The sequence below is a fragment of the Cololabis saira genome, chromosome 18, assembly GCF_033807715.1.
Source record: "Cololabis saira isolate AMF1-May2022 chromosome 18, fColSai1.1, whole genome shotgun sequence".
Lineage (NCBI taxonomy): Eukaryota > Metazoa > Chordata > Actinopteri > Beloniformes > Belonidae > Cololabis > Cololabis saira.
The window spans coordinates 20,554,630-20,663,498 of record NC_084604.1 but is presented as its reverse complement, the minus strand read 5'-3'; the positions used below and the strand labels follow the sequence as shown (position 1 = coordinate 20,663,498).

General features: G+C 39.6%; 5 protein-coding genes across 6 annotated transcripts; 4 read left to right on the top strand and 1 right to left on the bottom strand.

The window, feature by feature from the left end:
• The first annotated feature begins 1,936 nt into the window (after positions 1-1,936).
• opn8c (opsin 8, group member c) lies at positions 1,937-10,712 on the top strand. The gene is made up of 4 exons (XM_061746981.1): positions 1,937-2,039; positions 6,644-6,937; positions 7,736-8,067; positions 10,032-10,712. Exons 1-4 carry the CDS (start codon positions 1,937-1,939, stop codon positions 10,350-10,352), a joined length of 1,050 nt encoding a protein of 349 aa, XP_061602965.1. The 3' UTR covers positions 10,353-10,712.
• Positions 10,713-18,188: 7,476 nt separating this feature from the next.
• On the top strand, positions 18,189-40,773 carry tagapb (T cell activation RhoGTPase activating protein b). The gene is made up of 14 exons (XM_061707150.1): positions 18,189-18,367; positions 23,058-23,140; positions 30,919-31,089; positions 33,983-34,153; positions 35,475-35,516; positions 35,911-35,995; positions 36,108-36,161; positions 36,562-36,631; positions 36,907-37,061; positions 37,567-37,728; positions 37,889-37,998; positions 38,543-38,729; positions 38,945-39,026; positions 39,151-40,773. The coding sequence occupies exons 1-14, from the start codon at positions 18,293-18,295 to the stop codon at positions 40,275-40,277; spliced, it is 2,574 nt and encodes an 857-aa protein (XP_061563134.1). The 5' UTR covers positions 18,189-18,292; the 3' UTR covers positions 40,278-40,773.
• A 9,313-nt stretch (positions 40,774-50,086) lies between these two features.
• rsph3 (radial spoke head 3) lies at positions 50,087-53,602 on the top strand. The gene is given in 7 exon segments (XM_061746980.1): positions 50,087-50,175; positions 50,177-50,291; positions 51,847-51,943; positions 51,946-52,046; positions 52,677-52,839; positions 52,960-53,046; positions 53,511-53,602. Coding segments are annotated over 7 exon segments (744 nt in total).
• A 3,765-nt stretch (positions 53,603-57,367) lies between these two features.
• ezrb (ezrin b) lies at positions 57,368-91,866 on the top strand. 2 transcript variants are annotated; one of them, XM_061746531.1, is made up of 14 exons: positions 57,368-57,486; positions 59,875-59,987; positions 66,054-66,137; positions 72,599-72,694; positions 75,330-75,604; positions 76,568-76,651; positions 76,767-76,913; positions 81,682-81,778; positions 82,272-82,435; positions 84,940-85,070; positions 88,112-88,272; positions 89,044-89,136; positions 89,403-89,642; positions 90,370-91,866. In XM_061746531.1, the coding sequence occupies exons 2-14, from the start codon at positions 59,976-59,978 to the stop codon at positions 90,532-90,534; spliced, it is 1,749 nt and encodes a 582-aa protein (XP_061602515.1). In that variant the 5' UTR covers positions 57,368-57,486; positions 59,875-59,975; the 3' UTR covers positions 90,535-91,866. The 2 variants fall into 2 exon arrangements, with proteins under 2 accessions (XP_061602515.1, XP_061602514.1); XM_061746530.1 differs by lacking the exon at positions 57,368-57,486 and having other exon boundaries at positions 59,808-59,987.
• A 1,931-nt stretch (positions 91,867-93,797) lies between these two features.
• On the bottom strand, positions 93,798-104,743 carry sytl3 (synaptotagmin-like 3). Its single transcript, XM_061746729.1, has 13 exons — positions 104,602-104,743; positions 103,461-103,670; positions 99,331-99,398; positions 99,078-99,129; positions 98,917-98,983; positions 98,755-98,827; positions 98,236-98,363; positions 97,781-97,903; positions 97,390-97,559; positions 97,210-97,306; positions 96,959-97,129; positions 95,881-95,962; positions 93,798-94,664 (listed from the first exon to the last, which is right to left on the bottom strand). Exons 1-12 carry the CDS (start codon positions 104,697-104,699, stop codon positions 95,882-95,884), a joined length of 1,338 nt encoding a protein of 445 aa, XP_061602713.1. The 5' UTR covers positions 104,700-104,743; the 3' UTR covers positions 93,798-94,664; position 95,881.
• Positions 104,744-108,869: the final 4,126 nt, after the last annotated feature.

Sequence of the window (108,869 nt, the reverse complement as noted above, 5' to 3'; positions counted from 1 at the left end):
AAATTAAAAATTACAGTCATGTGTAGCTGACACTGGGCTACTACAAACTGCTGATTGCTATACTTAGCGTGGTAGCATGAGCAGTACAGATGAGGAAGTGGTAGTAGATAGCCATTGGCTGAGCCGACTGTCAGTCATATTAGAAATATATTATATTTCAAAATATAAACTCTACCGACGTGGTACAAAAAATTCACCCCCTTCAGAATGTGAAATCAAATATGTTCATTCTGCTCTAAAGCTGGAAATGTTAAAATGGGAGTCAAAGGAGATTGAGCCACTTTTGCAGACAGCCTCTACTGGTCAGTGGAGGAACTGCAACGGACCTTAGTTCTGCATGAGCCTCCACCCAGAACTTAGATGGTGGGCGGTCGGTTAAAGGACAGATCCCTCCACAATAATGTTTATGCTGCCTTAAATAACATATGACATGAGGTATAAGACAATAGTAATTATCTACATGTCAAATTTCCACAGAATGGGACATAAGTTAATTGACAAAAGCTAGGGATCACTTTAACTAGCTGTCTCAACACATACTTAGAGGTAGTTCAAAACACCTCTCCAACTCCTTTTGTAACATACTGAATCACAAGGACAGAAACAAGAATCAGTTCTGACATTACTCTGTCACGTTCATTGCTTTGTGAGTTGCCTTTTTAGAGCCTTGATTAAGCCATTCAATCATCCCTCTCTTGGTATTTCTGGGCACAGGTCGGTGGCCCCTAGAGCTGCTTCTCTCACTACATTTTTCCAGAGGACACAAACTGCTGCCTTATATTCTCAAGTTTTGAAGTTGCTGTGTTTACACTACATGACTTATGACTGAGGCGTCACACTACTGTACATGATTTGACGACAGTTTAGTCGTCCAAGAATTTCACCAGGTCTCCATGTTTTGCTAAAAAGACCAAAAATTACGTTGAAGTTCATGAGGTGTTAATGCACTGTCGGAGCATTCATGAAGAAAAACTTGCTGATGCTTCTTGGGTGTGTGTTTCTGACAGACATTTCAGTTTCCCAAACTGTTTCTGCATTTTGGCTTAGTTCAAAAAAATCAATAATCACATTTTTTTTAAAGATGTTTTTGTTAATCTGAAGTTGTATCTACCTCATTTAAAACATAAAACCTGTTAAGGACTGGATATTGATGATTATGCTGAATATCATGTTTTGATATGTAAGTCATAGATTTAAAGACATACATGATATATAAGAAATACTGCTAAAGAAATGCAATTTATGAAGAAATTTGATAATATTTTTCTATTGGACCCTGAACTGGATATTAATTTTTGTGTGAACATTTAATCAAAGTTGAAACTTTTGAATAAACATGCTTTCACTGTTTTGAAAATGCTCCCCAAGGCAGTCCACTATTTACTCATTACACATGTGATGCATGAATATGCCACCAACATAGTTGGAGATCTAATTATGTTGATTATAAACCAACATCAAACCTTTAGAGGTTTGTCCACAATAACAGCAAAGTGGTGGGCTTCAGCCTTCAGAGGTTTTATCCTTTGTATCACTTATAAACCAATCTTGACTTTTAGCACTGTTTGTATTTTATTTTCAGCTCCAGAGACATTCATTTGTCGAGTAAAGACTGACATGTCAGCATGCTCCTGCAGCCAAAAAGCTTGCATAGATAATAGCAATGTTAAAAAACAACAAGAAAACAGAGCTATCAATACGAATAAATGACATTCTTCAGACATTCTTCTCTCAGCAAATTTGTAAAAGTCCGACTTCTCTCGCCTCTGGGAGTCCACTCGTAATGAAGCAGCGAAACCTTTCCTCACACCAGTGGAGCTGATCACATCATCCACTTTTTCATACTCCATGTTCCCATGGTGACGCTCCCACCTACTGCATAAAAGAAAGTCAGCCTCCCAGTTGACATCTCGCTTTGACAGACTGCGCAGCACAGATGCCTCTGAACTCCTCCGATGACAACCGGACCGACTCGGTGTTCTCCTCCAAACTGACCCCAGCTGCCGACATCTGTGTGGGACTGGCCATCCTCTGCGTCGGTATGCACGGTTTTCTGCTCTCTGCATTTTTGTCTCACCTCAAAACATTTCACAGATTTTTTCCTGACAAGGCAGCAGCCACTTACAGTATGATCCTGCTAAAATGTTACTGGAAGTCTCCCAGCAGAGAGGAGCTCCAAGGGTCAGTTACTCACACTTTTTGACTTGTAGATACTGAGTGAGATGTTGTGTTAACTTTCTTATTTAATGCGATCATCTCTTAGAGGTCATTTAAAGAGACGGTTTGGTAACTAGTTTACAAAGATTATTTACAGTCTGATTACATGACGATGGTTAAAACATCTTAAAGGAGTACGACACAGATTCAGTCTCATAAAAGTCTCTAACTCTTTCTGACATCCTTGCTTATGAAGTATTTTTGGTCATCATACTAAGATGTGATGACAGTTAACTCGTGCATGTGTGTAAGTAAAAAGCTTCTGCTGTCAAAATGAAATTAAGATATTATATACAGTTTTAGAAAACCTGCTTTACCAAACAACCTACCTTTTATTGTTTAACAACCAGGTTTATCAGTGATATTAACTGAATGTTCTGTTCCTCAAACTCGGATTACATGCTTGTTTTTAGCCTAACTTGTATGATTTTGGGTTGCTTTGCTGCATCCGGAACTGAGTCATCGATTCTGCTTAAAATTAGTTTGAGATTATAATTCTGAGATCATCTCCTTCAACAGGGTTCATGTTTGCAGAGTTCAACCTCTAGGTAACTTCCGTTGCTTTAAAAGACTGATGAAATAATCTATTAATGGTATCTCCTTTGGTACGGTTTTCTTGTTAGTTGGTTTGGGTTTATTTACTTTAAGAGCTGACACCAGGAATGGCATGCTTGGAGGAGTTATGGGATGAAAGGACAGTTTTGAAGTGCACAGAAATATTGCTTGTTGCAAAGTTGAAAGTATTTGCAAGACAAGGTTATAACCAGTGTTGTGCTAGTTACTGGAAAATAGTAACTAGTTACCGTTACTAGTTACTTCATTAAAAAAGTAACTCAGTTAGTAACTCAGTTACTTATACCAAAAAGTAATGCGTTACTATGAAAAGTAACTATTGAGTTACTTTAAATAAAAACATTATTTAAATGCTCCCATTAATGCCCCTCTAGCCTTCATTTCAGCAGGTTCTGTATGGATTTGCATTGTGCCTTGTGTTCTGCATTCTGATTGGCTAAACAGTCTCCCCTGCTTCTTCACTTCCTGTGTCAATAACGTTGGTTGCTTAGCAACAAGCTGAGAACGGCCAATGAGCTACAGTCTCAAATATAACCAATGGTGGCATGTCGGTTTATAAGAATCTTTTTGCCAAGAAGAAAAAACAGCGACAAAACAACCTATAACTATTTTCTTCTCTCGAAAAAACACACCTGCACCGTGGGCTTTAGGAGAAAAAGACGCTACAGAGTCGGGATGCAGCCGCTCAGTCAGAAGAGCAGTGGAATACGTGCGAGGCGGTGCTGATCTCCGCAATTTGAAGCCTTTTATAATAATTGTAAAAAGAATTTCACTTACCACAGGTTCTTTTTGGAACGTAACCGCTGCGAAAAACGAGGGATTACTGTAATGACAATATCTCCACGTTGCGAAACTCGCCGTCTCTCGGCTCTCCATGACCGTGGTGAAATCAGTTTTATGTTCGATATTCGACAGACATTCGCTCTGGGGGCATTTCTGTCGAATATCCAACGAATATCCAACGTAAAACTAACTTCACCGCGGTCTCGCCATGACCGTCATGTTTTTGAAAGCACACACACATCCCCACTACGTTTCCTCTGGTCTCCGCGTGCGGGAAAAAAAAGCTTCACTGTAGCCAGAAATAACGGAGTAACGCACCTTTGGTAACGGTAACAGCGTTACTGAATTTAAAAAGTAATGCGTTAGAGTATTAGTTACCGCAAAACTAACGGCGTTACTGTAACGCGTTACTAAATAACGCGTTACTCCCAACACTGGTTATAACTGCTTGCAAGTCGGGGCGGCTCCGTCTCTCCGGGCAGGCTGGCCTCTCGTCGGGTGGGGGTCGTTGGCCTGGGGCCTCCTGGCCCCATGTTCGGCCCGCGCTGGGTGGTCGGGGTTCGCCTGGGTCCCAGTCCACCGCCATGGGTTCCCTAGCTGCCTCTTCCCGTGGTCGTGGGGGCTCCGCCCGGGGCTTCCCTCAGCCGCCGCTGGGGGGGGGGCGGGCCTCGCTGGCGGTGGGTTTCCTCCCGCTCTCTTCTCCCCTCTGTGGGGTTGCTGGTGGCCTGGGTTCCGGGTTCTTCCTTGTTTGCTTCTGTTCTCTCGGGTGGCGGGGTTGCGCCCTCTATCCTCCACTATAGTTACAGTTCAGGTGGAGCATTGATAGGACTACACACACACACACACACACACACACACACACACACACACACACACACACACACACACACACACACACACACACACACACACACACACACACACACACACACACACACACACACACACACACACACACACATACACATCTGTTCACTCCACAGTTTTGGGGGACAGATAGTCGCAGTAGCCAGCTGTGATTGGGTCCCGGGTACCTGGGATAGACACGTTTTTGAGCCGTTTCCGCTCTACTTCCTGAAGTCCTCCCGTCGATGCAATCCACTTCCGTTCTGGCGGACTAGTTCTGTATTACTAGCTAACACTGGCGTTGTGCCAAGTGCCGACATAGCACTGACAAAGAGGATATAGCAACTAAATGGATATTCCAAAGAAGAAAAGTGGTTCAGGAACGACGTGTGCGGTGGTTGGTTGTAAGAACTGGAGAAAGCACCTGAACGAGTGGTTAGATAGAGAGTTCTACGACCACAAACCAGCTACGAAGAGGCAATGTCCATGCACTCCGTTGTTTTCGCAAGCCTGATACCGACTCGGAATCAAGGACCTGGCTGAAGGCATTGAATCTAAAAAAAAACCACCCCGCAACATTTTTGTCTGTTCGCATCACTTTGTTGACAAAACACCAACAAAGGATAATCCTTTCCCTGAGTTGTGGTTGGGTCACGATCGCTCTCCCCAGCCAAAGAGGCGTAAACTCACCCGGCGGAGAGAAAGAAACGTAGACTTGAATCTGAGGGTAAGTTCAGCAACTTTAGCTATAAAGCTGACAATACTGTTAATTATGAAGAAGTTGTCATACACTAACATTGCTACTGGTATTTTGCTAAGGCAGTTGATGGTTTTGGAGATGGGACAAACAATGCCCACCATAGCTACATTAAGTGTGTGTGTGTGTGTGTGTGTGTGTGTGTGTGTGTGTGTATGTGTGTGTGTGTGTGTGTGTGTGTGCGTGCGTGCGTGCGTGCGTGCGTGCGTGCGTGTGTGTGTCTGCGTGTGTTAGTCTACATCATAAATACAATGCAATGTAGCAGGCTGTTGTGATGATTGTGTGCCCACCACCGACTTTGTTGATGTGCAGATATTGATCTGCCTCAGAGGCTTTCAGATTGTCCATTGCTTTTCCATCTATTGCCATGGATTGCAGGAAGTAGGAGCAAATCTTGCTGTACGTTATGCTGGGCCATGTCGTCACGTTATCCTCCCAGTTCTGCACTGAATTTGGGTGGGGGAGAGTAACGCCATCTCCAGTCAAAGTAGTAGAACCGTGTTCCCATTGCAATGACATAGTTGTCGACATTAAAAGCTCACGAGCAGCGAGTCTTTGCTTTAGGCTAGCATCCACGCCGCTGTGTTTACACCGGTAGACGCTGCGCAAACCACTTCCGGCGGAAATGAAATGCATTTGTGTAGGGTAATGGCGGAGCCCGGGTCTTGGTGCGTAAAACTTGTCTATAGTTGCTGCTTGTGTCTCTGCCTGTTCTCGTGTCTGTTTGTTTTTTCTCTTGCAGATTTCCCGTGCTCGTTGTGCATTTCGTACATGTATGTATGTATGTATATATAGTATATATATGTATGTATGTATGTATATATAGTATATATATGTATGTATGTATGTATATATAGATATATTAATAAAATAAATATATGCGATATATTAAAAAATATATTATATATATTTTATATCAAAAATGCATATATACATATATATATGCATTTTATATATATATATATATATATATATATATATATATATATATATATATATATATATATATATATATGTATATATATATATATATATATATATATATATATATATATATATATATATATATATATGCCTTAGGTTCTTACCAACATGGTATTAACCATTAATATATATGCAGACAAAAAAAAAACTGCTTGCAAGTGCAGGAAGTTTGGCAGTGTGATCGTGAACTTCAGCAAAACATCTGTAGGAAGTTATTTCAAGCAAAACTGGAAGATGTACACATCAATGGTGTAAATGAAGAATGCTACATCTATCAGTTCTTGTTTTTAAGTCAGAGATGAAGTTATGTGTGTCCTCTAAGCCTGAAATATGTCATTGTTGACCAAACCCACTTTATAAGGTAATAAGTCAAATTTGGGTTCACAGTTGTGTTTCCTGTAAAGGAAAAAATAATAAAAGAATGCAGCGTCAATGCGAAGAGCAAACATTTGTGTTTTTCTGGTCTTCTAACGTGGTGGATAGTTCTGCTCTCTGTTCTGGGGAACGGGCTGGTGCTGGTCATCTGCTACCGCAGGAGGGAGAAGATGGCGGGCTCCGAGCTGCTGTGCATCAACCTGGCCGTGGTGGACTTCCTGTGCTGCGTCTGCTTTTATCCGCTGCCCATCCTGTCCTCCTTCCACCACGTGTGGCTGGGAGAAAACATCACGTGCGTTTACTACGGCCTGGGCTGCTTCGTCTGTGGCCTGTGCGGCATGTTCACCATCACAGCCATCAGCATCAGCCGCTACCTGAAGACCTGCTACAGCTTTGTCAACAGTGAGGCTTGCTATTGTTTGGTTTACTGCAGGACATTTCAAACTTTTGAAGTTCACAAGTTAAAAGCATACATCTTATTTGTCTGTCTTTCCATAGACACATTTATTTATTTATTTATCTATTTCAGATTCCCATTAGTTGCTGCCTCAGCAGCAACTATTCTTCCTGGGGTCCAACAGTACAAATATACATCTATATTCTATATTCTATAAAACTTTTACAGTACAATATATAAAATGTTAGTTAAACAGAATAAAACAAAGTAGATAACAAATACAAAGAACAACAACTAAAAAGAAAAACAAGACAAAAAAACAGAAACAAATAAAAACTAAAGATAATAATAAGCAGAAAACAATGAACAAAAGAAAATGAATTTTCCTAAATGAAAAAAAAATGAAAATGAAAAAAAAAACAAAAAAAAAACAAATAACCAAAAACAGATAGATTAAAGATAAATCCAAGTACAACTAAAGATAAATAAGTGCATACTAAATGAGGCAAATACAAAAACAAAAACAAAAAAACGTATTTCAATAGAAGAAAATTTAAAAATAAATAACTGGAAACGTCACAAAACTTCAGCAAAATAAAATACTAGAAATTTAAATTAAATGCAGAACAAGAAAATATGTTTATTTATATAACACCTAACTCAATTAAATCAATAAGCTAAAACCATTAGACACAATCTAAAACAACCAGTTTCTTTGGAACTTCCTTTCTTAGTCTCCTCTTGAAGCCAACTCTGCTCAACTATGCTAAACTAAGCTGACCACATGTTCTCCCGTCTCACAGCTGTTTGGCTGAAAGGATCCAACATCTGGCTGATCTGCTGCATCATCTGGTTGGTCTCTGCGGTGTGGTCCAGCTTCCCTCTGTTCGGCTGGGGCGAGTACGTCCCTGAACCTTACGGGCTCTCCTGCACCATCGCCTGGAGGAACTATCACTCCTCCATGAAGGACGCCTTCTACGTGATCTGCTCCTTCGCCTGCTTCACTCTGGTCCCCGTCCTGCTGATTGTGGCGTCTCAGTGTCTGATCCTCTACAAAGTGTCCCGCTTCTCCTACTCGCTGTCCGCCAAGGGCATCCGCAACAACCTGCGTCTCACTGAAAAACGAATATCCGTGGTGAGCTACAGGCCGAACTGTTCGTGTCTGTGCTCCCCGACGACTTGACTTTATTTATATGTTTTAATCTCGAAACGTGCAGTTGGACGCTAAGCTAATTTATTTTTGGAAATCATCACCTTGGACTCAACTATGGCACAGCAGAGGGTTCAGGCTGGTAACTGTGAGGGACCAAGTGGAAAATGAGAAGCCTGTGAATACAACAACAACAGGGAGAAGCCACCTGTAGGCTATAAACTAAAGCTAAACTGCTTTATCTTAAAGCATCCAAGAAGCTGAAGCAGGGTTAACTTGCGATATTGGGGCCTTTAAAACAATTTAAAATGTGTTGAATGTAGAAAGGATGTTCTAGTGCGGTGTGACTGCAGGGTGTGGTAATGTTGGTAACGTAGATGGTGACATAGTTGTTGTGTAATAGCTATAGCAACCGCCATAGCACTGATTCAGCAAATTTGTGAAAATAGATGTTAGGAAACTGGTATGACAAAAAGAAAAGAAAAAGAAAACAGATCAACCGCTGTCTGCTTAAGCCAAAGATGACATTTCTTAGATGAAATCACCTCAGCTTTTCACAAAACTCCTGCAAGGAGTGAGCAGTTTGGATGTGACGGCCAGAGCAACGAGCTTGGTTCAGAGGTGTCCTGTTTAATAGGAACGAGTCTCGTTTAAATGGCATTTAAAGGTCTGTCTGAACGGTCACATCTCGGGCGCTTGTGCCTTTATGCCCTCAACCCCTCAGGTTGGTTATTTCCTCACTGAGACTACCTAGAGCAGGGGTCAGCAACCCAAAATGTTGAAAGAGCCATATTGGACCAAAAACACAAAAACAAATATGTCTGGAGCCGCAAAAAATGAAAAGTTTTGTATAAGCCTTAGAATGAAGGCAACATATGCTGCATGTATCTATATTAGTTATAACTGGGGCAAGATTTTTCGAGAAAAAAGTCGCAATGTCGAGGAAAAAAGTCAAAATGTTGAAAAAAAAAAGTTGAAATTTCGAGAAAAAAGTCGAAATGTCAAGATTAATGTTGAAGTACAATGTTGAGAAAAAAGTTGAAATGTCGAGAAAAAAGTCAAAATGTCGAGATTAAAAAGGAAAGGAAAAAGGAAGAAAAAAAAGAGAAAAATAGGAAAAAGGGAAAAAGAAGAAAAAAAGAAAAAAGAAGAAAAAATGGGAAAAAAAGAGGAAAAAAAGGAAAGAAAAAATAGAAAAAAAAGAAGAAAAAAAAAGGAAAAAAAAGGTCAAACATTTTTGAAAAAGCTGAAGGAGCCACTAGGGCGGTGCTAAAGAGCCGCATGCGGCTCTAGAGCCGCGGGTTGCTGACCCCTGACCTAGAGCAACCTAGAAACTAATGGAGGAGCTCCTTTCTTTATAAGTCAGTACTTTTGACAAATTTATAACCAAGCACCGGAAAAACATCCACATTTCACACATAAAGGCCCCAGAACCAGGATGTAAACCTTCTAGCTGTGAGGCAGCAGTGTTAACCACCAAGACACCAAGCTGCACCTGTGCCAACTATCCGTTTGTACCTTCGTCACAACGATAGATGCAGATGTCTTTGTGCAACCATGTGCGTGCATTGCATCACTTTTCTCAAAAGTCTGCTTCAATTTCTAAAGCTGTGTTGGTACAGGGCATGAATTCTTGTGTGGAGGTGAAACAACAGAGAAAGATCTATTTAAGTAGGATGTCATTTCAAGGAGTCGTCATAATTCAGTTCATTCAATTATTATTATCACATGACTGTAATGGCTCATGTGATAACTCATATTATAATCAACCATTCTTAGTGACCAAACAAATGAAAACACAACGTATTTTTGGCAGCTCAATCACACGACTATTGATTTTTTTCTCTGTGGAAGGAGCATGATCTCTTTAGAAACCTCCAGCATGCGTCATAAGAGATGATTCATTTATTTTCTATTTTTACTGCAAATTCTGTGACTTCCTCCTCCAGATGTTCTTCTGCATCAGTTTGGGGTTCGTGATTGCCTGGGCCCCTTATGCCGTCGTGTCCTTCCTGTTCATCTTCCACAAGGAACCCTGGTACATGGCTCCGGAGGGCTTCGTTTTACCGGCTCTCTTCGCCAAGAGCTCCCACATCTACAACCCGTTCATCTACTTCTACTTTAACAAAACCTTCCGGCGGGAGCTGCGCTGCCTTCTTCTTTCGTCTTACCGCAGACTGGGGGGGAATCGAGTCGGGGTGCACGTTTCTGTGGACCAACAAGCCCCTCACCCCATCCACATTCAGCTCCAGGAACGAGGCTGTGTCTAAAGCAGGACGGTAAGAGCAAACCTGAGAGCTAAATGATTCACGCCAGCCGTGTCCCCAGCAGGCAGGTGTTCGACTGCTGGGGGTCCACATGGAAGAACACCCCCACCATCAGGAACGATAAACCTGCCAAAGACTACCAACCTGGCTCTATATGAGCTCTGGCCACATGGCTCAAACCCAGCTCTGAACTCCAGCAGCCATCAGCTAAAAGATCTACCTCAAAGGAGTTAGAGGTTTCTGTCATGTTAAACTCTGTCTCACCAGAGACAGAGCAGAAAGATACAGGTGTGTACCACAGCTCAAGTGTTGGATAGTGTGAAAACTGAGGAAGTTCAGTGTTCAGTGCTCACAAACTCAGCTCGAGCTTTTTTGTATCACCTTGATGCAGAGTGAGAAACCTCTCTGGAGCGTGAGACGCCGCAGCATCACTCTGGGCCCGATTTACTAAAGGTTTGCGTGTGTTAAAACGTGTGCAAACTTGACAGCACCCGCAAACCAAAGTGCCAGCTGATCTACTAACAGCGTGCAAAGACGACTGCGTCTCTGAAATGCGCAAAATTGCACACGCAATTCAGTTAGTACTTTTGCCCTGATGAATAATCAATATGAGGCGTACCTGCCAGAACGCGCTAAATACTGGGAGGGGAAGATGCAAATTGCTCCATTTACCACGCGCAATGAGATTTACCAAGCCTGAAAGTAATTGCGCGTATTGGGATTGCGTCTGTATTTAATACGTTCGAAAGGAAGGTGCTAATCTGCTGCTGCCGTTATTGTGGCAAGGAGGCGACATCCAAAATCAAAGAATATGCAGAGAGAGAGAGAGTCTTTATTCTGCTGCATGCTATTTTAAAAATGGTTGCACAAGTTTTATTAAAGGCCACTTTTTCTTTAGTTCTTCGCCTTATATATTTGCCACCTTCTCTTATTGTGTCCCCCTCCACTCGCCCACAAGCAGGCCAAGCCTTTGTGCCAAAACTTTGTATTTTATTGATTACTTATCTTATTGAACGTGAAATCATCCTTCGTAAATGACATTTAATTAAAACCCGTGCTTATTAATCACAAAACACAGGTTAAACATCATGACCAAATCCGCTCCGTCCCGCTGTGTCAGGATCAGCGCAGAGACTGCAGCTTCGCCTGAATTATGGTTCTGCGTTAAATCGACGGCGTAGCCGACGCGTAGGGTCGCGGTGCGGTGTGCGTCGCCGCGTACCCTACGCCGTCGGTTCTGCGTTGGTGTGACGCGGAACCATAAATCATCCTTTAGTGTGCGCTCTCCTCTGTGCGCTGTTCTGAACACTTCTCTTCTCTTCTTTCGGATGATGGTCCCGCCTGTCACACATTTACTGTCAGTGTTTGCTATATAATATATAATATTTGCAATATACTGTGGACATCTGAATAAAAACTTAACTCATAAATAGATGAATCAAAGCGCTCTCCAGCTCTGTGTCTGATGTCTTTTTCTCCTCAGATCATGCCGAGCACCGCGGGGTCACGCAAACCCGACCAATTCAATATTAAAATCAAATTCGGTTCTGTGGCCCGTTTTTCTATTTCGTATTTTTGATCTGTGCCTAAAATTGAAATATGAAAAACCAGACGTTTTTCTGTTTTTTGTGTTACCAACTGCATTTATTCTATCGCAGGTTTTCTCCGATATTGCGTTTCTTTTGGTAATGTTTAAATTTCTTTGCTGTAGTTCATGAATGTGTTTATTGCCTCTTCCACTAATATCTCTAACTCCAACTCGTTCAATTTCATTTTGCGCTTGTGACTTGTGACTGTGCTTTCCATCCAGACTCTCCATGGCGCAAACGTAAGACACGCAACACCTCATTTAAATACTGCAGTTTGCACCTGTTATCAATTGCGCAGGCAATCTTAGTTGATCACCCGCAAACCACGCAACAACAGCACGCGCAAACTTTTTCAGTGCACACGCAATTTAGTACTCTTTATTTAGGATCTTAGTAAATCGGGCCCTCTGTGTTTGTAACGTCTGTGAATCTTCCTCAATTTTACAGTTATGGTTTTTGTCGTTATTAAACACGAAGAACCAGAAATCTATTTATTTTTTAAAGTGAACAATGGCATCAGCTTTCTCCCAAGCATATAATGTTTGTGCAGTTTCCCCCTTTTGTTTGGTCCTACCTTTCCAAGTTTAAATCTTCCTTTTCAAGCCTTTATTCAAACCTTTCCTGTATATTCTTTGGAGCATGTTAACATCTGAAAATGAATTGATGTAATCATTTTCTTTTCCTCAGTGTTGCAGGTTCAAAAATGTGTTTTATACATTAAAACTGTTTCTATACTCAACAGAAACAGAAAATGTTGTCATGCACACAGAAAAAACTTTCAAGGCTGTTAACATGGTATTCCACCCAACATTGTGTAGTTAAATAAATAAATTACATTGTCACTTCGGCAAGAGTGAGCAACTGTGTAAAAGGCAACAAAACTGATATGATGTCGTGATTAATCTACTGATGAAAGAAACAGAGAAGAACGAAAGGATCAGCAAGGTGGAAGGGAGATAACCAGTACTGGAGTTGAGGGGGGATGAGGGGGGATGGCATCCCCCCCTGAAATAAAAACGGTCAAAATCATCCCCCTGTAAAACTGCCATCCCCCCTTTCCATCCCTTATGTCATTTCATCAATGAATGTGGTTTTACTGCTATTTCAACATTTAGAGTCATCACCAAAAAAATAACTTATTTGACAATTTTCACCTGTTTCAAGTAAATTTTCACTTGAAATAAGTAGAAAAATCTGCCAGTGGGACAAGATTTATCTTCTTATTACAAGCAAAAAAAATCTTGTTCCACTGGCAGATTTTTCTACTTATTTTAAGTGAAAATCTAATTGGAACAGGTGAAAATTGTCGTTTTTTCCAGTGATGAGTCTTGTTTTTAGTGTAATGAGATTTTTTTTTACTAAAATGAGACATTTTAAATAGAAATAAGACAAATATTCTTGTTAAAATTTTGAGTTTTTGCAGTGATCCATTTTACTTATCCTTTAAAGGACAGAGTCATATTGATAAGTTCAGAAAACTGTTTTTATTTTTGTGTTTTGATGTATTTGATGTAAGCCCAGTGGATATTTAAAGTTTACAGAAGGCTGCATTTAACTGCTGCTATATTATATTATTTGTAATCAGCATAAATTATCTGTCCCCATATGATAAAATCCACCATCCCCCCTGATTTTCTTTTACAACGCGAGTACTGGAGATAAGCGTTGAAAAGTATGAAGGAAGGGGAGGCAGGTGCTTCTGGTGAGATACCGGAGGAAGTCTGGAAGCGTCTTGGAGAGAAGAGAGTGGAGAACGGTGGTGACGCTCAGAGCTGCAACAACTATAGAGGTGCAAAGCTGATAGACTACATGCTGAAGCTCTGGGAAAGAATAGTTGAAGTTAGGTTGGGAAAAGTGCTGTATTTGTAAGCAGAGTAATTTAGAGTACTACACATGCAGCGTTTGCTTTGAGAAGGTCGGAAGATGGTGTCTTGGTAGATTTAGAGAAAGAAATTGGTGGTGGACAGGTTGATAGATGAGGTTAGGAACCGGTAGCTGCTGGATTAAAGGGAAAGGTTTACACGAATGTAGTGAGACCAGCCCTTGTATGTGGTTTGAAGACAGAAGTCCTGATCAAGAGATAAGAAACAGAGGTGGAGGCCAAGAAATTGAAGCTGTTATGGATTTCATTAGGAGTTATGGGGATTAATGGGATTAAAAATGAGTACGTTAGAAGAACAGCCAGCGTCAAAATGTCTTGGAGATGAGGCTAAATTGAAACGGTTTGGACACAAAAAGAGGAGAGATGGTGAATACATTGGTAGAAGGATCCTGGAGATGGAGCTGCCAGGGTGAACAAAGATGGAAAGAGTGTGTATGAGTGTGAGTGAGGGTGTGTGTATGCGTGGGGGGTGGGGGGTGGGGTCGTATGGGATGTTTTAAATTGTACTTTTGATTGTTATTTTATTTTGTATGTAAAGCACCATGATTTGCATTTACACTGCATGAGTTGGTGCTATATAAATAAATAAAGTTTGAAAGACCAAAGAAATTGACTTTTCACATCTCCAAATAGTCAGGTTGGAACGTATTAGTTAAAAGAAAATGCACAAATGTGAGGATTTCTTTGTAATTTTCAGATGAGTTCCAACTCTGAACATGCCGTCTATTTGAAAGCACATGTGAGGAAAGTTGGGGCGATCAATTGATGAAATTGTGAAATGAGGAAAAAATTGGCCACAAAGTAATTAAATAACAGGTTTCTATCAGGCTCACGATACTAAATGTAGATTTTGTCTGGGAGGAATCACCTCTCCTCCCAGACGCGGATGGCTGGGTGCCGGTGCAGTGGGCCATGTTGTAATAAATGTCAGGTTGTTGACGCTTCGCTTTTCACCAACTGTAAACATTTCTGGCAGAAACCTGAAGGACACAGCTCATATCTCAAATGATTAGATATTTATTTCTATTTCAAGAGTGGCTCAATTGTCTACAGTTATTGATAAAATACATTAGAACTGAAAACAATAAGGTGAAATAAAAATTATTTTAAAACAGTAATTTCTTATTGATAATATTTAATGGGTCAAAACCCAAAACATGCTCATATTTCTATTCAGTTCACAGTCTAGTCCTGTAGCCATTTAGATAAAATCAAATTCTCACAGAGCATGGCAGGTTTCTTATCTCATTACTTCTCCAAATAATTAGGCAGTTTCTTCCAGGCTGATCAATAATAAATTACATCATAATATGTCATCAATACACTTACTAATTAAAAGTCTCTTTGCACTCTATAATAAATGATCCATTTACGCTGGGAGGACAGATGGGAACTTTATACACTCAAGACGTCTGCTTTGGGCTAATGGTTCTGCACTTCTGATGATATATTGGCTAATGCAGTTCAGACGTGTCCTAACGTTCGTGACCTGGACCACACTGGGGTTTGGTATGTGTAGTATTATTTTGCTCTTATTATTAGGTGATATTTGACCTAGTGACAAGCTGTGTGACCCACTGGCAACAATTGTTGTCAGTCATAAAAATGCTATTTTCTTCAAAATAACATGATTCAGAGGGACTCAAATGATAAAATGATGTGCGTTACAACTCTGAAAAAAATCTGGGTTAAAACAAAAAAACACTTGGTGGATTTTATCATTTACAATGGATGTGTACACACGACCAACATACCATCATCTTAAAAAAAATAAAACTACAAAAGTGATCATTCCTTTAAAATCAAATCAGGTGAAAATATTGCACTTGGTTTTTTGCACACAAATGACTTCACTAATTCCAAATAGGCTAGAAATGAGTTACTCTGGTGCAGAAAAGCGAAGCGTGAGTTGACGTCTGTCAGACATGATCAGCTTCCAAAACCTGCTCATCAGACTTTCCCCGGAGACTTCGTCTAATTCACATCACACGACTCTCAATACGCTCGATGCATCCATGAGTGAACACACACACACACACACACACACACACACACACACACACACACACACACACACACACACACACACACACACACACACACACACACACACACACACACACACACACACACACTGATGCTGGCAAAACAAACCATCCAAATCAAACAGAAGAACGTAACAAATAAACTTCTTAGTTGCATGGTAAATACCGTGTACTCGTGTTTCCATGGAGGGCTTATAAGATGAGCACGGAGATGTTTCGCCAGGCTTTGTGAATGTGTTGCTGATGACGCAATCTCTTAACAATAGACTGCATTGATGAGCCACAAAGCAGCACAGTGTTTCCATCCTCATTGCAATCAGCTGCAAAGCTTAATTGCGTTTCACTTCCTGAGCTCATCTTGTGGCGATTTCAGTGTGTGAATAAACGCTCAGCAAAGTCACACTTCAAACTGCATCTGAGCAGGTGAAGGGCTCTGTGACGGCACTTGGAAATAAACCACACGCATTCACGCCTCAAGGAAATCACACTGCAGATTTATTGACAAACATAAGCCACCACTCTGTGTCAGAGTAGTCCTCTTGACAATGTTTCAAAACTACAATCTCTGCAGAAGTAACATTACTTGAGCATTTCTGTGGAATAAGTGCAGGCCATAACTGCAAACAGTCAGCCAAGATCAAAACAGTCATGAAAACAGAGGCCTTGTCTGAATGGGCTCCACGCTGGGCTTTTGACAACTGCATGGAAACTGTTCACTTTTCCAAACAAGAGAGTCCTCCAGGAGCGGCGCCAACTCAAAATGACGACAACAGAAGGGCAAAGGTGGTGTTTGTTTGTTTGAATGTCTTTCAGCCGGAGTTGTGCATCTTATTCAAATATTTGAAGATCAGCTGAAGTAAAGACCCTCGGTTTCCCGAGACGGGAAACAGACCATTGACTACTGAGGAGATTGACATTACAGTCAATACAGCAGATTTACTTATAATATATTTAGGTATTTATAGTAGGCCTACAAACCATCAAAAATGTCAACTGTGCTGACCCCTAGTCTGCTGCTGAGTTGTTGAATGCAACTTGGCCTCCAAAAAACATAAAATACAGACATCAAATGTCCCATTAAATAAAAATAAAAGGAACTTATATTTAATAATTACACATTGTAAAATCACTTCTTACTCTTTTTTTTCATTTGAACTTTTTATGTTGGGACGACTTTCCTGCAGGGAAAAGCCCTACGTTTGTGAAAAGGACTGTTTGTCCTGCAAGGAAAAATCTGATTTGTTAATCAAAAGTAGAGTCAAATGAGCCATCAACAGGTTATAGACTGTTAAAGGAGCTTGAGGCCGGATTGAGGCAGGATTTATGAAAACAATTCGTATACGTTTTAAGTTTTCTAGTAATAATGTCAGATGAAGCGTTCCAAACCCAGAAGAATGAGCCCTCTAGCGTATCTCTCCGTTGCCTTGAACAGGCTGTGTGCTGCAAAATGTGCTGCAATTCTGGGCCCGAATTTCCAGCGCTGTCCTGCTGTCCCGCTGTACATGACGCTGCATGCAGGTTCTCCCCGTTCTCCCGTGCCGGCTTCACTGTTGGCTGCAGTACCCCCAACGGCCGTCGTGGTGAAGGGTGGCGCTAGAGAGTCTCATTTCTTAAAAGGAGCCTCAAGCTCCTTTAATCCATTGTCTGCTCCATAAAGGCACTTCATGCTAAATGCTTTGAATATTAATGAACAACATACTTTTTCCTGTGAGGACATACTTTGATATTTTAAAGATATGCTAAAAGAACATTTGCTTGTGCAAATAGAGTGGTTTACAGACATAGAAACAGTCAAGTGATAGACAGTCATGCACAAACGTCTGCAAAGGAAAAGCAGAATGATCTTTTAAAGCTAAATCTTCCTCAGGTTTTCACAGATTTCAGTTCCAGGAGTACATCTGTGTATGAAGACCTGTTCAGTATGTTAAACAGACCTTTGGGAGGCTGTTTTTTGGAAGTATGGGGTGTCATGGCATCGAGCCCTCATTAGCTTTGAAATGGGGACGATGTAGCAGGCTCTAATGGGATGCAGAGTGATCTCATTACGGGAGAAAGTTGTCCCGCTGGAGCATAACAGCCCAGACTGGGATGAAGACATGCAGAAAGAGACGGATGAAGAGCGTCTGGTGGTGGTGGTGGTGGTGGTGGTGGAGTGTTGGTTGGTAGTTCAGTCCAGAGTGGTGCTGCAGGTCCAGGTCAGGCACAAAAAGCCCTCCCATTCTTTTGGTTGCCAGCCAGGCCTCCATTGTTCAAACCCTCATTAGTACCACTTAGTAGAGGCTGTTTTGCAGAACAGGAGCTTCATTTTGCAGTTCATTCACATCAGACTCCTCAAACTGGGACGCAGACTGGTCCTCTGCTGCTTTGCATACTGAGACCGCAAAAGCTCCACCACGGGAGTGCACGGGCTCGCTTAGAGACGGCAGCATGGACCCTGCAGGTTATGGAGCTGCAGCCATGAGGAGAGGAAGCTATGACGATGCAGCATCCTCACTACGCCCTGTGAGTATTGATCCACTATACACTGGCAAAGGTGAAAAAGATTCTGTTGGAGATGACCGCTGAGTGTGAATCTGGCTGCTGTTCAAAGCTCATGAGTCTCACATGAGGTTTGTTGCAGAACTGAGTGTCTTTGAGAGATTTGGAAGATTTCAGAACATATTATGTAAGCAAAGGGGTCATTTTACAGGAAAAATAATTGAAATAGCTGTCATCAGTTTCTCACCTGGGATTAGTTCTGGCTACCAATGTGCAGCTTTATAGTGCAGAAGCAGATCAAGCAGAACAATTATAGACAACGTAGTGATGGGTTGTGACAGAAAAAGCCATTTAGAGAAAGCAGCTCTGAGATCTCTATGGTATTAAAAAAAAAGTTTTTTTTACAATTGGCAAACAACAAAACAAACTGCTGAAAACCCTATTAAATTGTTAATGAAATAGCTGTCAAAGGGCCTCATGCTTTTGCAAATTCATATGTTTCCTAAAACAACACAAAAAAATGAGGTCGATGCCTTCCTGAAAAGCCCTCTTTGGAGAAACGTTCTCGCAGGATATTTAGAAAGCTGTGAAGTAACTTATACAAATTGTAGAGAAATTCAATAATGTCAAGACTGTACATTCACAGGAGGGTCACGTAGGTCGCGTCAGCCCCGCACGTCCTTGTTCTGGTCCATTGTGCGTCAGCGGTTACGTACCAGCCTGGCTCAGGCTACAAAAGAAAACCCTTTGGAGTTTGCGTAGGAGTTCATTTTCATCCGTTTTTTTGTGCCCCAATTAAAGCACCAGAACAGCCTCATCCTGATGAAGTGTTTACTTCCGCACAAATAAATGTTGGTGTGACAGGCCTCAGAAAAGGAAAACTGGATTAAAGGTTTCAGTTTAAAGGTACTCTGTTAAGTAACTGACATGGCTGTGGACACTGTTTGTACATGATGAGACGTGAGGCTATCAAAGTTCAGCGCTGCAGTGTGGACATTAAAAAATGTATAGTCCTAGTAAAAGCTAATGAGTTTGCGCCTTCTCTCCATGTCTCAGAGCCCTCTGGTCAGAGGACATGCGTGGTTTAGGTAACGGGATTTACAAAGATAGTGAATATGCGTATTATCAGTCACTCTGTGTCGGGCCACGTGATGTCCAGAAATAAGATTATGACTACTTTCAAGGAAGTAACTGTGACGAGGTGGAGGAATTGAACCCAAAAGCAGCCAGACAGGGAAACGATTAACAGGGTTTATTGTAACAAATGCAGGGACGAAGGAAATCCGGAGTCCAGAGATAAACCAAATGTTATATTTGTCACAAAAGTCAGTTTCCAGGAAACTTCGAGAGCCACAGAGCCTGCAGGGCTGGATGTCACAAACACAACATTGGAGTAGTTAGACGATATGTGGAGCAAACAAAAACACAAAGTATGAGAAAAACACAAAGAAAAGAAACACTTCCTGTCGTGTTTAATTCCTGATCTTGAGGTTCTGTTTGTGTTCTTTGTACTTTTTATCATGTTTCATGGTACTTCCTGTTTACTTTGGCAAACACAGATTTCAGAACTGCGCCGTGACTGTGTACTGTACCCACAGGTGGAAAAAGTACAAAAATATTGTACTTAAGTAAAAGTACAAATTTTCTGCTTGAAAAATATTTAAGTAAAAGTAAAAAGTACCCATTAAGAAAATTACTTAAGTAAAAGTATAAAAGTACCTCAAATTAAATATAATAAAGTACCAAAAGTACATGGTGTAAAATGTACTTAAGTACAAAAGTAAAAAGTAAAAAGTACAAAGTACAAAGTACAAAATTCAAAGTACAAAATTATTTTCAAAAGGATTGCAAAGAAATGAAGAATCCAAGCATTTGCTTACAACTCTAAATAATGGTGATATTATTCTGACCCCTTTAGCGTTTGTTTCCATTACCCCATTTTAATTTCGTCGGCTTGAGCGTCGGCTGCCGCTCAAGGCTGATTTATGGTTCCAACACAGAGCCTACGGCGTAGGGTATGCGGCGACACGCACCGTACGGTGCGCTTCGCCGCATACCCTACATTTTCATTTAATGTAAGACTTTAATTTGTAGCGAGTAATGACGTGTCCAATTTTAAATATAGCGGATTAAAAGTACGATTTTTTCCTTGAAAATGTAACGAAGTAAAAGTAAAAGTACAGAAAAATGAAAGTATCAATAAAAGTACAAATTCTCAAAAATCTTACTTAAGTACAATAACGAAGTAGCCTACTTGTACTTCGTTACTTTACACCACTGACTGTACCAGTCGACCTGTGTATCCCATAATGCAACAGGCCACTACAACAGAAGCCAGCCACATTGGTTGTGAGACCAGTTTTCAGTCGTGCCTAAAGCATGGTCACGTTTCCGGTGGCATCTTGTGTTTTAGGTGTGACAGCCGGGCCAGTTTACAACACATGTGCACGTAAAAAGTGGGATTAAGAAATTGCTGAGAGTAACATCAAGAAGTAACATGTTTGTTATCAACAAGAAGTTATTGGATTTCCGATGAATGACATTTTTGACATTATAAAGAAGAAAACTGGCATCAATGGCACTGTGCAAGCTCTGTAAAACATGCTTCAGAGGTGCAAGACGGCCCCCCACGTATCCCCACACTGTCTGCCCCCATTTCCTGTCTACCAACTGTCAATAAAGACCAGAAAACACAAAAAGAAAAAGAAAAAAGCCCAAAAGTATTATAATACACTTATTTTTCTTTGCTAATTACAGACAATTTATAATCACCAGTTAAACTAAAATACATGTTTTTGAAAGGCAGCCAGGGTTCCTTGAGAACGCCACCCTGAACAGTTCGAGGATTTGAACCAGGAACCTTCTGCCTATGAAGCATCTTTATCTATTGGGACTCTATCAGGGCAGTATTAGGGCCAATCCCAATGTTCACCCTACTCACTACCACTAGCCCTCAAAATGAATCCACAAGGGGTAGAGCTTTGTAATCTTCCCTATGGATTGGGAGACCACTTGCTACGTCACTGCATGGTTTACGTTCAGGTACGTAAGCGACTGCGTAGTTATGTTTGCACATACGTCACACCATATCAGGAAGCCGAGAGCTAAAAGCTGTTTTAATTTCCGCTGTAGCGCTGTTAATATGCCACTCTATTAAGTTTTAATATTTTTTCAGGCGTAAAAGTAACCGTTAAGATCCCCAACCTGGGCTCAGTTTATCCAAATAACGGCTGTTAAGAAATTTGCTCCGATGTTTTCGGGGATGAGAAGAGCCGCCGGCTCGGGAGCTGATTTATGGTTCTGCGTTAAATCAACGCAGAGCCTACAGCGTAGGGTATGTGGCGACGTGCACTGTACGACGCGCGTCGCCGCGTACCCTACGCCGTAGGCTCTGCGTTGGTGTAACGCAGAACCATAAATCAGCCTTTATTCTGCCGAGATCTGAAGATACAACGCAACAACGAGCAAGCGAGTGATTATGTTACATTCATTGAGTGAATATTATGAAAGAAAAATATATATTTCTCGCTAGAAATGTAATCAAAATGCATTTTTATGCAGAAACTAACTCAAAATATTGAATTTATTCACTAAAAATGAGAAATGACCGCCATGTTTTTTTGTTTGATTCAGTCTGCAAATGATGACGTAAAGCATTCTTGGACATTTTTCTGGCCTTTGGTCGGCGAGTCAGCATCTGAAATCCCTCGCTTTTAAGGGCTAGATTCATACCCTAGCCCTTGTTATGATCACTAGCCCTACACGCAAAGAGGAATTGGGACACCACTACCCTCACGGGAACGTGCAAAATTTAGGGGTAGTGCTGAAAAGTAGGACTAGGGGATGTATTGGGACTGGTCTTTTAAAAATGATGGAAAAAAAAAAACAACAACTGTTTTGATCTTTGATTGATAAAATGAACTGTGGCTGTCTGACCTCCTTTACTTCTTCATGTGTCGTTACGGCTGCGGTGATCCAAGTCATGTGATGTGACTTCTTTGTTTAAATGTTCAGAGACTGGACAGAAAACTGCACTGCTGAATTAATGGAGAAAAGGCTGATTTTATTCATGTTATTTTAACCCAGTTAAAATAGTTACCCTTCCTCACCTCTGTAAATCTAATGTGGAAGTGGTTGTCTATTAAAGAAATGCTTTTTGCACAGTAGTGTTTGCGGTTTGCTTTGGATTCTGATTTCCAGTAAAGTTTTGGATGTTGATGTTTCAACCTACATGACATGGGAAGTCTTTCACTATTGTATTAATCCAACAAAACTGAGTTTAAATGTAAATCACTTGTGAAAATATCTATCCCCCTTTCCTGGTCCACCGGTCTGTCTTCACATGGTCTTTCATACAGCCCTTAAACCCCATCAGTTTGCTGGTTAACTGGATATAGATGGAAATATCCGGGTTTGAGATAAAGCAGAAGAATATAGTGAAATGTATCACTCTAAACAAAATACAAACGATATTTAGCTAACAGTACTACACGAGTAAGTGAATGTCACAAATCCTCACACGGCCGGTTATTTGTATTAAATATTAGGACAGTGTGATATATCATGTACTGCTGTTCATTTCAGGTTGTGTTGACTTTATTTTAAGACTCAGTAAGGATAAAATAATGTCTTATTATGTCCTGGTATCTAAAACCTGAAATAGGGTACTTTAGAGCTGCAGTTTCAAAATGACATGTTTTCTGTCTCCACACAGCACTTCAGGAACTTGGCTCAGAGACGGCGCTCTGCTCCATCACTGGTCTTTGGGAAGACTTTGGGAATGTCCTGGTCTCTCAGGTGAGCATCATTATTTAAAAAGGCAGACCGTGATCATTTGCTGATGGTTGTAAACTGTAGATGTACACTTCATATTTCTCATGATGATCGTAGTAAACCGACTAACAGAGATCCAGGAGAAATCTGCAGCTATGAATTCAGTCTCAACAGCAGTTGTGATGGAGCAGGTGTTTATCAGTTGACATTTGAACTCCTGTCGCGTAACAGCAGAGGTGGGTAGTAACAAGTTACATTTACTTGAGTAAGTTTTGGGAAATTTTGTACATTTAGGAATAGTTTTGAATCACTATACTTTTTACTTTTACTTGAGTAGATTTGTGAAGAAGAAACTGTTACTCTTACTCCGCTACATTAGACTACGTTGAGCTGTTACTTTTCTTTTATCCCTTTTATCCGCATACGCGTCAATCTCATGACATCACTGGGTGATTATTTGGAAAAAATGTTTGTTTTTGCATGTCTTGTCACATATACACAGACTCAAACACACACACACACACACACACACACACACACACACACACACACACACACACACACACACACACACACACACACACACACACACACACACACACACACACACACACACACACACACACACACACACACAGAGTTTCTATGAGTTCATGGGCTTGTTCTAGTTCTGCCTGGTTAAAAAAGAAAAGTACAAAGGCTTGAAATTTTGTGCTACTTGTGCTTAATTTATTTTTTTATTCTGTTATTATTTTATTATTTATTAAAGTACTTGAATTTACTTTAAGTTATTTTAATTTAAGCTATTTTTTATTTTTTATTAATTTTAATTTATTTTATTATTTTATTGATTTAATTTGCCTGAAGATGATTATTTTGTACTTTTGTCTGTTTGAATGGTTGTGTTAAAAAAATAAATCAGACGTTACTCAACAGTTACTCAGTACTTGAGTAGTTTTTTCACCAAGTACTTTTTTGCTTTTACTCAAGTAATTATTTGGATGACTACTTTTTACTTCTACTTGAGTCATATTATTCTGAAGTAACAATACTTTTACTTAAGTAAAATGTTTGGCTACTCTACCCACCTCTGCGTAACAGTAACATCATCATTGACTGGACTCCCGGTCAATTATAGTGTAGCTGAGACTTAATCTGATTGTAAATTACATAACAACAAGAAAGAATGACAAAATATCAATACAATTGAAATCAAAAAGTCAGATCAGTGAATCAGATCAAATAACAAACCACCTTGTGCCTTTTGGACACGATTAATAAGGTTTGAAGATTACGAAATGACAGCTGTTGCAAACCACATTTGCTCAAACCTAACCTGTTTCCGTGATTCTCAGACAGCTTTACACCTGCAGATCTCAGCGTATTCAGTGACAGCTGCTAGAAAACCCAACAACAACAACAATGACAGTAAAAGAAGGTGCATACAAGTCTCAACAGCTGAAGAACAGTTATTTTCACTGTTTGAACAGGTCTTTCCTGTAGGATCACTGTTTAAGAAAGAACATGCAGTAAAATGCTCTTTACAATAATAAATGAATAAAACAACATTTAAGTAAATGGTTGTTTCCATACACTTTCACTTTCTCCTCGCTGTAGCCTCCCACCTACAGAAGGCAGCACTCACCCGTCTGACTGTCACATGACAGCGTCTTACACGAGGCACACAGAAAAGGTTCCTCTGAATGCGAGCCCGCCACGTGTAACTGTCACTGCGGCGTGCTGTGGCCTCTTATCACCCCTGCAGGACAGGGAAACCACTCCTGACAACAAACACAGGTGTCTCTGAGGGGATTCACACAGCGGGGGTTTGAAAACCATAAATATTCCGCCTCATCCAAGCTTGTGGCGTGGGCTGGTCAGGCTGCATTTCTGTCAAACCGTTTTCATGCCTTTTTAACTAATTTCCTCTGAAATGTGCCTAAAAAAACCTGCATTTGGTTTACATTATTAGTTTTTGTTTGTTTTTTTATAGGAAAGGCTAAATAAATACTGAATGGGCAGATGAAAATAAAGTTTTTCAAGTCTAAACTGAGAAGGTTTGATATTGCATTTTTATAATAATTTTCAATAATGTACACCAGATGTACCTCACAAAGTGGCTGCTGAGTGTGCAGCAATTACCTAATATTATTTCTAATTAGTGTATGTAGCCACTGTTATTACTGTTGATGGACTGCAGGTCGGAGGGTTCGAATAAAAAATGATAAAAATGTCACGGGTATACGAAGTACTGTATACCCCTGTATTCCCCTGAGGGGAAATGGCCTGTTTAGGCAGCGGAAACACATACAAACCACAATAACAGGTCAAAACTTCATATCAGAGTGACCTTTCTGATGTTTATCTCTCACAAGTATGACACATATTATTAACCAATGCGTGAGTTCATCTCACGTTCCCTCGACTGAGAGCAAAGAGAGCTGACAATCCATGGATTTTTATTCATTTATAAAAACACATAATGTATTAATTAAGGATTTCACATCAGTGTTAATTGTTTATTACTTTCCCTCCTTAACCTCAAACGTCTTAACATATTCCAAACCCCCACAGACTGTTTAGACTTGTGCCACGACACGTGGGCTCCACATCGTCTTAATCTGACGTGTAACCCCGCAGATTTGTCATCAGCCAGGGCAGGAAGACCACCAGCGCTGTGGGCGAGTCTGTCAAAGCACAAACAAATGTCAGAAAAATACCAATGTCACCCACCCACCCAATCAGCGCTCAATACACTCATGTCATCACGGAGGGGTGGGCTGGTGGGTGTTAGTTTCATCATGGCTCAAATGCCACTGACGTTCACATATCAAGGTGAGAAGACAGTTCTAGCAAAGTGTTGTTTGATACTACACCTTTCTTTTTATTTCTTTTTCTTCTTTTTTCTTAAAAGATGATAGCTGTCAGAGCTTTTTAGGCTGAACATAATGTTTTTATTCCCTCAGTTTGTGGAACAAGATAACTATTTATGCTCTTCTGTTAAGTTACTTTGACCATATGGTTCTGTTCTGTTATTTTTAAAATAAATAAGACTTTGGAAGATCGTTGCTGAAATACCTGCTTTTCCTGGTTTTGTCCAGGCCTGTGTCAACAATGAATATGTGTGACCTTAAACTTATTGTAGTTTTGTTTTCTGTTTCCACTCAACACATGTTTGTGTTGCAAACCAAGTGAAGAAGTTCCCTTAAACGCCAAAAGAAGATGCAGAAGGCTACCATCAGCACAGTCATAATTCAAACATAAGGGTTAGGTTTTAACATAATTGAACAGTTTTCTTTGAAATACTCTTCTTCAGTTTTACTGTAATAATATAGTAATATTGATGGAGGCCAAGATGCTCTCCATCTTTGTCATATGCTGGTAATTTATGTATCCTAAATAGACTGCGGGGGGGTCACAGGGAAAGCACCTCTACTGAAATAATTTGAATTTGTGCCCTGAACCAAGAGGCAGTGGGAAGAGCATTCGCCAGAGTTTGTTTCACAATCCCTCAGAGCAGACACTTCTGCATTTGTTTGAGACTCAACATAAAAAAATAAAATAAAAAAAGGAGGTTATCAAAAGGTTTTCACGATAAAAATGTGTTCATCTAATAGGCAATAAATAGTGGGATTTAAGATGATTGTTCATCTATTTTGAGAATTATCTTTAATTATTATATAATTATGTAGAAAAAGCACCTTTGAATGAGGAAGTAAAAGCTGTCACTGAAGTTAAAAGGAGCATAAATTCAATTACACTTTGTCTGCTTTTGGAAATGGTCACTGCACTCAACTTAGTTTCATACCTGTCAATAGCTCTTTTATATCATGAAATAAGACAGGATTACTCGTATTCATACACACCTGACATTTTTCTTCAAAATATAAAGTTCCTCCTTGCTCTCTACGGGGAAGGGCCACATGGTCGGAGTCTGTTAATAATAGAGGGTTTATGCAGCGCGCAGTCAAAAAAGACGAAAAAAGGGGAAAAGTCACTGCTTCAATTTAACTAAGCAAACAAGACAAAAGTCTAGTACTGCAATATGGTAAAGTTACCTCTGATTCAGTAATGTCCATTTTTTTGTTTTATTTTTGTTTGCATCAATGAAACAATAAAAGAAAGACATCTCTGAAACTACCAAAACTGGGTTAATAACTTCCTACGGTGTTATCAAAACTGCTAAGAATGATAGTAAAGCATTATCTCTGAGCAGCACATGTGGTTGTTGATTAAAAAAAGCTGAATAAATCTAATCAAAGATTACCAACAGCAGATTTCAGGGTAATTTTCACATCAGGGTGAAGAGAACTCAAAGTTTTGGGATTTCCCAGCTGTGTTGCTTCAAGAAAACCACAAACTAATAATAAAAATAAACAATGGTGTATAAGAAAATGCTTCACTATGCTGGGGATTAAAAAAATAGGTCCCTGGAGTAATGTAAAACGTTCACGTGATATGAAGATTGTCCAGGTTTACCCTGTTCCAGGGGACATCAGGACAACAATGGTGAGCTGAAGTGGTTTACGATGAAGAACTGTGGAGGGAGTAGCATAATCTGGGGCTGCTTCAGTTAGTAGCTACGGTCTCGATCCTGGAGCGTTATCAAGTCATTCAATATGTTGATGAACCAGGTTATTTCATTTCACAAGTATATTTAGATGGCAAATTTAGGGATTCATTGTGCTCAGTTTATAAAAGAGGCAGAATGAGAGTTCATTGTCATATAGATTGGACGGACACCACAGAGCCCAAATCTTAGCTGACTGAGAATCTTTGGGATGTGTTGGAGAAACAAATACACAGTGGTCTAACTCTCATCTTCAGCATGTGGTAACTGATGACCTCTTCAGGGTCAACCTAGACTGTCTCTCAAAACAAGATGACATTATTATAGAAAATGAGTAGAAAGGTGTTTGAAATAAGGGGGGGTCACATCTAGTTATGGATATATCTTTAGTTTCTCTGACTACTGATGCAGATATTAACCACCTGCTGTCATAAGTAGCTTAATGGAAAATGAATATGCAATCCACATATGGAACCTGTTGCATATACAGTACATGCAAAATGTCTGGAAAATTGCCAGAAATGTTCCCATTCATGGCAAAAGATTAATATTCAACTTTAAGAGACACGCTGGTTTGGTTAAGTATACAGCAAAGTAATGTTAAGTTAGTAACTGGCTTTGTCTGTCACTGGCATTCATTGTGGTAATTATAACAACTTGAATACTTCTCTCAGCATATATGAAGATGATTGTGTGTGTTTAAAATCATTTCATATGTCTGACACATAGCCAACAGCGACTGTAAAAGAAACAAAACTTTGTATCTGCCATTGTTGATCAAAATAGAAGTGACATATCAACTTGTTGCAAGAGAACTCTGGCTAGAGTGGTTTCCATGACAATTTAAAAAACTTAAAGATAAGAAATGATATGCTTGTTAATACAAATATGAATTCATAGTGTATTATATCATAGTTTGATACCCACAGCATATTTAGCAAATATTCTCATAAACATGACAGCTAATGTACATCGAGCCAGGCTAGATGTTTCCCATGTTTTTTTTCGTCTTAAAGACAACCGCAGCTAAACTAACAGTCAGTATACTTCACACGTATACGATATTTACATGAAAATGATGGAGCACAGGTTCCACAAATTGTTAAAAAAGGGAAATCTTTATATAAATTCCAAATGTATATTGTGTCACACTTCATCATCAGTGTTAGCAACCGACTTGCTCTCTATGGATCTATATGATCTATATGCCCTGCGGTGCTGAGGCAAGGAGGTGGATCGGCTTGATGCTGATGCTAATGATGCTAAAATTGTTGTTACTGCAGAGGTGGACAGAGTACTCGACCTGAGTACTTGAGTAAGAGTACAAATACTACTGGTCAAAATTTACTCCGTTACAAGTAAAAGTAGCTCAGTCAACATATTACTCGAGTAAGAGTAGAAAAGTACTTGCTTTTAAAGGTACTTAAGTATCCAAAAGTAAATGCTTTTAAATTTACTTTAAGTAAAAGTAAGAGTAAGAGTAAGAGTAAATTTCTTATTTTCCACATCAGTAAATTACTATATTTTTTCTAAATTAATTTAAGGATCTTTTAACTCTTGTTTCTGAGAATTGGATGTTGAGTTGTTGAAAGCAGAGAGGTAGTTCTGCTTCGGCAGACACAATAAACATTTGAAAATAAATGTCTACGGTTTGTCTGTGCCCTCGTTTTTTACTCGGTAGAACTCAAACATTGAGTTAAGATACGCCAAGGATTTTGTGAAAGTCCCTGCTCCGAGTCCGGCTCATTATCAGACTCAGACGACTCAGTGGATTGTCTTTCTTCTCCTGACGCAGGCGTAGCCATTGTTGCGGCTCTGTCTTGACTTGTTGCGGCTCTGTCTTGACAAACGCAGGCTACTTTGGCGGTATCGTTTTGAGGAGGCTTGACGTATTTCCGCTTTACGTACATCCCAGTGGAGAGCGTGCACTGTGATAGGTCTCCTCCTTTGACAAAAACAGCTTGTGTCCAATAGGATTTTAGGGAAGAAGAAAAAAGAGCAGACCTGAAAGTAACGAGTACTTTTCAACCTTCCTAGAAATTTACTCGAGTAAAAGTAAAAATATTTGTCATGGAAATGTATTCAAGTAAGAGTAATAAGTACCAAAGAAATCTAATACTCAAGTAAAGTACAAATCCTCTGGATATGTACTTAAGTACAGTACTCAAGTAAATTTACTCCGTTACTGTCCACCACTGTATTACTGCCATGCGTGAAATGGTATTCTTCTACGGCCTATACTTGTAGTTTGTAGTTAATCAACTGAAAGAGGTTTGTTTTTCAGAAGCATGCTAGTTATTCACTTATAACTCATTTAACTGATCAAGTTGAAATCATTCGATGCAGATGAGGCAAATTACGTCTCATTTCCACTTACGCTCCACCAATCTGTATGAAATACGATTCATGCCCCCATGGTGTTCAAACCAACAAAATACTATTCTGTATGGAGGTTGGCTCCATGCCAATGCTAATGATGCTAATCTTTTTTTATGAAAAGTACTAAGAGACTAGATTTGTGGCCTTTGCAATTTCATTAAATCATCAAAAAACTGAAATAAGTTATTTCTTCAAAAGCCTGCTTGTTGTTTGCACTGTGGATGCACAGCGGATATTTTTCTCTCTGAAATCTACCACTCAGGCTGAAACTTTCCTACTCAAATGAGGCAAATCACACTCCAAAAAACGCCAGACGGAGGAGTTTCACACCCATGTCAACTTTTACTGAATTTCCCATTAGAATAAATGGACAGACAGACAGACAGACAGACAGACAGACAGACAGACAGACAGACAGACAGACAGACAGACAGACAGACAGACAGACAGACAGACAGACAGACAGACAGACAGACAGACAGACAGACAGACAGACAGACAGACAGACAGACAGACAGACAGACAGATCGATAGATAGATAGATCTATTTTTCAATATGACACATTGAAAGCTTCTCAAGTGGAATCAGAAACAAAAGAAAAAGATCCTATTATGTTTCAAAATCCATACATTTATTTGTATGTGTTGTTCATTTTTTGAGATAATTTCTGTTGTTTTAAACTATATGTACTGCCTGTGAGATCCAGAAACTGTATAAGAGGACAAAGGGATCATTGGTATTAGAGTTAATGTGAAAGGATTTATGCAAAACCGTATTCAGTCCATATCCATGCTGGCCTGTCTGTGGGCTTTCCCTGACACCCACCTTTCTTTTATGTGTCCTTTGACTCAGGGAGGAGACACCATACCGGGTGTCTGTGGAGCAGAGTCCATTTGTCCTGGGCCTTACCAGTGAGAACGGAGAGCTGCTGCTGGACGAGTGTGTCCAGATTACGGAGGGCACGAAGACCAGGGAGAGGCATCTGTTCCTCTTCAACGATGCCATCGTCTTGGCCAAACTAAAGTAAGAGATCAATATACTCCTGTACTTGTATGTAGATGGTTATGTACTCCTAAGAAAACATGGTTATTATGGTAATCACTCTACTTCTCTGAAACACCAGGTTCAACAGAGAAAGAAATACATTGTCGAAATACAGCTGTAATACTGGTGTTTTGTTGTTGTTTTTAAAATAACTTTCTGTTGAAACTCTTACATACTTTTACACAGCTCAAACCAGAGAGTGAAAGAGGAAGTTAAAGCAACTGTGTGTTTTTAGCAGCACAGTTGGTCTTCCGGGGAATCTCCAATAAGTACTGGTCTGCTTCAATCCCTCTGACAGAGAGAGCTGGGTGCTTCCCTTTGAACCAAGTCACATGAGGGGGATCGTTTTGAAATTTATTTCAAAACACATAAGACTGTAATATGGTTTCTCTTTTAAAGAAAATGTAAATATGCCCATTATTGTCATAAATTACCATACTTTATGTCTTAAAAGTACCGTATTTTCTGGACTATAAGCTGCGCCTGCATATAAGCCGCATCTTCTCTATTTTTAAAAAAATAATTAAAAAAAGATATACAAGCCGCAGATATTTATGTTGTTAGATTAGATATTTACTACATGTACAGAAGGATTTTGAACTGTAAATTATTTACATATTTGTACCTAAATAGATTCTTTCCTAACGGTGTCTTTTAACCCGGCAGCAACTTTGCTGATTAAAACGGGACAGAACCAAGAGAAAATAACCGGTATTTATTTATCTATTTGAAATCTGCTTCTATCTGCTAAAGAAGAAGTAGCGTATTCTTCTTTGCATTTATTTTGTCTTAGTTTTGATTCTAATTCCGGTTAGAGCGCCCCGAGTGGTGGAAGAAAAATCCCCAGAATAGCCGCACCTTTGTATAAGCCGCATGGTTCAAAACCTATGAAAAAAGTAGCGGCTTATAGTCCAGAAAATACTGTAGTTGAAATTTGAACACCATACACTGAAACTCTTAAACTGGCATTACATATCTCATGTGTCATCTTGCTTTTCCAACATAATTAAACTCTCCAAATGAATATTAGAGCAAGAGTGTAGATATCCACCTAAAAACACGCTCACATTTCAGTCTTCGGGACAAAGCTGTTTGTCACATTCGATGGAAGTTTTATACCTCTTGAGTAGGAGTGTGAGCGCAGTCATCTCTGTACCACAACCTGCCCACTTTTCCTGTACGTGCACAGCTGGGACAACAGTGTGATACAGTAAACATAGATCTGAAAGGTTGCAATCTCTGTGTGTTCACTGCTCATTGTAGGTGCCATTACTCATCTTTTGCTTTTTTAGTTTGTGTTCGCCTGCCGCACATCGAGTCACATGAAGGAACTTTATAAAGTGTGTGACAAATCTCATGTGGTTTATTTTCTTTGTAAACATACACACTTTTGCTTCCATTTAGCGATTAAATAGTTGTAACATGACTATTATAGTTATAACATGTAGATTTGATACCTTTTCAGTTATTTTTTTAATACATTTGGCGGCAGGGCCGCCGCAAGGGGTGTGCGAACCGTGCGCCCCAAGGGGCCTCGCGCTATGGGCCGTTTTTTTTTTTTGTTTGTTTTTTTTTTTCGTTTTTTCCCTTATAAATATCAACAGTCACGTTCCATTACAGACCTAAATGTGTACTAGTCTGTGCATATCAATAAATATATGTGCAATGATGCGCGTGTCTGTTGTTCAATACAACTGCGTCAGACCAAGCGCAGACACAAGCTGCTCTGATCCAGACAGGTGGAGCGTGGAACAAACCGTCACACAATGTCGAGAGAACGAGACCGATTCAGGAAATTTCCATCAGGGGATGAAAAAAGAAAAAAGAACAAAGAAAATGGAAGAGTTTAATGCTTCTCTGAAAGGCTTGTTTGATAAATTTGTTACAAAAATCACCGATCCGACCGGGTCTCAAGCAGCCGCGGGTCCCCGCGTCGAGGCAAGCCAAATGATGATGAGGCAGGGGAAGGTGTCCAGTATTTTACTAATTGGAGAGTTAAAATTGTGCATATAGACACCCGATCCGACCCGAAAACCCCCCAAAATCCCCCCCCCCAGCCAATTCGCACAGGGCCTCGCAAATCTCCCAGGCGGCTCTGTTTGGCGGTATACTGTTGGGGTCAATCACTGGTACACACACTTGTCCCAAATTAAGGTCAAGGTAAATCGTGACCTCTTTTTTTCTTTCTGTACTGGGACACGACCTGATCCTCCAGATTCTCCTTGGATCTATCGGCCCACCAGGACCCGCTCAGCACGCCTCTGCTACAAACACACAGAGATCAGCAGGGTCACACTCAAATGCTTTTTAAAGCTTAAGTGTGGCTGTATGTCAGTGCACTTGGAAAATAACGATTCCTCCCTCTAATCGTTCACTGTTCATCTTTGCGGAAGCTGTCCGTCCGTACAGGTGGTTCTCTCACCTTTGTACATTCACATTCCTACCTAAAAATCATTCAAACTTGAGACTGTCTGAGCAAGTTTGGCATTCACATTAATGTACTAAATATCTGCCGCTTTCATTTTCTGCCTCATTGTCCTGAGGAATTGTCGTTGCTCGACATGTTTGTGTGCACAGTAATAAAACCAACCTGCCGTTCAAGCGTTTCCAGGTTTTTCCTGAAGGTGAATATTTCAAAGTACATGATAATGTATCACATTTTGCTCAAAACAAGAATAAGAAAAGAAAAACAGATGAAATGCAATTCAGTTTTGTGTCAGCCCTATAAGTATCTGACAAAATTGATAGTGATGAGTGGAAATTATCGGAACTGAAACCTGCACTGTAATCATGAAAAATGCACTAAGACGTTGGAATCAGAAGGAACTATTTGGAAGAACGTTGCTTTTGATTTTTTGTTTCTCTCAACCAGGTCGACCGCCAGCTACCGTCTGAAGCACAGAGTGAACCTCGAGGACATCTGGCTCTACAGCTTCGAGGACGAGCCCGAGGACGACGACGGAGATGCAGCCATTGGGGATTTTGACCTCAGACTGACTCTCGTCCTGGCCTGGGATCTCACTTTTTGCTTAGTGTGTTTTCGGTAAGAGAAAGCGCAGTGGATGATTCCCACCCAAACAGCACACAGACTCATTATCTTTGTAGACCCTACTCTTAAGTCTTGACTCAAAACACTTAAGTTAATGTCGTTAATATATGTTTGAATGGAGCAGAGCTTATTTCACATGGAAGCAACAATGCAAAAAAGCCAGAAAGGGTGTTGTTCATAGATGAGAGACTGGGCTATATTTTCCTAACATAACACATACTTCTGTAACCTGGATTTTTGATAAGACATTTCAAGAGATGCTGACAGTATTTGATTCCACTAAAGGGTTCATAGTGAACAGAAAGATCACGTGGAAAGACTGCTGAACTTCAGCTTTTTTTGACAAGTCATTTGCTAGGAGGAATTCAAGGCTTTTCACTAAATATTTGCACTTATAGTAAAAGGTCCTATGATCTGTTGCTTTCAGAAAAATGGGGAAGTATAGAGAAAGTCATCTCTGCAATATCACAAGACTAAATGTGTAAAAATTAGGAAGTTTGGAGCTGGCCGCCAAACCGATCTCCATGTGAGGGGATTACCATCATCTGACTTTATCAAGAAATACTGGCCTTTACTGTAAGAATGATGAAGTGCAGGACCATCCTTAGCAACGTTTCTCGCTGACATTATTTTACAAAAAAGAATTTGTGTTTTTTCCTGCTGTTAATCTCTTATCAAAGGCATTTAAGTGGCACCAAATGCCTTGCTTCTTTGTCTGTTTCATGAACTCCCACACTTCTTGCAAAATCACCACAATCAAACTTTGAAACTGTTTTTCATCCATTATTGTCTACCAAGAAGCTGAAAAATATCCAAGCGGTTTCTGGGTTGTTTTGTTTGAGAATGAGAGGCCCTTTTTCTTTGATTGGAAGCTTGGACTCCAGTGATTCATTGTGTGAAAGTTTCAGTCGTCACTCACTCACAACGAGATTGTGTCGTGGAGCCTGTACGGGAAGCCATGTGCTCGCTTATGGCCGCTGCCGAAAACTCCTCAGCAGCTGGCTTAAAAATGAAGTTGTTAAAAGGTGAGGCCTTATAGGTGTAGACGCAATCGGTTGTATCTGCGTTATCATCCTGTTTCCACTGGTGGACACGAAGCCGCAGCAGAGCTGCAGTCAAGGAGGAAGTGGAAGGTGTCTGGTCGGGGCACGCCGTGACGCTGCTTCCTCCTCCCATGACTCTGTTCGCTCTTTCCACCAGCATTAGTAAAACTGGCTGTGGTGTAGCTTTTTGTCTCACTCCTTCCACAATCACCTGATAGCTCGTGTCTCTCTGTGGATTAGTAACTTGTACCATGCTGTTATCTCACACACAGCTCGCCTGAGGTGAAAGAACGCTGGTTTGATACTCTTCACAGGTAAGAACAAAACAGTTGTTTACATCAGTGTTTATATCACAACTATTTCAGTTATCACCGCTGATAGATGCGATAAATGAACCGCAGTTTAAAGCCCTTCTGGATTCCTGCTGCCTGGTGATGTGGCTGTGCTGCATAAATTCAGATCAACACCACTTTTAAAAATTGAGCCTCAAAATCAATTAAGGCACGTTGGGTTTTGATTATGATCATTTTAGATAAATTGAGATCAATAAAAGCAATATAGCATCTACAAACATGTGGTACTCTGCTAATGTGCTCTCTATCACGCTTGAAAAGGAAGAACGTGCATCATGATATCAGACTTGAATCATTTAATAGTGTTTGAAGACAAATGTTTCCCTTCAAAGCAAATGTACTGTGTTCTTCGCAGAAAAGTTACAGCTGCAAAAGCGAGGACAGGGTGTGCTTCTTCACCTCCAGACGTCCTGATGAAGGTGCTGAGCGGCAGTATCGCAGTAAGTCTCTCAATGTCCGCTCGACCGCAGACTACTGAAACGCAAAAATGACCAAAGAGCCACAGCTCTGCAATGTTTCTCACTGTCATTCTCCTTTTTCATCATCTTATAGACTAAAACTCTAACTGGAGGTGGGATGGAGCAACTGATTGAACGTCCAATTGAGGTAAACAAAAATCCTCGCCTTCACTGGACTTGTGAATGTATATATATTGAAATAAGGGTTTGGAAAAGACATGTTTCATTTCTCTACTTTCTGTTCAAGCTAATTACTTTAGACAGATGTGCTTCAGCAGTGCGTACAGCTGCACAACTTGCTGCTTCATTTGGAGATTTTGAGATAATAGATATATCTGATTGATTACTTCTTCTGTATTTCCTCCTCTAATCCCATGTGTAAGAAATTGATTAAATGTGACTCTGGCTTGTTGAAAAAAAAAAAGAAAACAAAGAAATAATGAAAAAGAAAAAGACTCGGCCCCTTCCTTTTCTGCCCTTGGTTGCGTATTCATGTTCCTTTTTTGCATGGTTATCACAACATCACTTTTTCTTTATTTTGTTGCCAGGGCGATGCAAATCTCTCTACCCAGTTAAAGCAGTTGAATAATCACGAGGAGCGGCTGACGCAGCCCACTGGTGAGTTTTGAAAGTCTCTGGATTTGAAGACGCCTCTCTCTTTGACACATTAGCTGAAGGGAGGGCCCCGTTAAGTGTGCTGTGAGACCAAACAGAATAACCACAAAGAGAGAAAAAGGAAATCTGACAACATCTAAGAGCGAATGAGTGAAGGAAATAAAAAAAACGTTTTTTTTTTCTTGCTCCGGCTTTGACACATCCTACCACCGGCTTGCAGCAATTTGAACTCATTAAGTATAACATGTTGATGGGTGCCACTCTTCTGCTGTCATCAGAGAACAAGTGGACCCTGGTGAGGAACAGGATGAAGCTGAAGAAGGGATCCATCAACAAAGTGCACCGGGCAGATGCAGACGCCAAGACTCAGCTGTTTGGACAGCCCCTCTGCAAGATATGCCCAGACGACTACACCCTTCCCAAACCCATCACGGTAAGCTGAATCTCATCATCGTCAATACACCAATGCATTTGTTAAGTTACCATTCATTTCAAGAAACAGAACTACTCACGTTTTTAACACGGATAATTAACTTCCTGACAGCATGATAGCGGTTAGCACTTTCCCCTCACAGAAAGAAGTTAATCTTGGGTTCGTTATGTACATAGTTTTACAAGATGCCTGTGTGGGTGCGCTGGCTTCCTCCTACAGGCCAAACACCTGCGTGCGAGGCTGATTCTAAATTGATAGTAGCAGTAAGCGTGTGTGGGCAGACTCAGGTAGACCCTGTCCCGCTCCAGAACCTCTGTGATCCTGTATGAGTAATGACCAAACAACATCTAAATTGACCTTTAATCCCTTCTTTATTTAATGAGGAGAGGAAGACATACTGTACACGTTCACGAGTGCAACCCGAAATGCCCTCAAACCCACATGCACAATCTGTTTTTGTTTTGGAATACGATAACCTTATCCCTCCACCCCCTTCTCCCCCCAGGAGCTCCTGGTGCTGCTGAGGAAGCGGGCTCCCTCCACGGAGGGGGTGTTTCGGAAGCCCTGCAACAGCAGGAACATGAAGGACATCAGAGAGCAGCTCAACAGCGGCTTGGAGGTCAACCTGGAGGCTCAGCCAGTCGTCCTGCTCGTCGGACTCCTCAAAGTAAGTTTCCACGCCTTTTTCTAAAACCCCAATGCTTTCAGTTCAGCAATCATCCTGCTATCTATTGCATAAACAGTCTTTAAGTTGTTACTTTTGAGTCTGACTGAGCATTTCTATTATCAAACATTGTGCCTCATCAATGCCTCCCTCTTGGTTATAGAGCTTTCTGAAGGAACTTCCTGGCAGCCTGCTGAGGTCTGAACTTTACGACAAGTGGATGGCTGCTCTTGACAATGAGGAGGCCCTGCAGAGAATTCCAGAGGTCAAAAAGTAAGCAATCAATACCTGCTAATGAGTCCAGTCAGTGCTGTGTACTCTACCTGTAATATTCAGCACTTACACGCTGAAGAGTAGGACATATTTTGTAAGGAATGGTTATGTCATCGGGTGGCATGGTGGCACAGTGGCACATTCGTTTGCACTGTAGCATGACACCAAGATGGTTCCAGGTTCTTATCTAACTGGGCACCTTCTTTGTGGGTTTTGCATGCTCTTCCTGTGCCTGCATGTGTTTTCTACTCTGACTCCCTCCCACAGTCCTCAAACATGACTGTCGGTGTGAGTCTGAGCATGCATGACCGTTTGAATGAATGGATAGTTATGTGTTTTAAAGTAAGCACATTTTTTTAATGGGGTTTTGAATAGCAATCTCAATGGTGTGCTCTATATGTACACTGAACATAAGCCACTTCTCCTTTTTTGTCTGTCAACAGTTTAAAAAAGGGAAGGAACTTTAAATAATAAAAAGAGCGCCAAGTTAACCTTCTTCCTGTTTTATTTTTCTTCCTTCTTCTTCTTGCTGTCCTCAAACCAGGGTGGTTGATGATCTCCCGGTGTCCAACAAACTCCTCCTGCAGTACCTCGTCTGCATCCTGCATCACATCCTCGAGAGCGCAGACATCAACAAGATGGATGCTCATAATCTGGCCGTGTGCATTGGCCCCACGCTGCTGCAGCTGGATGACACACCGCTCGACGGGCAGAGGGAAAAGATGCAGAAGGTGAAAAGTCTCGATATGAATGTGTTTTCTCACTTTTTGCGCTTTAGAGCTTTGTGGCTCAGAGTGCAAAAAACCTCAGAAAGTTTCGTAAATACAGTACAAACAAAAACAAACTTTCAGGTTGAAGTGAGACATTGCATTGTGTTTAGATTTCATGATACATTTTTTTTCACTTTTTGATGTTGTTAAGTAATACATTTTCTGATTTGTTGCAGGTCACCGAACTAACTCAGTTCCTTATTGAGAACTATGAGATCCTTGGGGAGAACATCCCCAGTTTGCTGGCTACTGATGAAGGTATATTTACAGGTTACTTGAGTTTTTCTCAGTGTCCTTCTTTTATATTTTATTCTTTAAAATCATACATATGTAAATGATAATGAAGAGATGCTCATCATGTCTTTCTTTCCCCATCTGACAGACTCCCTGTCCTCGCTGCTTCACGACTCTGCATATGACAGCACTGACCCAGATGGAGACGGGGAGGCGGGAGAGAAGATGGGATCCACGCGTGGAGACCGTGGCTCATCTTCCTCATATTCCTCCCTCAGTCCCAGCATATCCGATGTTGCCTTCCCCACCGAGTCATCCTTCAACCGTCGCTGCTCCGAGCCCATCATCCTCCTCTCTGCTAATCTCCAGAGCTTGTGCAACCACGCAAGGAGCCACGAAGACTGCTCCATGGAAAAGAAAGACTTTGATCAGCAGCCTCTGAGAAAGCCGATCTCTGATGATTCCTTCTTGCGAGCTAAATCGGTTCTGTCTTTTCAAAAGCTGAGCAGTAGCTCCAACATGGATCTACAGCCCTACATGGGGAAGGACTGTTCGTGCTCTTCCCTGGAGAGCGCGGCCTCTAACCAGTCAGAGGGCTCAGTTTTCACCGGCTCCCCGACTGGGTCCCCGGTTTCCACCAGGAAAGAAAATACCACCAGTCAGCCTACAAGTGCAAGAAATGCTAAAGAGGACATTGCTAGACCAATTTCAAGTGAGAAAAAGCGGTCACAGTCCATGAGAGTGGCCACTAAAGTCCTCATGAGGACGAGGAGCTTAGGTGCCTTTAGCCGGAGCAGCATGAAGAAAGACTCTCAGAAGGAGAACTCCTTCCCTTGTGAGACTCTCCAAGAAGACGGCAGTGAGGCAGATTCATCAACTGAGCTCCAGCAAAAACCACGGCCTCTGTCGGCAATTGAAGTGTTTAAGCACGTGGACAGCAGGCTGCCCTGCAGGCCTCCACCGTACGAGCAGGCGGTGCTGAACACGACGCTCCCTCCAGTGTACCGCGCAATGACTGTACAAGATGCTGTGGAGCTGGAGAGGAGGTCCCGCCCTTCCTCCGTAAATTATGACTATCCAGCTTCCCGAGACTTCACGTACAACCAGGACTGTCTTCCTCAAACAACCCCGGACAGCGTCGTTGAGCGGCGGCAGCCTTTCCGCCCGAGAGCCATGTCTGAGTCTGTATCCGCTGGCCAGCACGAGATCGTGTCGCGGAGATGCAGCCAACCTGTGTTCGAGGAGTTTTCCTACGCCAAGGAGTCTTATGTCTGATTGACTTTGTAACAGTTTTGTAAAATGGAGTTTAATTACACAAACATTTCTCCAAAGCAGAAAATACTTCACAGTTCAGTGTTACTGGGCCAGAGCTTCCAGCATGGATATGTAGATTTGGCTGATTTTTCTCACTTACAGTAGTTTTTTATTTCTTTTCGTGCCAGAGTGCTTGGCCCTAATCTTTAGCTTTGCATTGATCGTAGGTTGTGTAGGTTGTGTACAGTAGGTTGTATTATCACTATTTCACTTTGAATGAATGTCAGTCATGTGCTGCCGGTGGGCGTGCACATTCTCAGTAGTGCTATTTAAAGTACGGATATTACATTATATGTAGTGTAACTAAGATAGATATTTAGTCTATCACAATGAAGCTATAAACACAGTTCACTGTGGATTAAATATGCTATGAATTTTTCATGTAAGTTTCTAAGTTTTGTTGCCATCGTTATATGTGCAGCTCAGCATATTGGGCACATTTCTGTTGTTTTTTTTTTTTTTTTTTTTTTGCTTTGTGTGAACGCATTTCACTTTTGGTCCTCTTCTTTCTCTTCCACTACACTAAAGCACTTTTATGACTGCTTTCTTTGTTGAATGTCTTTGTGACCTATTTCACAGTCTTGAAAGTCATTGATAAATAGTTTTAGATAACCATGTTAGGAAAAAACGAATCAATAAAAATGGAAAGTAACAAGAATGAAAGTGACCTCTGTCTTTGTATCTATAAGCTGATTGCAGGCTCCTTTTATCAGTCATACCTGACCAGATTATTAGTAAAATTAATGATAAATTGGAGCAATTTACTAGCATCTCTCTCTCTCTCTCTCTCTCTCTCTCCCTCTCCCTCTCTCTCCCTCCCTTCTTTGTCAAGCATGTTATATAACAGATACTAACAGCTTTCATTAAGGGAACAGCATGTTCTGGCACACTGCGCTAAAACAGAAGGAAACCAGACAGGGTCACATGGACGGATTTGGTTTTTCTCAGAACTGCTGTTCCTCTTGTCTGTGACAGGGTGATGAGCTGATGCCACCACACCTTCCTTCCTTTCTTCAATGTTTTAACATAGCTTCCTTCCTCGACAAATAGATTTTATTCATTATAAACTGATTGGGACCCGGACTTTGTACATTTCATATTGAAAGTTAAGATAAAGAGAATAAAACCTGACAATATTTGACTGTATCTGAAACAGGGAGATCTTAAGACATATCGCCTGATTAGCCCTTTGCTGAAACATTGACTAAAGTCAGACATTTCAGCTTGTTCTTACGAAGTGTTATCTTAAAGCGAATGTGTTTATATCATGCTTCACCCTACTTTTCATGTCTCAAGTGTGAAAATAAACCTGCAACCTTGTGGTTTTAATTAGCACCATATAATACTACAAGAAATAGCATCCTTTTGAAGCACTATAGGCCTATGTGTAAAGCACATTTGAGTTCAGTATAAGGTCAATTTAGATCTTTTTCACCATCAAGGCACAACTCTTAAGCACTCCAAAGTACATGTAGGTAAAGACACCGGAGTAAACAGATCATTATCTGGGTCTACAAATAAGGTATCTTTTGAAAGATCTCTAAACATGGTGGTTATTCTGCAGGTTGTTCGCTGCAGTCGTTACAAAATACAATGTGAATGGCTAACATGGTGATACTTCTGAATAAAGTGTACTTTAGTTTGCTGTATCCCAACTTTCAAAAGTCATTATCAATTGATTGTTATAAGTAGGAGTCCAAAAAGGGGAAAGATTATCTTAAAAGTGTCACACAAGAGGTAAAACTGTGAGGCTTTTCAAAACTGTATGTCTTTACTACAGGTGCATACAATTGTAAAGTCTATTTTTCACTTCCCTCCATTTAGGAAGGTTAGCATCTCAACACTTCTCTCTGTCGGCTGTGACTCTTTTGAAATTGGTCATGCAGATTTACAGAGCCCTTTAATAAAAAGTCTGTTAAAATCTTTGGTTTGAATAGCATGAGGGTACCGTGGGAATACCCTCTTTTCAACCGCAGCCTGGTATAGGTACTGGTCTTCAGGGTTGAAAGGGTGGAGTCTGCATCTCAGCTCCACTCCCCACCCCTCTCTGTAGGGTGTGTCTCTTTTGATATTGGTCATAACTTTCTGTTTCCCACTTAAGAAATGCAACTGGAGCAAATTGTGAAATTGCCCTGGCATGTTATTTCCTTTGTTGGGTGGCTCTTTCTTGATTATTCTGTGATCTGAACAGAAGCGTACTTGTGTTCTTGGTGGCGTCAGATCTGAGCTAACAGGCTTACACATATTGCACTGTACACATAACGTCAGTTATGCAGTTTAATTGATTATAAAAACAACTTCAACACTGAAACAACTGAGAATGGCTCATATATTTCTATAAGTCGTTATAACCATTCCTTTAAATATTTTTTTTAAATTTGTTTTTATTATTTGTGTCATGGCTACATTTTGTTGATGTTTGGTTTGCTTTTGGAGGGCGTGAGCAGCGTGGTCAGGGCGTGGTCAGGCTGGCATGCTCAACGAGGCACAACTCATCCCAGAATATATAAAACCTGGCCAGGACTGTGCCAGATTATTCCGTCACACCTGGTATGACGGTGGCTGTTTCCGAAATCGCATACTGTACTACTAGTACGTACTGATTTTGCCTTGATGTAGTATAAACTTTATTGAGAAAACACAAGTGCAATACAAAACAGAGGCCACCGGACAGCATAATTTTGTAATGGTGATATTATTTAAATTGTAATATTATTTTTATTTTTATTATGTTTTATACCAAGTACGTAGAGGTGCATTAAATAAAACCCAAACATATGTAGCTTAATAAAATAAAATGAAATTCAATAGACCGATAGGCCTATGTTCATTTTAATACATCTATTAAAATTGTGACGGATCTGATGTGCAGACAGAGGAGCAGCAGCTGCATCTGGGGCTCCAGTAAAAACATGAAGCTTTACTTTATATTCAGACAAACTAATGTGGCAGCTACAACTGTTAGATTATATCTATTAAACCAACATTTATTTTCCTAAATGATTTATTTCAGCCAGCGGTAATTCTCCACAGAGCTGCAGGTCAGTTCATTGGATCACTTTCTCCCCGGGACCCGGCGATCATGTCTGTACTCCGACCGTGAGCTGCTGCTGTTCTCGAGCCGGCGGCTCTTCTCATCCCCGAAAACATCGGAGCAAATTTCTTAACAGGCGTTATTTGGACAAACTGAGCCCAGGTTGGGGATCTTAACGGTTACTTTTACCCCTGAAAAAATATTAAAACTTAATAAAGTGGCATATTAACAGCGCTACAGCGGAAATTAGAACAGCTTTTAGCTCTCGGCTCCTGCTGTCGTTTTGGTGCGAAATGCATTCTGGGATACTTGGCTGCATATTGCTGTGTGAACGGTCTGCTGGAGCGGCGTACTGAATCGTTCATTTAGTAGGCAGTATACAGTACATACTGATGTAAACTGCTGATCTACTGGGATTTTCACGCACAACCATCTCTAAGGTTGACAGAGAATGGTCTGAAAAAGAAAAATATCCAGTGAGCGGCAGTTCTGTGGGCGCAAATACCTTGTTGATGCCAGAAGTCAGAGGAGAATGGTGCAGCTTGTTCGATCTAATAGAAAGGCAACAGTAACTCAAATAACCACTCGTTACAACCGAGGTATGCAGAAGAGCGTCTCTGAACACACAACACGTCCAACCTTGAGGCGGATGGTCTACAGCAGCAGAAGACCACACCGGGTGCCACTCTTGTCAGCTAAGAACAGGAAACTGAGGCTACAATTCACACAGGCTCACCAACATTGGAAAATATTTTTAGGCCATGTCACGATACACGATATATATCTCGATATTTTGCCTCAGCCTTGAATTAACACTTTGATGCAGACAATCACACCAGTATCATGATTCTATATGATGTCTACATTAAAACATTCTCGTTCATACTGCATTAATATATGCTAATTTTAAACTTTCATGCAAAAAGGGAGAATATGTCAAATTTACCAAAACTGTATTTATTAAACAGTTACTAAGCAGTGATTGGCACAAACATAAAAAGTGTCATTTCAAAACAGAAAGTGCATGTTGCATCTCTCTGACTCCCCGTCTGAAGAACATCTGCTAAGAACATGTTCTGGTCCTGGTTTTACCAGGATGAGCTGCTCTCGAGCAGGAGGGGCCCCTTACAGCACCTTTATATTAAGACTATTGTAGGTGTAGGGACTGCAATGTTTCATCCTCTCCTCCTTTACTTTGCATCACTTTCACTTACTTTTAGAAATATGACGTCATATAGTCTTGTTTGACTTTGTTTCGATGATAGTGATTGATTTCATGTGGCCACATTTAAGCAACACTAGGTGACGTTTCTCAGCTCTGGAAGAGAAAGGCTCGGCTGCGCGCGGACGCATGTCGCACTGAGTGGATAGTTGGAGCTGCATCAGCGCGTGCAAGGAGAAAACATCCCCTCCCGTCTTTACTAAACCGTCCCAGTTTGCTTTGAAAAGAGTCGCGTAGCAACCGCGCGGATGAACTCACGGCACAAACAGGCCGAGTTTGGGAAAGTTAGGTGGAACTCACGTCCTCCTCCATTCGTTAGCATTAGCACCTACAGCCGCTACCTTTTTGCTGGGCGTATGGCGATGCACGCACGTGACTGACATATGCAACTGGGTGCGCTTGTTTTATCTCTCTGAGAAAGAGAGACGAGACGTGAGAGTGAGAAAAGCCTGTAATTTAATGCCCGCGGCTAAAAGCAAATGCGTGACAATGTACAGTATACTCGAATACTCACGATATAGTCATTTTGTACATCGCACAGAGAAGAAGCTGGGATACATCGATTATACTCGATATATCGCCCAGCCCTAAACAGAAGATTGGAAAAACGTTGCCTGGTCTGATGAGTCTCAGAATTTGGCGTCAACAACAACAACATGGATCCATCCTGCCTTGTATCAACGGTTCAGGCTAGTGGTGGTGGTGTAAGGGTGTGGGGGATATTTTGCTGGCACACTTTGGGTCGATTAGTACCAACTGAGAATCGTGTCAACGCCACAGCCTACCTGAGTATTGTTGCTGACCATGTCCATCCCTTAATGACCACAGTGTACCATCTACTTCTACTTCCAGGAGGGCAACGTGCCATGTCATAAAATGTGAATCATCTCAGACTGGTTTCTTGAACATGACAATGAGTTCACTACTCAAATGACCTCCACAGTCACCAGATCTCAATCCAATGGACCACCTTTGGGATGTGGGGGAACGGGAGATTTGCATCATGGATGTGCAGCCGACAAATCTGCTGCAACTCCGTGATGCATCATGTCAATATGGACCAAACTCTCTGAGGAATGTTTCCAGTACCTTGTTGAATCTATACCACAAAGGATTAAGGCAGTTCTGAAGACAAAAATGGGGTCCAACCCAGGAGTAGCAAGGTGTACCTAATAAAGTGACTGGTGAGTGTATAGTCCAAGTGCCAACCATCCAGGCTCTGGGTTGAGGCTCATGGCTACCTAAGATTTGTTGCAGTTCCACGCCTGGCTACCAGAGGCTGACTGCAAAAGCGACTCAATCTCCGTTGACTCCGATGTCAAATCGTCCAACTCTAGAGCAGATATAAACACATTTACAGCTTGGTTAAAAAAAAGGAAAAAAAAACAACAAATAAGTCTTGGTCACAATAGTTTGATTTCACACCCATGACAACTCTGAGTGGGGTGAATTTTTTACCACTACCACTTCGTTATCTAATAACAGTTCAGTATCCTCTAGCTGCTGTTTTATTTAACAGTCTGAAAGATCCTGTGTTCGTTTGTCTGGTGCACCATAAGAAAACCAGTGAAAGAGAATCAAAGTTAATACAAGCTTTTATTATATCATGCACAATTTTTCCGGACGGAGATACACTTACACTCCCAAACCACATAGGCAGGAGAGGAATGCACACGGTGGTCATCGATTCAGTCGTATTTATACTAAAAAGGGAGGTGTTCTTCGTAGTGAACTCCATCTGTGGAGCCAGCTGTGGGGAAAGTCACCCAAACATGTCACACCTTCAGCCTTATATCTCTGTTGATTGCTTCCTACTTGAGGTGTCAACCCAGATAACAGATAAGACCCCTCAATGTTAAAACATCTGTTTCTCCCCATTGTCTTCACCCAACGAAGAGTAAATATCTGAACTATCTAAACCCTGCAAATAAAAAAAACAGTCGAGCCATATGGCACTAAACCCTGCAGATAAAGAAAACAGCCGAGCCATAACACAAGGGCTGACTCTGCGACTATAGAAAACAGCTGAACTCCTGAATAGGAGATAACTTTGCATATAGAGAAAACCACGAAAAAACCTTCAAACTCAAACAATTTCATGAAATCCTAACAAGTCCATTTACTCTTTAGAAAGCAAAGAAAAAGAGAAAAATAACACAATTAAGAGGTCAGCATGAGTGACTTTTTTCCTTGAAAAAACTAAGTAGACTAAAAGCTTGAACTGACATTTCAGTTTCTTTCATTGCATTGAAAATTTGAACCTTCCACAGAACAATTGGAAGCTAACGTTTGAATTTAATGTCAGTAGTAGTAATGTTTGAAAACAAATTTCAAAACCTTTTTAAGTTGATCATATGTACATCAAGAAGCTTCTAATCATCAGACCTCTCATTAGCAGACCTTGAACCAACATTCACAAAGCATGATGTACAGCTTTCAGTCTTGTGCATTGTTACAGCTCAGTTCAGTGTGACTGGAACACACTGTAACATACCAGCGTGTTCAGTGCGACGAGCTCTTTAATAATCTCTGGGGCTCAGCGTGAATTTGTTGTACATCACATACTGTTACAACCTTCAGATGTCAAGTGCTTATTCAGCAGCAACAGGGACAGAATGTTTACTCAGATAATTGGGAGGGAAACACAAAGATGTGCTTTCAATGTTGTCTTTGAAGAGGAATGGTCTTTTTAGTTTTACAGCAGGTTTTAAGAAGTTAAGAGTGTTAAGAGTGTTAAGAAATTGGGTTTCTGAAACTTAGCTAGCTCTAAATGATCACAACATTATTATCACATTTGTGAAGAAAGCTTCCCATTGGTTTTCACTGTATGACTTTTTCAAAGAAACTTTATGCACAAAGCTAATATAACATTTCCGCTTTGACATTATTTATGTTTTCAATCACCTCCATACAGAAGTGTAGAACTCTTTCATTTCGGATGGTTGTCTGGTTGATTTTTATTTTGCCCATGCCATTCCTTGACATGTGTCTCAAGCCACTTTTACTCACCTTTGAGATGCTGCTGAATAGTGTTTGTAGTGTATAACTCACAACTCTACCTGCTGCGCCACTCCAGTTTACGACAAGATCTGATTGCACTTTCAAAGTGCTCAGGAAATGAGCTTCAATGCTTCCCTTATAAACCATTTTAACTCTGAATTTTCTCTATCTTTGTGATCTGAAAAATGACAGTGGATTGTCAGAATATTAAAATAATCATGTAAAATGTTTCCAATATTTTCCTCAGTTTCTATGGAACAAAAGAATCAATTGGAATTTGTGTTCATAATACACGACTTCAGTATGAAATTATTATTTTTGTCCATCAGGTTTTAAGTATCATGTTTCAGTTCCACGTTGTGGTCTAAACATGCCACTTCAGGCTCCAAAGACTACAGAGAACAGGGTGAATATTTAAGGCTCACTGCTCAAACTGTATTCACTACCAGCAGTGTGCTCCTTACACTTTTGGCATATCAAGTTTCACTAATGATCACTTCTTCCTCATGCATCATTATTTGCAGGGTTCCTATCCATCACCTTCAGGATTCCTAAGTGGTAAAGACAGAGCTCAGTATTGAAAAAAGATGCACAAATACTGAATGATAAATTACTTATGAAATTGCCCTGGGACTTTTATTGTGTTTAATTAGTGATTTTAAACATTATAAACGTTACGATTGTGCAAAAGGCAACAGGAAAAGATGACATCAGTGCATTGCTGCCCTGCAAAGGGGTGAAAGATTGCAATGATTTCTTACTGGTTGCGTAATAATATGGCGGTAAAGAGAAGAGACTAAGCAGTGGTAACCCAAGCTGTTTCCTCTTTCGATAATTTATAATGACTTTGGACAGCTAAAGCATTAAACACTGCACAAAGGGGAACAAATCCAAACTCCTAACAATGCAGAAACCCCTCATTTGAATGAATGTTCGATCATTTTATGAAAAAGATTGAAAACAGTTGATGGTACATCAAAGTTGTCTCCCATAGATGATGCAACTATATTTGGCTCTCTGTGATGTAACAAACTGTCAAGAAAATAAATAAAAAACAACATAGTAATGTTATATAATTATGTTTTGCTTAGATATTTCTAAAAGGGGGGTGGGGTGGAGGATCCATTCATACTGTTCACGATTATAATGGGGGGTTGGACTTTATCCAAGCTGTTAAAGGGTGAGAGGTGAGGTCCACTCTAGAGCGGTTAAAAAAAACAAGGAGAGAGAAACTGAACATGCATAACTAAATAAATGACATGGAACAAGTTGCCCTAGGTGTTGACAGACATGTCTTACCTTTGACATTGCAAAGGCAGTTTCGTTTTGATTTTGGTGCTCTACTTTTCTCTGATACTTTCAAAGTTTTTTGTGCAGAGGAAAATGCTCTCTGTGGTTTGGCACTGTGCCAAGTGGCGTTTCAGCTTTCGGCTAAATGCCTCATGCCACCCACCACTTTGCATTCGCTTTGAGCAAAACAGTTGTGTTTACAAGTATGCAATGTTCCTGTGCTTTTACACACTTTCAGAATGCAAAAACGTGGGACAGCACGTCAGACTTACACATACTATATATTCAGCCATGTTACAATGTAACATTTATAATGTCAGAATCAATGTTGAAATGAAATACAAGTTTGTTTGTATTTTATTTATTTGATTTAAATAAACAATTATATTCTTACTCACTAGTTTTTTTTAAACACCTTTTATCTATAAGATAAAATTCAGGAAGGTTTTTCTTTTCTTTTTGTGCAGGAAGTGGTGTCTGCATCAAAAGGTTATTCACTGAACTTCAGAAGTGTAAAGGTGTGTGGGTTTTTTCCACTTTCTGGTCAATTCTCATTTAAATTTGTCTATACTTTTATTAAACCTGTCAATAATTCTTAACTTTATTATCTATTTTATATATTTAGACTACACATCATTTTCTTATCTGTATTTAAAGGTGAATCTGTTTTAAATATTTTAATGCAGGCTGGATGAAAAGCCTTTCGACTGTCATGTGACATTAAGCCTTGTTGTAGTTGGTGACGGAAATTACGTCATAATGTATGATCTACTTCCTAGAAACGGTTGCCATAGCAGCCGCTGGCGTCTCTCAGCGCTTCTTTGTCCGGTTTGTCAATGTTAATGAGTATGTTTTCGCAATTTTATCATATTTTTTGTATCGTATTTGCAATGGAAATAAAAGCAAATAATGGTGTTATTATCATAAAATGTAATTAAAGAACATTCACGCTATTGTACTAGACTGGTGTAAATTATTGTTAACATATATTTTATTAATCTTACATCTTATATCTGTTCTCTAAAATAATACTATACATTCCTTTGCCTTTACTTCAGCTGTTTCACTGTAGTGGTATCACTGTTTTCATTTGCATAAATATTAGTTTAAACTATTTTAATATTCTTATTATTATTCTTATTATTATTATTCTTATTATTCTTATTATCTCAAATGCTGTATTTTGTGTAGTAAGAATATGCAGCAAGACAACATGCTTTTCCCATGCAATGCAGGACTCAACACATTGGTGGAAACATCATGTACGACCGTCACGTGGTCAGAGGAAGTACCCACCCCCAAGGCATCATTCCAGCTGTATGTATGAGGCCTCCATTTTTCTGTGCTTTCTGAGGCTTTCCTGGACAAACCACTCTTCATACCTGCCAAATCTGGTATAGATGTCACAACACAGATTGAAGAGGGCGAGGTGAATAGTTTTAACATAGATCCACTAAAAACAGCCATCTTATAGACATTATTTAGAGGGGAAATGCTTCTGATCTTACATATAAAGTCCTTTCTATAGTTTCATGATGTCGCCTGTTGTTCTGGAGGAATTACCTCAGTCATAGTTGTCACATCAATCAGAATATTTTATTAATCCCTGGTGGAAATTGATATTTGTGCTGTAGCTCCAACTCATAAAAAATCTGTGTAAAAATAAGGGAAAAATATAGAAAAAAAGCCTATGAAAGGTTTGTACATGTATCTACTGTACATACATATTTTACACACATGGTAGACTAGATATATTAATTGTAATGTTATGGTACCGTACAGACGGGTTTGGGCGAAGTGCATTGATGCAGTATTGCACACTGAATTATGAGTAAAATAAATAAGTAAAAGTGATGGTGGGGGTGTGTTGGTAGCGAGTTTGGTAAAGTCCGAGTGTCAGGCATTCTGAGGAAAGAGTTGTAAAGTCTGATGGCTACAGGCAGGAATTACTTCCTGTGGCGCTCTGTTGTGCATTTTGGGCTCTGCGTTGGTGTAACGCGGAACCATAAATCAGCCTTTAGTGTGCGCTGTTCTGAGCTTTTCTCTGTTGTGCTCATTTTGCTGGGACGTCCGTCCCTCCGCCGAGACACAACTTTTGCGGTATGCGTTCTTTGTTGTGTCTAAAAATGATGCGCAGTGCCCACTCAATCAGAAACTATACAGATATTTTGTGATTTTTTTTTATATATATAAAACAATTCAATTGTAAAAAAATAAAGGATCCCCATAACCTTTGATCGGGTGGGCAGGACGCACGTCTGGGTGGGCACAGCCCACCCCTGCCCCAAAACGGCCTCGAGTTCCTGTACAGAGAGGTCCGACGGGAGGATTATGATTGTATAGTGTGAGCAGACGGGTCGCATCTGAGCATCGGGTCGTACAGTGTGAGACCATAAATCGTGGGCTGTGAACTTTTGAACTCTGCGATCTAGTCATGCAGTGTGAGATGGGGCAGTCTCAAACGATTTAAAATATCGCACAGTGTATGCCAAGATAAGATGTTATGTACCTTGGCCAACATCCTCCTCTTTGACGGCACCCTTACGGATCAGTTTATGGAGTCTGTTGGTATCCGTTACCCTCAGTCTGCTATCCCTGCACACAACAGAAAACATGATAGCACTGGCAACCACAGATTCATAGAGCATCCTCAGCATCGTCCGGCTGAGGTTGAAGGACCTCAGACTCCTCGGAAAGTAAAGGCAGCTCTGGCCCTTCTTGTAGATGGCTTCAGTGTTAGTCCAGCCCAGTTTATTGTCAATATGCACAGCTTACATATTTAGTCCACAGTATGTGTAGGATAAAAGAAGTCCAGCATTATATACCTGGTTTGTGGAGTTAAAAAGAATGATGCTGGTTATTTCAAATCAACTCAACTTTGTGCTTAATTATCATATTTGTGTCAGTGATAAAGGACAGAGTACGTGTAAGGTATATATTAATATAAAAAGAAGAGCACCACTGACTCCAAGTATTCTCTTCAGTTGTTTGACTTTGACAGAGAGATCCAGTCAGTGCTGGAAGTCCTTGTAGGCAAGACGATTGAACAGTCCCTGTTGGAGGTGATGGAGGAGGAGGAACTGGCTTGAGAGCCCAGCAAAGGGTATTTGAAGAACTCAGAATTTGCGAGCTGCAGGAGGTGCAACGGCTGCAGGAGCAGGAGAGGCGCAAAAATGAAGAAAAAGTATGCAAATTCTACACACTAGCCACTACAGTAGCCTACATAAAAGAAAGCTTACTCCCTCTGTCTGCCTTGACATGCAGAACATATCAAGTGTTCAACCTTGAGAAGATGACAACTATGATATAATACTACGGGCAACAAGTTAGATATCTTATCTTAGGAGTCCTAGAGAAGACACATTTTTTGGTTTTAGTCTGTTGTTATGTGTATTTTAACATTTGATAGCCTGTTTTCTCACATTGCCAAGGAAACACTGTCAGTAAATCAAATCCGATCAGGGGCTTACGGCCTTGATGAAGCTTCGGAATGTTTATTTTTACTTAGTCAATCCTATATATTCCTGTTGCACGTTAAGTTGTGTTTTCACTAAATTAAATGGGACCTCACCTTTATGATATGGATGATCTTTTTATGAATAGTAGTATCCACCAACTAGAATCGCCTGTTTATGTTCATGTTGTTAACTGATCATTTCTGTGTTATTGCAGTCTATTATCTACACATCAAAAATATATTTCTACATTGTGGACTTTTTTCAAAGAGAACTGAAATCTTAAACAGTGCAGATGAAGCCAGTATAATAAAAACAGTAGAATACTTGTGTAGAAATATGTCCCATTTTCACCTCAGAAATGTAGAATTGCCCAGCAGAAAGAGGTGCTGAAGAAAGAGAAGGAGGCTGTAGACAAGATATCTGCCCGGGTGTGCACTCAGCAGTATCTGTTCAACTTACAGCTGATGATCCTAAACCCACTGAGAGACCAAGGTTACCTTTTCGACCCTTTTCAGAATGGTGAGCCTCTTCAGCCTTTCACCTTTTTGCCACTTGAGGGCGTCACTGCACCAATTTCCACTCGCACCACTTGTGTGTGAACATTTATGTGATTCTGACATTTCTGGCTCTGGTTTTCAGATATTGAAACTAATTTCTTCCCATGGCTCATGGCTGATGTTGACAACTGTTTGGAGAGAAGATACTGTGCAAGAGAGCTGCTTGACAATAAGAGAAACTTAAATTATTGAAATGTATTTATTTATTTTTTGTTCCTCTCAGTTTGATATTCTAACCCAGTGATGCACAAAAACTTCCACACCAAAAAAGAAATCAGCAAAAGTTTTCTTTTTGACTTTATTGTTCACTGACAGTACTATTTTTTAGAAACTGTAGTCCAGGGTGTGGGTCATCACAAGTTTTTTTTTTAAACTAAACCTTGGGTTATAGTATACGTACACATGTTTTGGCTCAGCTGTCAAACACTAAAAAATTAAACTTTAATACAGCTAAGCAGTTTTAACCATGGATGTATTATATAACAGACAAACGTACAGGAAGCATTTCCCCCCCATTGAATGCATCGTTACTCTTGAAAGACATTGTTAGAGCGCCATCTAGCGGCCTGTTGTAGAATTATTCTATACTGTTAAACATTATAGGAGCCAGTAATGTGCAACAAAATTTAACACTGTCTGTTTCAGCTATCATCCTTGAAGTCACCCAGAAGAGACTGGAGCAGTTCCAAGAACTGGAGACTCAGCTTCAAGAATCAGACTCATAAAGAGATCCACAGAGCATACAAATAAACTCCTTAACGGTAAACTGTTTAATTGACAGAACTAATATGACAAGTTTTAGTGTATATATCTTTGTTTGTTTACATGTCTTCAGCATAATTTATACATTAGGATTTAAAAGATGTTTAATGCTTTTGATAAAACAGAAATTTAGATTGTAAAGTTTTTGGCTCTTGTTATATATCGCGTACTTCGACACATTCAGGAGACACAGTCACTTCTTTATAAATTAAAGTTAACCATAACTGTATCTACAGTTCTTTTCGTAAGATTTCCATGTTTTTTTAAGATGGTATTTTTAAAGCAAAGGCTTAGGCTAAAAGCAATTGGCTCCAGAATTTTGACCTAATTAATTTTATTATTACAAAAATCTTTAGAAAAATAAATAATTGTATATAGAAAAAACACATCTGTCTCAATTATCCAATCCTTTAGTCAGAAGGACTTTCTATTTCTGTTAATTAAAAAAAAACAAAAAACAACTGCTATTATTATAAGAACATTTCTTCACTAAATAACTGGAGCATGTGCGATACATCATTTAGCATCATCAGTGAGAAAGGTTCCTTTGCTTACTTGATAAAGCAGTTTCACTCCCCCACAGAAGCCAAATATGAAATGACTCAGGCAGCAGTGCAAACACAGCATTAAACACTATCAAGTTTTCTCATTTCTCACAGTATCAATTTTCTCATTTTTTCATTTTTGTGATAGCCAGTGAAAACAGTCTTTTTTTCTCTCAGACATTCAGTATATTTGTCCATCTGAACTACATAGTCATTTCTTTAAATGTGATATTGTTAAGTATCCAGTCAATTGGTTTGATGCTTTTAAAAAACAGCTGAAGACATTTTTATTTAAACAAGCTTTTAGTTGAATGGGCAACTTGTCTTTCATTTTAATTGTTTTTTGTGTATACATTTCTATTATTGTCATTTTTTTTTCATTCATCTTGGCATTTGTGGTTTAACTAATTTAATTTTAGTTTACTCCGCATGTTATTGTCAAACACTTTTTGATTTTATCTGCGAAAAGTGCTATAGAAATAAAGATTGATTGATTGATTGATTGATCAGGGGGAAGTGTTTGACAAAAAGCACACTTAGAGATGACCAAAAATCTAAAAAAGATCTAAAAAAAAGACTTGAGATAGTTGTGGAGCAGGCAAGAAACAGGTTTTAAGGAACTCCACGTATTCAAATGCAAAGTCAAAGCGTTCCTTTGACTTTGCATTTGGCATCACCCTGTAAACAGTTAACTCAAGTCTACTAACAGGGAAATTAAAAAATGTTTTGCATTGCTCTGATAATTTGCTTAAATCTCTCACTATATCACTTAATTCACATCTTGACAATTAAAGTTACTTCAGATACACGTTTGGTCTTTCATTCCTTTAAAGAAAACGTGTCTATTCTGGCATGTGTTTGGTTTTGTGGTTTATTGGTGCAGGTTCAAGTCCGAGACACATTCAGGTTGAATCATGAAGAATGTACTGTACTGACATTGGTGCCAGTGACATGAAGTACTAGAAGTGCCTATTTGTTAAAGATTAAGAACATGAGGTGGTGACGGACAAGTCTTTCACATCCCTACTGTCGTGTTGTGGTGAAAAAGTAGCTCTACCTCAACTATATACGTGTCTATTTTAATCCCGCCTCGCCATTGGTCGGCTCACCTTTGACTCCTCCCCTCGATGACTCCCTGGTTCCCTTTGAAAGTTTCTGCTGTGATGCAACTGTATTCAAGACAGGTGACTCGTTTTTTACACAGAAGGAAACTTAAAATGTGTTGAGCCTTAGTTTGCATTCATTTTAGTTTCCACAGTTAATTTCAATATATTGTTTAACTCAAGGTCCTTGTTGAATACCATGTTTTATATTGACTGTATGTGAAATATTGCATTGCTATATAAGTAGTACAGAAAATGTAATAATCTCAAGCCTTTAAAGAACATATTTGAATAATAAAAAAGGACATTATGCCACCTCTCCTTTTGCTGTTTGAATTGGCACGCATTTGTGGCAAGTATTGGGGGCAAAATCATCCTTAATTTACATTAAAACAATATTTGTCACACTGATAAGGCTGCCATAGATAAGACTTTTATAGGCCTGGAAGGGCTATAAAATAAGGATGGTTGTGAGATGCCCAACTTACGGTTTCAGAAGGAAGTCATGATCGGTCGGTCATAGGTATATTGTGATTATTGTGCAAATTGTATGTATATTATATATATTATAAATTTAATAGTAAATATATTCTAAATCACTGGCTATGAGTGTATATATAGTTTAGAAGTATGAGTATATTATAATGTATGAGTATATTATGATATGTAATCTATTTATACTACTATAAATAGAGGTATGGGTATATTATAATTTATAAAGTCGTTGCAAACTATTTTGCTCAAAAGTGGAACAGATCTGGTGATAGTAGCAAATATTGCTACTTAAGATGTGGATGGTTGTTTATTTTATTATATTTTATTTATTTTTGGTTCAATTTATTATTTCAGGAATTGTAGTGAATGTTTTTCACCCTTTTTGAGTTGGATTATTGTCATCTTTTGTATGTTTACGTGTGGAGCCCAGGAAGAATAGTCTTCCCATGGTGAAGACCAGAGGTGGGTAGTAACGAGTTACATTTACTCTGTTACATTTACTTGAGTAAGTTTTGGGAAATGTTGTACTTTTAGGAGTAGTTTTGAATCACTATACTTTTTACTTTTACTTGAGTAGATTTGTGAAGAAGAAACTGTTACTCTTACTCCGCTACATTAGGCCACGTTGAGCTGTTACTTTTCTTTTATCCGCGTACGTGTCAATCTCATGACATCACTGGGTGATTCTTTGGGAAAAATGTTTGTTTTTGCATGTTTTGTCCCATTTACACAGACTCAAACACACACAGAGTTTCTATGAGTTCATGGGCTTGTTCTAGTTCTGCCTGGTTAAAAAAGAAAAGTACAAAGGCTTGAAATTTTGTGCTACTTGTGCTTCATTTATTTCTTTATTCTGTTATTCTTTTATTCATTTTATTATTTATTAAAGTACTTGAATTTACTTTAAGATTATTTTAATTTAAGTTATTTATTTTTTATTAATTTAAATTTTTTTAATTATTTTATTGATTTAAAGCAGCACAACGTAACTTTCAGCTTTTGTTGAGTTTGGCGTCTCCTTTGGACAAAAGCGGTAGTGCTTTACCAGTAGTGTGGAAGGGTTCCTACCATGCTCCTCAAAGTTATATAGTGCCAGTGAAGGTGATACAGACCCCTCAGACCATGAGGTGTCATTAAACATGTTGGAAGTTGATGTACCATCACAATGACTCTGGAAATATTATATTAAGGTGGAAAAGTTACGTAGTGTCGCTTTAATTTGCCTGAAGATGATTATTTTGTAATTTGGTCTGTTTGAATGGTTGTGTTAAAAAAATAAATCAGACGTTACTCAACAGTTACTCAGTACTTGGGTAGTTTTTTCACCAAGTACTTTTTTACTTTTACTCAAGTAATTGTTTGGATGGCTACTTTTTACTTCTACTTGAGTCATAATATTCTGTAGTAACAGTACTTTCTTTTACTTGAGTACAGTTTTTGGCTACTCTACCCACCTCTGGTGAAGACTAATGGGGATAATTTTTAATAAACAAATACCCTACGGTGTATGCTCTGCGTCGATTTAACGCGGGACCATAAATCAGGCTTCAGGCTCCGCGTCCTGCAGCAGGGACGCTCGGCCGCACTGCGCTCCTGCTGCGCTCCTGCTGCCTGGCCGCGCCATATTGCGCCTGGATGAGCAGAAAGAGGGAGGGAAGACCGTTCAAGCATCTCCTCGTCTCCAAACACCCCCAGCCAGCTCCGGTAAGACCTACACTTCAGCAGTCTGTCTCACAGACGACACAGAGCTACTGGAAGCAGCGTAAAAACGTTTGTTTTTCGTACCCTTTTCCGTCTACTTCCTCGCCGCTCTGCACAAAGGAGGAAAATCCCACAACAGGTGTCTGCCGGATTATAGTCAGGATGTGTGCAGCGAGTGGAAGATGACGCTCTAGTCTGGCACACATGGAACAATAATTAAGATCGGGATATTTTAAGAGTCCACTAGTAAGTTTTAACATGAAATCTTAAAACATACAGCGGAAATATTTGAATATTTATTATTTAACTTATTCTCCGTGCGCTGGGCTTCAATAGTTGCGCTGTGGCTCAGTCTGTACCCAATGTAGACCAACTTTAATTAAAGTTACGTTCATTGCTTTTTATTTGAGTCCATTTGTGTGATTGTTTTAATACTCTGTAGGCTAGGAAACTAGGATTTGTTGTATATTGAAATTCGCCACACTCTCTTGTCTTGGTAAAGCGTTTTTGTGAATAGATGAAGACATTCAAGAACCGCAGTCTGGTTATGAGTTACAGGTTTGGGTATCATGCGTCATAATACCAGGCAGGAGTGGGTGGGGACTGCATTTGGAGGAGATAGTGGGCGAGGCACCCTGGAAACCAATTTTAACCTGCATGTGCTTTGGTGATTTAACTTGTGTCAAGATGAAACAAAATGACAAACTTCCGGCGCCCAATTATAGAATAAATGTATTTATTCATTTGTTGCTGCTATTAGGCAACTCTAAAGCCACGTTTTTCCTCATTTGACCCGGTTTTTATTTTTATTTTTGTATATTACATATTCTTGCACTCACAATGTATCAGTATTCCTTTCATCTATTTTTCTTATTTTTGCAAAATGACTGGATTTATACTGTAATAAATTAATTTTAGTTGGGAAAGTTAGATATAAAAGTTGGGAATCACAAAAGCAAAGCAAAAACTACATATACTACGATATTTTTTATTAACGCTTCAGTTTTATGCTATAACTATTATAACTAGTATAATAAACAAACATACACAAGCAGGGAAAAGGCACTTATATTTTACATGGAACGTGTATGAGGTATATATATGTAAATGTTTACAATTTTGTCCTTTTTGTATATGTTTTCATATTTATTTATCCTTTTTTCATTTTGCACTTTTAAACTTTTTTCCATTTATTACATGTTTCATGATAGTTACGGTACATTTCAAGAAAAAAGAAAATTACATTCAATCTTGGTTACTTTTTAAATGCCAGGGTTAGCTTTTTCTTTACTTTTCTATAGTGTAAACTTAACATGTTTACACTATTTAACGAGTTAACATGGTTTTCGCAGCATTTCATTCTTTTAATCTTATAATTTACTAATTACTAAATTTAGACTCCAATAATTTGACTATTTGCTGAAGAAAATGAACAAATGATGTGCTCCTGCTCAGAGGTGTCAAGTAACGAAGTACAAATACTTTGTTACCTTACTTAAGTAGAAATTTTGGTTATCTATACCTCACTGGAGTAATTATTTTTCAGACGAATTTTTACTTTTACTCCTTACATTTTCACGCAATTATCTGTACTTTTTACTCCCTACATTTTAAAAACAGCATCGTTACTCTATTTAATTTTGACCTTTAAAAAAAAAACTATCCAGTTAAATTGCTCCATCTGGATAGAGTGAATTTTGGTTACATACATATATTACATATCATAATATTTGGTTGTCCAGTTTTGTTCTTACATCCGTTGCCCTCAGATTCCTGCAACTAAACTTGGATGTACATTCCAATAAAGGTTAGGATAAATGATAACATGCCTCTGAAGTTTGACTTTTTGCACCATTACAATACTTATAGGCAACTAGTCATCATATCTCCTGCTCTCTGAAACACATGTTAATGCTCAATAGTACACATATATGGTTCTTTAATATATTTGCATTATACCAAGATGCATTCATTTTCAATGGCTTTTGTCCTTAATGGCTTTTGTCCCCCTTACATTACTTTTACTTTTATACTTTAAGTAGTTTTGAAACCAATACTTTTATACTTTTACTTGAGTAAAAAGCTTGAGTTGATACTTCAACTTCTATAGGAGTATTTTTAAACTCTAGTATCTATACTTCTACCTGAGTAATGAATGTGAATACTTTTGACACCTCTGCTCCTGCTGTAGAGAATGAACCTTGCTCAAGTTTTGAGTGAGCAGATCTGTGCTCTTACTTTGAAGGGAGGAAGTACTTCCTGTGCTGCGCTGGTCGGTTGTCGTGGTGATTCACTGATGACTGTCGCGTGCAGGAGTGGCGAGTCGCTCAGCCTTTAAGTAACAGCAGCAGAAGTGGCTGAAACCCGTTTCTCCTCTTTTTCTCATTTCAGGAAGACGCAGCGAGAACCGCAGCCACACGGAGTACAGATTAACCTTTTTGGAAAGACTGGTTTTTATTTATTTAAACGTGTAGACTCGAAACAACAGAAAAATGCCCAAAGCGGTAAGTAACTCTATAGTTTGATCTTTTCCTTTAGTGATATTAAATCACTGTTATTGCTGGGGCAGCTAGTGACACATCAGATATAACCTTTGTTTTAGTCTTGTTTAACTACTTTAGACTCAAGCCATGTTCTGCTGATCTGTTAATCAACTATTTAATACAAAACGTCCAAACAGGAAAGTTTGTGGTTCGTTGAAATCTAACTGTCATCACTGTGATGCTGTAACTAAATACAAATATTGTATTTCCACTTGTCTTAACAGACTAAAAGTCTGGATTTGTAAAGGTTATAGAGGTCATAAATCAAGTTTGCCCTGACTTTTTTGGGTAAACACTTTCACATCCACATAGTACATTATTAGAACACATTAAAATAGTTAAGTTAATATATAATATGGAGCGTCAAAGTTAATTGAAACTTAACAATATACAGAAATGACTATGTAGTTAAGTCATGTAAATGTGAAAGGGGAATGCCACTCAGATCACATGGTCTTCTTGTATCCTGGGGGTGTCCCAAGAGTTTGAGATCACTTTCAACTAAAGCTGGCAACTACAGTTGTTTGGCTTTATTTCCTCAAACATTAAGAATCAGAAGTGTCAGACATGGTTACATTATTGGTGGACATGGATGAATATCTGTTTAAAATCGTTGCTGCTGTATGACATCCTAGATGAGTGTGATGGAAAGTCTCCTGTTGGATTTTTAGTCTGTAATTTGAGGGTGGTTCTCCACTGAAACCTTCTTTTGAACCTTGGTTCTCATAGACGTTATTCTTATGAAATTGCCCCATATATTTAGGCTGGGTTTTGTATTCAATTCCTCCTTACTCACTTTGCCACACCCAGCCAGCTACTGCAAAGTGAACAGTCACACGTATTCCTTTTCAGCTCACTGTTTGGAAAGTTCTGGACAGGCATGTGTATTTTACTGTATGGAGGAAAAAGTGATGTATATATCTTGGACATGGACATGCCCAAAGCAAATGTCTATTTTTCAATGGTGAATGGAGCTCATCTGTATTTGAAAGTGAAATAAAAAGTCCAGAGATGCCTAAAACATATGTCAAAGTTATATTTATTAAGAAAGACACAATTGAAAGGATTTTTTTTCTCCAAGAAAAAGGTATCTGCTGTTTAGGCTGCATGTGAATAGAGCAGTATTGCAATGACCAAAGCAACAACCGTTGTCATAAAGTGTGTTGTCGGTTTGTTTAGAAAAGCCCCTGGGTTGTCATGAGTGTCACTGTGGAAATTACATCATCCTTATCTGATGGCAGCAACATGCTGTTGCCACAAAACAGGTTTTTTTTTTTTTTGGGGCCGAAGCAGGCTGTATTCTTCTGTGAGTCTAAGGAGATCTCATAAGCCCATATCAAAAAGGATCATTCTGACTCTTCAATGTGTGCCCACATGATATAAAAACCATCACCAGGACAAGTCTGTTTTAAAAAGGCAGTTTCTTTGGTGAAGTTCTGACCAGAGGGCATCATTCTTGAAACCTAATCCATCAAATGCTAAGTCTCACTTCCGATGTTGGGGAGACATATTGAAATAATGTATAATATAATATAATGTATGTCTTATTTATAAATAAGACATTGTGCATTGACAACTTCCAAAACGCATGAAATTAGATAACTTGTTGGAAAAGTATGATTGTAGCCAGCCTGTGGCCCGACACATCTTGGTGATAAAAGGAAATGAGCCACAGTATTTGCATTATGTAATATATGCAAAACCTGCTTATTTTCAGTATTAATTTAGCAAGTTTTAAAAATAGCTTGTTTTGTACATCCAACACTTTAAAAGTTAGGTGTGTTGTGGGCAGTTTTGCTTAAATTACATGAATAAAATAGTTCAAGTCTTTTAATTTGCTTGACAATAAGTAGTCATCACAACTCAAGAATAATACTCTTCTTGTTAGTATTTTATAAATAATGGTCTCTAATTCTGCAATGTAAAAATCAAAGTGTTGCTCATTGAAAATACCCGTTTATATTCTTTACAAATACCCTAGCTCAAAAAAACAGGAAGATGATGAATCTGAGATGGAGAATCATTAAAGCTGATGGAAAGTGAAAGACCAAAGTTTGAGATATTTATAATCTTACAAAAGAGCTGTCTGTGAAAATGCACAAAAATATGCCTGTACTATAGATTCAGAGCAAGCAATGCAAGATACCCTAATAGGTTTGAATCCAGCGTCCTCACCCCATGTCTCCCTCTCCTTTCTCCTGACCTTTTGTCCTATTCTTGAATGGCGTCTCTTATCTTGCACTATGCACAAAAGCCCACAAGAAATGTTTAAAGCAAAGGTCAGTCACTATCATTGCTCTTTCAAACATTGTCTTGAATTTCACTGCTGTTAGAATTAAATTCAATTAAGATGTGTTACTCCTTAGTTTTTATCAACCCACAAATCAAAGCAAATAAAATTGGACTGTCATTGGCATAGATACCGGCAGGCTGTCTGTGGTTATTACATTTCAGATACTTGGCTACATATCATATCAGACATTCCAACATTTTGCATTTGGACAGGAGAAACTTCTTCTTTTTTTTTTGTAACTGCAGGACTGAGACACAAGGGGCTAAGAGGTTAGATATTTGAGGAGCGGTGAAAGGTCCTGTATTTATGCCTCAGTGACTCATGTTTCACTTATTTGAATGACACATTGTTGGACGTTAATGATGGCGCTCCTTGGCCTTCCCAGGCTCTCCCAGAATCCTGGTCCAGGTCCAAGCCTGTGGCACAAACCACACAAGGTGTGGCCGATATCATCACAGAGGGGCGTTTTCTTCTCCTGTGCTGTTCTGTCTTTTTTTTCTTTGTTTGTTTGTTTTAATTTTTTCAAATAAATGGTAAATCAGCCATATGTGGAACACCCCGGTTTTGTGATTCACCATCCCTAAAATGATCACAAGTCTTTGAACTCTGATTCTTTATTTACTTGTGTTTAAAATGACCGAGCCCACAGGGATGTATTTCCAGCTCCTCCCAAAGGTGGCAGTCATTTATGTCCATATTGCTCACGGGCTATTTCAGTGGAGTCCCCATGGCAACTCCATTGTTACAGATTCTTGTAAAGCACGTAAACTGTGCAGATGGTTAAATATTGAATAGTTCACACTGAAGAATGAATTACAGCCTATTCAGTCTAACTACAGAGGAGATGACCTGATCTGTTCAATCATATCATATCATATCATATCATATCACTGAATCAGCTTTTTACCCGATTTTTACCCAGACTGAGGGAAGCCAAATCTATTCATGATTGCATTTACAAGGGGAAGTGTTTCAAAGAATGCTGATGGAAAATATCTGGCATTCTTAGGGAATTGCTTGATTTGATAAATTGACCTACCTAATCAGCATTATATTCAAACCTTTTTTAAAAGCTTGGATATTGTGTAAAATGGAAGAAGCAACAATATTCAATGGTTTGAATATTTTAAAAGTCTATACATTATTAGAAACTGTAAAATTATGACTCACAAGTAATTAAGTTAATTGTCAGCAAGTTAGTAATGAGATTATGTTGTTAAAAAAAATATTTTTTTAATATAAAGTATGTGATGTCAGTTCAACATTCTGAGATTTTGGGGAGTGCCCGTTGCACAAAGGACGATGCTGAATATGAATGTCAGATCAAGCATCACATTCAACATAATTCTGTCCCTCTTTGGGCCTAGGTGTTAAATTTGAGGATCAGATCTGAATTTAACTTTGGAAATCTAACACATTGAATTTTCTCAGCTTAAAAGGAGACTTTAATGGGAATGTAGTCAACTTGTACATTTGCGAAGTCAGCATTAATGCTGAATGTTGCAAATGGGGCGTTCAAACCGCTTGTAGATCTTTCTCAGTCATGAGATGAGTTTTCTTAGAAAGCAAGCTCTGTTGTTGAGAGTTCTCTTAATTATGAAAGTATTTTTTTCTTCAAGTAAGAGTTGTTTCTTTATTGCAGCTTTTTAATCCTCACAATTTTAGTTCGTCTTTGTGTTATTTCCTGGTGACCAAACTTGTATTAATTGTATGTTGTCATAACAGGTATATTTGAGTTCTTCAGTAGCGAAAATGACTAATTCAAGTATGACTTTGACGACTTGAAGCCAGCATTGAAATAGTTAATGTGGACTCCTGTATTTTCCTCTGACTAAAGTTGCTCATTGTGGAACTCTGGGTCCGTGCCCGGTATATTTTTAGTATATGTGTCATGTTTTCTTTAGTACTATGAATGGCCTCAGTTTATTGTGCGTTACTGTTGGAGGACTTGGTTTTCGGATCAGATATCAATCAGTGGTTTCCGTTAGTCTGTCTGTGCCACGTATTCCACTCTCTCACTTGGTTAGGGTGAGTTTTTCTAGGTGGATCATCTGTAAATGTTGTAAATATAGATCCTAAAGTTGAGAGAAACCGTTTAAAATCCAGAATCATTTTTTCAACGAGGGAGGAATTGAAAATAACAGACATTAGAGCAGCTTCTGATCAGTTCTGGTGTGGATTTAATGGTCGGTTTTCGTGACTGGATTCCACTAGGATGTCAATAGTGAGGGTCTCCTGGGGCACTGCAGCTGAAAGGGGAGCTTTGTTTTGTGTTAACTAAATGTAGTTTCCCTCCTCCTTCCCCTGCTTTTTAGCCTTGACTTCAAGTTGGTCGTTTAATTGGATGACTTACTCCAACATTTCAAATTGTGCACATATGTGCTGTGTGGAACCCTTTGCAGCTCTTAGTGCTTCATTATTTAGATTTTTAGCTGTGGTAGAGGGGGGAAAAAAGAATTTGTCTCCTCAGAGCTTCTGGCTTTTGCTAACATTTCATGAGAGAAGCAGACCTTTGGTTGAAAAGATGGGGCTTCTTGAATATCCACTGTCTAGACTTTTGTGCTCTTATCATATCCTGGACAGTAAAGCACCAGGGGCTTTCCATCCAATGCTGGGACTGGGTTTTGCTACCTCTGCAGGGTTCGCCCTGCCAGTGATTTGCTCAGCTGTTGTAGCATTATGAGAATCAGTGTTTCACTGAGTCACCAGACCTAGACATCCCTTTTCCAGTGGGCGTCATTGAATTTGTTCGCCACTGAGGCTCAGCTCACAATGGACTGGAGATGAAAGATGTCACTGGAGGCTTCTGTTAGCAGCCTTTCTCTCTCTTCTCTCTGTCCACTACCCTCTTTGTATCATTTTCACTGCGCATTAATAAGCTCAGTCAATACTCAGAGGATCTGAGCCTTTTCATAACCCCCGCAAATACCAGAGAGATTTGACATTGTACCCACAAAAAAGACATTCAGCAAGAGCATTACTTCAATGCAGCCATTGTAAATATTTGTGCCTTGTTTCATGGCCTTTGTGTTAAACGCAGATGCTGTTTGCTGATGACCAACGAAACCCACAGTACTGAATATTGTTTCTCTCCATTATGATATATACTTGACGTCAGTTTTCATTATTCTGTGCGGCATGCCAGTCATGAGTTTGAAATTGAGCATTAATCACTGCGATGGATCCCTGTAAGTGCTTAATTAATATGTTCACCATGAAGCATGTTTTAGTGAAATAGTCCTTTTTGTATGTGCAGGTAACTGGAATCACTCATTAACCAGACATCTGGGAGACCTGCCTTATTTCTGTGAATGGGACTGGATTTCATTCAGTGTTCTACCCATCCACAAAGCATTTTTATGGCTAATGAAACTATTGTTAGACGTGCCTCCTGTTTTGTGCTATATGTGAGAAAAAAATTTAATTTCCTTGCTTTGAGCTAAATGTACTAAACTTCAGTGATTATTGTAAAACCTCAGCTTTTGCAGTGGAGTTCATTTCAATCAGCCAGTCTGTCTCAGAGAAACCAGAGCCATGTGTGTTTACTCTGCAAATACATCCCCTTACCAAACAGACACAAACACACTCACACATAAACCCCCAAGCGCTCCTCTTAACATAGTTTGTGTGTTTTACCTCATATTAGTTCTTGCTTCTACAAGGTGCAAATATAGAACCACTATATTTTTCTGTGTCAGCAATTGAACTCTCTGCCTTCTCTCGTTTCTCTGCAGGTCAATGTTCGGGTCACCACCATGGACGCTGAGCTGGAGTTTGCCATCCAGCCCAGCACAACTGGCAAGCAGCTGTTTGACCAGGTAGATACAGTTCATATTGATTATTCACTGACTTAAACCAGCAGTTAATGGCCCTACATATCAGAAACATCACTGTGGAGACAAAGTTTCATGAAAATGGCTTAAAAAAAAAAGCTTTCAGGCTTTGAAAGGTAATGCCACTCACATATTACCCAATTGGCTAATTTCAGTCACTTGAATTGTGTATCAAGGTATATCTTCGCAATAACAGATCCTTGGTGGACCCGACACTTGCATGTGAGTCTTTCGGCACATCAGTCAAGATAAGGAGCTTTCTTTGTTCCCATTACATGCTGAACTGAATACTATGCTATGTAATGTTACTTAAACCAGACTAGATGCCAGTATTAGTTTTGAAGCAGGTATCTAATGATAGATACTTTCTAAGTTGACTTTAAGTAGCTAAGCTAAGTTTCAAAAAAGTTTAGTAACCTTATAATTGCGTGTGTTGCATTCCACCAAAGATGTTATTGCAAATATGCTCTCCGATACATGATTTACATGAATGACATTTTGATTCAAACAGCGTTCGTCGTTGAAAAGCAATACAGATTTTCAAGCATGTACTCAACCCACATAAAAATTAAGATTCAAATAAATCTCAAGGTTCCGTAATAAATGCAGAAGATGTTTGTAGGGGAATACTCCCAGCAGCACGCTCCATCAGGGGAGGTCTAAACGCTTGTGCCCAAGTATTTAGACCTCCACAGGCTTTTTCCAACCAAAGCAGTTTTGAAGCTGGGTTAGAGCTAGTGCATAACTTCCATTACTTTTTTTTAAAAATCCAACATGACGAACGCACTGGTTCAGAGCCAGGAAAACTGGACTACATGTATGAACCAGTTGTGTCAGGGGATTGGGGTAGGATTGGCATGACCAACCAAAGCATTGAGACTGTCATCAGTGAGCCACATCTGTGTGGAGTTGGTAGTGAAGAAACTAACAAATAAAACAAATAAAAAAGACACTGAAGTTGTTCAGCAGCGATATGTGAGGCTGTTTCCCTGCGTTATGGTCACTCACTGATGAAAAACACGATTTAGCAGTACAAGATACCAATTAGACTAAGATATTTCACCACTTTATTTAAAAAAAATACACAGAGCCACTTTCGCTAGCTCAATTAAAAACAGAATAAGAAAACTGATTCAACATGGAAAAGAATTTGAAGTAGCAGTGGAAAAACAACTTTATTTAGTAAATCGGGACTCACTGAAAGAAGATGTTTGAATATGGTCTTAGCAATGCCTCAGGCGTCAGTCACAATAACTGCTTTAAACTGATTTTAAAAACATTGTGTGCATCCTAGTTCAATATGACCTTGCTGGCATTTCTAGCAGTGTTCATAAATACCGCTCAGCATTTGGAAATGCTGGTCAGCATAGCAAAGAGCATGCACTAACAGCAGCTGATCATTTTTATAACTGGAGACTGGCAGTACTTAGACACTGGTTTTAGAAGATAACATTCTGATCTGTGTCCTTTGTTCACTATTGTCATTTAAAGATATTTATAGTACTGATTTGTGCTGTATTGTATTGGCGTATATGGATAATAGACAGCTCTACGTTAGAAATGTAAACAGTTTTTTTTTTTTTTTTTAACCAACATTATGTGGTCTACAGTTGAAAGTAAAACCTTTTATGCGAAGCAACAGTGTGCCAAGGAAGAGTGAAATGTATTTCTTCTGTAAAGGAACCATTGTTTCTTCTCTTACAGTTGTACCGGTATCTGTCGAGTTCCTGACTGATTATTAATTACTGGGATTCATGCCACTGATGTTCTTTTGTCTGCCGCTGTGAGAATATTGAGTTGTGTTTATTGTTATTCATTGCCAAATAGAAATACTTCCCTTCATATAAATCAGTTGACAGAGGTGATTGTTCTGCAGTCTTTCATCCACTGTTTGTTACATGTTGAAATAAGTTAGTGTGCTATTTTTTGCCATTACTGTGTATTGCTTTTAAAAAGAGTTTGTAACATCTAATGGTCACTTGCTTGGATAACAAATTATATTTTCCTGTACTTGTGCATTTCTATTGTTGAACTCAGTCGCTAAGGTCCAAATGTAGATGACAGGTCATTAGTATGAGCTCCTCTGTGCTTTCATGACTGCACCAGGGGAAGAAGGGCATTGTTTCAGCCACTTCCTGAATAACTCGTTTTTCAATAGCAAGTTTAGTGACTGTGGCTGCCTGTCAGGGGATTCACCCTCCATTTCAGCTACTTTATAGAAACATTTTTAGTTAAAACGTTTGAATATAATGATGGTGAGGATAATAGCCCTAAAACCCCAGCTACACAACAGAAATACACAAAAAATGTTCATTTTTCATTTCATCTGGCAGCACAGTTGTCTAGTCTTGTTGAATATAATTTTGTTACATTAAAGGATAGTTTAAGACACTGTTGTTCCCCTTTGGCATTTCTATTTATAATTACTGGTGAATTTCCTCACATACTTGTTAGAGTAGCTCCCAGTGACGTCTTTCACTCACCGCCACCCATCCCTGTGATAATGTCCGATACAGTTCTGTCCTCTATTTTTCATATAAAGACCCAATTCACGAAATTGAACTCAAGAAACAACCTGGTTTTGCTCTTTGCCCCAAGTCCATTTACAGTGATTATGGACTTGCTCAGCTGGCAATCATTCTTCATCCTTAAATGGCTCCATAATTGCAAGTGGCTTCATTAAGGGTCATGTGAAAAATAGAGTACAGCCTCTTTGAATAATAAAGTTTAACGTAACAGAACGTGAATCTGATCCTTCCCAGGCATTTAAAGTCAGGTAAAAACAATGTCAGATGAACAACAAAACATGGCACAATACACTACCCCTATTTATTTCACAAAACTAAGTCAAGTCATTTCCTCCTTACTGCTTCCAGGAATTAGGGAAGCAGTAAGTAATTAAGAGAGTAAGTACCAGACAGGTGATGGTAATCAAATGTGTTACACCTCCTTGATAATGTTTTGTCAGTTTCTTGGTCTACAGTCTAGAGCATTTGGGTGTGTGTTCACACAGTCCCAACAAACAAAAGATATATCACCATTATTATTATTAATATTATTATTATTATTATAATTATTATGAGAGTGGCAATATTTGCTGCCCATCTATTAGGGCAGGGTCATTGGGTCATTTTCAAACATTCTAGGCATTTATGACATCTTTTCAACAGTAGATGTCTCAACAAATTCACTTACTGAAAGATCAGACTGTGTTTCTAAGAGCTCTTAAAAGCATGGAGTGTCTTCATTTTTCACACATTTCTTCATCAATAAAGGTAATTTGATATACCATATGTTGTTCAACTGAGCTTGTATTTACCTAAAACTAACCCTTTGACACACCTGTTGCAGTCTAGAAGACTTTTATTTACACTGTTGATAAGTAAAATAACTTCAAAAAGGGTGGGGTTTTTTTTTCTTTCTGACTTTTCTTTTCTTTTTGACATAACTTGACATAAATTTTCGTGGAGTCCTTGGTTGACAGTGGAAGTGAAAGTGCTGTCAGTTTTTAACGGATTCTGTGGAAACGCTGACTAACTCGGTGAGCTCATGTTTAGGACGAGTGAGAGGTCTGGTGTAGCCTGTGTGGTCAGCGCTGATCATAGCCTTCTTCCCTGTCATGCAGCCACTCCCCTACACACCCTCCTGCAGTGTCACTTCCACATGACTGTGTGCTAATGCGTCTTTCATTATGTCATGAGCCATAGTTCTTCTAATTGTTTCTTTTCTTTAATATGAATGCTTTGTAGCTAATAACGTGTTTAATTGACCTGTCCTCAGTCTACATCAGACAATATCCACATGCTCTCTCTTGTATCAGTGTGACTTCAAAAGGCCACTTTCATATTCGGCTAAGTCGCACTGGTTTGTATTTAATTATATTAAACATATGGCGACATGTCAAACAGTTCAGCTTTGTCTTGAAACTGAGTCCAAGTAATCTGACAGAAGTGCAGAATCATGTAGAAGTGACATGGCATTGCTGCCATAGTGAACATGTGGTCCGGCCGTAATGGACTGATGTTTATTTTCCTTCAGGTCATTTGTCATTGCCCCCACCCCCTCCACCACCACTGCTGCCCACCTGAAAGCAAACTCTTTCATCTCTGTCCTGGTTGATCCCTGCTTGAGGCCCGACTGAGTGAACCCCTCCCTTCCCCTCCTCAGCTACTCTGGGTTATTAAGCTCAGAGGATGCAGCAAGTAATGCTGTTTCAGCCCAGTGGCATTCCTCTCTCTCACCACAGGGCCTGAGCTCCCACAAAGCAGGGGGAAAAAAAACTTTCCCCAAAATCTCTCATCTCTCAGAAGACTGCAAGGCTCGATTGTAGACTTTCACTTATGCTAGGTGTTATTTAGTGTTGCTGCAGTTTCACTTGTCGACCTGAAACAAGTCTGAAAAGTTGTATAAGCGTAGTGTCTTTAGCCTGACTGCAATGTTTCAGGGTGTTTAGTTGTTTAAAACACAGGCAGAGTTGAGTGGTTTTCTGCAGGCTGCCTGTTTCAACCCATGTAAGAGTTTGCTTACTGCATGTTCGGCATGCTTGGATTTAGTAATTGAGAGGTTCAATGAAGTCACAAATATATTTTGCCAGCTATTAAAAACAACTTAAAAATAGCTATTGATAACAATTTCTAAAATGTAATTAAAGCCTGTATTTACACAGTAATGTGTGGTTATCGGCTATCAAGTAGCATTACATGTAGGACAGTATAGGTACTATGCTTAATCCTGTAACATTTGACTTTTGTATATTCTTTTTCTGTCATCTGAATAAGAATTAAAGTGTTATAATCAGATTTCTAAGACCTTAATGCATGCTAGAGCAAATGCCTATTTTAAATGCCAGAGGGAGGGGGAGTTGAGGCAGCCAGCCAGAACAACCTGCTGGGAAGTCGGTTCACTAAACCTGTGTCCCCGGAGACAGATTTAATCCTCCTCTAATGAATCGTACATGTACAGCAGGTTTATCTCTTCTTCAGGTAAATGGCAGTGTCGTTCAAGACTGGCAAGCAGTAACAAGGCTGCATCAAGCTTCCCTCCAATCGATTTATAAAATAAACCAACAGTGTCTGGGTATTTGCTCACTGATTCTCTTCCTCACTCTAAAGCAAATAAAATAAATAAATAAAAGCTTAATGAAAAGACTTCTTGTTTTCTAAGGCCTCATGAGTTTCATTGCGGGTGAGATCCAGCCCGAAGTTGCTCTCTTATTTCAGGCCTCCTCTAGTGCTTGTAGCTCTAAGTTTACTACTGTACATGCACTAGTGATGAAAAGTTGTCTGGACCAGAGCCATATGTCTTTACTCTCACAGCTAAGCCTTTATGCCGGCTGCAGAGTGAGGGGGAGTTTGATTTTAATTTTAACCTTTCCGGGAGCTTATCATGGGGAACAGGCTCGGCTGGAGTGCCGGCATGTTGACTCAAACTTTACCCCGGCAACTTAACACCTCACCTGGTGACTGGGTGGGGAATTTGACAGGGTTGTACACAAAAAGGGCCTGGCACAGGATGGGCCATCTTTAAGATGCACAAAAAACATAATTTCCCTCTGTGCTGTAGGAAAACTTCTCTGAAGGCCATAAAGGGAGGCTGGTTTCTCTCTGAATCCAATGGAAAATGAAGACTCCTCCTGCAGCAGCAGGAATTGTTCCAGAGCTATAACTGGCTTTTCACTTTCTTCCTCAGCTTGGTCAAAAACTGGTTGTAAAAAATATTCAAACTGCTGATTTGTAAATTCCTGTAAGGTTGGACATGAGATGTTTCCAGTGCAGTTGATCAAAACTGGCCTGAAAATGTGCGTTTTTAGATGCTACTAATAAAGAGCCACAGTTCTGAAACAGTCTCACAGCAGACTCACCCTTTCTGTCTCCAGACTTCCACGTTTGTTTCTCGAGTCAGAGACAGGATGCCAGTCATGCAGCACGCCCTCGTCACACAGTCACAGTGTCACTCCCCTCACTGGTTAAACAATAGAATCACTTTTCTGAACACTTGGCCTAATGGTGCTCTTGTGGGCTGCAGCATATCACAGCAGAAGCAGATGTGACCAGAGTGTTGCTACAGATGCAAACAAGGACAAAACTGCGAGAAGAGCCCTTATTTATCAAACCTTTAGTTACACATCTGGAAGGAAAAACTGTGAGCATTGAGTTACTTAGTTTGGTACCTGACTATATCAGGTTAACATTTTCAGTTCACACCTTTCAAAGGCCATTTCTCCCCCTTCTGCTTTAATGGAGGAAAAAAGAAAAATACAGGATTCATCAAAATGTTTAGTATAAATGACAATGTTGGAAGGATGGTAGTACTTCCAACTTATTGTTCAAGATTTTTACATTTAATTAGACAAAAGTTATTGGATTTATCAAAACTAACCAGAAGAGCATGCAACCATAAATGCAGTAATTTGCTCCATTTACACAGTGTGAACTTTTGTCTTGCAGGTGGTAAAAACCATTGGATTACGGGAGGTCTGGTACTACGGACTTCAGTATGTGGACACCAAAGGTTACCATACTTGGCTAAAGTTGGACAAAAAGGTAAGATCCAACTCAAAGAAAATATGGATATAATGGATCATAATTGTTGGAAGAACAGACTATTTCTTTTTTTTGTATAGTTGATCAATCTGTCAATTTATTGAAAGAATTATTCAACTAATTGGATTATGAGTTGTGCAATAACTTAAAATATTTTATTAAGCTATTAGGTTTGTTTAAGGCATGTGCCAACTAACAAAAACACTCAAGATGATTTCTCAAAAATATGTGACTTAATTTATATGATGAGTAAGTTTCGCTGCTCATGATACCATATAAATAAATAAATAAATACACACACAAAAGTTAAAACCCATTGGCTGTGGTGTCCCCTGAAAGCAACAGCCGAAAGGAAAAGAACACCAGAAAGCAGAGAAATGGTACTTTGCGTGCAGATACGAGTCTTTACAGAGCCCCTAGGACTTTTGAAGTAGGTTATGTTATGTTATGAATGTTTATTTCGGCTTGTATACACTTTTTTTGCAGAACAAGATGAAAAGGTAAAAAAAAAAAACATTTCTTTTGCCGAAAAGGTTTAGGCAGAAGCCGTAGCTTATAGTGCTTACCCTTTTTTCTTGTGATCAGCATAAATATGAGACATTAACTTTACTCCGTGGAAACAAACAATACATAAAGAAGACAAAAATAAGTAAGAAAAAGTATAAAATTGACGTTTCACATTCTAGAATGTTTTAGATAGTATACTTTATAATTATAGTGTTTTATATTTATTTACAGTATTTTCTTTAAACATTTCCTTAAACTTGAAGATAGAACTACACATTTTTAGGTCGTTGTCACAACTATTCCAAATTTCTCTAGCCTTAACTGATGTACATCTCTTTTTAATATTAGTTCTTGCTGTCGTCATCTCAAACATGAGTTTCCCCCTCAGGTCATAGCGGGTTTCTTTTATCTGGAACAGGTATGACTACAGACAATCACAGTCTAATGTCGGCTTGGTCGCACGTTTGTAACATTAGTTGCCTTCAAAGGTGAAAAACCTCCTAGCAGACAGAGAGCGCATCGGAATATGTAGCATGAATGAAATAGGTGAAAATGTTTTGGGTTTTTTTTTAAGCTGGTATATTGACTGATGTCATTAAAAGAAAGATCAACAGCATTATGTCTTGAAGAAGTGTTGTTGGTTCCAATCCACAGCATAAAGCAAATGTGTGACATAATTTACTAAGAATCAATTATTACATTTGTTGGCAAATAATTTTGTCATCAATTTTTGTCAACTATGTCAATTATTCATTGCAGCCCTGTTCCCTAGCACGTAGTAATTCCTTATGGATCAATTGTAAATGAACCTTAAATTATACTAGACCACACCAGGAAGGAGAACAATATTATTTTTACTTGTGAATTATTGATGGAATAATTTCCATTTTTTTATTATTACACAGCAGATGTCTGAAAGTAAGCAGAAGTCCAGATGTTTAAGATTGTGTCAGCATCTTAAATTCTACCTAATTTGCTAGTTCTGGACCTTTTTTTTTATAGACCAGTTGATTCTGCATTAATAATCCAGCTGTCTCACACATCAGAGGATGTTTACAGGTGATGAGTAGTAAATCTTTTATATACCGTTTTGTGTTTCCAAAATGAGATACACGAGACAACTTTTCTGTAGTTATGGTTGTTTTTGTAAGATCCATCTTGCTTGTACATCACATCAAAATCTCAAACTGAAGGCAACCAGATTGAAATGAGTAGGTAGTAGAGAAGGAAGAAGGAAGGTGTGGAATAGAAAAAGGGGACATTTCTGGTTACACATCATCAATTTTGACATTTACTTTCCTTTTTAAATGGTTTTATATTACAGGAGTTTAAATGAATATACTACTACAGACAATGTCTAGACATGACTTTGTGGATCTTCTGAATAATAGAGCAACATTAAACTCTTGGCACTACTAGTTTTTAAGAATTTTGTATTTTTTTGCCTTTTTGTATTTTATAATCATATACAAAGGTCACTGACAGAGAGTTATGCCTGCAGAAGTCAGCAGCAGTAAAACTGTACGCAGTGTGCTGACATGGCGCTGCAGCTCATCAGCACAATGCAAAGCTTAAACTGGAAAATTCGTGGCCCCATTCTCTCAATCAAGAACGCTTGGTTCCTGTTTTGAAATTACAGGAAGAGGCACAATGTGTAAACACACACTGCAGCTGACAGTTAATAAAGTGTATTTCTATTAAATAAGATGTTAATCCCCCTCTTGGGGGTCATCACAGCATGTATACAGTAAGAGCAGAAGTAATTTATTTTTGTTTTTGTCGCTGTTTTTTCCCCCAACTGTGTGTAGTGTTGACATCCAGCACTCATCTGGCTAATTGGGATTGTTTTTGAACCAGTAATATATTGACGTGCTTAACAAAGAGAGTATGAGTGACAGTCATAATTTAACCTTAAAATATGATCGATATTACTGACCTGTTTACAAGTGTGATTTTCAGTTTTACATTGAGTTAAATCAAAATAATTTGACAATAACATTGACCTCGACACCGTGCCTGCTTTCATTGAGAGGTTGGAAGTGGCAAAAACTCAAGACAAGAAATCAGGCAGGTTCTCAAGGCACATACAAGGGTACTAAGCATGTTTTCAAATCTTTTAAATCACCAGGTGTCCTCGCAGGACATGAAAAAGGAGAACCCGCTACAGTTCAAGTTTCGGGCCAAATTCTTCCCAGAGGATGTTTCTGAGGAGCTGATCCAGGACATCACCCAGAAACTGTTCTTCCTGCAAGTGAAGGAGACCATCCTCTCTGACGAGGTCTACTGTCCACCAGAGACAGCCGTCCTGCTGTCGTCCTACTCTGTTCAGGCCAAGTTTGGAGACTACAACAAAGAAATCCATCGGCCTGGATACCTGCTGTCTGAACGGATGCTACCCCACAGGTGAGAGACCTGCAACTCAAGCACTCTTGTTGTGCTGTGACATGCTCTTCATGAAATATTGCACTCTGCATCTGTCAACATCATCTTGCTTTTGCAGTTTATGAGGGCCTCATCTTTACTAATATGGCCTAAATGTTATTTTGACCTCAAAAGGCATCTCAAAATCACACTGTGCAAATGTACAGGCACTGTTGTAAGATTCCCAAACCGTTAAAATACAAATTTAGATTTTATTTTAGATTTGAAGGCAAAATACTCAGTGTCTGAATAACCTTGTTGTTTATTTATGGATACTATTTCTGAATAAAAATGAGGAATGTTTGTATGTATTTGGTTACTGTTAATGGTGTATGAAGTCTCCAACTCAGCTTTCAAGCATATTTACATAACATGTAAAAGTGAGTAGTGGAGGTAACTGAACTTTTTGGAAGCTCAAGAGCATTCAAGAAGAATATAAAAGCTTTTGTTACATCAGCATTGATTGCACAAGCTGCAAAAGACAGGCTAGGATACCAAAAGATCATGGTTGCATTAGATGGGGGAACTTTGGGATGCTTGATAAATACATGGAATTTGAATATTTTTAGGTTTGTCTGTCCAAAAAACTGGTCGTGAGCTTGTCTTTCAGAACTTAAAATGATATGGATACCTGTGAATTTAGATGTGATTTAAAAACAAGCCTTCCTTACACTTTACAATTTGAGTCCACCACTGATTTGCCACTGGCACTCTTTCTATTGTGCTTTTCCTCTCACTGTGACGAGTAACCAAAACACTAAACTGTTGCAGACGGTGAAACCTTATGCCTTGGGGAAATGACCACATGGTCCCAAAAGAAATTCGCATTGTACAGTGTGGTTTCTTAGAAATAGAGTCCATAATGTTATATAGCAAATTGTCTGGTTTGTTTGTGGTCTCTGTGTGGTGATGTAAATGATTGTTTTGTTTTTTGTTTGGCTGTAGAGTCCTGGAGCAGCACAAGTTATCTAGAGAACAGTGGGAAGAAAGGATTCAGGTGTGGCACGAGGAGCATTGTGGGATGTTGAAGTGAGTTAATGCCATTCACAACCTTTCTGTATTGTTCTTTATATTTTATAATCTCGCTACACTGGTGGAAATTGGAAAGATTAATCGTGACTTTCACTTTCCTATCTTTTTGCAGGGAAGATGCAATGCTGGAGTTCCTAAAGATTGCTCAGGACCTGGAAATGTATGGAGTCAACTACTTTGACATCAAGAACAAGAAGGGAACAGAGCTGTGGCTGGGAGTGGACGCTCTGGGACTCAACATTTATGAGAAGGACGACAAGTAAGCACAGTTTTTAACAGACTTTTAAGAGTACAGAGCTTTGCCATTGGTTTGTTCTCTGGTTCTTGGTCCCTGCATGTTAATAGCTGCAGCACTGTGATACAGAGATTTGCTGGCTTGGCCTGATATCCATCTGTGCCTAATCGCTGTTCCTATTACTCTGCGGATAGTATGACAGGAATAACAATGAAGGCCAAGGAGATGCAAGGTCAAAATCAGCTGCTGGATTTAGTTATTTATCTATTTTTATTTATCAGATGAAGTGGTTTAAAAAAAACAATTATATTTTTGACTTATTTTGTATTTTAACCATTGATCTTTTGAGAACATTTGTGAAACACACCAGTAAATGAAGGTGTCCAAGTCAGAGCTGGTCGATATCCTAATGCTTGTCTTTGGGAGACCACACAAGCACCAGTTACCATTAGGGAGACCTAAAACTATTCGGTTCAAAGTGCCTATTATTTCTTTCGTCTTAGGTAAAATAATCACTTTGTTCTTTGGAGATGATTGCACACATATTCTGCAGCTGACACGTTTTTACTGCCTGTAAACATGGAAAACATTTCATCCTCCATTTTTGCATCATGTTTAGAAAGGGGCAGTGATTATTCGACATACAGTCCAATGGCAAACACCTTTGTTCTACACCAAGGAATTATTTGAATTCCATCTAAACTGAGCTTAGCATACCGAAATGTCCCAGTATACTGCATCTTTGTAGTGTCCTGGTTTCAACTGAACTCAGAGTTGGCTCTGACTTCAGCCCTTTACCACAGATATACTTGCTTAACCAGGTTAACCTCTACAGCAGTTACTACCCCACGTTTCCTTTTAAAAGACAGAAAAATGTAAATGTTCCTGTTTTGTATCAGCCTTTTGAAGAGTTTTTGGCATTATGTTCAAGGAAACCTTCTTTTTGATGTCTTTTATCTGTGTGGTTTTTGGCATTCCTTCTTGCTTTCTCATTTCCATATTGTTTATAGGGAAGGACGGTGTGGTGGAAACTTACCCTATATTTTGTAAAAGTTTTGAGATCTTCTGTGGCAGGTGGCCAGGTTTGTGGGACTAATGGAGTGAAGCAAACAGTGCTAAAGGAGCACCTGGTCCCATGTGACTTGCCTTTCAGTCATTGACCCCGTGCTGCAAATACTGCCAGCACTACTCTGGCTGAGTTGTTCTAGGTTAGGGCTCTTAGTGTATCTAAGTAGCTGCCCTGTGTCAGCTTTCATGCCAGGCAGTGTGGTCTGCAGTCTGCAGTCTGTGGAAGAAATGAGCACAGCACATTAGTGGCGGGGTAATGACAAAGTTAAACCAGTCAGCTGCCTCATGAGGCTTCTAAGTGAACCTTTTCTGGCTGATTCTTTGTCTTCCCAAGTCTAAACGATTTATTTATTTATTGTTCTGTTAATGTCTTAAAGTTTTAGTCTTTAATTTTGTTTTATTGTCACGTAACTGTGGTGTGAAACCTCCGACCAGACTGAGAAACCTTCAGAAATGCTTCAAGCTCTTGTGTGGGTATGAGACTTTATGTTTCTCCTGGGATCAGCAAAGAAATGCCTCTCCTCCATGGTGCCCTCTGCTGTAACCATGGCAACGGCGACTGGTTTTTCAAGCTGTGCAGCACTTAAGAATGTGTCTCCAACCTACAACACTCTCTCTCCAGTCAGAGTGGCTGGCCCACAATGCAGCAGTGCAGTCGAGGCTTCACAAAGGCTCAGCCTGGAGCTGGTTTAGATTCTTGCGCTCTTTTTTTTTTTTTTTTTATTTATTTGTTTTGTGAGTTTTTAATAAGTTCCTTCAGAAATCCGATTTGTTTATTTTAATGTTAGATATATAAATAAGAGGTGCCACAAACTTAGAAAAATTATTAATAATAATTTATGATCCAATAGAGAGCTTAGTCAATGAAATCAGGAGTTGGTAATTCATTTACTGGTTCATTTTCCATCCTGCTTCAGTCCTGATCAGGATCTAGGGGTCCTGAAGTTTGATCAGTATTCCGTTAATTTCACTCCTGCACTATAACAAATGTATGTTTTCTATAATTTGAGGTTGTTTACCTATAACATTGCTATATAGCAAGTCGATAACACCTGAAACAATGAAAATCAATTTACTATTCATGCTCTTAGTGGTGCACAGATTCGGTTAGATATTAGTATGAAGTGCAAATGTTCCCAATTTTATTCTCAAATATTTTTCATCTTTCTAACAAAAAAGGAATGAGTAATATAATCCAGTGACTTTAAACAAATAGCAGCCTTATTTAACACTTTCATTGATAAAGCACAGCTCTGTGTACCGCAGGAATGTGATGGAAATATTCAATAGATACTTCCACATTGTGTTTCTCGATTCCACAAGCATGTGTCAGGGTCAAAGATGGAGTGAAATTCCAGTTTAGGGAGTATGTATTCACGGCAGTGAGTTTCGCTGCAAGGTGTATGGCTTTTACTCCAGGTTACAGCACTATCAACTAGTCCATGTTTACAGTAATGACCTGTACTGTTGAATGAGGTTGGCAATGGTTCAGTGTGTCTGGTACAACAAAGTGGTTTGCTGCCACACCCCAGATTTGTCCTCATCCATGTTCACAGTCAGCCAGAGAGAGGATTAGTCTGTTTTTGAAGTTTGAAGCAGAGTATAGAACTGTTTATTAATGTTAAGATATCACTAAAGCGTACCATATTACCACAAAAACCACATACTGTAGCAACTGGTTATTTTTAATTAATTTGCTATGTGGGAAAAAATGGCATTTACAATTCTGTTCATGCCTTCAGTTACAGATGTAGACACATTTGTTAAATAATTTTAATTAAAGAAATAAAAACCCACAATGGTCACTGAAATGTACTAAAAGTTGACAATCTGACATTGCTTCTGAATTGTAGTCTTGATTTCAATGTACCCGTCTCAGATTGAAGACACCCTGTACCAGATGCAGCAAAGCAGCTCCAGAACGTAAACAAGCCTCCATGTTTCACAGTAGCTACTAGTCTTCCTTTCTTTGAATGACTCATTTTTTACATCTGTGAACATGGAGCTGACTTCCCAAAAAGCTCCAGTTTTGTCTCATCTGTGTAAAGGATGTTGTCCCAGAAGTTTTCTGGCTTCTCAATATGCCTTTTGACAAATTCCAGTCCTGTTTTTTAATGCCCTGATTTCAACAGTGGAGTCCTTGTTCATCCACTTTAGCTCAAACAGTGATAGATGATCATATATAAAACACAGCCCATTTATCTTCAATAAGAGTACAGCTTGTACAAGTTTTACTCTTAAAAAACATAGTCAACTTACATTGAAGATTAAAAAGTGTTACATTAAGACTCTTTTCTTTATCTGTGTTTGTTGGTTGATGAACTGTGTGAACTGTGTTTGAGAGGCAGAGATAGTGTGGAGATTTAAAGTTTCATAAAGCAGCTATAAAACTTAATCAATACCAGAGGAGACAGGAAACCTGTGTAAACATAATTGCTGAGTGTGACTGACTTTTTGCCTCCTGTAATTTACCTAGGTATTGTTCTTGCCTTGAAAGGAGAAAATTAAGCATTTGCACTTTGCAGTGTTGTCTCCATGATGAGGAAGGATGGATACTGACCATCAAAGTCAGTGTACTTTGAAGTCTTTAACTTAATTTTGGAATGAGCATACTTCTCTTACTCATTCGTTCCCTTGTTCATTCATCCAACTCTATTTTGGCTGAAATGTTTCTTTTTCTTTTATTTTCTTAAAGAGTTTTTCAGCTGTAAAATATCAATTTTTCAATATCATTTGAAGGAATATTAGATCACTTTCAGGTGCCATCTAGCTGTTGCATTCTCCCATCCCTGCTATCAGCAAAAACCAGCAAACCAGCAAAAATCCCATCCCGGTGATGTTGTGCAGCAGTTGTGTATCACTCTGAGGAACAATGTCACATTAACGCAGCAGTGAAACCAGCTCACAGAGCGACAGCAAGCATTGTGGCTGAGTCGCCAAAGGCTACATTCACACTGCAGGTCTAAATGCTCAATTCTGATTTTTTTTTTTTTTTTTTTTTTTTGTGGTGGTTCACATTCGTATTCTAGATGGCTTTGCACATTGGATGACGTTGCGAGCAGCATGCTTTGAAGTGACCTGCATGTGCAGTAAGATGAAATGATGTCAAACGCAGTACGTCAGGTGTATGGATGTAAACAAGGATGCAACAGCAGGGAGCCTGTATGAGGTTAAGGGTTTTTCGCAGTGGAAGTGAACAAATTTATAAATGAATTATAATTAGAAGAAACCTGATGAAAAGGAGAGCAATATTTTTGGCACCAATATCTATACAGAAGATGGATGAGGGATTGGAGCCAGGAGTGGAGGACCGTAACATAACCGGAAATCTGCTTCACTGAAGCAGATTTCATCTTCTTAAAAACATAATCATCTTTTTTGATTTTGTTGTTTTCCACTCACTCATCAGTACTTGAGATAACTCCAAACACATACTACTGATATCAGGGCGGTTACAAACATCACGTACAAAATATAATTAATTCCTGACATGCTCTGAAAAAAACAAACAAATCCAATTCCATCAGATTTTCATTTTTTTTTTCCTGTTCATGTCCTGCCTCCTCTGCTCTTAACCATGCTGGAGTATTTACAGTCTGCATCTCCAGCAGGGAATGTCCTGCTGTCAAGAGCTTTTCTGAGACCAGATCAAACTCTCAAGACACACTCACATGTTGAATCATGTAGCTGTAATAACCTTTGTGTTCATGTGATCTCTCCTCAGACTGACCCCAAAGATTGGCTTCCCCTGGAGTGAGATCAGAAACATCTCCTTCAATGATAAGAAGTTCATCATCAAACCTATTGATAAAAAATCTCCAGTGAGTAATGGCCTCTTGACATATCTGTCCTCTCAAACTCTTTTCCATTCTAGTTAAGTCCAGCTTCAGAATTCCTGTCCCTCCTGAACCTTTTAAGAGTGAATGCAACCTGTGTGACTACCTGCATCCATCTTTAGAAGTCTTGAGTTGCAGTGAGCCGCTGCACTTAAGCTGCTACTGTTTTAACTGCAGCATCATGTTTCTCTGTAGTGGAGACAGAGAAAGCATTAGAGATATCTTGAATGAAATCTAGCACACAGAAATGTCGGCACTGCTTTCAAGCCAGTGCTATTAGTAACTGCAAAAGCAAATCATTGGCAAGTACTGTAAACCTTATCCGGTTACCTAAAGCTTCGTCACCTTTTATATTATATGGAGCAGTCTGTGCCAAGTGGTGTGTTTTAATAATCATCAGTAAAGGTATCTGCTGAGTGTCACACCAATCTTCTATTTCTCACTTTTCCTTTTTCTTTGGTTCTTCTCCAACCTTCAGGACTTTGTGTTTTATGCCCCAAGACTGCGGATCAATAAGCGCATCCTGCAGCTGTGCATGGGCAACCACGAGCTGTACATGCGCCGCCGCAAACCGGACACCATTGAGGTGCAGCAGATGAAGGCCCAGGCCAGAGAGGAGAAGCAGCAGAAACAGATGGAGAGGTACAGAGATGTTTTGAAACATGCAAGTATGTTCAGAATCTCAATATGTAAATAGGTGTGTCACACTCTGACCTAGAGTAAGGGTAGTAGGTCGAAAAGGCTAACTGAGAAACTGTAAAAAATGTACTTCAACCCTCAAAAATGTAAACAAAAGGTAGCAAGACAGTCCGTTTGGTGCAACAAAAATGAATTGTTTTATTGTCTTTTAAAGACAGTAGCAGACACTAAAGAAAAAATGCAAAAAAAGTATGTACAAAAAAAGCTCCATTAGGTCTGCACCGCACCACAGGCCTTCTCTGGCTGCCTAGGCAGTGTAGATCCCCTCCATTTAAAGGCTAGGCCCCTCCCACTGGACCATACCATCTGTAATTGGAATCAATTAGATAATCAATTAACCACACAGGTTATTTTTCACATCAAAACATTATAAAGTCTATTTACATTTTAGTTACCACAAAGCATTCAACCAAACTAGGAATTAATTTACACTCCCATCAGTTGGTATGGTGCAGTCAGATGGCCTGAGCATGTTCCCTACACGTTACACAGGCACTATAAAAGACAGCCTGAAACTATACTCAGGACCTTTGTCACTGCCCAGAACCAGGAAGCGCTGTGGTAAGAGAAAAGAAACAATTAGATACTGAAACTCATGATTTACAATCTTTAAATAATAAAAGAGTTAACTCAAAACCATAACATTGTGTTTGTATGTGTGTTTCTGTAACTTTATGGGGAGAATAATAGCACAGGACACATACTAAGATGTTAAACGTAGCTTAGTGTGTGCACCCACCAAACTATCAATAGCATGCTACCTGGCTAGCATGTGGAATGAGTGGTGGTGTGGTGTGCTGGTGTAGTGTTTTACCAGTGGCAGGGAAAACGGCCACAAGGTGTAAGTAAACCTGTAACTCTATAGCAGACAATATAGTTAAAAAACTTTCCCTGAAAATTTTAGTTTGAGCTGTCTTTCTAGGATTGTGAATACGTATCTGGGTTGACAAATATTTTATTGTATACCCCCATTTGTGTCACACAAATAATGTGTGAAAAGTGTGTTAGAGGTCTGAGTACATGGGTAGAAAAAAAGCCTGAACACTTTGTCTCGTTTGACCTTGTTCAGTCTTATCAGCAAGTAATTGGAGGCCCTCATTTGACGATTACGCAGCATTCCTTTCAAACTGTTGTGGGTTTACTTCCTGTGTCAGCTGAACTGTAAGTGGATATGCCCGCAGTCTCAGCAACAGCTGTCAGGCCACTGTCTGTCCCACACAGCTGTTCAAACACGGTGATGTAACAGCGCAGACGGCACAATAAATAAGACTGAGAGAAGCATGAGATCACCGGGGGCCCATCAGATGAGAGTTGAGGTTCACACACAGTAGCTCAGACTGGCGGAGGTTAGTGAGGAGTCCCAGAAGGAATTTTATTAAACATCCACAAGCCCTGAGAGAGAGATATCAGGCTTCAGCAGAAGTGATTGGATCAGGCAGTGAAATGTGTAAAGCAAACATACAAAGAAAACATCTTAAATAACCGCTTCATTATCACTGTTTCTTTTTAAAACCTTTAGCAGCAGCAAGGTTCAAAGTAAACAGAGTCAAACGCCAGTGCAATTTATAAATAAATAGCTTTGTTCCAGACATGTTGTACATGAAACTTGCTTCTGCGGGTTTATTCAGTGAGGGCACTTGATTTAAAATAAACGCAGAGCAAAATAACATGCAGTAAATAAAAGCTGTCTTCATTGACTGTATTCAGTCTGTTGGATTTTTACTTTTTCAGTATTTTATCTTGTTTCAGTCTGTTCAGTTTAATAATTTATCTATACAATATGTTATCATACAATATGCAAAAAATATTAATAATAATCACTAAGATCTTTAAAAATGTTCTAATTCCAGCTCTGTCTGTTTATGCATAATTGAAAGCAGAAAATCTTCGGTTAATTAATTTGATGCAAATACGTAACTTTTACTCTGCTCCTCCTTGACTTTATCAGACAATGCTGAGCTACTGCCCTAAGTGTCCTTGAGACTATTCGAATACACCCCCCCCAATATAGATTTAATTGTTTATTTTTTCCAAATAATCAGTAAAAACACTGCAACTTGCTTCTGGGAAATGATCAAATTAATGACAGGCAGAGGTATCAAGGATTAAAAACATTGATTTCTGTTTGGTAACTACAGCCTCAATGTGAGTAAAACCCTGTTACTGACGGGTTTACTCTGATCTGGCAGCTTGGTAGCAGGCTTCTTCACATATCCTTTCATATTCCTTTTTTTCTCTTAAATGCACAATAGTTTAGGGTAACTTTGTGACAGATGCATGTTAGAGTGGTACACTCTGATCATGTAGAGATGGCTCCTTGTTTACACCTTTCAGAACATCATCTGCGACCATGTGATCATTCTCAGTCGGTGTGATTACGAACGTGTGCGTTTGCATCAATCATGTCAGCTCTTTGTCGGCTCACGGCGGCTGCGTCTTATCTGCAGGGCCCAGCTGGAGAACGAGAAGAAGAAGAGAGAGGCCATCGAGAAAGAGAAGGAACAGATGGAGCGTGAGAAGCAGGATCTGATGATGAAGCTCTACCAGTTTGAGGAGAAGACCAAGAGGGCAGAGAAAGGTGTGTGTGTGTGTGTGTGTGTGTGTGTGTGTGTGTGTGTGTGTGTGTGTGTGTGTGTGTGTGTGTGTGTGTGTGTGTGTGTGTGTGTGTGTGTGTGTGTGTGTGTGTGTGTGTGTGTGTGTGTGTGTGTGTGTGTGTGTGTGTGTGTGTGTGTGTGTGTGTGTGTGTGTGTGTGTGTGTGTGTGTGTGTGTGTGTGTGTGTGTGTGTGTGTGTGTGTGTGTGTGTGTGTGTGTGTGTGTGTGTGGGGTCTGTCACTACTACTACTACTACTGTCATTTAGCAGATGCTTTTATCCAACTGAGAAAACAACACAAGCAAGAAATGACATTAGACGGTCCAGCATGGATCAGTGCTGGTCAGACTGCTGTCAGTCCAGTTGGACACCGGTGCTGCCATGCTAGTGCTAGAATTTAAAGAATTGTTTTTTTTTTTTTAAGTGTTTCCTTTCCCACCCAACAGTCCCTTTTATACAAGTCTTAAAATACACCATCATGCGATCATCTTGTCATAAGTACATGCAGCTTACTCAGTGCTGAGTCATGCAAGGAGCTGGACAAATCTTCTAACTAATTCTGATGAACAGAGATTTTATTAGATGCTGAAGTTCTCCTTAAAGAGCTGAGTCACTATCAGTGGCTCATTAGTCACTCATTGCAACCCTGGTAGTTGAACGCATGTCAGTGTGACCACAGCTGGAATATCTTTAAGTATGTGGTTATGCTTGCAGGTACTTCTTTATTTATTTATTTTTTTATTTATTTTATTAGTTTACACACAATAAAAGTAACACTTACAATCAAAATAGTAAAACAAATGTGACAGGAGAGGTCAAAAAGCCAACAGGCTTATGCAGCAGACCTCCCCTCAATGTAGGAAGTAAAACAGTAATTACAAAAAAACAAAAACAAAAAAACAAGGCGAAAACTATAAACAAAAAACAAAGAAGGTTAGACTACATAGTTACAGATCATCAACACACAAAAAATAATCAACAACAAAAAAAAAAAAAAATCAACGAAGAAAACTTGTTACATTATTTAAAACATGAATTAAATGATGATACATTTCTTTTAAAAATCTTTAGAGAAACAGAGCTTTTGATAATGTGAGATTTGGAGTTCCATATCTGTACACCACGATATCTGAGGGAATACTGGCCGTGTTTAGTTTTATAAAAAGGAAGATGAAGATGATTAATCTGTCTAGTATTAACATTCCATACACTTCATATAATGACTTATAATTAGAAAAAAAAAGTTAAAAAAAATCTACTGGTAGCGTGCAACCACTCTAGTGCTTTCAATCCTATCAGCAAATGGCAAAGCAGAAGTTGCATACTTTAAAAAAAAGCAGACTGACCGGAGGAAGCAGCTTAGTTGTTTTTCCTCATAGTTGTAAACTGGAACGAGCGAAATAAATTAGTAGGTGACTTTAGGGCTTCCTCTTTAATTTCCTGCTCATGAAATGACCTCCTAATGATTTATTGCGTGTATTTTTTAAGTACTTGAATTTCCAGCTAATGTCCCCTCAGTTGTATATGTAACAAACATGGAATACTATTTTCCAAGCTGTAGGTTTTGATTACTATAACATCCATGTGAAATAGTACCTGTACTGGTATGCTGATGCCATAAACTTAGCTTATAAATCTTTGGAAAATTGCTTGTCATTATTACTGTCAAAGAGATTATATGGTCTGTTGGGAACAAAATACTGTATATCCTATGACTAAGAAAAAGCCTTATACTCCCCTGTTCAGATATCACGAATAGCTGTACTGAATAAGAAGCATTTCATGTTGCAAGTATTGACGTTTATCTGCATTTAGATAAATCAAAACTCATTTCAAAGCTGAGTCTCTGTTAATGATAGCTGGCAACATTAACATGAAGGAGGAGCACCTCATAAACACAGTCGGGTGACAGTTGAGTGAGGATGAACTTCTCGTGTACAAAACCCAGAACTCTTAATATGAATAAGTGAAATGTGTTCATGCACAAAGGCAAAAATGTGTTTCTGCATGACTTTATCACAAATTTGCTTCTGATAGTTGTGTTGCTAAAAATGCCCTTTTTAAAGGACCAAAACTAACAACGGTGTAATTATGAGTTGGCTGTTGGTAGTTATTTACAAGTTAGCAGAGCTCCTGAGTTCTAAAAAATAAGAAAAATACTTTATCATTCAGACCGTGACCACGGAACTTCGTATTGATTCATTCTCTATACCTTGCTATGAACACTCATTGATCCCCTTTATTTGCAAGTAGCCATCGCAAGGTCTGAGCCCATATCCAGGTTCAGAGCTGATTACTCAGGACATATTTTAATGTGGATTGGGGCACAGAGTCCACGTTATTTTCTAGTCCTAAAAATATATTCAGGGGCCTCCAGCTAAACTAATGTGTAGTTAGTTATACCTAATAAAGCTCTTCATTTCATTGATTTTCATGTTTGTGGTGGATCTTTTCTTTTATCACAACTTTTTCTTTTTTTTTTGGTCCTTTCTATAAGTTATGCCTGCTGGTTATTTCCAGCTGTTGCCTTTGGTGACTAAAAATTAGAACACTTTTGTTGTTTGCAAGTGAAAATGACATGCACGTTTGTTTGCATATAGAGCGGGATGGTCAGATGTCATCACTCAAGATCCATTTGGGTATACATTTTAATGTCAGGGTTGATCAAACACACCAAGTGCCGGACACTTGTTTCTCAGGGTGCATCTAAATGCAGCGCTTGCATGAGACCACTGTATCAATTCACCCCTGAAATGCTCCCCAACAAATGGAAGGGGTTGAAGTACCATTTCTCTGTCTCAAAACCAATGGTTTCCAGATTGAATTAAAAAGTAATAAAGATATCTAATAATTTTTCCAATAATGGCAAAACCATGGGTTTTAGATGCACTGACTTTAAAGGCATACAACCGCAGCTACAATACTATATTTAAAAAAAGAAAAACAATAAAAAGCTTAAAAATCCATATCTATCCCTTATTTTCTGTGACCATAAATGCATAAAACTCCCTGTTCTCTGTGTTGCAGACCTGCAGGACCAGCTCCAGAGAGCCATGATGCTGGAGCAGGAGCGGAGGAGGGCGGAGGACGAGGCAGCTCGTCTGGAGGCCGAGCGTCAGGCGGCCCTGCTGGCTAAAGAGGAGCTGGCTCTCCAGGCTGAGAGCCAAAAGAAAACTCAGGAGCAGCTGGTCAGTGTTATTGTAAAGACACTTCAGGCTTTAGTATTCACAAACTAACCACCGCTGTCGAAGGACTTGATAAAACTGGCAGATTTGTAAACGTGTACTAGAAATTTACTTTAAAATGTACTCGCCAGCATTTCAGCTGCTGTTTTATGAGGCATAACCCCCCTAACAGTGTTTTACTTCAACATCCCACAACGCAGAGCTGTGGTTATCGCTCCACATTTAGCTTCTGACAGACAGCTGCAGTTTTATGCGACAGACACGTGCTGAGATGGCCTTTTTTATTTTAACCCTATTATGATGCTTGTGCCGTGGATTATTTCTCCTTGCGCTGTCCACTCCCCAGGTCTGAAAACGTGTCTTGAGTTGTGCCATCGGTGTTACATGTTTGACAGTCCACAACTTTTTGAAAGTACCTCAATTCTAATAGTGAATATTCCAGCTAAACACCTTTTAAATTGCTCTATTGTGGGATTAAGTCCACTTACACACACTGAATAGCTACTGCGTTTAATACTGAGCTCAGTTCGTTCAGTGCAAAGAAAGATGAACTGCTGTTATTGTTGCATGTCGTCGTCTTCTTCTTCACTTCGTCTGATATGATTATGTTTAAGACTGGATCGTTGACTGAAGTCAGCGTAGACATGAAATAACATGAAAGAACAAGGTGGCATTGATATCAAAAGTGCCTTAACATTTCAGCTGTCACTTCAGGTGATCTGAAACAACCATCTTTATTTGCATGTGCGTATTAATTCTGTTGTTTTGCTTCAGGCTTCAGAGCTGGCGGAGCACACAGCCAAGATCTCACTGCTCGAGGATGCCAAGAGACGCAAGGAAGAGGAGGCTGACACGTGGCAGCTCAGGGTGAGAGCTTTAACTGATGTCGACAGTTTATCTTGACTCATTAAAGCAGACAAGTTGACTACAACACACGAGAGGAATATTTGTTTAGACTCTGGTGGTCTGGTTTTCTAAAAACCTGAAGCTTTCCAATAAAGGAGGCATTTCATTTATCTTTTATTTGAAAAGTTCTGTTATTTGTATTTTAATTTTAAAACACTGGCCGAGTCATATAAAACAAATCCAAGTTTGAAACAAGTACATTGAGTGACTTCCCCTGTTGCTCACAGGCCCGAGAGGCTCAGGACGATCTGATGAAGACCAAGGAGGAGCTGCAGATGGTGATGACAACGCCCCCCCCACCACCACCACCTCCCATGTACGACCAGCTGGACGACAACAGTGACAGCGAGGAGAACACCAGCACCCACAGTGCCGACCTGCACATGGAAGACATCGACGACCACCGCAATGAGGAGGATCGCCTGACAGAGGCCGAGAAGAACGAGCGTGTCCAGAAACAACTGAAGGTGAGGACGTTGAGACCAGAGAGAAAAGAAAGAGCTCACGCAGGAGCAAACACAAAGAGTCAGATCAGGTCACAGTTCACAATCCTGTGGTTGATGGATTCATTCGAGAGTCTCCTTTTTTCATGTGATTTTGATCCGGTCATTTGTTCCACACCAGAATATAACAGACACTTTAATTTGCATTTTATTTAGTGTTTGCCATCTAACATGCTTTTGGGGGGAAATTATGTAAAATTCTAAAGTCAAGGTTAAGGAACTCAAGATGAGTTCTTCAGGAGAACAGGAGTAGAGATCCAAAATTCAGCTTCCAGATGCCATTTAAGGCAGCGTGGAACTGGAGATGAGCAGTTGTTGGAGGCTCATCCAGCTGTTTCCAGTTTTCATGCTGGAAAAGCACATTGAAAACAGAATTGCATTTAGCAAAAAATCCCTTTTTAATATATTAACACGATGTTACTGTCCATGCATTGTGTCCCTGGTGTTTTTACATTTTAATTTCTTTGATTTGGTGCCTTCAGGAATTTTGGCAATAAAAATGAAAGTACTGTTAACTTGATAGAAGGAAATATTAACAGACATTCTAAGTCTGAATTGAGACAAAGAAGATGTTTGTGTCATGGTGACATTACTGGGCTCTGTTTTTGGGTTCAAACTCTTGTTTGGGGCTCACTGTTGGTTTTCTGTTGATCTCATGTTTTCTTTTTCTTTTTTTGATGCCTTCCCTCAGGCTTTGACCTCAGAACTGGCTCAGGCACGTGATGATTCCAAGAACACCCAGAACGACTTACTTCACTGCGAGAACGTTCGGGCCGGCCGAGACAAATACAAAACCCTGCGACAGATCCGGCAGGGCAACACCAAGCAAAGGATCGACGAGTTTGAGGCCTTATAAGAAGCCTTGTGGCACTTAGTGTTCCCTTTCTGAATGATCACTATGTCTCGCTCCTCTGCTGATAGAAGCAAACGCACTCAAACTCATCCAAGGATATTCTAAAACGTCGGTTGCAGACCAAACTTGGAGCAGTATAAGCCCAGAACCGAGATGAACTGAGTTTGTCTGGCAGGACGCTGGGCCTGCAAAGCTTTTAAGGAAACTTAGTGCCAAAACCGTCTCTCTTCTGCTTTTAGTGTTTTAATTTTGATTTTGTTTAATCTGTTCAAACCAAAATCATTTTATTTTCTTAACCAGAGGAGTCATGTAGTGGAGGGAATGGCCAAATTTGATTTCCGTATCATTATATGCTCCAGAGTACATCTAATCAAAGCCTCGCTTCTTTTCATGTCTGTCATTTGTTGTGAAGGAAGAAAAAGTTTGTTTATAGCGACCACTCAGAAAGGGGAAGACAGTATACGCACGTAAATGTTTGTATGTTTTCCATTATTTTATAACTCTTCCATTGATGTTTATTAATGCTATAAAGTAGGTTAAAACCTTGCCTAGTTATATATTTATACTGTATATGGGACATAAAAAGGGTGTTTCATCTTGGTTTGTATATTTTTGCTATCTACTAATTATTATAAAATCATTAAATATGTTTCAGAGGCTTTCATATATATATATATATATATATATATATATATATATATATATATATATATATATATATATATATATATATATATATATATATATATATATATATATATAATATTCACATACACAGTATATTGACCAAAATAATAGCAGTCCTATGTTCCGTAGGTTTTTCTTTAAATCACTTAATTAAAGAGATTTAATTGTAAATTATTATTTTTTATTTTAGGACATATCCAGCTCATGCCAGTAAAGTGAGTCAAGAACTATCTTGGTACTTGAGTGTTTTGGGGGTGCAGTTCACAGCATGCAGACGGGGAAGCAGGTTTTCTTGTACGTTATGTGTCTGTTCTGTGTCGTGTCGAGTAGACTGAGACGAGCACTGGTCTGCTTTCAGTATCCCAAGTGACCTTTCTCCGCAGTGGTCGGTCCCAGACAGTTGGTCTACACCTCTCGGCCAAGTTTCATAGTCACATAAAGTATTTTCTTTTTTTTTAATGTCAGACCTTCACTGAGGGTTTTTTAAGTTGGCCAAAGTGGACCGGCCTGAACGGTGTAAGACCAAACTGCTTCTCTAGAGTACTATTTACTGACATGATAATGGAAATACTATGCTGGCCTTTGTACCTGAACAGGATTTTATAATGAAGTGTTCAACACATTGGCAATAAAAAATACCTAATTTCACAGCAGTCTGTTTTACTTTGTACGTTTACTACATGGGAAATAGTAAACATCTCTTTCATAAAGGTAAAAAAAAATAATGCTGAATGATACCTTCCTGTGAACTTACTATGGAGTAATGTTGAATGGACAACTTTGTGGTGTAATTTGATGATTAGATTCTTCATCTGTTTACAATTTGCCACCAGTACAACAAATACACAAATCTACACTATGATAAACTTCATTATAGGATTTACCTCAACCCCTTTTCTGGAAGCGGGGCTTTTTCATCAGGCCTGGGGTCGTTCTAGTACAAGGATGATGTCAGCCTTGCAGGGTGGTTGCTGATCTGTCATATAAAGGATGACCTTACCTAGCCAAGAAACTGTCAATGCAATATGGGGTTTGTACTTGTTTTTACGTTCTGTAGGGTAAAAAAAAATCCAAATGGGCTGATATTCATCTTGATTTACCATATTTTTGATCAGTGATTGGACTGTGGGGGTGTGGGGGGTCGGGGACATCAAACAAGTTTAATGTCTTTTTCAAATGGTTGAAACTTAGTTTTATGCTTTGTGTTAATTCATTAAAGAAGCGAGGTATGTATGGGGTAAACAGTGGGATGAAAATGTAATTAATAAATCAAGTCAGCTTTATTTTTATAGCACATTTAGATCAGTGTTTCATAGAACAAAAAGATGAAACAGGAAATACATTATACATCATAAAATATTAAATGGTAATATAATTTAATGTAATAAAACTTCATAAATTAAAAGTTAAAAACTGTTGGGATAAAAAAAATAAAAAAATAAAACATATTTGTGAGTGATAATAACCGCTCACACACTCAGACGATTAATGAAGAATCGCTCAAATCTAGCGAGCAGAGTACAAAAGTTTCACAGTGACGAGGGTGTACGCGTCTGACATCACTTTGATCCCACCACCTGAGGTCATCACTGCTACACCCTCAGGGAGCTTTCATGACTTAACAAACGCGCGTACTTGCAGTTAAACAGAGCAACAAATAGTTCAATCCGTAAAATTACACACACCATTTAGACACTACATAAATTATTGTTGACAGCTGCAAAACAAACACAGCTCGCAGCTGATAAAGTGCAGTCTTTAAACCAAAAACGGGGACTAGTTTGGTCCACCTGCTGCCCGGAAGCAGCGGCGCCGCTCTGCTGCGGTGACTCATCTGATGACTCATCAGAAAACGGGGTTAGCAGAATTCCAGGTCAGTGACGTCAGCGCTGCGCGCGCAGACAAAGCGGAGGCTGACGCGCTGCTTCCTCCGAGACGAGAAAAGCTCCTTTGTCCGGAGGACCCTGAAGAGGCGGGCAGGCGCCTCACGCTGAAGCAGCCACACCCGAGGATCATCTGCAGACACATCAGCCCTGTGTCTGTCCCTCTAAAGTCTCTGGCCAGGACGTTTGTCTCCTCTGATAGAACATGTTGGTACACAAGATGATCCTGAAAGGCGCTCCGAGTGCAACAGTTGCCTAACTGATGCTGCAACACTTCACTTTAACTCTTAATATTGAAAACCAGTGAGAATTTTAGTTGTTGTTTTTTTAAACTACTATAAAACATTTATGTAGATGCCATAAAAGCTGTGATTGCAATTAAAGTACCTCTATTAAGCACATTTATGGGTTCATATTCTTACTTTGATGGCGTCCTAATCAAATGTAATATATATTGGACAGAACTGCAGGGAGTTTTGTTGCTGTACTTGGCTTAAACATCTTGTTTTGTTTGTTTTAGATCCCGCTCTCTCCGGTCTTGAAAAGCTAAGTCTCCAGCAACTGGTCAGAAATAGCAGGATGCAAAGCATCTGCTTTTTTTTTTCTGCCGGAGACTCACTAAAAGAGCTCCTTGGCTGGTATTATTCAAATATAACACATGATGATGTAGATAAGTAATGAAAAACAAACAAAAACAAAAGCCTGAACTCCCAACAAGGTGTTACAGGCTTAAGGAGCTGAGTTTGGACTTTCCAAATGTTCAAAAATACTATTTAAATCACAAGGGATAGGGCAGAATGCAAAACAAAAAAATTTACATAAAAGTAATTTGATATTGTAGTCGTATATGCTTGTAGGTTTTGTGTTTTAATCACATGCTCGTTTGATACTATGAACCAAATTGTACCATTTTACCTTCAGAAATAGTTGAAATCTACAATATTAGTTTTTTTAGGATTAAAGATGTGTCTGTTATTTAATAGCAACACTACAGACGCTAATGTCTCTTAAATCAATCTTTTCAGCTTTCTCAGGTTGTGAGCCTGTGATTTTCAATAAGAGGCTATCCGTCAAGACAAGAAAATAATGTGGACCGGTGATTCGGAGCACGCCCGTCGTGACCTGGCATCTATTTGATTTCCAGGATAACTATGACCTTCAATGCCAAATACTTAATGAAGATAAATTGTAAGTAAAATAAACATGTACTGTTTATTATACATGATTTATGTTCTGCCATTTCTGTTGTATTGCGAGCAGGTTACTGCCTTCAACAAATACTTTACATTAGTTGCAAAATGTTATTCATTCCTAAAATCACAAGTTATGTTTATACAGTACTTAACGGTGCCTCATGGGTGGGGTTAAAATGAAGTGTTGCCGCGGGGACGGTTAAACTGAGCATCTCTGCTGTTACCAGAGTTCATTCAACATCTTCCCAGGAGAAGCTTTGGAAACGCAGATCAGAGAGAAGTCCTGGAGCGGCCGGTGACGCATCCGCTCTCGCTGTCGGAACTGGGCGTCGTCTCCACCTGCTCTCCGTCCGTTCCCAGAGTCCGACGCCTAAAACACAACACGCACGTAAATAGCTGTACAAGCACACCGTCACACCTGTTAAACACTTGCTTTTCAGTGCATTCACTGATACTCACCCGGGCACACAACCGGGTGAACAAAGAGAAACTGACCGCACCACAGTGAGAGTATTTACTCTCTGACGCAGGCGTTCTGACCAGTATTTGCTTTAAGCGGAAAGTGTTTGGGACTCTTGATAAGGACAGTTGACCGAACTCTCACCGAAGTGTGCAAAAGAGATTTTCTCGTGACCTCTAGTGCTGAAAATGAAGAGCTGAGATATGGAGGCCACTGAAAGGTGCTGCATTTCACTCTTTTACTAACCATTTTTTATTAATGACTTTCAGATTTCTTTTTCAAATGTCAAAAGCAGATTACAAATCTTTAAGGTAAAATTAAAGTTGCATAGAATGTAAAGATGTAAATGCAGATATTTTATCTAACTATCAGTTAAATGTGGTGACACCTGCAATAGTTCAGACACTAGAGGAAGCTCTGGTAAAATGGGTGTGATAGGCTACCTCTCCCATTCACAGGCATTTCCACCGGTGCAGAACGTACCGAACCAATCACAACGGGACGTGGGAGGGCTTTATGTGACGACTCATACAGGAGCATCAGAGAGCCACCTCTCGATTGCTGCAGAATTGCTAACGACACCTCAGATCAACAAGGTTTTACTGCAAAACTGAGAGCAGTCGTTCTGTGGTGGATCTGCTCCACATGACAACAGTTCAGATGCCTTCTGTTGATACTAGTCTGCTTGATGCTCCGCCTACGTCACACACTTTGTATTTCTGATTGGTTGCATGTCTGACCAAAGGCCCCCGGAGGCAGCTTTCTCCTGCAGGCACTGATATTGACCCTGGAAATCCTAGTAAAATCCACAGGAACCAGACGACTGTATTAAGAGAAAAAGCTTTCGGCTGGCAACCGTTAATACTGTTCATTTTAGTTACATCTGCTAACTTCATTGGTCTATTTGAATGAGGAAAATCTGCTCATCTCTGCCTTACCAACTAATCCACAACTGCAAAGTTTGGTGATGTTTAAAAAAACAAAAGTCCAACTATCAGCCGAGATACCAAATTAGAAGTACTTGACTATAATATTGATAATCAAATGTATGTGTTCATTGAGTTGACTGACCGAGTGGATATAACAGAGAGAAGTGAGGGATGTGTAATGAAAGGCAGCTGCTCACCCTAGTGACTGGAGCCCAACTTGGCTCTGGCCAGCAGTTCTCCGCCATCCTGCTCCACAGCGCCCCCGTGTGGCCGGTCAGTCTGATACAGAAAACGGGGGAACGTTTTCAAAACGAAGCCTTGTTTTTGTTGTCTATACAAACTTATTCAAAATGAATTTAAAAAAAGATGCGTAAAGATGTTAATGAATACATATTAGATATATACAGAGGTGTCAAGTAACGAAGTACAAATACTTCGTTACCTTACTTAAGTAGAAATTTTGGTTATCTATACTTCACTGGAGTAATTATTTTTCAGACGACTTTTTTACTTTTACTCCTTACATTTTCACGCAATTATCGGTACTTTTTACTCCTTACATTTTAAAAACAGCCTTGTTACTCTATTTCATTTCGGCCTTTAAAAAAAAAACAATCCAGTTAAATTGCTCCATCCGGATAGAGTGAATTTGGTTGTGGTTGTTTCAGATGTTCTTGTCCAGTTTTGTTCTTACATCCGTTGCCTCAGATTCCTGCAACTAAACTTGGATGTACATTCCAATAAAGGTTAGGATAAATGATAACATGCCTCTGAAGTTTGACTTTTTGCACCATTACAATAATTATAGGCAACTAGTCATCATATCTCCTGCTCTCTGAAACACACGTTAATGCTCAATAGTACACATATATGGTTCTTTAATATATTTGCATTATACTAAGATGCATTTATTTTCAATGGCTTTTGTTCATAATGGCTTTTTTCCCCTTGCATTACTTTTACTTTTATACTTTAAGTAGTTTTGAAACCAGTACTTTTATACTTTTACTTGAGTAAAAAACTTGAGTTGATACTTCTACAGGAGTATTTTTAAACTCTAGTATCTATACTTCTACCTGAGTAATGAATGTGAATACTTTTGACACCTCTGGATATATAATATGAGCATGACAGCCAAAAATGAAGAGAACAGCTGCTCTTTTAAAGCTGGAGGAAGCTGAAAGCTCTCTGGTACATACATGTGACGCACATGATGAAAAAACTGGGCTACAAACACGGTTTCATGCAGTTACGGAGCAATGACAGCTGTTTTACCTTGGGGCACAGTGGGTACCAGTTGAAGGACTGCGGGGCCTTGTCCTCCAGTCTCCATCCGTCCAGCGGGATGAGTACCTCGCCGAGAAATACTTTTTTCCTCAGGGTTCCTGAATGCCACACGGAGGCTTCCAATCTCTTTCCGAACAGCAGGCGGCGCTCCACGTTATACTGTCAATAACAAGGTGAGGACTGATCAGTTAAAAGATGAGGCCATGATAGCTGATGATGTTTGTTTTCCCTCTTTTTACCTTTAAGACTTCATTATAAACTGGATCCGTCGTGTTTTTCTTCACCGAGGTCTTCATTTTGGTGCTTTTGTCCGGCAGCACGTAAAGCTTCACGAACCTTCACATTGACACAAAAAAACAGGATGCTCAGCTTTTGACGGACGCAACGTTTAACGACCAGTTATATGAAACCGTCCTTACGGGTGACACCTCTTCTTCTTGCTGTCCCCATAAGTGAGGTTTCTGCCGGCGCCGACCGTGATCTCCAGGGAGGAGGAGTTGGAGTTGTAGGCCACGGCCAGCTCCAGCTCCCCGGCCACACACATGCCCTCCATGAGGCTGCAGTCTGTGCTGATGCTGCTGTTGCTGCGCTAACAGAGCAAAATACAGCCTGTTACTCATCACTTTACATCACAAGACGAGTTATGAGAAAGTTGAACTCAACTGGAGTTGTACAAAAACGTAGGAAGGAGAAGATTAGATTCTATGATCTATGAGGGTGAGAGGATCGTAATCTACGATTTGACATTTCAAGCACCGGGCGTGGCTTGGCTGATGTTTTTCCTTCGCTCTCTTATCATCGTTAACTCACTTTCTTTCCTCCAGAGTGCTCAGAACTGAATGAGGTTTCATCTTCTGCTCCGGTGGAGGAGCCTTCCAGATCGCTGTCTTTGCTTTTCCTGAAGAGGTTTGGAAGACTTGGGACTTTAAAGAGCTGCAAAACAAAGATGGATTATTTAATTTACTGCACTTTCATCACACAAATCATTTAGTTAAAAAAAAGGGGAGTAAGGAGTCTGATTTATTAATAATTGTTAACTATACAGTACTTCACTGAGTGAGACGTGGAGACTGTTAATATTTACTTGCAGTCACCAGCAGGGGCCGCTATTACTCTAACTTGGTGTCTTCAGTGTTGTATATAAGAAAACCGTCAGAAACAGTTCTTTGTCTGGTAACAAGACCAAATCTGGATGTGTTTGCATGTTTAAAACTTCCCGTAGTTCAGCAACTAATGCTGGTGTGATTGTCGTGAGTGTGACTCACGGTGCTGGATTTGCTGATGTCCGTGTCAGACAGGCTCTTCTGAGGACTGTAGCAGAAAAACAGTCTCTTTGGGCTGTTGCTGACTCTCAGCAGTTCTCCTCGCACGTCATTCTGGGAACTGGAAAGCTCTGCAACGACACCAATTTGAACACTCAACATCTTAGAAAAGAAAATGTAAGATTTGTTTGCTGTCAGGAAGAAAAGAAGGCTCTGACAGCTCAGAAAGCTGTGCAACACAACGGATGTTGATGCTATCGGTGTCGTGTGTGCTGATGCAGCTTCTGTTGAAGGCGTGATGACGTCAGATCTCTGAAATCATATCGTTTCACACGTTTCCTCTTTGGTGATTGCCATGCATATATTCGGCTCATCGAGTATGTTGTGATAATATCCACAGGAAGTCACGCTCATATCATGAGGCCTCAGTTACTCACAGATACAACCTGATGGCTTGTTTGTTGATGACTAATATGCTAAGTTGGTGCTGATCATAAAACTAAAGTAAGAACATGAACTCACGTTTCATGTGATCTTTGGATGAAGCGCTCACGTTCTCCATGGATGATGTAAAATGTTTGGCGTTTTTCAGTTCCTGCAAATAAAAACGCAATAACACAACAGTCAGCTTGTGCGGTTTACGCTTTGAGTGTGTAGCGATGCTGAAGGGAGTCGGTGCTTTACCCCAGATCTGCTCATGAACGGATAATCCACGTGGGGTGGAGGCGTGGGAGGCACAACTGATATATGACTGCAAAATACAACAAAATTGCAAAAAGATGAAGAAAAACATCGCTTGAAAGAAACCGATCAAAGCTGGATCAACATATGAAGCTTCATCTTACCTCAACACATTGTAGAGCTTTAACAGATTCTCCCCGACTGTCTCATACTTGCCTGTTAAATAAGAGCTACGGTTACATTTTACTCTTCAGTTGAATGCATCGCCACTCTGAAAACCCTAGTCAAAAGCATAAAGCTCCCACAAACACTAGTCATCATTAATATTTCAACGCTCCGTGTCGTCAAACTGGAGGATATCAAAGGAGCATCAATAGTGAATGATACAAATGTGTTGACAAGCAGAGTAAAACTCACCTGTGGTGACAGGAAATTTCTTTGACTTTTCTTCTAAAAACCAATCTCCTGACCTGATCTTCACCTCCCTGCAGAGAGGACACACACATACTCATTACAGAATGAAAGTTTGCCAAAAAATCAACTCTGAGAAAAGAGAAGCAGCAGGTCCTGTCAATCTCACTACTCTTTTAAAGCTTTGACAGTTTTTTTTCCTTTTAATCACTTCTTCATGTGTATTTGTTATTTTTGAGAGAAATTTAAAGGCAATGAACAACCTGATTGACAGAAATAATCTGATTTGTAGTTTAGAATCTCATTTCTGATCCTTTTTTGTATCATCCATCCATCCATCCATCCATCCATCCATCCATCCATCCATCCATCCATCTTTGTACCCACTTCTTCCTATAAATGGAGCTGTTTTTGGCTGAAACAGAAGTGCTACACATTGACCATCTCCAGTCCACCACATACATATTTTATATCAGAATTTTTTTCTTCTAAATAACTAACATTTTATTTTGTTTCATATAAAATAACATTTATTTGATGCAAAGTTAAAGAATGCTAATCAATATTTTGTGCATTTTAAACCTGCATTTGATTTAAGGCTTTGTTTGTTCGTCCGACGGCCAATTCAACAACTCAAAAGGTTAATAAACCAGGAGTTTTGACCGTGGAATTGATCTCAGAACATCATCCTAATTGATCAAGGTTCCTAAAACGCATCGGAAGGAGAGAGGGGCGGGCAGATAGGAGGAGAGCTGGACAAGTCTTGCACTTCCACGCATGGCCGTCACCACAGAGAGGAGTCTTCAAAAGCTTTTCTCCACTATAAATAAGAGTTTACATGGCTTAGTTCATACTACATCCTGTCAATAGTTTGTCTTTAATTAAATCAGAGCCACGTTTATTCTTTTTCATCCAGTCAAAAAAAGCCTGAATGAAAAATACAGTTTGAACTTTTTACCATTCGTTTGTGGAAGGATCACATGATACCCATCAGTAATTTCGTCAAAAAACATAAATATGAGGAAGATTAAAAACAAGCATTAATGCAAGTTCTTAGAAGAACATGACTGGAATTAAAAAGGATTCGTTTCTCTTGTGCAGAACAACTGCACACGAGTGCGGTTGTCGGGACTGTCTTGTGCAAAAGTGATGCTTTGCAAACCAATCAGCAAAAGAGTGATATATGAAATATACGAGGCTTGGGTTTTTTTAGATGGTGACAATGCACTCTTTTATTTCCCTCATTTTGGTAAGCTGTTCCTCTCTGCTTTTGAATAAATGAGTGTGATGACTGTCAGAGAAGAAACTGATTATTCTTATTTATGTCACACATCTATACAGTAATAATAATAAAAAAATCATTTTAAGCACCACTGGATTTTGTAACAGAACAAATGATGCAGCTTTTTATTTTTGTCTATTTAAATATTTGCTCTAAAGTAAGGATGTCTTGGTTTCTGAAAGCTTACTCTTCTCTCCTTGTGTCACCTCAGCATCTCTCCACTGATCACGCACAACGACAACACAGGTGAGGAGAAAAGTCAAGGAAAGGAAACAAGGATCTAGAATCTGACACGTGATGAGAGTTTTTGTCATGTTTGTAAATCATACAATTTTACTTTTTGCAACTGCCCTTTGGGGGTCAATGTAACCCAACAAGTACTTTTGTAAACGTCATAAAAAGGTTGCCCTCTTAAAGAGGTTAGGAGACCCTTTCAGGGAACATTATGTAGCGGTCCTCTCGTTGTATAGGTAAATGAGAGGAGTTCTTTTACTTAACTCTGAATAACTTAATATTCATTATTCTGGATCTCTTTTAAATTAATAAAAGCTCTGACTGTTTTAAAACCACACTATCATGAACTTACTTTTTAAATGCAGTTTTTACCCGAAATCTAACGTATTAGACCTTTTTTAAAGTTCAGTTTTACTGTAGTAATTACCTATTTGTACCCAAATGGAACCTCTATACTAAGGCAATCCAAAAAAAATCACAACAGTCAGTATTTATAAAAAAAAAAAAAAAAAAAAGAATCAATCATGTATTAATGATTACTGCAATGATTAGTGCACATGTTGAGTAAACAAACAAAAATAGTAGAATGTCAACAATAGTAAATGGGCTGTAAACACTGTAGGTTGAAAACCTTAAATGAGAAATACCCCTATCCCTTCAGGAATATTAATTAATACTCAAAAGTTTTGTTGTTGCCCAATAGCAAGAAATTATAAATACCTTTTCAAAAGTTATTGCATGCAACAAAACATTGCTAATTTTTCTATATTTTATATTGCTCTTTTTTTAATTATTTAGCTATTTATTGGTTATTTCTATTTAAATGTTTTTGTATAAACCCTTGAGCGTGTGTTTGGCTGCTGCACGATTGAATTTCTCCTCTGGGAGATTAATAAAGTCTTCTATTCTATTCTAAAACACTAATATCATATTTAGCTCTGGGAATGTTTCCTGGGAATGTTTCCTGGCAGCAGGGCAACAACCAACAGCTTAATTTTCAGGTAAAGTTCCCAGCACCTCTCTGAATTGATGTTTTAGTCACAACAGGAGTTCATTCTAGCAGCTTTACTCAGCCAGACTTTAGAGGGCTTTTGGTGATAATGAAAGTGTGAGTGGGACGTTTCAGCAACTATTACAGTAACCCGCTGCCGGTGAGTGGCGTGTACAGTCATTTAGCGTCGGTACCCAGAGGCACTGCCACGGGGCAGGCAACCCAGGCAATTGCCATGGGCCCCGAGCTGAAGGGGGCCCCGAGAAACGGCTGACGATAAAATAACGGAACTACTTTAGACGCTGCAACCACAATGCTTCAGAAATGCCCCGCACAGGGCCCTTTCCAGGTTGTCACTGGCTAGTGGATAGTAGGGGGCCCGACAGACGGCTGATATCCCTCCATATCAGCGACACAACTTGAAACCCCCATGGACACTGCAAGGACAGTCAAGAATCTCCCTATTGGGGCCCCCTTAATAGCCAGCATGGACGTGCCAAACGAACAGTACATGAAAAAAAAAACAAGAAGAGGAGGAAAAGAGTAAAAGTGACAGTGGTAAGAGGGAATGTGTAAGCTATGTGTGTTACATTATAAAAAAGTAGTGCTGCAAGCCAGCCTGCCACTATATCCCAAACTCCCAGTCATCCATCAAGCAAGTTTACTGCACATTAAAGTCTGTGTAAAGTGAATTCAGCCATTTTCTTCTAAAAACATTCATAGCCACATAATACTTGTATGTTAGTAGGTATGTAAAGTTTGCATGAAGAAAGTTATGTTATTTATTATTTATCTTAATTGTTTAATAAAAGATTGTGTTCCTGGACTTCATTCATCATGATTCTGGGGGGCCCCATGGTCTCTCTTGCCTAGGGCCCCCGGGAAGTCTAGAAACACCCCTGTCGGTACCAGAGGTGTCAAGTAACGAAGTACAAATACTTCGTTACCTTACTTAAGTAGAAATTTTGGTTATCTATACTTCACTGGAGTAATTCTTTTTCATACGACTTTTTACTTTTACTCCTTACATTTTCACGCAATTATCTTTACTTTTTACTCCTTACATTTAAAAAAAAGCCTTGTCACTCTATTTCATTTCGGCCTTTAAAAAAAAAACTATCCAGTTAAATTGCTCCATCCGGATAGAGTGAATTTGGTTGTGGTTGTTTCAGATGTTCTTGTCCAGTTTTGTTCTTACATCCGTTCCCTCAGATTCCTGCAACTAAACTTGGATGTACATTCCAATAAAGGTTAGGATAAATGATAACATGCCTCTGAAGTTTGACTTTTTGCACCATTATAATACTTATATGCAACTAGTCATCATATCTCCTGCTCTCTGAAACACATGTTAATGCTCAATAGTACACATATATGGTTCTTTAATATATTTGCATTATACTAAGATGCATTCATTTTCAATGGCTTTTGTCCTTAATGGCTTTTTCCCCCCTTACATTACTTTTACTTTTATACTTTAAGTAGTTTTGAAACCAGTACTTTTATACTTTTACTTGAGTAAAAAACTTGAGTTGATACTTCAACTTCTACAGGAGTATTTTTAAACTCTAGTATCTATACTTCTACCTGAGTAATGAATGTGAATACTTTAGACACCTCTGTCGGTACCTGTACACATGGCACACCGTGCAGGTCCAGTCCTGCGCGCCCACGCGGCAGCGGCTGCAGATGCGGTGGCTGCAGCCGCGACACACGGAGCCGGAGTCCCAGAGCCGGCCCAGCGGCCGCTGGCAGCGCGCACAGGTGCGCTCCCCGTACACCCGCGCGTAGCTCTTGGCTCCCTTCCTCCTCAGCTCCTGCAGGTCGTGCTTCATCCTCCTGAGGGGAGATGGTACCATCACATACTCAGATTTGGCTTGCACACTCTTGTCCCTGTAGTAGTGACCACCGTAAAAGCACCGGGGTGTTCTGCCAATTTCTGCTCCCTGCCGAGAAATGCTACTTTGTGGTTCTGCGCATGCGCACAGTCGATGTTCAAAGTTTGATTGCCACGCTAAAATGATAATATGGGATGTTGAGTATTTGATACTTCAAAATACAGTACCCATGGCATGAATCGTATTACACTTTGTGAACATTATACGATAAAGAAAGAAAAAAAACAATTCTATGGCTTTATTTGATATTCATTCAGTCATTGGCCTTTATTTGTTTTATCTTTTATATTTATCTGCAATACCATTCTCTGCAACGTGCAATTATGTAAATAAGATCTGTAATTATCCATCTGTCCATTCTTTTTATTCTTTTTATATACTAGTATTTTTTTATTACTATCTTTATTCTCCTTCTTCTTCTTATTATTATTATTGTATATACTGTTTATAGTGTTTTTTATTATTATTATTATTATTATTATTATTATTATTATTATTATTATTATTATTATTATTATTATTATTATTATTGTGTGATATTGATGCCTCTTGTGTTTTGCACTATCCCCTTTGCTGCTGTAATCTGGAAAGTTCCCCTCTGTGTGACTATTAAAGGATTTCTTATCTTTCTTATCTTATCTTATTTAACCAGGCAGGTCATTAAGAACACATTTGTATTTACAATGACGGCCTGGCAAGCGACAAGGACCATTTGGGGGAAAAGGAAGTGGGCTAGGGAGTAAAACACAGTAAAATTGTAGCTCTACAAAAGGTAGAAAACCATTAGGTAGCATTTTTGGCAAAGCAGCAGAAATTGGCAGAACACCGGCTCTGCCTCCTTCCAGCATCCCAAGTTGTCTGAAAGGACTCACCTGATCCTGTCCTCCTCGATGGTTCGCAGCTGTTTGTCTCTCCTCAGGACCCCCAGGACCATCTCCCTCTCCAGGACTTGAAGGAAACTTAAATCCATCTTTGATCTCCTGCCACTGCTCCTCTTCTGTCTGCTGCTCTGCTCCACCGTCTTCTTTTTGTGACAGTCTCCTCCTCCTATCCTCTGCGATGAGCCCTCCCCTCTCACTGGACCCACCCTCAAACCTCCTCTTCTGTCATCTGGAGCTGAAAAATGAAATCAAGAGAGCCACTGTAAAGGTTATTGCAGTGCAGAGCTCCCCTCTCCTGCTGCTGATCTGCTGCACACTGAAACCATATTGTCCCCATCACAGCCAGATAATCAAACCCTCCTGAAGCACAAATCTAGACTGCACTTTTTCCTCTTTTCTCTTAAATTACTCGCCCAGAGCAGTGGAAATGCCCTTTTGCTCAAATTGTCGCCTAATCTCTAAAGTCTGCTTCCTGGTGACGCACATGAGCCCCAGACCGTCAGATGTGCAGCAGCTTTCCTCATTATTTCAAGCTTCAGGTGATAAATAGTTTCCTCATGCTGCCAGCATCCTCCCACCCCCCCATCCTCTCCTGCATCGGGGTCACCAGCCGTGTTTTCCTCCCAGTATTCAAGCCTTTCCCCTGGAAAGCCGCCGCTGGCTCTGCAGCTGCAGGAAGTGCAGCGGTGCTTCACTAATGGCTGCAAAACAAACCAAATGCCAACACTTGCATTATTGATAACCCACATGCGCTTGTGGACTAGTTTCTTTCTTTCATTTTTTTCCCCCAGTTTAATGCTTAAAGGGCTGGGTTAAAAGGGGATGTGTTTTTTCTTCTCTTTGCAGAAGATTGAGGCGGACACAATATTGCAATGTTGTCCTTGTAAGTGACAGGACTTCAGGTATTTCGCCTAGGAAATAAAAAAAAAATAAAAATTGATAAGCTGAATTAAAAGCGTGTTCACTGAGAATAAAAACCCTGCAGCTTCACCAGACTCTTTGGCACCAGCCACGTGTTGCTGGGCGTCTGCTCTGACTAAACCTGAACTCACCACAAACTTCTGACACATTTCCCACAGGTGGCTGCACTTTTCTAGTCATATTCAGATTAAATGTATGTGAATATAAATCAGTGTGGAAGTTAAGTCACCTGGAACTTGGCAAACTCACACATTTGTGTTTGTGAGCCTCTAAAATTCACATCTTGTCAAAACAACCGAATCTAATTTTTTGCCAGATTGCTTTCTCTTTTTTTTCCATTTCACAAAGAAGGGTAGGGGTTTAACAGTGTCACGACGGTGTCAAAACCACTTAAGAAAATGAATATCCAATTTTGACTTGAATTCTAAGCTGAACAGGCAACCGGTGTAGCGAAGATACAAAACAGGGGAGATGTGATCTCTCCTGTCAGAACCAGTCAGAATTCTGGCAGCAGCGTTTTGGATCAACTGAATAATTTTAACAGACTTATTTGGACTTCGGGCAGCACGGTGGCTTGGTGTTCAGCACTGTTGCCTCACAGCAAGAAGGTTCCCGGTTCGACTCCCTGGGGGTCTTTCTGTGTGGAGTTTGCATGTTCTCCCCGTGCTTGCATGGGTTTCCTCCAGGTACTCCGGCTTCCTCCCACAGTCCAAAAAACATGCATAGTAGGTTAACTGGTGATTCTAAATTGCCCGTAGGTTTGAGTGTGAGTGTGTCTGGTTGTTTGTATATATGTGGCCCTGGAATGGACTGGTGACCTGTCCAGGGTGTATGTACTCCTGCCTCTCGCCTGTGATGAGCTGGGATAGGCTCCAGCAGACCCCCGTGACCCTGCAAAGGATAAAACGGGTAGAGATAATGGATGGATGGATATTTGGACTTCCAGGTTAAATGACACTGCAGTACGCCAGCCTTGATGCAACAAATGCATGTATTATTTTTCTGTGTCGGAATGGGAAAGGATATTCTTGATTTTTTAAAAGTATTATGGAAATGATAATGATAATGATAATGATAAATGTGGCAGCACGGTGGCTTAGTGGTTAGCACTGTTGTCCCCGGTTCGACTCCCAGGCCCGGCAGGGGCTTTTCTGTGTGGAGTTTGCATGTTCTCCCCGTGCTTGCGTGGGTTTTCTCCAGGTACTCCGGCTTACTCCCACAGTCCAAAAACATGCATATTAGGTTAATTGATGATTCTAAATTGCCCGTAGGTGTGAGCGTGAGTGTGTCTGGTTCTTTGATGGACTGGTGACCTGTCCAGGGTGTAACTCCTGCCTCTCACCTGAAATGAGCTGGGATAGACTCCAGCAGACCCCCGTGACCCTGCAAAGGATAAAGCGGGTATAGATAATGGATGGATGGATGGATGGAAATGAAGAAAAGTCATTTTAGAAACTTGTCTGATATGTGGTGTAAATATCAAGTTCTGGTCAGAGACGAGTCCAAGTTTTCTCACGGTGGTGCTGGAAGTAAAACTGATGCCATCAAGAGTAATTAAATAACTGGGTATTGAATTTCTAAATGGTTTGGGGCCAAAAATTATGACTTCAGTTTTGCCAGAATTAAGAAGGAGAAAATGATGTGTCATCCAGACTTTTCTCTTTGGCAGGCCTGTAGCTTCTGAAATGTATAAGTGTGGCTTCATTGATAAATATAGCTGGGTGTCGTCAGCATAACAGTGAAGGTTAATATGATGCTTTCTTATGATGTTAACTAAAGAAAGCATGTCAAGGGTGAACCGAACTAGGCCAAGTCCAGAACCCTGTGGATCACCATAGCTAACAAAGGGAATGTATAGAAGACAAATCATATACATGGACAGACTGCACTGAACTCTCTCTGATAAATATAACACTAACAAGCCTAAAGCAGAATCCTTTATCTCAATAATGTGTTCAAGTCTGTGTAATAAAAGATTGTGGTCAATGGAGTTGAAAGCTGCACTGAGGCCCAACAGAACAAGCACAGCAAGAAGACCACCATATTCCACCACTTCGTTACTGACAATAACTCTAAATAGTTCTTAAAATCATTGCTGCTGAGAGAAGAAGGAATACATTCTTCAACAGAACTATGGGGCTTTGCCAGCCTGGCTACAGTGGTGAAAAACAACCTGAGGTTGTTCTGTTGCTCATTTATGAGTTTTGACTAGTATGTTATTCTGGTAATGCTTAAGGCTTTTTTGTTTGAACAACTGAATAGCAATTCCTCAGTTTCAACAGAACGCCACTTCCTTTCCAATTTTCCAAGTTTTTGCTTAAGGGCTCTAAGATGTTATACCATGGAGTGTATCTGGTATTAGTTATAATATTTATTTTTATGTATTTATTAAGCTTTCACAGCTCTGGCTATTGAGAGTAGCTTGACAGAGAGAGGGAAGGCTCACAGGCCAGGAGTTGAACCCGGTCCAGTTGTACGAATAGTGAAGTGTTTGTACTGTATATTGCAGCACCTGTTCAGTCACATGAGCTATCCAATACCCCAGTATTTTGCCATCTGAAGAGACTACTAACTAAAAAACTGATGTGACATAATCCTGTAACCACTTTTGACACCTCGGTCTGAAAATGTTTCAATCAGTGAACCGTTCAGGTTTGCAGGATACTGTGACATCACGGTCAGGCTTTCAAAAGAAAGGAGTGCAGTGAAGGCATCTCTCAAAGAACACACATGAGGACATAGTTTAACAAGAAAAAGCATTGTGTTCTTGTGATATTTTTAATGTTGCAGACATTTTCCTTTTATGTCGTACAAAAATTGTGTCATTTACAAGTAAAGTGTGAACAATATCGTCATCCCTGACATGAAAAAAACAACTGCATTTCCTTAAAAGTTCTCATGTATCTCATGATTTCCAGGTAAGTTGGATCTCATTTGAGGAACACTTCTCATCTGAGGACAGCCGAGTAGCTGGACGTCAGCCTGCATTAGCAGATAAGCGCCTGCGCTTGTTACTAACCAGAACTGCCAGGAAGCCTGGAAATAAAAAAGAAAAATCAATCTGTTGGTTGTAACTGGGTCTTCCAGTTTAGAGGATGACACAGCTGTTATCTCTCCTCTGCTGACGTGAATTGTGCTTCTCTCAAGTTAAAAATATCAGCGTGGAAACCACTGTTAAGAGGGGGGGGGGGGGGGGGGGGGGTTAATTGCAATGGACTGTGCTTCTGCGTGGTCTGATCGCCATCATTTCATGAATGATGATGAAAATACACTCATTTCACAAAATATGCTTCAGGTTCTCTGTGGTTTAGCTGTGACTGAGTTCACATCCGAGAACA

What these genes read in the sequence shown, in the direction of transcription:
- opn8c (XM_061746981.1), top strand. Translation starts at nt 1,937, where the DNA reads ATGCCTCTGAACTCCTCCGATGACAACCGGACCGACTCGGTGTTCTCC. An exon ending in ACTGGCCATCCTCTGCGTCG is followed by an intron (nt 2,040 to 6,643) that starts GTATGCACGGTT and finishes CGTGGTGGATAG; the next exon opens with TTCTGCTCTCTGTTCTGGGG. An exon ending in CTGCTACAGCTTTGTCAACA is followed by an intron (nt 6,938 to 7,735) that starts GTGAGGCTTGCT and finishes CCCGTCTCACAG; the next exon opens with CTGTTTGGCTGAAAGGATCC.
- tagapb (XM_061707150.1), top strand. Translation starts at nt 18,293, where the DNA reads ATGGACCCTGCAGGTTATGGAGCTGCAGCCATGAGGAGAGGAAGCTAT. An exon ending in GGAATGTCCTGGTCTCTCAG is followed by an intron (nt 23,141 to 30,918) that starts GTGAGCATCATT and finishes CCTTTGACTCAG; the next exon opens with GGAGGAGACACCATACCGGG. An exon ending in TGCTCGTCGGACTCCTCAAA is followed by an intron (nt 37,729 to 37,888) that starts GTAAGTTTCCAC and finishes TCTTGGTTATAG; the next exon opens with AGCTTTCTGAAGGAACTTCC.
- sytl3 (XM_061746729.1), bottom strand. Translation starts at nt 104,699, where the DNA reads ATGGATTTAAGTTTCCTTCAAGTCCTGGAGAGGGAGATGGTCCTGGGG. An exon ending in ATCCAAAGATCACATGAAAC is followed by an intron (nt 98,364 to 98,754) that starts GTGAGTTCATGT and finishes GTGTCGTTGCAG; the next exon opens with AGCTTTCCAGTTCCCAGAAT. An exon ending in AGCACTCTGGAGGAAAGAAA is followed by an intron (nt 97,560 to 97,780) that starts GTGAGTTAACGA and finishes TTGCTCTGTTAG; the next exon opens with CGCAGCAACAGCAGCATCAG.
- ezrb (XM_061746531.1), top strand. An exon ending in GACCAAGAGGGCAGAGAAAG is followed by an intron (nt 85,071 to 88,111) that starts GTGTGTGTGTGT and finishes TCTGTGTTGCAG; the next exon opens with ACCTGCAGGACCAGCTCCAG. An exon ending in CTGACACGTGGCAGCTCAGG is followed by an intron (nt 89,137 to 89,402) that starts GTGAGAGCTTTA and finishes TGTTGCTCACAG; the next exon opens with GCCCGAGAGGCTCAGGACGA.